Source organism: Leptosomus discolor, chromosome 5 (genome assembly GCF_034619465.1).
Source record: "Leptosomus discolor isolate bLepDis1 chromosome 5, bLepDis1.hap2, whole genome shotgun sequence".
In the NCBI taxonomy this organism is placed as follows: domain Eukaryota; kingdom Metazoa; phylum Chordata; class Aves; order Leptosomiformes; family Leptosomidae; genus Leptosomus; species Leptosomus discolor.
The window spans coordinates 46267694-46411872 of NC_141395.1; the positions used below are offsets into that span (position 1 = coordinate 46267694).

Below are 144179 nucleotides of genomic sequence, written 5' to 3' on the forward strand. Positions count from 1 at the left end.
ACCTCAGTGTTTAAAAAGCAGTTGTTGCAATGCTAGCTAGACCCCTGAGAGATGTCTACCCCTGGAGAGCACACTGGCAAAACCAGGATCTATTTCAAAACAGGGTGCAGAGCAACCTGAGCTGGCAAGTTTGGGAAGACTTTAAGGACAAAGGCAAGTTGAACAACTTCCAATACAAGTACCTCTCGTACCTTTGTGCAGGAAATTATCCAGCACCAACCACGTGCTCTCCATTCTTTGAAAGTGCATCACTTTCAAAGAACCGAGCAAGATGCTTTCTTCTTTCTTAACGCTTGTGTAAAGATAGAGAAGGAAATGGTGCAGTAGAGTGGTCCACTCATTCACCCGACTTGTCCTTCCTCCTTACATGAGAGTTTCAAGTACTCATTCCAGAAATGGAAGAGATTGCATGTTCCTCAGCTTGAAAGAAGTCAACCTTCCTTCTTCCAGGATATTGCCCAGTCTTCTAAACTACCAGAAGCTTAGATAGTGCCCTATTTTCTAAAACAGGTGGGAGCCTTTTTTAATAGCCCTTTTATGGGATGTGGAAGAAAAAAATAGAAGACTAATTTTGTAGTTAGGTGCTACAGGGAGCAATGAGTCCTTGCTCTCTGGAAATATGCATCAAATATAAAACCAGACCAAAAGAAAGAGGCCAAAAGCTGTCATATCCCTAAGTAGGTGTCCTAAGCAGTGTGTTGTCATCCCAATACATTTTGCATTTCTTTCTGTGCAGTACTTCTTGTCCTGTAGCTGAGGCAGTCTAGTCCATGGCGTGACTGTCAGGAAGCTCTTACAGGCATCAGGCAGTTGCAGGCTCAGGAAGAAGGCAAATGCCCAAAACTGACTTCATTGGCAGGCCCTCCTCACAGCAGGTGAGGGGAGGGCCAAGAGGAGGACCTTCTTGGCTTTATCTGATCTGCAAAATACTGTCAGGCGTGTCTGTTTGGAAAGGTAGTACATAGTTACTTTCTGAAGAGGGCCTGGAGCTGGACAGGAATAACTTTAAGGCTTGAACATCCTTGGGAGGTGCCAACATCATGTGAAATTTTCATTTTCTTATGGGATTTCAAAGAAGGCAGCCAGTGCTGCCCTCACACACTTGGACTGTGTGAGACACTTTCTGAGACCTCCTACCAACTGCAAGCCCTCAAGAAAAGCAAAGATGGGTAATGCTTTGTTTCCAGTACTTCAGACATGACTTAGTTGCTGTTGTGGGTAGGTAAATTGTGTTGTTCCTGAGGTGTCAGTGCACACAAACAGCTATAAAAAACCTATTTGGATCATAGCATCTTCCGGAGTTCAGCCACCTCTAGGTTTATGCGATGGACGAGTGAAGGGTTTCTCAGAGTGCAGGTGTGGGCATAGACCAGTCCCACTCTCCCCACCAAAATCCCTTTGGGTGCCTGCAGCTGTCTGCATTGGAAGTCACGCAAGCACAGTGGGAGAGGTTCTGTGTGTAAAACATTCAGGGCTGAGAAGACAAGAGCTGCAACAGCCCTGTTCAGGGAGGATTTGCTCCGGCCTGGCCTCCAAGCCTGAGCACCTGTGGGTGGCTGGTGCATAGTAGATGTGATGCTGTAATAAAACTTCCTCCTTTAGTTGCAGCAAAAAGTTGCAGTTTTAGTGCTCTGACACCCTTTTTCATTGAGAACTGACATGCAGTAAGTGGGGTACAAGCCAGAGAGTCATTTCCAAACCATATGTCACAGCTGAAGGGATGCAATCACAGCCTGAGCTTCCTCAGGGTAATTTTCCTCTCGCCTCAGCAGCAGATGTCAGTGCAGAGCCACACAACAGTGGCTCTCCTTGGCCCCTGCACGAGCCCGCTGTGCTTCCAATCCCTGCCAAGACAGCTCATTTATTCAGTTTTTGACTAGCAGTGATAACCGTGATGTGCTAGAAATCTACTGATGATGATTTCATCCACTGCACATTCCTTGGTTTCACAGTTCTAGCCTTGGACACTGGTGACATGCAGGGGAATCTGTAAGATGCTCTTTTTGTGTGGTTATATGTATTGGAAATTAAAATGGATAAGTCTTACTTTGAACTTGGAAGTCAGAGAGGATCTGGACCCCATAGATTTCTCTGCCATCCATGAAACGGTAGCTTCTCCACTGACTGCAGCTGTGCTGCTGGCATGAATCTGTGTACCCCACCACAGCTTCTCACTGTGCTTTGAAACCAAATGTCCTTAGCTACACCAGAAAGACAAGCCATGTCCTGAATCAATGCAAATTCAGCTGCCTCATGGCAGCAAATTTTTGTTTGGTCGTTGCTGGTGTGAGGGGGCTCATAGTATTCACAACATGTCAAGCAGTGAGGAAGTTTCATAGGAACAAACCGCAGTTCATCCAGCCATGAAACAAGCACTACAGGTCAAAAGACTTTGAGTATAAAGGCTCAATAATGAAATGTATAGAAAAATACTTTCAACTTCAACCTGCCGGTTTTCTGATCTTGAACAATCAGGCTGCCTTGGGACAGAACTTCCACCCATGGATACACTTATAGTTTTAAATAAAAGTGAGTCCAGAGAGTAGAAAGCCTAACTCCAAAACCAAAATGTATGAACAAGGTCACACCCACACCGGTAGACCAGGCTGGCCACAACCACATTATGTAGTGCTTAGCCCTGGGTCTCCCATTGGCTCTGTGCTGCTGTTCCTGTGGACTCAAAATGCAATTTCCATTTGTTTTAATTTTTCAATGTCTGTGGTAATACGAGGCCTGTGTCACAACCACTAGAGCTCTTGCAGCGTGGTACTGAAGTGGGTGCTGCAGCCCCTGTGGGGTTGCATGAGGACAGGGAGGTCCCTGACACACACAGCCTGTGGCATTGCGTAACTGAGCAACAGGGGAACCAAACTCGGCTCAGCCACTTCTGACATGCAGGAGCTCTCTTCGGTATGGCACTTCCCCACAAAACACACAGAGGTAGTTCGTTGGTGTGGTCCAAATCAGAGCCAAAGAGTGAACTAAGCAGTGTGGACATCAGGAGTCCAGTCCTTGGGTTCATGCCCTGGCCTTCTTTCATTGAGCATCATAGATACACATAGACTTCTACCCTATGTATTTTTTCCAGCTGTCAGTATCTATTTCAAACAAATTTGTATTTCTTAGCATATAACTAATATCAATCAAATTTAGTTCTAGAGGAATTTTACAGTGCATTTCTGCATGATTGATACTTAGTTGTGGCTTGGTGGTCCCTGAATTCAGTGGAAAGATTTGGGTTTGTCTGACTACGCACTAAAAAAAGACCAAATACTTCACCACCTGATCCAGAATGATTGCACAGCTACCCACATACCTTCTTTTTCACTTTCTTTTTTTTTTTTTTTGCCAGGAATAAAACACACATGATACGCTATTTTTTATTTCCAAATATCAAGTATTCAAGAGTTTGTTGTGTAAACACATGTTTACAACAGATGCTGACAACAGATTTCATTAAATGATGTGTTACACAGCTATAAAATTATTCTAAGCTCTGCTGAGAAATAAATATCAATTAAAAAAACCCATACCGGAGCCTGAAGTATGCAAAACAAACCGCACAAACCAATTAGTCTCTTTTTACCACAGCACAGCACCCACACACTCATACGGTCAGACATACTCTACAAATTTCCTTAATACTCTACATATCTGCTTAATAATGAGTTTTTTAAAAACTAAACAGTTACAGGCAGTGTGCCCACTCCATGCTCCTAACATACTGCCCAGATAGTTGCTGTTCTGCTTCCATCGTTTGTTAGAGGTATGCACTGCAGCCAAGGGCGAAACTGCTATTCGCTCAACTGGGGAAAAAAGCAGGTCTTCTTTGAGGAAAAACTTCACTCAACCACGGATCTCACTGACTCAAAATTCTTTTTTGGTTTTGGGTGGTTTTTTTTTCCTTTTTGGGTTTGGGTTTTTTTTTGGTACAGAAACTCCGTTCAGGATGATTTTGTACATTTTTCTGTTTTGAAATTACTCTCCATGTTTTCAAATACGGAATTTGTTAAAGACGCAATATTTCTGACCTGTCAGTCAGAGCTGTAATGTAATTATTACCTTTCAGAATTCAAAATGGAAGGGAAAAATTTTGTCTTCAAGGCTTTAAAACCAAAACCCTTTGTTTTAAATTGTAGCTTACTTTAAAGTTGACCAGATTCGACCTTTTTCCATTGGTAGAGGTAGAATTCGCTTATTCAACCCCTCTCTTTCTAGTATTTCATGGAAGAACATTAATAGTTCAGATCCAAATCCTCAATTTAACTCAAATGCTTACTAATGTTGCTTGGTTAAGGGGTCCCAGTGTTTCTTGTCATAACTACAGAATTTATTTTCAGCCTCTGCTTATGCAAGGCCACTAAATACAGTAACATGCTACAGCATGATGAATACATCCTACATGAGATTTCTGTGGTCTGTATAGCTGTTACCTTGGTTGTTAGCACTGGGCTAAATCCTATACCGTCTCCTGAAATTACTTTCCCACAGAAGACCTAGGTAGAAATCAGCCCACCAGGAATTACAAACACTGTCTTTGCTGGAGCAATCCAGACATCATTGACATGCCTTGAATATGTCATTTAAGTCATGGTGAATACATCATAAAATACTTCAGTACTTATTAGCACCACAGTGTTGTTTAGTCATCTGTCCAAAGATTATCAAGTTGACTCACCCTTCCTCAAGGTGAACAATGTTTTGGATGCTTTTTGTAGCCCTTCATGAATTCCATAGCTTTTCGACTATTCTGTATCATGAACAAAATGTTCTGACAGGATAACATTGTGACAACTGGTTTGAGATAGGAAAAATAAGAACATAAAGGACACACAACGGATAACATAAGAATTAGAAGAGTAGAATGGAACCTGAATAAATAAGTGTCTATTTCATAACACTTGAAACCAGGAAAAGTTTGGAGCTACTTCGAACTTGCAGAGCTATGTCTGTGTTTAAAAAGCTGTATTGAGTTAAAAGAAAATAGCTTATCTGAAGGACTGGAAGGGGGTTGCTAAAAACTACAGTTATCAATTGCAGCTAATGTAATGGATATGGCTATGGGATATGATTAGTGTTAGCTGTCCTCCTTAATTTACGTAATGTATTCTGTGGAAAGGATAGGGAAAATTTCCTTCCCGAGGATCAGGAAGGCTTTCAAACCTTTGGCCACATAATAACATGTATTAGTGAAAATAATGTTCCTCAGTGTAAAGAAAAAGAACCAGGTGAACCCTGGCCATACCTAGTCCCTACACCAAACAAAGGCTCCACACCTCTACTCTGTGACAATGTTTACACGTAACCTTTTTGAATTATTATTTGTAAAACAAAATATTACAAGAAAAAAAGAAAGCCCTAATTCTATACCAAAGAATGAATCTACCACCTTGATGTCCATCTTCTAAGCACTGTAAAGGATAAAAATGTCTCTAAAATCAAGTCCAATATGTGAAGAACCTGAAATGTGTTGATACAGGTTTAATCTCCAAAGGGCAAACAGTCTGTAGAAAGCAATGTCGAATCAGATTGCAGTCCAGATAAATCTCCATTACCCGGTGTTTTAAGCCTCTGAAAAGCAACCACAGCTGGATGGCTTCAGCTGGAGAGACCAGACACTGCAGCATGCAGCATGGCATCTCCTATGCCATTATAAAAGACACATTATTGAGAAAACAGAAAAAGATAAACTTATTTAGGAAATATTTTGTCTTTGACCTCCAAAAACAGTAGTAGTAACCAGTGAACAGTATAAAAGCTAAATGAGCACTTGGTATCACTTAGTTTGCACTCACTTGCTAAAGCGCCAGCTTGTTAATGTCCAACCCAAGGTACTGGCCCAGTTCTTCAGCCTCATCATCAGACTGATGAGTCTGAGAATCTGGCTCCAAAATAGCAGTAAGACACATTGGACCTATTTATTATCATTAGTTTTATGTCAATATAACATCACAGAGAGCTGTGGTATTACACACACAGGAAGCGTAGTAAGGCAGCAATAAATCAGGCATTTGGGGGAAAAACCCACAAGAACATTACAGAAGCTGCTGACCTCTCTCCCAGCCATGCTGTCTGGAGTTACACAGAGCAAGTAGTGCTCTGCTCCATTTGTGCAGGACGCTGAAAATTTGCTATCTGAACCTCTAGGTCCAAATTCTGCAAAAGGGCACAATCCCAACCTACAGCATTCCTTAAGCAATTTCATTGGCTTTAAGGTCAGAAAGACGCCCTCAATCTATCTCCCCATGTAACACAGATTTTCAGCCAGAAATTAATAAAATAAGTGAATGGCAGGAAGAGCTAGAATGTATCTTTGAGCATGTCCACAAAATACTTTGAATTTGAATTCTATTTGAAAACGAAAGCTTTCCTCCATGGCCAGATACGTAAGTAGCCACACGTGAATGCCACAGGGAGTGAGTATTGGAATGCTACTGTGTGCTATTCTGGTAACAACGATCACTGAATCCATGAGGATAAAATCTCAGCATGGAAATTACGCTTTGCGTAAAAGAACTCCTTTTTGAATGCATGAGATTCAGTCCAATACTTACATACATGCATTATTTTTAAGCACATTACTTAACTATATAAACTTACACATATTTAAGTGTTCTGCTGGATCAGAGACATAATGAATGGTTAATGCTATGAACTGACAAGCTATATTTTTTAAAAAATAATATGTATTTTTGAAAACACTACATTCAAGTGTTTGTAACTAATTTAGGGGCTTTCAAACTTACATTTTTAATACCTAGGAGGAGATTTGTTGCCCCTGCTTCACTTAGAGAACAGCAAGTTCTGAGGAACTGCATGTTAATTCATGCACTCTTAAAGAGAAAAAGGCTGGTCAAAGAACTGAAAGTTTCCAATTAAATATAAATTGCACCATAATATTCAATATGTCTCTTGCAGCTGCTCACACTGTACTGAAAGGATATAAAATGCCACCAATTCCAAATTATACCGTACTATATCCAGTATGCTCATGGGGGAAAAAGGGGGACCAAACTCACAGCACTTTTGCCTAGAACTGGAAATACAGAGTCTCCAGACATCCCAGCCCCCCAAAAGCTCTATGTACCATCTCCTGAGGGTGCTGCACTCATAGGCACCCAAGGCCATGGCTACGCCCTTTCTGAAGGTTCCCCCTTTTTGAGGAAACAAGAATGAGGCTAAGCGGGGACGATTACCTGCTCAGTCAAGTCCATACATTGGGGCTACTTCTCTCATGTCCCTTGTTCTGAATGAGGAATAAGCAGTGTAAGAGGAAATTAGTCTGTTCTTGTGATGGCACGATGGCACTTTGTGGACGGGTGTCATTGCTCCACATTATCCTTGGCTGGTTAACTGCAGGTAGATGACTTGGGTTTGCTACCAACAGCAGCCAGTGGGTGACCAGACCCCTGCTTTACCTTTTCTTGTGCACGCTTCTAACCACACTTCAGTGTTTGGGGGTAGAGAGGGAAGGTGGCAGAAATTACAAGTTACTGGAACTTTATAGTCTATGGTCAGAGGTTTTCACAGCAGGAAGTCAGTATGGCCACCTTCACTGGGTGACAGAGCAAGCTCCTTTTTAATTCTTGTGAGTCAGTTTAGCACCACACATGGATCATGACTACTGCTGAGGATGCACACAATTCCTCTGGTGAGTCTGATTGCTTCAGCAACGACAACCTCAGAAAACAGTGTTTGTTCAGCAGGTCTCAGTCCATATTTCAGTCAATGTTGATAATGTTGGAACTGATGTCTCTAGGAAGTTAATGTGTTTCCCCTGTGTGCCTTTATTGGCTTAGTTTAGACTGTTAAGCTTACTCACAATAAAGCCTCCTTCAGGAATTAATCAAAAACTGGCCAGAGTTTGGGTTTTATTTCTTTCAGAGGATGCTGATTTAATTAAGCGACTTTGTAGAAATATATTCATATTGTCAAAATCCAAAAACACTAATAAATTTTTTTTAAAGTAACAAATTACTTTTTGGTTTCCATATAAATTTGAAAAGAAAATGAAAAGGCTATTCAAAGTATGTAAACAAGACTTTTTCAGTATTTCCAAAGTGAACATCTTTCTTTCTACATTCCAGTTTCTCAAACATTTCAAAAAATTAGTATTTTTAGAAGTTGAACTGTCAGGATTTCCTAAAAAATCAGGTAGTTTCCATTCCAACAAGCTCTGAATTCCCTTGAAATCAGCTCAGAAGTGGCAGCAGTTGCAAATGTGTCACTTCTATCACTCTCATTCTCTGCCATCAGTGTCAGCTCCTGACAATCCTACAAGCCTAATTTGCTTTCCCTTGTTATTCATGTGGAACAGAAGTGCACACAAGGCATGAACAGAGAAGATCAGGATAGATGATTCATCTCCAGCCTTTGACAAGTCCCTAAATGCTCTGTTTCTGAGGTATTTGAAAAGATTGTCACTCTTCACCTCACCCCATGCCAATTAAAATGGATGGGTGCTAGGTTGCAATTATACTTTGCCTCAATTTTTGCCACGGCAGGAAATTCCTGGTGCAAGAAGCATTTGAGACTGGAGCAAAAGGAGACACTTTTGTCATTTATTCTGATCTCCTATGGCAAAAAAAAATACCCAAGACCTTTGAGCCAAGGATGAGAAGTGTAAAAGCTAATGTCTCAGGTGGCACGTGCTGACTGAGGATGTATTGCACCTGGTGGCTTCACAAGGGAAAAAAGTAATTCTCAGGCTTGACCCCAAAAAGGCTATTAATATGTACAGAATAGCAGGACATGATTAAAACGATATTCTTCTATGTTGTAGTTTTTGGGGTAGAAGCATCCGAATTTGCAGAGAGTGGGAACTGTTACAAGCCACATAAGTGGACTGAGACATTCTGAAATAAGCAGACACCATTTCAGGCAGAGGAACCAGCCTGTGGGTAGTCCCATGTGCTGATCAAGAACAGCCAGTTGACGAGGAAAGGCAGCTGGCAAAGGAAAGGGAAATCTACTCTTCCCAGGACAACGCAATGGATGCCAAGGAGAGTACCGCCTTTTATTTCCAGGACTTGGTTCCATACAATGTTTGATCAAGTTATATATTATAAATTAAAAATTAAATCAAGAATAACTCTGTTCGAAGATACGTAGAAGTTCTGCTCTATTCTGTTTATTTTCAGGCAAGCTCTCTACATGGCAAAATCCAAACCTAACTATCACTGGGTCCTCTCAAAAGAGTGCTTGTAATTTCCTAAACTTCTAAGACCTTCCCTGCAGGGCAAAGTACAGCTTTGACTTCCTAGTGTCCACCTGAAATCATTCTCTGCCCTTTGAGACATCATAAGCGTGGCACTACAAAGCCTCCAGAGCAAGAAATGAAATGCCAAGTACGTTTGATGAGTAAGTCTCAGCATCTCTGGTGGAGAAAACACACTACAGTAATTTGGAACAAGCAAAGGCCACATCACGTCCCGTGGGTCCACACTTGCAAACAATTTCTGTTCTTAGCTCTTCCCCTGGAAGGGCAAAGGAGAGATGACTTGCCCTTTGCCTTCACAGGAGCTTTCAATGAAGCTGAGAAAAGGAAAGTGGCCACATGTGGGACATACCGTATAACTAGGACCTCCAGGCCTGTCCCACCAGCCTGCCCAGCACCAGGCAGCAGGAGAAGCAGAAGTTGAGCAGAAAGGAGAGGGACCCAGGGTCTGAGCTGGCATCGCCTCCCCAGCTGCCCTCGGCGGCAGGGAGCACAGCACCCCAGCGGTGCCAGGAATAGAGAGGAAAGCCTCATACCAGGCACTGTGGTGGACAGGCTGTCTGCAGCCCACTTGAAGGGTCTCTCTGCTCATTCCTGCAAGCAGCACCAGCACCAATACCGCACCATCACCGGCCGTGAGGGACCCACTGGGTCCCAGATGCGCACTCAGACACAAAACGAGGCCGCCAGCTCTCCCTCAAGATGCTTTCACAGAAGCTGAACTAGACCGGCCCTCATTTCTAAATGACAGACAGACTCTTCCTATCAAGCTATAACTGGGTATTTTCTTCTTCGTGAAAAGTATGGAATTGGCGCTAGTAACAGCCACCCAAATAACATTACAGAAATATGCACGTCTGCTCTAGTACATGTGTATGATTCCTACATCTTAATGTTACTATAAATTAATACTGAAGTTTTTCACTGTAAGCCTTATACTTTCCTAGCCTGTGTACTTCGTGAAGAATGACTACATCTCATCAAATGAAAATTAATGCACATTTTGACAGGATAAAGATATTATGACTCAACATCTGCAAACATTACCTGATGCATAACTTTTGTATGGATCAACGTGTTATTAACAGTACTGTAAACCTTATGTTCATTTTTCATTTAATGCTTATGTCTCAAAATAGCCCCTTTCAGATTCCATTGCAGTAATGTCTTTAAAAGCAAACTTTAAACTTAATTTGCTGCACATACAGTTATCCAAATAAGTTGCATAGTTTAAATAAGTTCAGTTGTGCTTTGTAGCAGAACTCACAGTAATTACTCATCTCTTAAAAATACAATTTGCAGCTATGAAGTTGATGATACACTTAAGCATTTTTGTGACATCTAGACATCAACGATACAAGTTTTTGTCACTCTTCCTCTGACTTCGGCTGTTCATAATACCTCATCCTTACATTGATATTACATCAGAGCATGAACATTTAACGGACACATCTGAAATAATTCAAACACAATTTTTAAAACTGCATTGTTGGGAGGGGAGAAATAAGAACCTGGGTTGGTTTGAGGTATCCAGCCCTCAGGAACATATCATGGTTGCATTAAGCTTTGTTGATTTTATCACGTGTTACATTTAGATTAAAAATAGAAGGCACAGGTGTTTTACAAGGCGCCGTAATTGAGTCAACCAACAAAACCAAATATTACATTACCAAGCCAGGGTCTATATCTCAGCAGTGACTTCTTCCAATGCATTTTCATTTGAGGAATTTATTGCTTCTGAAAAAGGGCTGGGGTATGTCTGTGCTACACAGTTCATTCCTTGTGCCACACTGATGTCTCCTCGGGAACTGAAGGTAGGGCAGGATCTAGTCCGTGCATAGTTTTGTTGGGGTCCAGCTTGGCCAACCATCTCACTCACAGTGTTCACCAGTGAAGCCCTCCATCTATGTCTCCGCAGTTGCTCTTCTTTACACTTAATGGAATACCAGGCCAGGAAAATAAAAAAGAATCCCACGAACTTGAGTGCAGCTGCCAACCCAAAGTAGACAAAACGAAACGAGGTGACATCGTATTCCCAACAAGATCCTTGAACACCGCAATCCTGTTGCCAAAGCATGCACGTGGTGTCAATAACAGCCCCAAAATAAATTGGAGTGGGAATGTAAGCTGAAATAAAAATAGCAACAGAGATAATATGTGTTAGCATATAGTGGAAAACTTCTAAAGAAACTATATGCCTTAGCCAAACAGGGTAGGTGGAGAATTGTTGAAATTTCTACACCACTGTTCTCACATAAAACATGGAAAACTGGTCAGCTGATCTTATCCCACACATGAAATGTACCACAAATGAGAAAGAATTTAAGCGAAGAAGAAGATGCAGCAGCACCTTACAAAGGTACTGCTTCAATCTGCTGTTCCCAGACAGCTCTTCTTGAACCATGTGCCCCTCAAAATAAAATCCAGTGTTGCTCTCAGGAAATAAGAAATGGGACCGGAACAAAATAACGTACAAAATACGTTCTCTCCAGAGTGTTACTTGCTGACCATCCATTGCCCATGAGCTAGTAAAGGGCAGGGGTTGCTGCTTTAGAATAAGGAGAAAAACCTCCAAAGACCGCAAGATATTTCTCACACTGAAGATGGATGGAAGTGGTGAGACTACTGAAATTGTACATTTTCTTTTGAATAGATCTGCCTCAGAAACAGACTTTAACTCCTAAGGGTGCTAGAAATGGAGCCTCATTGAATGCTCCTGCTTTCTCCAGAAGTATGACACCTTTAAGACAAGTCAGAAACACCATTCCTCAAAGAAAACTTGCAGATGCAGCTATATGGATGTCTTATTCTCTTAGAATAGTCCTTGCTTGCTCTAGTCATATGTCTTGTAGTAGCTGAAGGCCTAGAGCCTTCTTTATAGGCAGGATTTTAGAAGTTCAAGAGCTTGAAAGAAACTACTTCATGGAATAAAGACTTTCAACATGTACCCTTTTTGCTTTGAAACATTTGAAATCAGATATTAAGTAACAACTGCTTCTTATTTTAACAATGCAAAAGCTATTGTTATTGCTGAAAGCCATAAAAATCTGTTTCTAAAAAAGAAAAAAGCCTTGTCAAATAATATTTGGTAACTTAATTTTTAAATAAAATTTGAAACCGTAAAAATATCTCTTTCTGGGTCAAAAACATTGTTCTAGAAAGTCAGTAACAAAAAAAAATGAAATACATTCTCAGCTACAACATTTTCAGAAGCTATTAATTTTAAGTTCCTAATACAATTAGTCAGGCAATCAGTTGCAGATTTATGGAATTTTAGTACTTTTATTGTACATTTAAGACAAGCATGGTGAGCCTTTATGGAAATGCTGAGCAACTGTAAGACTTACCAAGAGTTCGTAACAAAACAAACTGCATTCCTAGTGCAAAGGGCCGTTCCCCATCTTCCACGGACCTAGCAGGTGAAAAGAAAACTCCTCTGAAGAAACAGTCATAACAGATAATCATTGTGGTATGTTCTGGCTTTACCTCCTGTCTTTTTTCTGAGCTCTAAAAAATCTTTGTCTAAATTTCTTCCATTTAGCTTCTAATACTGTCAATTCTTATTGCCAGGAAAAAATATAGGCAGCCCCTCGTTTCCCTGTTTAATCAAAATCTCAGACATGCTTTCCAACCTTTCTTTACCTGTGTAAGGTCTGAAGAATTTGATCCAAACCCATTACGGAAACATAGAGAATCCATCCAAAATGTTTATGGCTTCTCATTATAGCCTTTTATTATTTCACATAATGTCTTACTTTATTTTCTTTATCTTTTTCTGATAAATTAGAATTACTGGAGAATTAATTTGCTGAAGGCTGAACTGAGCTTCTGATTTAACAGATCTCTGTGTAGCATAAGCACTTTGGAGGTACTTTAGGAAAAATATCAGTAGAAACATCCAAACAGTCTACTTAAATAATGTTCTTTTTCAATACAAATCATACAAGATTTCTTCCTTTGGTTTCAAAGGAAAAATGACAAGCTTTCAGGAGACTAAATACAACATAATGATATTCCACAATACAACTACAATTTCAGTAAACCACAAATTTTCTTCTGATTAGAAATATTTTTAAATCTTAACCTAAAGGTCTGAAATTAAGATAGGCAGCTTCTAATGACATTGCAATATAAGATAAAACCACACAAAAAGACTGCAGTCGAAGGAGTGCAGTTGTAAGATCAAGGTTTTGACGTCAGGCACTCATTCAGAAATTGAGAAATCGGAGAACCAGCTTAGGCCACAAATCTTGGACCAATGCGCTGTTCACAACATGTAGTTTGGGACAGTGGTTGTCACTGCGCATGTGTGTGGGCCATCCTTTTTTTTTTACTGAACATTAGAAAATCCTGATGGAGATGTCCCTTAGGCATCTCGCTGTTGGGAGGCTCACTGCAATAGTTTACCTTCGCATAGTTGCAGTGTGATGACAGCGGTAGTATTGTTATAATTGTTGTTGTTGCTGTTATTGTACAGGTGGAAAACACGGAGACAAAAGGAATAAGGTCAGAAGTCTGAATTATAACAGCGCTGTGCACACAGTAGTTGAGCCTCAGCTCAACTTAGGCTGCATGAGCACCTTTAAGTCTGATGTGCCCACTCCCAAGCGCTTGGCTTCACAGTCCTAACAGTGATCCTTGCACCCGTTTTGGAGATTTTTTGAAAAGCAAATTGGAAAACAAATTCCACCACATGACACAGCAGTCCTCCACGTGTCAGCAGCAGGCTCCTGCATAAATCTCAGCCACCTGAACTGAGAAAATGACAGCAAGAGAGTGCTTGTCCTTGCTGGGGATGAGACACAGATTTCTGTCAGAGGGTTTCAGAGCTGTGCTCATGGCTGAGCCTAAGGACAGCAAAGACAAGTCCTGATCTGCCTCATGTTTTCTAAGTCTTCATGACCTATTACAAAGATTTGCCATTATTATTTTTAGAAGTGGCTAATTGTGAGCAGCAGCAGAACATCAGTAGTCTCAGAATATCAGAGTGAAGCACCTGGATCATTTTGGATGTGGTTCTGAAAAGCATCTCAAACACTGAAATTCCCTTACAGAAGCTGTATTTTAAATGGACAAAGATGTTACAGGGAGCGATAATGTTTAGCAGATCAGATGGCAGAGATGGGAAAAGTCAATCCAAAAACCCGAACACATTTTTCAAATGGACAAATAAATGACACTACCTTTCCCTACAAAGACTGTGTTTTTTCCTATCCTTAAATGACCACAGTGACAACACTACAACTAGAGCAGACGTTCAAAATTCTTGTGAGGAAATAAAGGGAAGATTCAAAAACAGGCATGTGGCAGGAATGAACAATTTTAAGAAAGTGAAAAGAATAATTTCAAATACTAACTTTTTTTCATTTGCATTTGAAAATCCAAACCATTGCTCTAAGAAGGTTGAAAATTTCTTCAGGAGTAATCATTTTCTTTTACATGATGCTTTTACTTGTTCTCCCTTTATAGAGCCTGCAAATCACCGGGCACTTCATGTTTCCTAAAGTGGATTATCTTGTTACATATTCTAAATACAAGCAAGTTCCACCCCATCCATGTCAGCCCTATTCTATTCACTTTTTAAGGATACGCAAGCTTAAAGGAGTTTGCCCCAGCCTCTTCTGACACAGACACTGGTGACAGCAGGCGCAGCAAAAATACTTTAAAAACTGTAACTGAGTTCTGACCTGAGTGTCACTATGATGGCTGACGGCTGGGCACATGCTGTTATAAGAGTAACGATGAAGAGGAATATCAGGAATGGGATAAGCGTGTTGCAGGTTCGGTCACACTTCCCAGAAACAGCATAGCCGTTCTCATTCAGATACGTTTTGACAATAACTAGCCGGAGCTGACTGCGCTGGCCCACCGTCGGCGGAGTGATCACCTGGCGACTCTGGACGCAGGCACATTCTGTGTAATTTCTTACCTGGGGAGAGCGATAAAGAACATTTTCACATAAAAAACCCATGCAAGAAAGACATTGTGCAGAGACATGGTATGACAGTCCAGTGGTACTCCTCAATCAGGAATCTTCTGCCTCTAGCATCATTACCCCAAGTACAAGTGAAGTTACCACTCCAAGTATTGTTAAAGCTGGCCAGGATGAGATTGCCTTTCCATGCTTTATTTAGGCTGAGTTTAAAAAAAATTCTGGAATATTTTTGGAAAATTCTGCTGAAACAATTCCATCACTTCTGACAGGGAGGCTGGAGAAAAAGTTTGTTTCTACTGTATTAGAAAAACTGTCAGGAAAGACTCTTTAAGCAGCACCAACAATGACATATTCTGGAATTTGGCAGGCCATTGACTTTCATATTCAGGAGGTGTGTTCTGCCATCTCAATGGAAGTCTACCCAGACTCAGCTGAAGAGCAACACGCTGCACTCCATGCTTGGAGCCCAGGACCTTCCAGCTGGATGTGAGTGTGGATGTGGATGGGATGTAGACAGGAGCAAAATCGGAGACTAAGGGGAAAGCAGAGACTTCAACAGTGAGGCTGGAGGACATGAGGGATTCCTGAATAGACAAAGAGGCTGAAATTAGGATGAAGTGGCATTTCATAGGCAAAGAGGACCGGGACTTGAGCAAGGTGGACAAGCTAGATCAGAAATAGCCCCGTCACTTTTACTCTATTACTATTTTCAACTAATCTAATGGCCAAGGATGTGCAGCAGATCAGAATACTTCGGCACTAGAGAAGAAACAGGTCAGGACCCCTGTGATGTTACAGGAAGGAGTTTTTGATATTCATAAAACCTAGGACCACACATGCACAGAAGCTACATTACAACATCTTAAGGTTGCAAATTTAAGCACTTGGACATCAGAAAATATCCAAATTATGGTTACTTGTCAGCTTTAAAGTATACCTTTGTATGTGTTCATGGTACAACGTAGCCTCACATTTTTTTCCCATGGGATTTCTCTGAACATCTTAATAATATATCAATTTATCCAGTATTTTACCTCCCATTTTCAAAATGTGGCTCCAGGTATTTTTTTTCCCTCACATGTTCCACTATAAAGACAGAATGACTCATATTTCATATTGATTTTTCTATCACACTCACCATTATAGCTTAATTCTTTCAAAAAGGAGTAACTTATCTTCAAAACAGTTACGAGATGAGGCACTGATGTTGCTATCTCTATTTGGTAGCTAAGTAACTGAAACAGATCAAAAGTTTCACAAACGTGGGTGACTAATTTGAGACAATCGGGATCCTTTTTTCAGAACATTTTTCATTATGTACAACTTAGTATATTCTAAAAGTAACTTTTCCTGCCTTCAGATACAAATTTAGGCACTCGGTGCTTCTACAAAGGGCACTTTTGGTTATTGCTCATGTCCACCATCCAGGATATGAAGAATACAAGATTAATGACGAACTGGGAGAAGTTTTGCATAAGTGACTTGCCCAACATCGCTTAGGAACGAAGGCAATGACGGAATCCAGTTTTCCAAGGCAGAAATCCACTCTCTAGTATCACACGCGTATCTGCTTTCTGCCTACAGTAGTCCCTCACCTTAATCTCCTTATTGCTTCCAAATGCAAATGCCAAATAGGCATCCTACAGAAAATAGTCCTCCTCACTACACAGTCTTGGTTCATCACCAGAGAAACCAAGTCTGTGTACTAAATGAAACAGACACGACACAACAGAAATTCTAGAGTGTGGGAATATATATGAAACAGGTACAAAATGTACACTGGCATCCTTTCCTCCTACTTCCAATTTTAATAGTTAATTTTGAAAACACTGTATGCTATAAACTTAAATACAAATGTTATAGCTTAGCAACATTTTCTGTGTTATACAGTTGCACAAGCTTACATTTGTTGTTTTTAAAAATATCCCACATAAAGCATTATTTAATGAAGAAATGTATTTTCCTACCAATGTCAGCCCTATTTTATTCACCATTAGCTACTGAGTTAAAACTTCAGGCCATGAAGGATCTTTTTGTAAATTGTAGGAGGAGATAGTACGTTTCAAAATCTGTAGTGAAGAGCACATACTCCCAAAGTACCTCCCTACTAAACAAATTAATAGTGCCAGTTTGATATCAGGTGAGACGTATCAAAGATCAAACCTATGTCTCAATCCAGCAAAGCACAGTTAAGACTTACATAGACAATGACAGTAAACCACAGGGTCACATCACAGGCTTTACCAATTGGCCCAAAGCAATTTTCTACACACTCTTAAAAAAAAAAAAAAATTAAAGGAAACTAATCTGCTCTCAGTGGCTTCTAGGTATGAACCTGCAGGTTCAGACCATTAGCCAGTCAACCTGAGAAAGCACAGTGCTGGATCAAACATCCCCTTGCTTCACAGGCTGCTCAGGACTGCAAATCAGGAGACTGATATATTATAAATATGCTTTCTGGAAAGCACAGTCAGGTCCTGAGAAAATCAATATTTTCATTACTTAAATATCCTTTTTTAAAGGATAGTTCTGTAACAGAAAAATTTAAGAGTTCATTTGTTGTACGAAATGAGAATAACCATAATGCTCTGTTGATATTTAGGTCAGATTCTACTTTTCAACTGTGTTCTTGTGCCCAGTCCTAGAAATTGCCAGTTTCTGTTGTGTGATTTTACCATCAGGATGCCCTTCCCCAGTCCAGCATAACTGGAAGACTGGGCTGTAACAGGCAATGTATTTCCAAGAAAAAAAGTGGATTGTTAACATTCTTTAAGTTCTGGTTACCTGAATTCAAGGACAACTATTTCATTTAGCCTGGAAAAGGTTTAGAGACAGGCTATGAAAATGGCCAAACTATTTTACAAGAGCAGAATACATGGGCAGTCTTTACCTAGCCTCGCAAACAGAAGACCTATCAATATGCTAGTGCAGGTCCAACAGCTTATGCAAAATGACAAGGCTGACACAAACACCAATGACTTTAAACAGGCTGTAACTAAATTTAAACAGGAGTTTAAAACAGTTCCAACCACTGAAGAGTTAAGTTCTTCCTTGCATTCAGGAAGGGAGCCAAAAGAACCCCAAAACTGCTCTTAAGAGTAACACCGATGAGCTTGTGGAAAGACAGTATGACAGGGCTGCCCATGTTAGCAGAAAGCTGAATTAGATGACGCTGGCTCAAGATCCCCTCTCCAAGCCCTGCAGGAACAGCAGACACGCAGGCCACTGCCATCGGGGACTTCAGAGGCTGCACTGGGAACAGCAGCCCTCCCTAGCCTGGGGCACTTCATGCTCACTCAGCTGGAGGATTCACTTGGTACAAACAAACTTGTGCCGCCTCCAATTTGTGGGGTAGGACCATGCAAGAGTAGCACTACCAGCCTTTCAAAACATGGAGATACTTATGCACGAGGCAGCTACAGAGCAACTTCTTTGAAGCTTAGAGGGGGGATGCCTGAGCTAGAAACACAGCAGTCTTCGATCTGCACTAGTCCCGAGGTGCTACTCGCAGGTTGTATGTGGGTGGGTGGGTGAAGCACTTACCCCTGTGCTATGGTTTCCACCATTGATGCAGCCCGCTAGGCAAGGATTAAAATACGTTATTCCATCTGATCCACAGACAGGCTCGTACTCATGAATCTTACATCCACAGTTAACATTACAGCTCCCAGTCAGATTCCTGTGGGCCATGGCAAGAGTGGGACTGAAGAAAGGAAAAAGAACATGCTAGTGGAGCAAGAACAGATATCTTGTCGTTCAGAGGGAGAAAACATCCTACTCATTGACTCTGGAACTGAGAGCTGATTATCAGAGAAAGACTGCATTAATTCTAAGTTATGTACATGATTTAAACAACGCAGGAGACCACCCAAGGCATCCCTGCCATCAACTAAAAACACAATACAAATATAATACCAAAGTTTAAAACTTGCATCTTATTTGCTGAGGTAATAGGTGTATTTTTCCTGTTAATTTTTTCCTTTAAATCACTATTTTATATGTCTATCCTAAGCTGCAGCAATTTATTGTTGATTACTAGTGAAGGGCTCACTGACTACATGTAAGCATTATGTGAACTAATAAGCACCTCTTCCCACATACCAACAACTGTTCAGAAAAAGTGTATTATTTATCTGTATATGTGAAATCTAGGAAGCTCTCCAGATACGGAGGAGCGCTGTGCTTTTACTAAATGTCTGTAAAAGAACCACTACTCCCCTGAACCATTCACCAAAATCTTGCCAAAGCCCAACTTTCTAGATAACCCCCAGAAGGGTTTGGTGGTATTCTCAGAAGGAACTGAAGGGAATTTCAAAGCTGAAGGACACACACACCAAAAAGCAGGCTCTTCCCTATCTATCACTGCTGCCCCAAACATGTGGTTGAACAGATCCCAACTGCCACAGCAGGGAACTGCATCAACTCTCCATTGGCAACCACTGTGCCAGCCTGGGCATCTCCTCACCACAGGATGAATACACAAAGGGACCCCAACCAAGGCAGCAGCTCACAGCACTCATCTGGGCTCAGTGGCTCATGTAACAAGGCCCGAATGAAGTACTGCACTGAGACAGCTACGGGTGTCTCCCAATGCACCCTCTCCTCCAGCTAACACCTCTACAAGGCATGTCCGGGCCCTGTCTGGAGAGAGCAGGTCATTTGGAAGCAGTTTTGGTCCTCCCAAATGGCACTTCCCTGGGTGCTGGGAGTCCCAAAGCAAGACAAACTCCTAAGACAATAAAACAGACTAGACTCCTAGAGCCTACTATGATATTGATTATAGAGAAACAGAGAGACTTAAAATGAAAGAGTTAAAGAGAAAACAGATACTAATTTGTTTGTTCCTAAATTAAAAACAGACTGGAGTAACTGGACCCACTGTATACAGAACTAATATCAGAGGATGTAAGGTGTCAATCGCTATTACCCAGAAGTTCCTTATTAATGAGGAAGTAGTTGATGATCATATCATATTTTTCTGACCAACAACTGGTCTGAAAAGCCATTTACTTTTAATGGGCATTATTTTCTTGAAAACTTCAGACTAGCTACTGTACTGCCTTTGGCCCTTTCAGTTACTGGGATAGCTCAGGTGAGTTTTCTAGCATTGCCTCTTTTCCTTGGCAGCCTAAAGACTAATTGAAAACTTACTTTTGTATGCGTACATTTTCTGTGGAAACCTTTAGAAACACATGAAAACAGCTGTTGAGAGCATGGTTGTCTCTTCAGCAGTATCCTGTCTCTTCACAGTAGCCATAAGAAGATGAGTAGGGAAGAGCTAGCAAGGGCAAGTAACTTCCTCCAGAAAAGTATTCTCTCAGCCTCTAATGAGCCTCAGCCCAAAATATTTTCTAAGTCTGATGCGTTTTTTTTAGTTAAAAAACCCGCAATTTCCCCCCCCTGTACTTCTCCTATTGAGATTAAATTTTTTTGCATCAACAATATCCAAGAGCAAGGATTTTTCAACAGTCCACAGCCTGTTACACGAGCTGTTGTTTGTTTTGAATCTGGCTCTTAGTAGCGTTATCTGACAGCCCCATTTCTACTGCTTTGCTTGTAAATTCTGAACACGTAAAGGTTCCGAAAAAATAAACTTCAGGGGTTCCTATGGCCAAGGTGAAAATATTTGCAAGTTCTAGTGAAATCTTGTAGTTGCAATTAAATAAACCACATCCAATATTAACTAATGTAACTTAATCACATCTAGTATTACCTGAAGGCATTATGCTGGAAGGTACCTGAAGGCATAGGTATACAGTATTACCTTTAATCCATGCTATTACTGAACATGCTAGCTCAGGTACCAAAAAAGGAAATAACTGTTCCGCTTTGATATATATATGCATACACACTTTGAAATGCAAGTTATTTTCTACTGTCATTATGCAGGCAATTTATAAAAAGCATGAACTTTTAAATTACCCATCTTATATTTATACCTATTTTTACTACACTTGCCATGCTCTCTGTCTTGTTTCAGGTTGCAAAATTAATTTAATAAGTGGAAAAGCAAGAGTCTGCAGTGTAGTTTATTACTGGTTCAATTTTCTGCATCTCATTTGGAATTTCATCTGGATTTAAAATATTGCCAGCAACATGAATGCATTAAGGCAATGGAAAAGTTATCTGAATTACCTTATTCATACCAATCTCTTTCCAAGAAGTAAGGCTGGCTGAGGCCAGGGACCCTAGCTCTTATTTCCTAAATACCTTTCTGTCTAAAGAAAGCACAGTTCCTCAATTCTGCACCAGCACTCCCTCTTCACTGTATAAGATGATTCCAAGCCACTGAAAACTGAAAAGCAGCTGATACCAACATTTTCACCTGAAGCTTCTCCTGTTACTTAGGAAACCCCCCTTTTCTTATGTTACTCTGTCATAGCTGCACTATAGGCTATTTTGTGTCTCAAAGTACCCGAATGTTAGGGACTGCAATATTCAGTATTGCAATGCACAAGTTTTTTGGAAGACAGAGGGCCAGTTTCAAACTACTTGTTTAATGGGCTGTAATTTGCAATATCTAAACCTGAAAGTTTTTAGTCCTTCCAGGTGCCAAAGTCAGAAAGGCAGATTCTGTAAGGAATCAAGACAGATGGCACTTCTGAAGATCTCAAAAAATGCAGAACACGGAAGTGAGGGCCTGATCTCCTGCCAATGACTTTCTGACTGGCACTCTGGCCAGGGAAGGTGAGATGGGAGCAGAGAGTGATGGTAAGGTCAGATTAGAATTGGGTCTAGAGACAACGATCACAGCCAGACTCAGCCCAGTGTTCGCGCAGCAAGTCCAAGAGAAAGGAGGGGCAGGCCCTTGCCTCCAGCTTTCTTCACAACAGCTCTTAGTGGCGGAGCTAACCATGGACTCAAGTCAGCTGAACTGCTTAACTCAGGTGACCAAGCTCCTAGAAGTGAGAGAACGCACTCTGCAACCTCACACTGTACAGGAATATCAGTGCCCACTAGAGACAGCTCAGTGAATTCCTACACACAGAGCAAAACGCTGCCCCTTTGTGCTGATAGCCTTCTCCAGACACACCACACTTTATGGATTTATAACAGATCTCTTCCGAAGTGGAGGAGGAAGCTTCCTCTTCTTCATCAACTCTCCCTGAGTTAGGAACAGTAGGGTTCCAGGTCCTCCTCAACCTGAAGGGTTCAAACCTACATCTCCTTGATGGTGTTCTTATCTCTTTCCACCCTTCCTGCTGAAGCTGAATGTGATCTCAGTCCTGTCCATGTCTCCTCATCAATAACTCTTTACTGCCTTATCTACAAGCAAAACCTGAAGCAGGGACCAGGACTGAAGCCATTTCTTCCTAGGGAAATCGCCATTTCTTCCTAGGGAAATCGCCTTTCAAAAGGTTTTAATGTTAGGTTCCTCTCTTGCTTACTCTTTTTTCTTCCCCTGCATCTCTATACATTCCTCATTTTTCTTCCTTTCTCTTCCCTTGAATCCACCATCAGTTTGTACAGTGGTTATGGTGCTCTTGGGGACATCAGGAGTGCAAGGTCAGATTCTCTGGACTAAAAAGCTGGATGGAGGCTACCACACAGAAGGTGAGCAACTTTTGTAGCAACCAATTTCCTGACTTCCTAGCAAAAACTCCTCCACAGTAGCTGTTAAACATAGTGGCCAATGCTAACAAAGTGGCTATCAATGGGAAACACACATACATTCCTTACGGATTTGGGAATATTTCAAATGCTTCCTTCCCATCTTTGAGTCATAGCAGCTTAAACACCTGCACATACCTGGCTCCCTAAAACTACTGAAGAGTCTATGCTTGGTCACTTGGAGAACTCTGGCCAAAATACAAATAATAGCTTATTTCACTTCAGTAGTCCTTGAGAATACATAACTATACTAATCACTGAGATTGGAGAGTTGAAGATAAGCTTAATCTGGGTTTTGGAAAGAATCCAGGTATTTAAAACCTGTCCCATATTTAAAAAGTCATTCTTCAGTCAATGCACTCCTCTGCCTCCTCCATAGTAGTCAAAATGGCTAGCTTAGCTCAGAAGACAGGGCCATGCAGTCTGTCATCTGCACGGTTTTGTGATTCTTCATAGCTGGAGCACATTGTAGCTGAAGAGTGAAGAAAAGTGGTGCTTTGAGAATGCAGTTTGGGATTTTTTTTTTTTTTCAGGGGTTTTAGCACAGTGGTACCAGAAACCTTTGGTGTGTCATTAGTTTAGTTTGAAAGATTCCTTTGAATACTCCACGTGCCAGCTTTCACCAGTGTTTCACACACTGCAGGATGCTGCAGCTCAAGGCTACAGTCCCTCTGGCCTCAATCCACAGAGGCACACAGATTCTGGATCCTCTTCCAAGAGGCTAGATCTGCCTATGACACAAGGCTGTCCCTCCTTTCTCTTCCTGCCTGGTATTTTTAAACTATCTCACAGTTCTTTCACAAATGGAAGCGAAAAGTGTCCTTCATTGCATCGTTTATCCAGTAGTTCACTGATTAGATATGAAAACCCAGTTACAAAGAATATTGAAGCAATCCACAGCAAGGCTGAACGTGATAAAGAGGAGAGGTTGCAGGAGCAAAATTTAACAGAGACTTTTACAGAGACTAGAATATATGTATGAAAACCCTCAACTCCAGGAGAAGACTGCGCCCTTTGCCTTCTCACACCTGAGTGGTAAGCGGAGCTGCAGGCACCATCCAATTTCTGCCTATGGTCTGTGTGCACACATCCAGAAGACTTGAATTTCTGCGAACAAATGCCACTGACCCCTGCAGAATCTGCAAAATCAGACAGAGTTCAGCACTGAGCTCAGTACTGAGCTCTGTTGGGGCATGAGTATTTGCATATGCATCATAAGCAAAAATCTTGCCTTAGGAATAATGTTGGTATGCACAACCTCTACACACCAGGCACCACAGCGCAATACTGAATTAACTATGCTGCTGTGTTTCCCCTGCTTTCAGTATTGCTCAATGGCCACTGCTGTTTAAAACTAGCTCAAGTATCTCTGCTCTAAGCAGATCAGTAGATACCCAGGGAATTTTAGCACCTCCTCAGCCAAGCAGGAGCTAAATAGGAATCTGGATTGGGTTTGTGACTGCATCCTCAAGATCCTGTATGCATGGCTCACAGACCATCATGGCTGCAGAGCCCCACAAGGGCTGCTGTTTGCTTGTCTTCACATCTATAATGTGTGGGCAGGACCATTGCGAAGGTAAACAGCTAGCATCAGACTTACTGCATCCCAGCTACCCCATGGACCATTAGGGATGTTCTTCTGCTCCCATTTTCTACACCTGACTAGATCAGAGACATGGCTCAGGAGCCGCTCCACACAGCGACTGTCACCCATGTCATCCGTCACCTCACCTCCTGTCATTAGTAGCACTAAGCAGCACAACTGCTGCTTAGTGGCTTCCACTTGACTGATTTTTAATGTATTTATACACCACTATTTGCTTTTGCTGAATATGCTTGTCTTTCCAGCTGGGCACTTTTGCAGCCAATCACTTGTTACTAAGTAGCTCTTAAATATTTATTGACTGTCTACTGATCACACAAATCAGGTTCACAAATTTAGCTCCTGGAGCTACTTTACACTTTATGGTCTAGTTGGATGTTAACCAAAGCCTTTCTGAGTGTTTTCTTTCTTGCGCCATAAACAAACAAGGCACAGTTTTAGAAACAAGTTGCAGCTTGAGCAGGAAATTAAATATCCAGGACTGATATTAGTTCTGCTGCCTTCTCAGCTATCAGCTGAAACTTGTCTTACGATATCATGCTGGATTCCAGAAAGCAATATGCAGCAACACATCATATAGCAACAGGCAGATTTTTCCAGTGATCTCTCAACAGAACCTTTTCTCCGATGGAAAACACCAAATCACTGAAAAATTCCATGGGAACATACTGATTTCAGCAGCACAGTGACATAAGGTTTTCACACCAAGAGGAGAGGCAGCATTTTTGGAGCTTCACAAGCTCCTTGGCAGCCTGCTGAGCTGGATGTCCCAGATGCCTGAATAATTGAGGTGAGCAGGACTCTGCAACCTGCCTGGGAGACCCTCGTGCCTGCGTCCTGGCTGCCAGCAGGGCTCTGCCACCCTGCACGTGGACAGGTCCACAGACAGCTCAGGCCACCGGGAAAGGCAGAGCTCAGGTTCCCCTCTCCAACCTCTCCCACCCTGTGAAAGGCATTCTTCTGACCTCTTATCCCTTCATCTCACAAAACCCTTCTCAGCAGCAGGTGGGCTGTGCTGTGCCACAGGTAGGACAGCCCACGCCGCGGCTCAGTCCGCTTCCAGAGCTAACTTGCTTCAGCTGCATTGCTCAACATGACCATGACACAGAGATTAGGAAACCGGCTTAAAAATAAAGGTCAATGAAATCAGGCATGCAAGAAATGAGAAGCACGAAACTGGAAACTGCACTGAGACTACTGTGATAATTTAATCTCGGGGCATTTTTTCGTTTGCCTTACATTTAGAGATATGTAAAGCAAATATGCTCAAATTAATAACAAGCTACTGCAAGCTGTGCCTCTCCATCTTTCATCACCTTTTGTACCTCAGCAAATCACTGTAAAGTTTATTTGGGGAATTTTTTTTGTTGTTAACAGCAAATGCCTTGCACACAAACAGATTTTTTTTTCATCCTTTCAAGAACATGTGGGTTTTTTCATCCTTTCAAGAACATGTGATATACAAAATCATCTATTAAGTCTGTTTCCAAAAGCTCGCTATCAGACAGCTGTAAGAGGTTCATGCTTCCATCTTTATTGCCTTCACTATTCACTCACTGTTCACGCTTTCAGTGACGGGAAACCAATGAAGGATGAAGAAATGCAGATGCTGGAGACATGAAATCTCTACCGACACATATCTATGTAACCCCATTTTCATCCCATGTGATCTACCATGTAGCACATATTATAACAGATTTCTATGAACACTTCTCCCAGGAGGGGATCATTTTTTCTTGAAGGAATGTATTTTTCCAGCAGTAAGCCAAACCAAAGTACTCTACTACTCCTGCCTTCCGACTCTGGGAGGCTGCCTGCTCTCCACAAAGCACTGATCCCTGAAGTACTTCACAGCGCATCATCAATATAACTGCATCAGTCAGAAAGAGCAGGCTCTTATGGAAATTGCACCAAAGCAAGTTAAGTCCTGCTTGTGAACCGGCCTGTGGGAAAAGCAGCTTAGTTTCAATGCACCCACTGCTGTAGACACAGGGGATGTCTGAGAAACAGCCACCCTGCTTCTTTCAGTGGATGCAGTGCTGCCAACCTGCAGTGCTGCCGCACCGGAGATGCCAAGGACACCCATCATGCATGAGCTCTCTGACAGAAACCAGCCCCAAACAACAGCGTTTCCTGAACTATTCTTTCAATTACAAACAATAATGCCACTCCTTTCATTAACAAGATTTAACTGCAGGTTGGCCGAACATGTGTGCTGGGACAAAACCCAGAATCCCATCTGACAAACTGCATTTGTTCACTTCTTGGGGAGACTGTTCCGTGTCTCCATGACGTGATGCTGGTAAACCTAATAAAGAGGAGACCTTTATTAGATGTGACTAACAATGAAAGGGACTCTAGTTCCTAACATTTTTTTTCTAAATCCTGTTCTCCTCTCCAACTATTACTCTGTGGAAGGCTTGTGATATAGCAGTAAAGTAAGAAAAGGGAAAATATAAGGCAAGATTTATTGCCTGGAGTTTTTAGAGCTGTGACCTGTTATTTCAGATACTCAGGCTTGGACTGAAACCTTATTGTTCTGGCAGTCAATGTACACATATTCGAAAAAGAAGGTGAACCCTCGCCCTATGAGGCTACAATCCAAATGAAATGCAGTTTAAAAAAAAAAAAAAAAAAACAAAATAAAACAGTGCCTGACTATATTTTGGTAACATCTAAACAAAGAATCGTTTTGCACATGTTTTTATTTAGATCATTGTAGTAACCTACAGGACCAAGAAAATATAAACGGAAGGAGATAATCCCTCATCACATAATTTCTGTAAATGTAATATTTGGCTATATGACACGATCATCCTAATTTAATAGCAGTATTTTTGGTTTGGTACTGAAGGACATTCTGGATGGCAGAGATCTGCAGCCTCCTTGTTGGCAAGCAGCTGGAACCGCAGCAATGATGCAAATTTTGCGTAGCTGTCAAACAAGGGACTCTCTCACTGTGTTAGCTGGGTCCCTTCTTTGTTGTTATTGTTCTGATCCAATTAGTCACTGCTTTCAAGTTAAGGGATCCAACTGGCTGATTGTACTGAAAGAGATACAAGAATAACAGAAACCCAAACTGGTGGTACAAGAAGAAGACAGAATTTTTTTTGTGACTTAGTAACTCAACTGCATGCTTTAACTAAACCTTAATTGCACCAAACCAACAGAAAGCAATCAAAAAGGGTCTGTTTTGATTTATTACGTACCAGAAATGGGAGAGATGGAACTGAACTAATCCAGTTCATTACTATGAGTAAGCTCCCCATGGAGCCTGGTTTAGTTGTCTTATACCACAAAACATGGAAGAGACAGGTCTACAACCAACCAAAACAGCTGATCTCTGCTATTTCTCCTTTATTCAGCACTGGTGAGGCCACACTTGCAGTGCTGGGTCCAGTTCTGGGCTCTCCAGTAAAAGAAAGACACGGACATACTGGAGAGAGTCCAGCGAAGGGCCACTCGCATGCTGAAGGGACTGAAGCCTCTCTCCTCTGAGGAAAGCTGACAGAGCTGGGACTGTCCAGCCCAGTGAAGAGAAGGCTCAAGGGATCTCACCAATGTACATAAATATCTGAAGGGAGGGTGCAAAGAGGATGGAGCCAGGCTCTTTTCAGTGGTGCCCAGTGCTAGGACCAGAGGCAATTGAAACACAGGAGGTTCCCTCTGAACACCAGAAAACACTTTTTCACTGTGAGGGTGACTGAGCACTGGCACAGGTTGCCCAGGGATGCTGTGGAGCTTCCCTCCTTCAAAAGTTGTCTGGACAAGGAGACAATTCACTAACTCAGGACTTGCCATTCAGACAATGGTTACGGTGCAAGAGAAGGGATGCCGTATTGTGATTTGACGTAAGGCTCCTTACACTGTGTTCAAATATCAAATGCCTTCAGAGACAAGGCTGGCAGAGCCATGTTAAGGTAGAGCAACATGAAAGACATTTACTCTGAACCAAGTAGCTGTACTACTTCTCCTATCTGATCTCGCCTGTTCAATTTGCTTTGATGTCCATACGCTGCACTGCATTGGAACTAGAGAATGAAGTATGTGTTTTATTAAACCTCAAAATGAAAGCATGCTTTTTTGTTACATGAACAATAACATTCTTTGATGTCCGAGTTAAGGAGTTGCCTATCAAGTAAATTATTTGAAGCTATCAAATGATTGACCATGAGGATTAAGAGAATGTTTATCATGTCAGTTATTCCAGATGAATTTATCTGTAGTGCCGCTTCTTCATTATCGTTTTGATAATAAATTTGGATTTGACCTCTGCATTAAAAAAATCCTATAGGGCTGGGGCTGCAAACTCCAAAACAGTGCTTTATAACATGCGGGAAACTCTCAATTTGTGATGACATTGCTGTCTAAGCATACTGATTTTTATACTGATTTCAAGAGTCAATATACATCAACACTTCCAAGAATTTTGCCATTACCTTCTCTCACCTCTTTTCTCAATAAGAACAATTAGATGAAAGTGGCAAAGAAGTAATGCTATTGCAGACTTCCAGAACAGCTGTGAATAGATGTCTGTTTTGATTCATGCTATGTATTTACTGCAAATGTTATTACTTACTGCAAAAAACCAAACAGATCTCACAATTCCAGTGTGAAGGGTATGTGTTACATAGCAATAGTTTGCCTTGTCTTCAATGTAGAAATACATCTAAACTAAATAGCACTTTTTCACAAACTACAGCCCTCTCATTAGCCAAGCAGGGACATGCTGACTTGCTACACAGTTCAATTAATTCCTATCTGAAATTTGTGTTTTAATTCCTAATAATTTTCATTTCTTCACCTACGCCCACAGGCTGCCACAAACATCAACAGGAGGTGGACAACCAAAGCATTCCACCCCCTTCCCATCCCTGTTCTCTCCTTCTTCAGCCCTCTATGCTCAGACGAGGACCTATCACCATGCTACTCTGCTCCACAGTCAGCCCCTCAGCACCAAGCTTTAACTCTGTTATTGAGAATACAAAGCAGTAAATCAGCTTTCCACCAGCTCATGACTTTCAGTTGCCGGTTTTCTTGCTCTAGGATTAGGGTTTGACAGCAATGTGGTAACACCCAGCAACACTCAATGCAAAATCTTCTCTATGTATACAGTGCCTATTTTCTTCCTCCCTTGCTTCCCATTCTTCCCCTTTTTCACTTGGCTTGCTCACTGCCCCACTGCAGTTCTTTTTTTCCCCATTTGATCATCTCTTTTCTGGCTCCACACTTCTTCTACACTCTCTTTCAAACCTCAAAATGTTCAGAGTCCAAAGCTAAGCCTTAAAAGCAAGATATTCAGACGGATCCAATACCCAGCACCTGGCCATAAATAAAGGCAGACGTTGTCTCAGAGGCAAAAGCAAAGGAAAAAACACTGCTTCAGATAAGTTCGTGCTCTTCAAACTCTTACTCTGTTCTTGTGTTTGGCAATTTTAGGGAAAAGCTAATGTACAAAATAAGAAAGAAAAAGCTCATGATCAGGCTTCTGAGGAATAACCTTCCAGTGAAACACCTTTTCACAACTTTTATCACACTGTCTTCCTTCCAGATATCCCTCATTTTTTTAAAATGCTCTTCCATGCATTTGTTAATGTCATAGCCTAAATCCCTGACTCCAAATACCTTCCTACATCCACATGCTCTTTTTCTTGGCAGCCTTCTTCATTCTCAAAATATCTTTAAAGGTTATGATCTAGTTGATGTCTTGATGATGATCCAGCAAGTGCGGAGGGCATTCATACAATTAGTAAGGGGTTCAGAAGCAGGGCACACCTCTGTCAAGAGCACACGCCCAAGTGATTCCTCTCAAATAGGGACTGTAGACCTAAGACACTATTACGGTGATAATAAACAAACCTATTCAGAAATAATCTTTATAATCCCTTTAGATCATGAGCAGAAAATAAAACATTTTGAAACACCAACTAAATTCTACTGAGCAATCTACAGAGGATAATATTCTTATTTTCCTGTAAAAATCACTGAAGTCCATTCTAATGCATTTTCCCATCCCTCAAAAAGGTGAGTTATTACATAATCTTCATTATAAACTAGATGTAAACCCGAAGGGCCACACAGTAACAGCATGTTTATATATGATACTCACCGAATTCTTATCTGAACATGTGGCTTCTTCAGTACATCAGCCATCAATTGTTTTTTACATTTCTTTATCAGGCTTACTGGAAAAAGCTGGTTTTGCTACAGATGATTCCAAGACACTTACCCAGTCGTGTAAGGTATATTTATTCCCCCTAGATTAATGCTTTCACATCCAACAATGAAGAGAGTTGAAAAGCACAGCAGAGAGACACCACTGCAGATCATAGCCAACTTTGCAGATTCTCTTGCACCGAGTTTCAGTTTTTTTATAATGTAGCCGCCTAGGACAATACCAACACCAGCACTGGGGACTATAATCACACCTGCCAGGAAGAAATTAGAGTAACATTAAAACAGGACCTATAGAAACAGTATAAAACATAAATATTGGTTTCATTCCCTAATTAGATGACAGCAAATGCTGCACTAAGATCTCCATTGTCTGATTCTCTGCTAGCAAACTGAGTCAGACTTTTCAAACCTTTGGAGTGCTGTCAAAGAATTAATAAAAGCCTCCTTATGATATTACCAGCAGCCAAAGCACTATAAGTGAACTATTGTACTTATAAGCAGAAACATTGCTTTGTATTTATTTTAGAATGGGGAGAAGGGCTACATATTGCTCCAATTTAACTACTGAGAACTTGAAGAAATCTAGATTTGGACACGAATCTTCCTCTTCCTACTCTCATGATTAATTCCAGTGAAGCACAAGTGCAAACCTCAGGCAGGACTCCAGAAGCCTGCCCACCTGGGAGGGCACACATGAGCCTGGCTGCAAATTCTGCCTTCTGGATACCCTAACTCAAGCTGAATAGCACTTTCCTACATCAGCACCCCAACTGATCTCAGGATACTCTAACTCAAGCTGAATAGCACTTTCCTACCGGTTCATCTCAGCACAGCCACGTGGAATGCAAACTGATCAAACATGCCTAAAGAATTTGAGAGACTAGAATTAGTATTAGGGTAAGTTTTTAGACACAAAAGACGTGCCCATGACATTTCTGTTGCTCTGCTGCTGCAGTTACAAGGTGGCAGTTCAGCAACACATCAGTGGGCTGTCCTCACTTCTCGGGGTCTGAGGTGGTGTTAAGACAGTGAATGCCTTGCATTTCTTCGCTTCCCTTGGCTTTTGCTTCTCACTAACATGTGAGAAGGTCTTTAAATTAGGTCTTTGCTAATAAAGATGCATTCCACATAAATATGGAATTTGAACAACTGTTGGCAACTGCATCTACAGAGAAAGCGCTAAGCTTCATAATCCAAATTCTTAATGTTGGTCTTCTTTTTAAAGAAGCCAGTAAGACTATCACTTGCAAATACCTTTAATATCATTGCAAAGCATTGCCATTCTCTGCTAATTTGTCTAAAGGTGAAGGGGACATTATATTTATCAAAATGTTGAGATCACAAAAGTAAAAATAACAGATAAAAGTAGTTGCCACCTTAATTATACCATCATTACCAACGGCATTATAAAATAAAATGTTATTTCATAAGGAAGATTCTTAATCATAACCCTTCATAGAATCAAAATCATTTTTTCTCATAAGAGCAGAAATTAAATGTGTAAATCCTTCTAGGAGAATTAAATTACTTTCACAAAGTTCAAAGCTGGTACGTCTCTCAAGCTGTTATATCTCTCACTTTCAACGACCGAATATGAACGAGGGAAAGAAATAATGCAAATCTTTTCACTTGCACTGAAAATAGTCTCTCTGGGTGAAAATGGTAACTCAGACACCTGAGTCTTGCAGGCATGCCCTGCTCTATGAAATCTGTGTCAAAGAAGCCCACATCCATGCCAAAGGCAGACTGGAATCACTTGCAATGCCTTCTAAAACACCCCTGACAGGTGAACCATACATATTCCATGGACCAAAACTGTGGCTACATCAGCTATATGAACGAAAGATCTAGCCTAAGATAGGGGCTTACTGACAATGAACTAACCTCAGTATTTTATTCTTCTTCCTTCCACCTTATAGCTTAGCTTTGAGTTTGTAACCTCTTTTGAAGACAAATTTACCTTTTCTTTCTTACTCTCTTGAGTGCATGGATATTGGAAAAGCCTTTCCCTAGAACTGAGACTCTGTGTGTCTGTGTCTAGTATCTTGTCAAAACTGAGCATGTAAATATTTTGCAAGGCACTATGTTAGTGGTTCTTCCATTAGCGAATTATACCATGCTGTTGGTTTTGTCCATCATCTGCCACACCATGAAGATCAGAACATCAAAAATGAGGAGGACACGAGCAAACCGCCTGCCAAGGCTCGCTCTCATTCAGGAGGATGGAAAGGTAAAGGAAAGCCTACACAAAAGAAGTATAAAGACCAATTCCTCCATGCAAAGTGGAGCTGGGGATGGAAACTCTCTCTGGGAGAAACTGGAAGGGCAGGAGCAGATTTTAGTGTTTGTGGTGAAGGCAGCAGAGGGAAGTGCTCATTCCCTCCTACATGTCAGGAAGGCTCACAGGTTCTTTTGCCCTAAGTACAAATTTTTCATTCTTTTTTTCCACAGGGGATGTGAAATCAGAAGCGATGTACTGTCAAAGAAATGCAGCTGCTACAGCGCACTTCCAGACAAGCTTCCAGGGCAAAGCAAAGCATGTACATCTAACCAGGACATGCATTCTTCTTTTTCAAAGGCTTTTAGAGGAATAAAGCTTAAGATCTGGTACTAAGCTGTTGCACTACACTCTCCTTCATTTCATAATGACAGTTTGGCTTACAGGAATTGTGCATGTGCTAAATACACCCCTGGGTACAGTGCTGCAAGGCGATATCAGCTTTCAGTCAGCAATTTTCAAGCTTTGTCCTTTTTGCTCTTGTCAGGATGCTGTGGCACTTGAGGCCTTCCACAGCAGCAAAAGATGATCCTAACAGCTACTAATAGTCTGGGAACAGAAAATCTGCAATATCTGCTAAGCAGGCTACACTTCCAAAGGGAATACCATGGAGATTTTCAAAGCACTTCTGCCTGGGATACACTTTATACCTTTTCTAAAACTAAAGGTAGATCCAATGCATTTGTAACCATTTTAGCAGGTTACTGGAACAGTGCTTTATACTATATAATGTGCAGCTCCTCCAATTACAAATTATTTCAACTGTAACTCTCTTTTTCACAAGTAAATCTCCTAGCAAAGCACCTGAAATTTTAACCTGGATCTATGATCTTTTTTTTTTTTGTACTTAAGAAAGCCTGGAGGCTAAATGCCATCTGCCGAGCAAGACAAGACTGCAGAACAAGCTGCACAAGCTCAAGACATAAGGTTTGGCACATAGCATTTTTGCTGATGATTAATGCCGGGTTTGTTTAAAAATAGAAAGAAATTGAGACTTAATTAAAGAATTGCTGCTTATGAAGTGAGATCGAAAATGACCAACAAAAACTTTACTCAGTCACATGAAGAGATTCAGCAAGTGCATGTACTCAGCTGGCAATGTACATATGAAGTATAGATGTAGTTATATAAATAACATGTAAATCCTCCTTTTGCTAACCAAAAGTTTGTAAACTGGACGTGTCTTTTCCTAGATTAGCTAGTAGAATCCCCACATTTCCTTTTCCTATTTTTCCTACAAAAAGAATTTCTAAAATTAGTAACAATTGTTGACTTTAATGTTAAGTTTAGGAGTTAGGGCTGTGGAAGCAGTGCTCACTTGTCTGTATAGCACATCCAGCCTGAGCTATTTCACCTTCTTCTTCTGGCCATTTTAATAGTCTTTATCAATAAATTTGTAACACAGAAAACAGCAGATGTTAATAGTTTCACACCCTGGACAGGGTCACATAATTTTTTGCTCCTTTAAGGTAGTGGCTGTTGAATATTTTGTCTGGCAAGAATGATTCTGGTTTATCCTGAGAACGAAGCAAGTTACGGAGTGGCAATCCCATCAAGACTCATTACAGTAACACTCCTATGTGTGCATAGCTACCCTAACCTAAGCTTCAGATAGAATCATGGTCCCATCAATCAGTGTTTCCTCCTTATAGACAGAACACAGGGATTTCTTGCCCTGAAGAAAATCTCAACCCAGCAAGCTCTCAAATAGAAGTCACCACATGCCGCTACTCTGTTTCCCCTCCACACTCTGGAAAGACTCATTGCATTTCTTCCAGCCACTCCAGGTGACAAATGATTTCCACGCAAGGTCTCTGTGTCTTCTCTCTTTCTTCTGCTGCTTTTTGTCTTTTCCTTGACTGATGCCTCTGGGCAGCTTCACCCCATATTTCACCCCTGTTCCCACAACTCACTCTCCACTCCATCACTCCTTCTCAGGAGCACTATCTGCAAGTATGGGGGAGCAAAAAACTAACCGGCCTAGCAACTAGCAGCTATTCTACATGGGAAATAGGAAGCACTACGGAGAAGTCAAAAAGATGCTTATAAAGACAAGTGTCTTTGATGCAGCTAAGAGAGAAGGGAGATTATCTGCATGACCTGGGCCCAAATTCTGCACAACAGTTTCCACAGGGAAGTTCCCATCTCTACACCCCGCAGAGCAGTACAAAGCTTAAAATTTTGTGATTCGTAGCTCTGTTAGAAGTTGGACTTGGCTGTACAGTGCTGTGTCAGCAGGGGAAGTGCCACACCTGCAAAAGAGAGGTCTCGGACCTGAAAAGACAGGTGGGAGAGGATTTGGGAGCTCTCCTGACTAGACTACATCGTTGTTTGCTCAATGTTAATAAGTAAATAAGGAGAAAACCACCAGCCTGAAGGATGGGACAGATAAACTTGTCACTAGGGAAAAAGGAAAGATTGGGATATTTTAAAGATCAAAGAGGAAGTAAAATACACAGAAAATAAGAACAGCTTTAAAAGATCTTTTAAGTCACACAAATTGTAGCAATGCCTGTGGGTTTTCTAGCTTGTTTTTGTTGCTTTTTTCTCCTTTGAAGACCATTAACATATTAGAAAATGTCTGTCCAGGCTTATGTAAAAAAACTCAGCCCTTTAACAATATAAATGGGTTCCCATTTTACTAAACACATATAGCAAACATCAAAAAACAGCCTGAATATCTAAGCAAATGCATAAAGCTGGATCGAATCACCTGTTCTAACAAGCATGGTTTTGGTTCGTTCCTACATTGATTCATTTCATTAGTCAAAGAACACCAACCCCTGCGAGGTTGCACTACGTGGCAATGCCTTACCAGTGTAGATGCTGGCATTGGAAGCTGGTATGCCAAACTGTGACTCGATGAACTTGGGAATGAAGGTAATAAAAGCTGTGACAATGGCACTCTCAGCTGTGTATGACAAACTCACAAAAAGGAATGTCATGTTGCTTAAGATCCTGACAGCTGCTCTTGGAAGCTCTATAAAATGACAAAAATGACAAACGAATGTTATAAATAATGAGCGAGAAACAAAAGCAAACTGAAACAAAACAAATTGATTTTCTTTGAGATGGACTGGCTATAATGGCTTGCTAGCATCTGGCTACATTTGCTAAGCGGAAGGGAGAGTGCATATTTGGGATTGCTGTCTTCGCTGTCTGCTCTTACCCTATCTCACTGCATTGCCCCAGGGCTGCAGTCCCACTTTTCACAAACACAACTGAGGTCTGTTTTAACAAAATCGTCTGAAGAAACAGGGTCTACATAGTAACACTATAAAGGAAAGAAAACCAGCAATAAAATGTAGCAATTTTGGAATTATTCTGATGTCTTATTTTGAAATTTTCTGAGATAACGTCTCACACTGCTGAACTGACAGTACCGAGTTTCGCACTCCACAGGAGGAAAACAGATCACACATTACCCCTGTAACTCTCTGCTTCAAGGACCACGCTTGGAAGGCTGGGATAATACTACTATGATTTGAAAGAGAATCAAAAGATTTTTATTTACACATTTTTCTACATGATTTAAAAGTATTTACCACAGATGCAGACAAAGCATACTGAAAAAAATTATGTCGATACCAACGAATCTCGACATACCTTACACACAGCCCATTTAATATTCTCAGAAGGAATAAAACAATCAATTAAAAATGAGAGCACATCATTAACTTAAATTGAAAAAGTATTCAAAGATGCTGCACTTATTCTCAAATCAAATACCAAAACCCCATGAAATTCAGCACTTTAGTTAAATGAAACACTTAAATACTTTTAATTCAGTCCTGTAGTGATGTCAAATTATCATCACAACATGGTGATAACTCTATTCAAGACTTAATTTTTTCAGATTAGACAGTGTGATTTTAAACTTCTTTTTTTTCCTTGGGGCTTCTGCCCAGATGAGATTTTTCTGTTCAAGTACTGCATCTAACCTACTATGGTTTGTGTTTTTTAACTTGCTTTTCGATCTGTACAGAAATTGAACGCTGCTTGAATCAGAGCCCACTGAATTCAATGACAAGAGCACCCATTAGAAATACAACACATTCAGTAAGAAGTCCCAAGTGAGAATTTTACTGATCTTAAAAGCTGTCAACTCAAAAATCTGTCTCACTTTCTCCATTGAATCCAGTAGGTTATCTGTGTAAAAGCAAACAGAATTTAGACTCTTGCTGTGTCAAAACTTGTCAGGCTGCAAATTAGCACCTAAGTTGTCTGACTGCATCCAGTCTTAGCTCATGCCAGTTGTCAAAATTTATACTGAATTCATTATGCATACTGGGTTTATAATTTTAATGTAGTCAAATACTTTCTTGCTGCCTCTATGAAGAAACATATCAAATGTTAAATACAAAATTTGGTGCAAATAAGTAATGAATACATCACATTAAGAAGCTCTCATATATTTGAATCTTCATGTTTTTCAACACCTACAGCTTTTTTCAAAAAACATGTGGCACCATTTGCAATAGAAGAACAGAAAGAAAGAAGATAACAGGGGTACAAGAAAATATAGTATCAACATGAATATAAAGAAACTGTAATGCAACTGTACACCTTCAGTAACTACATTACAGTAGCAAGTACAAAGATAAAATAGTATCAGTATCTGCTGGCAAACATGCTGCATGTTTAAAATACAGCTGATCAAAATTTGTCTCATTGTTCAAAAGGAAATGAAAGAGAGAAGAAAAATGAAAGATCTACAAGCTACACCATCAGATGTCAGCCCTTCAAACCTCATCAGCTTTGGCTTTGTGTCTATCGTTGGGTTGGCCTGAGTTAGGTTAGCTGATGGGGGCTTAGACACAAAAAGAAACCAAAGGGCGAGAGCTAAGATGCTCTAACCCACTTTTGCAAAGCCTCTCACGGGGCTAGATACTGCAGTGTAAGAAAACGGCTGCCAAGGGCTGCAGCAGGGCAGTTGAAGCAGGATTTCCCCAGGGACAAGGTGCAGGATTGAGTGCTTCTCCCCCTGCAACAGGAGAAAGCAGTTATGACCATGCTGCTGCTGCTGCTGTGAGAAAGGAGTCAGGAAACGGAAAGAAGGGGTGCCAGGAGCGGTCCTAATGGAAACCAAGCTGTTCGGTGTCAGCTGCTCACCTGTGCTAAAAACTTGTGGAATTGTAAAATAGTAACTTTCAGAAGACTGGAGATCACAGAGAGAAATATTTTACTAGTATGAAGAACTAGGTGCTCTTTGTAGAAATGAACTGGACGTCCTTGGCCAAGGGTCTGAGTCCAAGATCTTTGCTAAATCCATTATTTTAAAGGGCCTGGTCCAAATATCATAATACCTGGTAAAGCTTAGCTCTTTCTGGTAAAACTGAGCTTCAGGAAAATGTCTGGTTTAGAATTTTTGATCTAAAGATACTGAAGAACTAATTAGGCAAAGGACTGCAGAGCTAATGAACATTTTGCTCTGGTGTTCGGATGTAGAGCTTTACTTTCTGTTGACTCCTACTGGCATCTCAACTGAGCACTCAGTCTAAAGGTCATCATTAATTTCAGAACTAATCACTATTTTGAAACTGGATTTCTACTAATAAATAGATAAAACTCAGTGTCTTGGGATAAGCACAAGTACTCTTACACCTGTGTGAAGGATTCTTCAAGGAACAGCTCTGCTGATTACTATAATTTTTGGCATGAAATAAAATAGAGATTATTCCTGCATGCTGCACTAACATATACCACCTGGAGCAGCTGAGGGTTGAAGCTCCTTGTGATTTATAAAGAGCAATTGTTTGGCATACAAGGAGAAGTTGCTATATACTAAGAAATTTGCAAATAAAAATACATATTCAGAATTAGGTTTTCCCTGACTTCCTTCTATGATTACAGTCAAATCCTAGGTGACAGAATCTGTATCATACTTCTGAATTTAAAAACCTTTAATAATAAAAAGGCACCATAAATAAATCCTATCTTTCAACTACAGATTTAGTAAAAAGCAAGGATCTTTAAGGATTCTTTGTACTACATAATCAATTATGCATTTAAAACATTTCAATGTCATATTATTTTTGTGTGACTAGCCATAGACTTAGGCTTTGATTTCAAGGCCATTATTAAACCTGTCAGGTTTTTTTAGGAGGTCTTCAAAAAACCTTTTGTTTTTGCAAGCATGGATCAGAAACAAACCTATAAGAACTTGCAGTTTTCCTCATTCTGTCACTCAAACAAATAAATCTCTATCAATCACATTCCTAAAACTGAAATGTTCTTTTAGTACAGCTGCAAACACGTCTACACTTCTGTGCCGTAATTCAAATGTTAAACAACTTCATCTTCTTCCTTTTTTTATTTTTATTAATAACCTAATATATAACTAAGAGTAAATTGAAACCTAGACTGGTTTGCTAGTCTACTGGTCTCTAACAATATTTTTTCTCTAGTCAGTATTCCTTTTCTTCCACTCATGTGCTGGATCATGTCTTGACTCATGGTAAGGGAACAGCATAAGAAAACTCTGCAAGCAATACAAATATTTGTAAATGCTGCTCTAAGCAAAACTCTTAAAGCACTGTAAACAGAATTTCAATAAAAACTCAAATAATTCTGACCACCTCCTTTTTCATCACTTAATGTGTTTTCTTTTATCCCTGTTCCTGTGCATCTAGCCCAAGGTAATGCAATGAATACAACCAGGAGAATAAACCACCCCAGTCTACAACACCATCCTCTTGCAGTCCATCAGCAAAGTCCCTTGTAAGGGTGATGCAGATATTAGCAAAAGGACTTCCTTCCTGCTGGTGCTAAACGCCTGGACAGCACTATCCAAGTCTGCAGTTTTGAAGGAGGCTGCCTCCACACCGAGGTCTCAGGGGCAGCTTCTGCTCTCCGCAGTACAAAGCAGAGCCATGGTTTGAGACAGAATTTCTGGTTTGTTTATCAGAATGGAAATGAGCATTTTCAGTCATGCACAACTACTTCAAATATATCCTGCATGGAGCTAATCACTAAATTCTAGAATAATATTTTGCCATGTATTTAATTTCATTATCTACTCACATACCATTTAAACATCATTCAACTCAATTCCTCAAGCATTTTCAGGGCGTTCCTAAAGTACCTGGGTGGTGGCCAGACTGTTGAACAACCCCTAATATCCCCTCAACAGTAGGGAGGTTCAGAGCAAGTTTGATCTGATTATTACTTTTGTTAACTTGATTTAGAGCAGCTTCTCGAGGCTCCAGCTAACACTGCTCATCACTGCACAGAGCCATGCCAACCTTTTCTATTTCGGACTCTTCAAGATGGCCTAAGAAAGGGCAAGGGGGGAGCAACTCAAGGTCAGTGGCACAGCAGGACCTCCAGCCCACGGTCTGCTGAGCTCTCTGACATTTACAGTGCTCACCAAGCACCCCTGCCACAGACACTGTCTCCTCCTCTTCCAATCCCTTACCAACTTATCTGTGGGCACTGCAGAAACTCCAATCCAGACCCTTGGCAAAGCATTGCAGTGGGCTTAAACTACGTCCACAAGCCCCTCAGGAGTTTGTTTTACCTTTGCTGATGCCCTGACAAACATTATCCTGTCTCCATCCGCAGAGGTGACTGACTGGGAAGGGCATATGACAGCTGGTAGACGTGAAAAGGCAGACAGGAATGTTCTGCATTTAAGAAAGGGCTGTACATAGGGACAAAATTCAAAATGCTAAAAAAACCCCCAAAGACTACAAAATACATGTAATTAATTAACATCCTTCATATTAGATCAAAACATTTTAGGTAATACATACATTTGGTTTCTTTACACTGCTCCTTTATTCAATTGCACAGTAAGTTTCATTATAGTGGTAAGTAAAAGGGACTGCAGATACATTTCCATGGTACAAAACCCTAAGGGTATCCATGTAATAAATGAAAACAGCGGTTTTGTCTGCTCGGGTTCATGATTTATCTGCTTGTATGGGATTGAACCGTGGCTTCTTCATTATAAATCTCCTCTAGCTCATGTTATCTACACTACCTCTATTTCTCCTGATAAACTACATCTAATTTCCTTCCTCCTGTGACCTATTTAATGTTTTATTTAATACTTTTGATATCTGCCTCAGAAGAATTTTCCCTCTCATGTTTTTTACTTGCAACATAAATAAGAAAAGACTGAATTCCAAGACCTTGCATCTCAAAACATGAGAAAAAGCAAGATGTTACCTGTATTTTTATCTGATCTCAGCTCTACCGTGGGCCAAATAAAGCGCAGGTCACTGAAGTTGGAGCCTTCTTGCAGATGGAGCCAGTTTTGGTTTGTTTCTTCAGTGCATCCTCAGCAAGTTTGCTGATGACACCAAGCTGCGTGGAGCAGTTGACACACTGGAGGGCAGGGAAGCCATCCAGAGGGACCTTGACGGGCTGGAGAAGTGGGGCCGTGTGAACCTCACGGAGTTCTACAAGGCCAAGTGCAAGGTCCTGCACCTCAACTGGGGCAACCCCAAGCAAACAGATACAGGCTGGACAATGAGTGGATTAGGAGCAGCCCTGCAGGGAAGGACTTAGGGGTGCTGGGGAACGAAAAGCTGAATACGAGCCACTGATGCGCGCTTGCAGCCCAGAAAGGAAATTGCATCCTGAGCTGCATTAAAAGCAGCATGGCCAGCAGGTCGAGGGAGGGGATTCCTCCGCTCTGCTCTGCTCTGAGGAGACCCCACCTGCAGTGCTGCGTCCAGCTGTGGGGCACCCAGCACAAGAAAGACACAGACCTGCTCGAGCAGGTCCAGAGGAGGCCACGAAGATGCTCAGAGGGCTGGAGCACCTCCCCTGTGAGGACAGGCTGAGAGAGTTGGGGCTGTTCAGCCTGGAGAACAGAAGGCTCCAGGGAGACCTTCTAGAGGCCTTCCAGTACTTAGAGGGGGCCTATGGGAAAGGTAGGGAGGGCTCTGTATCAGGGAGGATAGCAATAGGACAAGGGGTAACGGTTTCAAACTGAAAGAGGGGAGATTTAGATCAGGTATTAGGAAGAAATTCTTCACTGTGAGGTGGTGAGACACTGGAACAAGTTGCCCAGAGAAGCTGTGGCTGCCCCCTCCCTGGCAGTGTTCAAGGCCAGGCTGGATGGGGCTTGGAGCAACCAGGTCTAGTGGAAGGTGTCCTGCCCATGGCAGGGGGGTTAGAACTGGATGGTCTTTAAGGTCCCTTCGAACCCAAACCATTCTATGATTCTATACTGTCAGGCTCTGCAGGAAAAAGGACCCTAGCCCTCTCCCATCATGCCTTTTTGATTTCTTTTCATTCATTTCGAGAACTAACATGTGAAATTAGGACAAGTTACATCAGGACAAGAATCAGTTTGCCAGGCTTCCCAGGTAAGACAACAACATACCAGAAGATCAAAACAAACCATTTCTTTCCTGAGACTTTCTTTACCAAAGCTGCATGGATTTTACAGATTTAATGGCACTCACCTCTGTCATCACAGACTACGACATCACTGATATTTATTAGTACAGAATAGAAGACATGACCTACTAAATCATCAGTCTTCCAGCTACTGCCTAAGTGGAGTTTCTGCCCATCGTGCTATAAAAAGATGAAGCCCTGAAATTCAACGGGAAGTATAAAATGTACATTGGATCTCACAAGAAGCAATGCTAAAACTTAGACACATGCAATCCTTTTTTCCTTCCCATTATAAACAAAATTACTTCAACTGAGAAGCCTGAGGCATGATCTCATTCCATAAAGCCCACTTAAACTTGAAAAATAATTAAATGACAGTGCATTCCTGCCGCAGGCCCTCTTTGCTAGGGTAAATGACATCTAATGGGAAAGCTATTATCAACTTACAGCAAAATACTTTCCTCTGTGTTATCTTGACTCACTTGGTATCTTTCTGATATGGGGAATACAATGCTGCTTTTCACTGTTTCACATGGCCAAGCTTCTCCTCTAGAGTAAATGAAAAGTTTTGTATATGAAAAGCTCTAATTTGGTAGCTCTGTTAACATATTAATATAGGATTTTGTAGAAGGTATGGTATACATTTAGGCAGATACGTATGAAAGAAACACACAAGACACACAGAAGTTTTCATTATTGTGAAAATTAGGAAACATTCTCCTAAGAGAATACTTTTTCTCTGTGCATCTGCTGTGCCTGTAGTGACACAACATGACCTGGGAGGTGAAATGATGTACAGAAACAGAGAACCACCATCAGCAAACTCATCCAGATACAGAGTTTGTCTGAAATACCTGCATCTCTTCCAGGCACACCAACAGGATGAAGCAGTCCCTCTGCTGTGACAGCGCCTGCAATGATTAGGAAGGAGCCTAGCAAAGACTGAACTCCCATTTCCCACTTCCCTAAGTTAGTGAGAAAACCTTGACAGGAGTAGCCCTGAACTACTTTTGCTAACCAGAGGCCAGCAGGTTTGAAGGCCAAAAAACCCCACTACTAGCTTCATGGATGTAGAAGAAAACATGATGTATGGGGACTCACAAATATGGTGATTAGAGAGTCTTCAAAGAAGGAATTAGACAATATGCTTTTCTTGCTTCTCCTCTGCTGTTTTAGCTACTTTGCAAACAAAGGAAGAACATGGTTCTGAAAGATCTGATGCAGGTTTACCTTGCTTGCTCTGCGCCTTGATTAAGATGCTGGTTTGTAAGGTAATAAAATCACCACAAGCAAATTCTGGTCTCCTGTTTTCCCTTTACTTCCATAGAAATTAACAGTAACTTTAGGTACCTTGAGAGTACAGATGTAAATGCAATGTAGAGCAAATCAATATGCATGGGGGCAAACATTACTTAGAATTACCCTAGTTTTAGTCTAAAACCAGCCCATCGGTTTTGCTAAGCCTTATCTACTGAATATAAAGAGTGATCATAAAAGTGTCTTTAAAAATCCACCAATCATTAAATCCTAGACTGATATTCAATGAAAAAGTAACACTAATGTTCATGACAACAACTTAAAGTTATGAGTTCAAATTACATCTAATGGTACAAATGACATTTTATGGTTTCTCCAAGTCCCTTTGCATTCATCAGGCTACCACAAAATGGCACAACCAGCATTCATATCACGGAATCCAAGGAGGACACAACAGCATTGACAACACAACGGTATTAAGGCAATTTGTTCTTGTCCTACACCATTCATGACACTCTTAAGCCTGTATTGTTCAACTCCAAATGTATATGTTTCACATTAATTAATTTTTAACAACACTGCCCTTCTTCTCACAGCATTTTATCAATGATTACTACTTACTGTTAGATTTCACATAAATAGTTTACTTCTTGAATAAAATAAAAACCTCTATCACTTGTCAATCTTTTGATGTCTTCTTGTTACAAACTTAGCACAGGTTTCATTCATCCTAGCCTTCTGAAAATAAATAGCTTGCAGTACAAAACAGCCAGGAAAGCCTTATGGGACAAATAACCTTTCTCAATTAACTCACACAAATGCACGAATTCCTTTTACTTGTTTCACTAATATTTCAGAAGAGCACTTTATTCTAGGAAGGACAGCCTAAACAGTTAGAAATTGTAAGGCGCACAAATGTATCTGGTAACAGAGGTCCTATAACCATAGGAAGTAGTCTACCTGTTTGTTACAGGTGCACATTAAACACTTCCATAATTTAAGTGAATGGATGTCTTACACTCATCACTGCATTTTGTAATTTCAAAGGACGACCATCTATTAAAATCTCAACAGCAAAACATAATATTAAATACAGGATGTCAAAAATCTGCCTTCAGTACACTCATACAATCCTAGATGACCCTGTACCCAAAATGTAAAGCATTTCAAAACTAAAACCAAACTTTACCTTTAACATTCTTTCCAAATCCCATAGAGGCAGGAACTGCACTGTCTGCTTTTTGTTTGCTATTTCTTTTCTCTTTCATCACTTCATCATCACTTGAAACATCATCAGAGTTAATCTTCTTCTTCTTTTTCTTTTTTTTATGTCGAGGAGGGAGCTTTTTCGGAAAGGTAAACATGGGAAATATCACAAGGAGCATTGCAATGGCACAAAGGAGAAATCCACTCCACCTAATGCCAGGAGATAGGAACAGAAATGAAAGCCAATGCATTTCATTAAATAAAAAAACCAAAGTGATTATTACAGGCTGTACTGGCTGGAAAGACATATTTGCAAAATATGGAACGTTGACATTAAGAGTAAAGGACAGGAGTGGGGGAGAGCCTTCACTGCACTAAAACCCCTTAATTAGAAGATGTTTCTGTTGGCTTGTCTACTGATAAAGGTATTTATCCAGAACCCACCAAATACTATGAAATCATAATCAGCTTTGAGTTCCCGTAATTTTCACTGTTGGTAATTATTCAGTATCGAGTGCTGTGAAGTAGATACTCACTTTTACTTGACTTTCTTGGATAATTCACAGTAAAGCAATACCATATTCCTCTGGGGAACATGAAAAAAGTTATTCATGTCACAAGATAAAATGTCTAGATGGATACAGGACCAAATCTATTCTGCTTTCCAGTGCCTACCTCTTACTGCACTGACTGCCCAATCCTGTCCCTTCCCAACAAAGAGCTCCCAAAGCCTGACTGTAAACAACTTATGTGTTGCAGTTCATGCCAGAACTTTGCAACTCTGTTCTGTGACCACAACATGAAATATCCCTTCACAAAGAACTGCCTCTTCTCTCCCTCTGTCTTATAAGAACAGGATATAAACAACCCTGCAATGATCCCTTGGCTCACATGGAGTGACCTGGGACATACTCACAGAAGGGGCAATGTTTGGGATGCCAGAAAAGTGCCTTTCAGACTGCAGGCACACAGTTATCCTCCCTGAGGCCAAGCAGCTTAATGAACCTTACCACAGGAACACAGAGGGGCAAAAGGGTGTTACTAGAAAGTACTCTAGAGTTAACCTTCTGCAACCAGAAAGTAGAGTATCAGACAACATAATTTCTCCCCTAAATACATCTTGCAATGAAAGACTACAGGGAAACGTGTGTAAACTCACATAGATGTTTCCATAAAGAAGGACAATGTCAGAATTCACCCACAGAGTTCTCCCATGTACTGAAAGTGCAATTCTCACTATATACTAATCTAATTGTACTGAGTTTACATAGTAAGGTTTTGGTAGCAGAGTGGGGGCTGCAGGGGTGCTTCTGTGAGAAGACACCATGAGCTGCCCCCATGTTGGACAGAGCCAGCTCCAGTCAGCTCCAAAATGGATCCACCCCTGCCTAAAGCTGCGCCCATCAGCGATGTCCATGGCACGTTGGTGGTAACTTACTTAAGAAAGAGTAAAAAATGCTGCATTTTATCTGAGGGGGATAAGAAAATGCGAGAGAAACAGCCCTGCAGACACCAAGGTGAGAGAAGGAGGAGGAGGAAGGGGTGCTCCAGGTGCCGCAGCAGAGATTCCCTTGCAGCCCCTGGAGGAGACCATGGTAATGCAAGTTGTTCCCCTACAGCACATGGAGGACCATGGCAGAGCAGACACCCACATGCACCCTGTGGAGAGCCTGTGCTGGAGCAGGCTCCTGACAGGAACTGCACCCTTTGGAGAGGAGCCCACACAGGAACAGGTTTTCTGGCAGGACCTGTGACCTATGGGGGACCAACATTGGAGCAGTCTGTTCCTGAAGGACTGCACCCCATGGAAACCACCTGTGCTGGAGCGGCTAATTAAAGACTGTCTCACATGGGAGGGACCCCACACTGAAGTAGGGGAAGAGTATGAGGAGGAAGGAGCAGCAGAGATGGAGTGTTATGAACTGACCACAATCCCCATTCCCTGTCACCCTGCAACACTCTGAGTAGAAGAGGCAGAAGAGTTGGGAGTGAAGCTGAGCCTTGGAAGAAGGGTGGTGTGGGTGGAAAGTGTTTGTAGTTCTGTTTTTAATTCTTACTATCCTACTCTGCTATTAATCTGCAGTAAACTAAAATAATTTCCCTAAATCAAGTGTTTTGCCTATGATGTTAATTGGTGAGTGTTCTCATCTCAACCCACAAGCTTTTCATCTTGTTTTCTCCCCCTGTTCTGCTTAGGAGGGGGAGCACGAAAGCAGCTGGGTGCTCAATTTGTTCAAACTTCAAACACTTAAAAGCACTAAGCAGACAGGATTACTTGTACAAAAACCAAAAAACATTTGACCTTGTATTTGTAGCGCAAAGATACTGCAAATTGCATTTTTAAATGAAGACAAAATCATATGCATGTGTAACAGTTTGTGTGGTAAATGGTTATGCAAAGGCAAACACCAAACAAACAGCCATGTGTAACACCATTTTTGTTAGAAAGATTGTGTGGGAAGCTCTGTGAGGCAAATCTAAGTGATTGAAAGTTTTCACTAGTTTTGATATTATGTAAACAGAAAATCCTCTATTCATTCATTTTAGCTGATAATATACATGGATTAAAACCCAGACTTTTAGGAGGATTAGTCAGCACTATCAGACAGGGAATAAATTGGTAGACTGTATAAAAATGTAGTAACATCCCTTTCAGGATCTCAAAGGCAGAAGCGGAAAAGGCACTGATCAAAGAAACAATCTGTGGCAATAACTTGCAGAAACCTGAAACCATCCACTCAGTGGGAAACAGAAAAGGAGCCAGGGCCTGTGATGCAGCATGAGATGAAATTCAAATCCAAAAGGACTGTTACAGTGGCATACCAAGTGCTGGAGACATCACAAATGCAGCACTGGATGCAATTATCTGCACAGTCAACACTTCGCATCTTCCTGGAGAAATAACAAAGATTTGGAAAACAGACAAAAGACAGTATCAAACATAATAAGGACACCTACAATGGGAAATGAGAGGTCAGAACAGGATCTGTACTAATTAAAAAGCCCTTGATTTTCTCTCTTCTAAAGTCAAAGAAAATATGCAGAAGAATACCTCAAAGGCATCTGTGCAAGCCCAAGGACCTCAAATAAAAGCAATTAAACCTGAGGAAGGACCAGACAGTGCTGGAGGAATTCCTTTAAACTTCTTGTGTGGAATGCTGATGAAAACCTATATGGGAAGATCCAAGTATTAAACAGATGCAGAACTAGGCAAACACTCAGAGAAGTGTCAGCAAAAGAAAATTTGATTCAAAGCACCTGACAGACTGCCAAGGGCTACTCCACAACTAATGAGCTCCCTATATGGCACATTAACAGTTCTCAAAGACAACAGCATGACGGATGATTTCTAACAGATATCCCTACAGTCACCACATTTGAATAAAGAGCAGTTTCAAACATCTGATGGGCCTGGAGTTTAGCCCAGAGCACCTACAGAAAGCCCAGCTGTGCAAAACCCAGGAGTGTAAATCCAAGTTCTGTGAAATTCAAGGACGAATCAGATTAGAAATAAGTCCCAGAGAAATAACCACTTACTTTCTTTATCACGTTTCACAAGAGATAAACCAAGTCACCTGTGCTGCATACATGCAAAATACCTCTTAGAAAGGAACAGCTTGTGTAAAAACTAGGCTTTACTACAATCTTTGTTGCCACTTATCATAGTTGCTGTACTCACCATTTTGTCTGTAATCATTACCTCCTTTAATAATGGACTTTTTTCATAGGGCCCCTGCGATAAGTTGAGTTAGAAACCTTACAGCTATAATAAAGGAAAGATGGGAATCAAAGACACTAAATCCGTTCAAAGGAGACAAGGCTGAGAAATATCAAATATGACTGCCCATTAACTTACCTCAGTTGCACCCTACTTTTAAAAAGAATGTCAGCTGAAGTAAGGCTTAGACTACTCTTGTATTTCAAATTGTTAGATTACATAAATAAAAATAAACTTGGCTACGCAGCACTTCCCTGCAAGGAGAAAATGTCATGGTCCCAGAAAATAGATTTCATTGGAATGAAAGCCTACACTTTCAGAGCTCTCCGCAACCAGGCAGTCAGCAAGTAGCAAGGGACAAAGGACCAGTCCTCACACCGTGCAAGTCTTCATTTTAATGGGTAAAGCTTCAAAGGAGAAAAGACAATGAGGCACAAATGCTATGAACACCACCTAACTTTTATGAGAGGCCACCACAAACTGTGAAACAAACTACCAGAGACCAGACAGCAGGGCATTTTTCTCTTTAGAAATTAAAGAGAGGAAAAATTGAGAGTCAAAAATGAAAGAGTAACACAAGGAAGTGGAACACCCTTCAGGGAAAGCCAGACTGTACAGTTTTAATCAGCAAGATGGAAAAAGGTAACTTTGAATGGCTTTTACTTTTCTATTCTGGCTAGAATATGACTCGCCTGCCGAGATCCTATGACAGTGATTCCTGCCCTTGCTTCAGTTATATTTGCATCACCTCTGCTGGCACCCCTGTGCAAAGTTGAAATCACCAAGATACTTGTTCAGGTGACATTAAACCTTGGAGACACATAAAACCTGTTTTGCAATTTGACATAAAATCTGCTGAATGCACAAACTAGGCTCTTATCCCTATTTCGCTTTGCAAGACCTGGTACAGTAGATATTCTCAAAGGCTGCCTGCAGAAATGACTGTAATATGTTACTTCTCACCACTTTTGCCACGGAGATGTGTGGTTACAGCATTCCCATAGGACGCCGTGGATCCCAGCACCAGGCACCCAACCCCGCCACTCGCTCTTTTGAGGGAGGGTATTTAAAACTTGTAATTCATGAGCAAGTACAGGCATTTTTTTTGCCTAACTTTACCTTCATCAGAGCTGTTTAAGCTAAAACTCTCAGAGATATGCCCAAATGTAAGATGGTTATAACAGTGGCTGCATTATAGATAAAGTCAAAAGCTTGCCTCACACTTGTATAGCCCCACTGATTTCAATTAACAAATATATTTATGGGCCTGTTCACAATATCTGTTGAAAAGTACTGATCAGATACTGATTACCAGTTCTGATGTCCTTAAAAACACATGAAATGTAAGAGTTTTTATGAAGAATGTATAAAATTTCGCTTTGATTTCAAATCTTTTATTCAAGAATAGTCAAAGCACATTTTTGACACTGCAGCACATTCACAGGACAAACCTTTTCTGTGAGATAAGTCGGTGTACACATGAGAGCACAGAGCCGTTAACCCCAAGGTCACTGGTTAACTGAGCACTCAGGTTTGCCTTAGTCTCGCTAAAAATTCGGCTACACAATCCTGTCCAGCAATGCTCTTGGACTAAGTAAGACAAATAAAGCAGAACTAAATCTTCATAGGTTTAAGAACACTCCAAAGACAGAATTTTTCACATCAACCAGTCAGGACATACCACTGCAGGATAAACAGAAACAGATATGTTCTGACTGCAATAGCATAGTGACAAACACTAACGCAGTGCACCAGAAATGACACTGCACCCTACACCTACAAAGTAGAGGTATCCTCTTGGAATAATGAACTTAAGTCTTTTCTGGACTTGCACGAAAACTTCAAGGCAGATTTACCAATTATCTGAGAAAAGGCAGTTAAAGCCTCCTCAAGACCCGCTTCCTCAACAAGACATTTTGAAGGAGGCCACACCTCAAAGGCTGTCCAAAGACTTAAGCTAACGATTATGGCTATTTTATCTCAGTGCTGCTGGAAGCCTACTATTTACTAGAGAATCATGTGACGATTTACATCATCTGCTGCCTAAACACAAGCCATCACCCTGAGAAACAAGGCTGGGAAGGCCATGTTCTGACCCTATCCAATCTTACTAGGGTAAATGAAGTCTATCACTCCTCATCTGGGCAGCAGAGCTCAGTGTTTCATGCTGCCTGCTCTGGAAAACCAAAGAAGGGATTAATTCAACTTCCAGCAGGAAGGGCTCAGCCCTGGGCAGCAGTGATCCTCAATGGCCTCCTGCAATACCAATATCCTGTCTTGCCACTCCCGTGCTAGGCACTGCCAGTCAGTGCCCACAGTGATCAGAGAAAGTCCTGCAGCAGCCAAAAGTAGAAGGTTTTCCACGCACTGTGCCTGCATGCTTCTGTGACAAACATTTCCTCTCTGTCACAGGCTAGCATGTAGTCATCAACAGAAACCTTCTACAACCTTAAACAAGCCCTCAAGGGATATGATTTCCTAGCCTGTCTCAATTCCCTACTGGCAATTTAGAGAGCAGTTTTGAAAAATGCTTGATCCTTACCAGTTTCCAATGAATCGGGGATCACTCTGGTCAATATAAACAGTTGCCCTAGGATCAACATAGAAACCAATAAGAAGTCCTCCTAGCAAGTATCCAGCTGCAGGACCAAGTGCTCCCATTACGTACATGACGGCTGAGGAAATAAAAGGTCAGTCATACATCAATAAAATGAATGTTTCATTAGTTATTTACATGCAAAATCCAAAAGTAAAACATGTTTCTTAAAGCAGCGAGTTTTGCACCCTAAAACATTCAGAGCCCTTTTTTTGCAACCTTCAAAAGCAGCAACTTCTGCATAAGTAACATATTGATAAGAAAATTGCTGCTTTCTGTACATTTTCAGACAAATTATGGATGGGAGTATATTCTACTTCGGTATTTTGAATGGAAAGCATACTTAGCTTTGCCAATATTTTTCATATTTGGTAACATTTCCTTTGAATCAAAACAAAATTTAATACATAAATAGAAAAAATGTAATTAAGGGTAAGCAAAGAGAAAAGTATAAAAATTGTGTAAGACATCAAAGTACAACATTCCAACTTAGTTGCCGTCAGACTAATACCAAGTTTAAAAGGATGAAGAAAGTTAAGAAAACAAATATTCCTAATTTCAGAGATTGACAGAATTATGTTTTTATCTGTGTAGCCATGGACTTGCCCCTGTTTTACATATTGATACCAGTAGACCATATTTCCTGCAAGACTCCTGGCTTATTCACAACATTTGATCTTTTAAATTTAAAATCTTAATGCTATTTGAAAAGAGATTTCCTAATTTAAAAGCAAGTAGAATGAAAGTAATTTCTCGTGTGCAATCATACAGACACACACTTTACAACATCATCACGGTCTGAATATTGGATGACAGCAAAATCCTTATAACTTGGAATAACAGAGTAGGAGATACCCATAGAAGGCTTCTATCTGCTGTGTCTTCTACAAGACACTCTTCAGAGTGCAGTCATCAGTCCTGGTCCTTCAGCCACCCACACCAGGGCATGTGTGAGAAAACATTATGGCCCCACTTTGGCTTGCATGCCAGTGCTGCCAGGAGCAAGGGGGAGACAGAGGCAAGGAAAGACTACATCTTAGCATTGGGCCAAGACGCAACTGAACCTGGGACCCAGGAAACCTTTCTGCATGTCCCAGTAGAGGCACAGTTGTGAGACACCAGCAGGAGCAGACAAAAACATCTGGTCTGTTTGCTGAGAAGAACTGAGTGCCGAGATTTAGGAATCCTGCTCTCATTTCCAGGTTTTGAAAGGTGGATAATTTAAAGGCTGTCATTTCCTTTGCCCTTAGGTCTTGCCAATTGCACTCCTTTCCTCCTCTACTTCTGCAAATCCCAAATCAACTTTTGAACTAAGCCAAGGTCAGTTATCACAACCTTAAATTCAGATACCTTTTACAAGACCAAATGATCTTGACCACAACATCAACACCTTAGCCATCTTCCAAAGATTGTTCTCTTGTAAGAGATCAGCTGGACCAGCTGAATGTTCACAAGTCCACGGGACATGATGGGATTCATCCCAGAGTATGAAAGAGCTAGCAGATCTTACGGCAGGACCCCTCTCCATCATCTACCATAAGTCTTGGGAGTCTGGGGCTCCTTACTGACTGGAAGCTAGACAATGTTATTCCAATCTACAAAAAGGGCATGAGGGAAGACCCAAGGAACTACAGAACTGTTAGTCTAACCTCAGTTCCTGGAAAAATTATGGAGATTATACTGGGTACTATTGAAAGGCATTTAAAGAATAATGTAATCATCAGGCACAGTCAACATGGGTTCACAAAGGGAAAGTCCTGTATAACTAATCTGGTATCTTTCTGTGATAAAGTCACCCACCTAGTGGATGAAGGGAAGGTGGTGGATGTAGTTTTTCTGGATTTTAGTCAGGCTTCTGATACTGTCCCTCACAGCATCCTTCTGGACAAGCTGCACAACTGTGGGATGAGTGGGTTCATGGTGCCCTGGGTGGAGAACTGGCTGAAGGGCAGGGCTCAAAGGGTTGTAGAAATGGGGCTACATCTGGATGGCAACTGGTCACCAGCAGTGTTCCTCAGGGCTCAATTCTAGGGCCAATGCTGTTCAATATATCTATCAACAATCTGGATGCAGGAGTTGAATACTCCATTAGATATTTGCTCATGATACCGAACTGAGAGGTGCTGTTGATTCTCTTGAGGAACAGGAGGCCTTGCAGAGGGATCTAGATAGATTGGAGCATTGGATGACGATTAATGGGATGAAATTTAACAAGTCAAAATGCTGCATTCTGCACCTAGGATGGAGTAATGCCGAGCACAAGTATAAATTGGGAGATGAGTGGCTGGAGAGCAGCCCTGCAGAAAGGACCTGGGGATGCTGGCCGTCAGCAGGCTCAACAGGAGTCAGCAGTGCCCTGGCAGTCAAGAGGGCAAACCCCATCCTGGAATGCATCAAACACAGCATAACCAGCCAGGCAAAAGAGGCGATTATGTCACTGTATTCAGCATTGGTGCGGCCTCACCTGGAGTATTGTGTGCAGTGCTGGGCCCCACGATTTAAGAAGGATGTGAAGGTCCTTGAATGTGTCCATAGGAGAGCAACAAAGCTGGTGAAAGGGCTGGAAGGCATGTCCTAGGAGGAGCAGCTGAGGACTTTGGGTTTGCCTAGTTTGAGAAAAGGAGGCTGAGGGGCAACCTCATTGCTCTCTACAGCTTCCTGAGGAGGGGACATGGAGAGGGAGGTACTGAGCTCTTCTCCCTGGTACCCAGTGACAGAACGCATGGGAATGGTTCAAGGCTGTGCAAGGAGAGGTTCAGACTGGACATCAGGAAGCATTTCTTTATCGAGAGGGTGGTTGAACACTGGAACAGGCTTCCTGGAGAGGTGGTTGATGCCCCAGGACTCTCAGTGTTTAAGAGGCATTTGGTCAATGCCCTTCACAACGTGCTTTAACTTCTGGTCAGCCCTGAAGTGGTCAGGCAGTTGGACCAGATGACCATCGCAGGTTCCTTCCCACTGAAATTATTCTATTCTATTCTATTCTATTCTATTCTATTCTATTCTATTCTATTCTATTCTATTCTATTCTATTCTGTTTTATTCCCCTACTCCATCTCTTTCCTTCCCTACTGCACCCAGAACCCTTAAACATCTTAAAAGATGCTTCTGCCCTGCTTCCCATACTGTCTGGCTGCAAGCACGAAAGGCAAGAGGGGTGGTAAGGGATGGTCTCTGCTGTCCACTTACATGTCTAGCACCACAAAAATCCAAGCTGCAGCAGCACAATCACACTTGCTCAGCTGCTGCAGATCCACTATGTAGCACATGAAAAAACAAATTATTATCTAATTCTCTGAAAACATCATCTTCACTGAAAAATCTTTATTTCAACATGTTTTCTGTGTACCAGTTGATTTCCATAGCAGTACACAGACTCCAGTCTTTTTTGGTGCCATCCTCAATCAGACATGCTGTGTCCTAGACTGCAGCAGCTGAGGAACCATACCTGAGTTATTAGAGCTTGGGTTTCTGCATTACCACTTACAGCAAATCATATCTCATGGACAAAATAAGCAAAAAGAAAACACTAGGTCTGTCTGATCAAACCAAAATAACTTGTACATTTTCATCTTATGTTTTGAAATAAGAGAAAGATGAAAAAGAACATTCTCTCGAATAAAAAAGGGCTGCCATCTGAGAGCTATATTGCAAGGAAAAAACACAGAAGCTACCACAAAAGGTAAACTACCTATAGTAAAAAATGCTTCCAGACTACAAATTGATTGAACAGATTTATCACTTTTAAGTTACTCTTTCTTAAATACATTTTCAGTTTTTATGAAACTGCAATTTCAAATAATTAGATTTTACTGAAGTCCTTTTTGCATAATCGTTTCCAGAACCATGTTCACTATTTAAATTTATTCTAGCCATGTTCTCTTCTGGATTGATTGTAGACAATTCTCTGTATGCCTAAAATGCTCCATGAGACTTCACAACACTGCTCCTCAGCAGTGAGTGGTTAGATAAAACCCACAGTAACTGTTATTTGCAAAATCCACATCATGAGGAGGGGAAAAAAAAACCCACAACCTCCACCCACTATAACACATTTTGTTCTACAAATGTTTGCTTGGAAAATTGATTCAAACAACTATAGCAAACTCAGTTCACTAAAAAGTTTACTGAGGACAGAAAGGGAGTAAAAGAGTTACCTAATCCATTAATTTCAGTATTGAGAAAAAAATATTTATGCTGCATTTATTCAGGTTCAGTTCCACCACTGAAACTGGCAAAATGTAGCAACTGCTTAGGCTTAGAAGCATTACCCAGACCATTTATTTTCTACACCTTGTAACTTCAGAGGTTTTTCTTCATAAACAGAAATACTGTACAATAAAGGTAAAAGCAACAGCATATACTGTGCTCCATTAGAGGGGGGAATGCTGCAGACAATTTCAAAAGTATTTTTAAATTACTGTATGCTGTTCAGCATCAAGACCTTTGTTTAATGTTACTTACAGACAACATGTAACTTCCCAGATCTTTCAGAAAACAGAGAGCCCCCATGTGCCTCGTCCAGGGCAGGAGGCAACCTGTGAGCAGACAAATTCCACACCTGACATTTTAAGACACTTTGCAGCGTCTTTGGGGTTGGACTGGATGATCTGCAGAAGTCCCTTCCAACCCCTACCATTCTGTGATCCTGTGATCTTCCTCAGCACCTAGTAATGGCCACTATCAGAAACGAGACACCAAGTGCAATAAACTGATTTGGACTTCTAAATAGGATTAAAGATAGTGCATGTCAAGTAAGACATTTTGATGTTTCAAAATGAGGTACATGGAAAAATCTGCCCCAAATGTCCAAAACTGTCTGTGGAAGTGAAAGGAGAGCAACCTCCAAGAGTCATCGTGCCAGACTGCTTCATGGCCCTGGACCCTTGAAATTCTGGTCACAGCCCTCACACCTATGCACCTCAATGTCCAGGAATAAGGAAGTTCCTGATTCCCAAACAGGCCACCAAGATTACTGGATGATATAGAAACAAAACTAAACTGGAAACAGACTCAATCAGGGCATCATCAAAACTGAACCCAATTCACAAATAAAAAATTATATGAAGAACTGTTCCATAATTTTTTGCACTCAGGTCACTAGAAGGTCTCCAGTTTCTGGATGAAAAAGGTTCTGAAACATGTAGATGATGTAGGAGCACCTTGCTTTCAGCCCCCTGCCTGGCATTTCAGCTACCTCTTTTTGGTCCTCCCTCTTTGGGCCATGATCTCAGATCTTCATCTAGGGAGTTGTACCGATTCAACAGCAGAAAGGTTTAACAACAGAAGTTACACACATTTTTACTGGGCGACATGCTGGAGTACTGCAATGCAGAGGCAGGCCACATGGTATCCAGACAATTTTTTAAATTGCACTCCAGGATATGTCTTTTAACCTTGACTGGTGCTTAGATTTGCAAGTTGCCTTCCAATTTCTTAAGTCATAACAAACTATGCTATAAAATAGCAGTAGTATCACCTTTCCCATGATAAAATAGATACGATGTACATTCTACGAGTTATAGCTATACTCCAAACAATAAATCACCTTCAAAAGATAAAATGAGGAAACTATTGTTAATATAGACATACGGGCTACAACATTCATCTGATTAGTTTTCACTCAAATGAAAAATTGTACTCCTCAGTGTTACTGCATGAGCCATGCATGTTCAATGCTGGCAAGTCACTGAGTACGCTTCTCTGGAAACGTGGGTCTCTCTAGTAAAGAGCATCTGCTGGTCACCCACTCCTAGCTGAATTAGAGCCATCTGAGAACTACTCATGACATCCAACACAACCAGCTCAGGCTGGATCTTGCAAAAGTTTTTCCCCAGAAGCCTGTTGTAGCTTGCTGCTGCTGTGATGCAGGATCTTCGTCTTCAACCAAAGCACAGGTTAGTCTACTAAAACCACATGGTATTTAAACAAGACAATTTCAAAGACCAAAGACCTTGTAGATTCTTTAAAGTTTTCCTTTTCTCTGAAGAACTGTGTTGTGGGGAGGAGTTTGCATTAGCAAGCATACTCCTCCTCTGTGTGCACCTTCTCTTCAGTGATGACGGATAGCCTTCCCCAGACCTCCCAAACCTGGTCTTGCAGATCGCAGTTCTACCTCTGACATAGACTGTAGATAAGTAAAAAAATCCTGGTTCAGACAGTCAGTTAAGTGCCCATTTACTCCCATGATATCCAGCCACAGCTATTTTAATTTCTTTGAAGTTTTGTATCTGAGGAGCTTCTCTGCTTCACTGAGTATGCCCTCAGCACAGTGTATTATCTCAGGCACAAGACCGTACTAGCACAGTTGTCTAGATTCGAAACTGCAGCTGGCTATGATTAGCCAGGCTGAGCCACAAACGTCCATCACAGCGAAGACGTGGGATGGGAGAGAGAAAGGGAGTGTCCTAGGTTACAGTGTAAAATGTGCCAAAAGAAAAAAAGTATTCTATTACCATCTTCAGGAGCTGTTGAGACCAGGTGGGGCGGTGCTCCCTGCCTCCCCCCTCTGGACTATCTCCTGTTACTGGGCACAACAATGCCTTATCGCCTGACCCATAGATAACTCACTCCTGGACTATCTCCTGTTAACGGCCCATCAAGGAACTGCCTCACGACTCCCCATCCCATGGTGAGATGCTCCGCCCGGGGGGGAAGGAGCCAAGCAGTCCATGCTAAATAAAAACTGAGATCTCGAACACCCTAGCAGCCGTCTTCCACCGGATTCTCAGAGGAGTTTTCCCCCCACTGGAGTTCCAGAGGACAAGAGCTACCTACCCACCACTGGACCTTCGGAGGAAGACCAGACCCTTTTACAAGATCGCTGCTTCAACAGAACTGCATCCATCGCTTCAGGAGGACTGCAGCCAGCATCTTATCGGACTGCTACTGCCACCCTAACAGGGTGTCAGGTTGTATTCCTGACTCTGTCAGTGTAAACCAGTGGGTTGGTTTTTTCCCTGCCTTGTGTTATATATATACATATATTAGTAAAGAATTGTCATTCCTATTCCCCATATCTTTGCCTGAAGGCCCGTTAATTTCAAAATTATAATAATTTGTAGGGAAGGGGGTTGCATTTTCCATTTCAAGGGAGGCTCCTGCCTTCCTCCGCAGACACCTGTCTTTCAAACCAAGACAGGGAGTCAAACCAACAGTAACTGAATTACACATGGAATTTACCTACCAAAGCGAAGTAAGATCAAGCAATGTCATTCTTCTCCACTGAGAAGTTTATCCTGGGACACGTTGCAATGAATGCTGCTGTTCTGACAACATTTGACAAAATGATAATATTGTCTATTGCTTCTATTCATAGGAGATTCGTCATCAACAGAAGAAAGCTTTAGGCAAAGCCTATTGCAGCAAAGTCTCTATGACTACAGTAAGTTGGACTGAATCCTCTACTGGTCCGAAAATCCCTGTGTTCACATCACATGCATTAAATAGCTTTGCTGCCAAAGATTTTTTTTTTTTAACCTACCCAGACTATAAAAATATACTGAGACAGAGGTCATAAAAATACTTTGAACGTCCTTTTCCTCCTCTAATCACACAAAATGACAACTTCAATATGTTTTGCATATATGAATATATAACACATGTTCCTATGGCATCCTCAAATGCATACAATGTTAACCCTCCGACTGTGCCTTTTTATATCGGTAATGCTAGTACCAATTAAAGTCGCAAGAATCATATTGTGCCTGGATGAACAGAAAGCAAACAACATTAGTGGGCTACAACAGGCTGCCTGGCTCATGGGTTCTAAAAAAATCCACTCTGGTTTAAAAAGTAAAAACACAGGCATATATTGCTCAGTCCTTCTCCATCTCCTCTGTGTGCGCACACATGTCACCACACAGAGTTTATCACTGGATGAGGAGGAACATTTCTGAAAGACCCCATTGTTCAAATCTTGGCAGCATGTCACTGTAGTACAACTGTTCATTTCATACATGTGTAAGGCAAGCAGAATTTGACCTTTATTCTATTTTTGATGAAAGTTTAGAATTTGCAAAATCCTGCAAAAGCATTCTGGAGTTTTTATGCATGGTTTTTCCTGTCATAATAGTACATCAATTTTAGTAGATTTTGTAGGACACTTTTTAGTGACATAGAAGGATAATCCTTTCATATCTGTAATTTCAAATTTTTATTCCAAAAATTTAGCTGTCATTAGCATGAGGGTATTGATTGGGAAACAGAGATACGAAAGAAAAAATGCATCCCCCATATTCATGGAGTAGTGTGGGAAGTCCAGGAGCATAATTTACTTCATCAAAGTAATAATTCAGTGTCCTACCTTCTGAACAAGACTAATACTGAAAAAACAGCACAAGGGAGAATAAAAACAAACAAAAAAAATCATGTGAATTTGCAAGAAAGACCCGGTGTTTATAGGTTACTTTTCTACAACCTGAGGAGTGAGCTTTAACAGAAATGGCAAGATGAACTTTATATAATCCTGACTGTGTCTCTATGTGTCAGGAAATTTAGGTGCCTACAAAAAAAAAAAAGATAAGTCACGGGGTTACTACTTGGGATTTTGCAAGCAAAAGAAGCATCACTATGCTATGGTACCATAGCATCCTCTCTCGTTCTACTGGCAGCACATTTCCTTGGAAAGCTGAGCTATGCTGTCACTGGAGAATAAGCAGCGGGATGTTTCACTAGGTACAAAGCAGGTTTTATTTCTGCACAGAACAAAGCTGAAAGGCAGAGGTTTCAAAGAGGAACATGTCCCAGCTCTCCTCTATTCCTCGCATGTCCCAGCACTGTGATGAGGAGGCAAGGGACAAGCACGCATAAAAGTACTTCCAAAGAAACATTCATAAAGGCATATTTACCTCACCCCGTCTAAATTCACTCACACAGAAGCTACCAAAAAAACCCTGAAAAACCATAAGGTTTAACCACTCTCTTGAGCCTGAGGACACAAAACTGAGAGGAGTTGTGAGCAGAAGCCAAGCAGACTTCTCAAAAGCTTTTAAGTCAGGAAATCAGTTCACTTCCTTCTTTTCTTCATGAACGCACAACCAAGGCTATCTATATATGCTTTAGAATTTTTTCTTTAATGTGGTCATTCGCTCAGGAAAAAACAATGCTTTGAGCATTATTGCAGTTCAGATAACAATGGACAGATCAAATCTTTAAATCAATTCCTTTCAAAACGTATTAGCGTCACCATGACTTTAAAAGTCTCTCAGATCCAATGCTCCACTCAAAACAATAAATAGAGCAACAAAACTACTCCAGTAGCCTCCCTTGATCTTTGTATAGAATATACTTGTCACTATTTTCACAGGCAGATTCTACAGATCTAGGAGACAAGTTTATAGAGAAGCATAACCAAAGCATAATTTTACACGCCTACCAGGCAAACTAAAACAAATGGTCCAGCTTACCACTCCATTAAAAAATGCTCAAAGTTAAATTAAATACAAATATGTCCAGTGACTTGCCAACGCCAGATGAAAAGCATTACATTTTTACTTTTCTCTTACAGATTTATTAAGATATCATTTTTATCAAAACAGATATCATTCCCAAGCTTAAACAGCTAAACTGCTTTATGCTTTGTATTCTCCACTTATGGTCATATTCTAAAACCTTACAATCATTTTCACAGGATCCAATTCTAACGTCACAAAAAATCGGAAAACAAGCCCAAACAAAAATAGCTAAAATAGCTATCCCAAAGTGTACCTCTCTCATACACCGTCACTTCAACGCTGCTCCAAGTCACTGACTATGCTGTGGAGCCACGGTGCCTATAAAGTGATTCACCTTAAATCAAAATTTCACAGATTCAGCACTTCTCTTTAGGTTACACTATCAACACATGTGTGCATCCAATCCAAAATCTGAAAACACTGAAAATATCAAAGAAGAAAGGCTTGCACTTGTACCATGTTATTTCAGCTTTACCATGTTATTTTCATCTTAAAAAAAGATTGCCCCAAGAAAAGCTATACTAGTACTTAAAATGAAGTCTTTATTTCTTTATTCCCAAACCCCGAGAACTGTGGAAGTAGAAAAGCAAGGGGCAACTGGAGACTGTCCCATTCTTTAGAGACACGGTTTTGTTTGGAAACACAATTACTTGGGTTTTCTTCAAAACCAGTCTTTTCTCTCTATATTCACCTATAAATAAACATTTCCTGATAATATTACCAAGCATGACTTGTGGTTAGTAACTAAATATGAAAAAGACATATCTGCTGTAAAAGTTTAGTTAAAACAGTTGCAATTTCTGAGTGCAGTTTCCGTATCAGTGTGGTTAAATGAATTTATACACCACACAAGATGAAATTCTGAGATTGGATAATTAAGCAAACCAGGCTTTATCAGCTTTATCAGTTCTTAAACCAATTCTAAGGCAACAACCTTCTGGGGATGGTATTCCAAAAGCACATACTGCTATCTCCGACTTTAAGCATATGGAAAGTCCCACTGATGTGAATGGTTCACGTGACCAAAGATAAGCTTGTCTGTACTTGCATGATCAGAACATAAACTGAAAACAAAGATGCTCTGACACTCTTTCCATGGACTAAGGTATTAGTCCCCTAAATAGGTGGGTTTTTAAAAACGAGTAAGAGAGCAATCAAAACTGTCTTTCTTAAACCTCCAAGATGTTTTTCCACATGTAGGGAATTTTGATTTGGAAATGTGCTGTTACTGAAATTTAGCTTTCAGACAGGTGCACACACTACTTGTGCTGAACGCAGTGAGAACATCCAAAGATGCACCAAAAGGCAAAACTTTGCTCTCAGCTGTTATTTTCTGGAAAGCACTTCTAAAAAAAGCTCTCACACCTTACCTTCAAATTTTTCAAGTTTCTATTCGTGTGTTGCATTAGAAACATAACACAATGTATCCCAAGAAGACCACCAGCTGTGAGTTCCCAAACCCTGACTTTTCAAAAGAGTATGTTTCTTAAGGACGTTTTCTTTTGTGTATACCTTTAAAAAAGTTAACTAGGCAGAGACATTGACCATTCATGTAAATATCTACCAAGTGATTCCTCAGTCCATTCTGAACTCTTGATCTGTCAGCATCCCAAAGTTATCTTCAAGGAAACGTCATAAAAGTAATGTTCATTTCCATACAGAAAATTACCTACTGTATGTAACTACTAACCTAAATCCTAAGCAAACTACTACTCCAAATTATTTTAAAAGCCTTTAACTTCCCACATCCAATAACTAACTAGTTATATAATTTCATTGTCTCATTTCCCATTCATTCAAACACTGAAAGCTAAACCCACAGTAGTGAATTTATCATTTGCATTATTAAGATCCTTTAAGTTAGTGGGGCTACTCTCATGAGGCAGACAGGATTTGGCACTTCTGTCCTATTGCTAAGTGATGTTCCTAATAAGAGAACACTGAAGCTGCTGGCTGTCTTTAAGAGACACTGGAGCAGTTTCTTATTCATAGTCATTCTTTCCGTTAAGTCATGTCAAATGGGAATATCTCATCTCTGCCTTTTAATTGCTTGGCTTTGTTTTTTTAATCGTTTGGCAGTTGAGGCTATACATACACATTTAATTTTCATTAGGGACTATCCCCAGGCACATGCCTACAAACTCTGTTGATCTCAACTTCTTAAAACTAATTTTCATTTCTTCAGTATTACTTCTAACTAGAGTGAGGCTGGGTTGTTCATTTGCATCTCATCCCTTTTTCTTTAGGTTATCATAACTGAAAAATATCAATCTGTGAAAGCTGAAATTTGACCTGCAAATAGACCTAACCAAAGTAGATCACAAATAAGCAACTTAAGTATTTTAAATCCTCTGAATTTAAAATTGCAGTGAGAAAGCCCAGGTCCATAGCTGCAAGACCAGCAGAATCTAGCCCAGAAGAGTATTTCAGAATATTTCTATCTGTCCTAGTTTTATATCATGTTCAGACAGTCTCACAGCGTAAGCAAACAGGAATTTATCGTTCAGGTCCTCTCATTTCTTTGATCTGGGAGAATGCACCCACTCTTCGAGGAAAAGCAGGGAAGAGCCTGGAGAGATTTATCAGGCACAGGACCAGATGTTAACAGTATGCCATCGCACATCATGGGAAGCACCAGGTCTAAGTACCAATTCCTTAGCAAAATCTATGATGTACGTTAAATACCTAATGTCTACGGATCTCAGCTTTACTGGTTATTGTGCAAAAACCAGGTAATGGCACACATAAATATCTGATTTTCAGGCGCAGGTTTGACACACATTTTGCATACTTCATGATTATCCAAAACCAGACCCTCTGTGCCTAGGAAAGAAACAGTGAGGAAGAAATGGAGATAGACCAAATATCTACTGAAAGGGAAGGTTAGGTGCTGATAGTCAGAGAATTTATATATATATTCACTTTCCCTTTGTCCCACCAGCAAGACAACAGAATAAAGAAGTAAAGGGGGAGATTATTTCAATCAAGTTCATTCAGAATTTCCTTTCAAAAACTGGCTTCTGCCAGCTGGTTAATTATTGAAAATGTTGGTGATCGTTTTTCCCTTGACTACCTCTGCTAATAGATCACAAAAAAGGGCAAGCCAAATAGCGTTTCTTCTAGTTTTCTTTGTAAATTGCACTTACATTTTCATCTTTCAACCGAAACAACAGGAATTACAGTTCATTACTCATATCTGACTGAAAATCTGCCTGTAAGCAAAAGCACATTAATCCAGTAATTTGCAGATGACCCTGTTAGTTTTACTAACATTTACTGAGTTGCTAAAAAAGTTATTTTTCTACAGTCAAAAAGGCTGAAAGCCGCAATAGCCTTAATAAAATAAAAAAAAAAGAAAATTAAATAACAATTGGTAAAGTGAAATGCAAAGCCATATAGCCATATTTGAAACCATATTGAAAATGTTATTACAGGTCAAAGAGTCTGAAAAACATTTCCATCCATGTGTAACAGTTGTAAATAGTGGAGGCTATTTATTTTGGCTCTAGGACAACACCACCATTTTATCAAAACCTCCAAAGTTTCAAAATTTGCCCTTTATTCTCATAGAAACATTGTTTGGGCAACTTCATGAAACTGGAATTATGTTGAAACATTTGTTTCTGGAAAAAAACTTGAGCTTTGGATTCTGGGTAGGGGTCTCTCCTTCTCTGTGTCTCCATAGCAGGATCATAAGATAGATAGGAGTGTACATTCAGCTCTATGTTCTGCCTTGAGACAGCAGAGTTTCTTGCTGCAGCACCAAAATTTTCTTCACCACTCAAGCACAGTTTCCCTACCAACAACAGCTGGATGATGAAAATGACAGGCTTCCCCTGTCTTCTCCACCACTGACAACAACAAAAAGGCTTTCAGTTTTGATGCAACAGCAAAATGTTCTTAATGGCTCTAATCACAACTTCTAATAGAATTAGGGCAGGAGAAGTAAAACCACCTAGAAGGAAACAATGTTTAGCTAGATCTTTGATAGCCAGGTCTCAGATCTTGGATCGGTATTAGTTAAATAACAGGTCTTGCAAGGGTTGGTAGTGACAAGCCTGACCATGGATCACATGGCCTTAGTATCAGAAAAGCAGAATAAAATTCTGTATATCCCTGTGGCGACACCAAATACCACGAACACTGTGAGCTTCTGGGCCCTGACTTGGATTCACTGAACTAAAAGACTCCTGGGATTTAATACCTTGAATTAAAGAAGAAATAGCCCTGACTTAGGGAAAGGGTTACCTTCATGCTTGTGTAGTGAAGCCACTCAGCCTGTGCAGAAATGCCAGCAAGAAATGTCCCAGCACCTCCTCCCTTCCCCATGGTTAAGGAGCTAAAGGGTGCCTTATGGAGAAAAAAGTTGTTCGCAAACAATCCTGGCACTCTTGACACAGTCCCATGAAACACGACAGAGAAGCACAGAGCTGCTGCTGTTGACTCCTGGAAAGGCCCTGCTGAACCAGATAGATCAAGGGATGTCAACTGTCAGAGATACACAAGAATTCTAGAGAAAAAGAAATGGAGATCTCAGAGTATCACGGAGAAAAGAGGGGGGATACAGTTTTGTAAGAAAACAAACAGAAGGAAATTCATTTGTATTTTTGCTTTGGACAGAAAACCACCACAAAGACCATTCCTTATTAACAAACTGATTCTATAAATGCATGTGATTGCTTAGACAGTATTAGTCGGGGTCCTGAAAGCAATGAATGTACATCTCACAGGGAAAAGCAGATATTGACATGCAAAGTCAATAATCAAATAAAAGTTTTGAAAATAGTTTGGTTTGACGTTATTAAGATGTGTGTTTTACATGGTTCGGTTTGGTTTGGTTTTGTCTATGTGTCAAGTAAAAATAACTCGATTTTTTTAAATGTTAACATATATTCCTACATAAAGATCAAAATAATGCAATGTAAGTTAAATATTTCAATCTTATAAAAAATAAAACTTTTCTTCTACATTAAAAAAAAATATTAAATCCATACATCCGAAAAATCAAGATTTAATTGAATCATCATTTGCCAGAACAAAACCATCAGAACATCTTTACCAATGCCACTAAATGGCATCATTTAAACACCAAGTGTAGCATTGAAAAAGTAATGACTCATACAAAAGGTTCTCCTTAATGGTAATATTATAATTACATTTGTCTTCCTTTTTAAGATATAAATTGTTACTGTGATTTAGGGCTCCATTTACAGCTCACCCCCAGTCACAATAAGGTATGTTAATATGTTAATAAAGTATAGAAGTATTACGAACTTGCAGTGTTAGCATTTCCAAGACACAATCATTTCTGTTAGACGGATCCTTCCAAGATATTTTCAATCACTACACACAAACACACACACATGGTTGATTCACAAAAACTGAAAAATGTAAAATCAACTGCAGTTACTCTCACTAATTTGGTTATTTAATTATTCAGCTGACATATTTTGGGAAAAACTGGCCAATATCCTTTTATTTACTCTGCAAATTTTTTTAAATAAAGACTGTTCATTCTGTTTCTTTCTCTCTTCTATGAGTAGAATTAGACATGACAGCTTTGTTTCTCAACTACTTAGATTAGTAGATTATTAAGCATACTGTTATTCTCCAATAGTAAAAGATGCTTTCACATTTAGCACACAGACATGAAAAACATGGTGGCTACAGCCTACGTACAAACGACTTTCAGCCAATTTAGGCACACTTTCACAGCAGTAACTTTTTCAACAGGGTAGTTAACTGTATTATATTCCTAGGGATGTGGCAGATTCTTTGTAACTGTGAGTGGTTCATTTTAAGCTAAATGGTTTTACATGAATAGAGCTTTGCATAGGGATAACACTGTAATGAAATCTGATTCAACACAGATGTCAGAGTAAATGAACATAACAGTCCTTTCTGGCCCAATAAAGCATGAAATTATCCCACAAATTCTCTTTTCACCTCTAACACAGTAGATCTTGCAGAAACAGTCATCATCGTTTGCCAAGAAGGATGCCAAGAAACAAGAAACCTCTTCACCTTTCCCTCCTGGCCCGTGCTGCCCTTAGACCTCTCCAAAGTCCTTACCCAGGCAAGGGAAGGGCCAGAGCTGGCCCCGTGCCCTTTACATATTTCACCAGTTGAGCATCTAGCAGAGGTAGCCCCAGAAAGGGTGGCCTCAGTACCAGCTGCGGCAGCCGCACTCCTCTCTGCCAGGCTGACCCTGAGACACCGATGAGCAAGAACACCGCAGAAAAACAGGAGGTGGTACTAACACCTGAACACATAGAAACTGCTCAACCAGGCTTATGAAATAAGGTATTAAGTACCAATGAAAATTAAATATATTTCATTACTTAGATTTCGCTTACTCAAGCAATTCAGTGACCTTTTTTTTCTAGTATCTTTGTCTACTTGCATCCCTCCTCATTGGGAACGTGTTTTTGGTTATTTACATTAGGAAGATGCAGCAGGAAGATTACACTTATGTATACAATCTGCAAACTATCACAACTTTCAATCAGTTCACCACAAGCAAGCTATTTGTTGAAACTTTAGGCTTATGTTTGCAAAGAAAATCACATTTGAGCCCTAAATCCGACTGACATTCACTGAAAGTCAGATCCCTTGACTTCCTTAGGCTCCTTGGGAAATCTCAATCTTGGTTATTAAATTACTCTGTCAGGGAGAGAAAGAGATTGACAGAGAGGTCCTCAAAGAATGATACTGGAGTTGCTCAGAATAACCATGATTGCAAGTATTACCAGTGGTCTCTGCTGCTGCCAGAGTTTTTCCAAATCTAATGAAAATCCATCTGGCATCTTTCCACCCTACGGGAGTGTTTTACAACATGTGGCAGAAGAGAGACATCTTCACACACTGGTGGACCCTTAACTACATTTTCAGATTCATACTGATAAATTTGCCAACAAAACAAGTGGGAGCACGCAGCTCATTGGCAGAGAAAAAGAGTAAAAATGTTAATCAACAGAAAATGTAAACATCTAGTACCCCTTCAAAGAGCAAATATAAAGCATGTACACATTTCTGTATTGCATGTTGTTCTTAACTGCAATTGTAATCCATTGTACTGATAATTTTAACAAACTATATGGTCCTGAGATTAGTTTATGACAGTATAGATTGAGTTTTAGTACAGCACTCACAAGTATTTATTAAACATATACACTAGAAGATGTGGTGTAAGCCTTAGCTTTGTCTCTTGTGAAACAACTAAAGGTATAATGTGAAATATAAAATAATCAAATGTGAGGACACTAGCAATAGAACTCTCTTGAATTTTTGATGACTGTATAAATCATACTTCTAATAAACTGCATGAATAAAAATACAACCTACAACAACATACTTGCCTTAAGAACAAAAATACCTCTGGTTATCAAATGCCCTTGAACTAAAAATGTTATGTATATTATTTATGTTAATATAACATGCTTAGATCCATACTTTTATACCGTTACACAGATAGCTATATTTCACAGATTCCTAGCCCTAATCTAAATTGCATATCTATAATAAATTTTAAAAAACATCCAAAGTTTACAAGTCTACTTCTGCCATCAGTGCTGACAGTACACTCTGAGACGACAAATGGCTCAGACAGAACAAGCTGAAAAATGGTCATTCCAGAACTACCGAGAAATGCAGACCTTCATCTACTGTAACCTCTTATACAGGTGAAGTTCTTCAGCGATTCTGTAAAGTATTTCATGGTAACAGCCATACACAGAGTGCAGGTATCAAATATCGCACAGTAAACTCAGCTTTGAGATATCTCTTGCTGTAATTTCCTCCCCTCCTCAATCAAGAAGCTCACCCTTTGCATCCCTGAGGTCACCGTATATTATACTGGATTGACACATCCTTATCTAGAGGCCAATTCTATCCCCCAAAACTGCATAAACCCTTGTCAAACAGGTCATGGCCGCTCCATTTGTGCTCCCAAACAGCACAGCTACTACTAATTTGCTCACCACTTTATAAGTGCTTTGTAGAGATTTTCTGAGCCAGAGATATACTTCCAGAACCAAGACTCTTGCTGGATCAAACACAGTTACATCGCCATCTGCTATAATAAACCACTCAGGCAAATGTTTCTTTCAAATCAGACAAATGATAGTAACACAGCATTATGCTTTCCAAACACTAAAACTGTTGGGAAAAACTTAGCAACTAAGAGACCAAAACAGTGCAGTGACAACAGCAACAGAGATACGGCAACAGAATCAGACACTTGTTCTTGGCAAATATAGCTGAATAACCAAACTAGAATGTTACTTCTCCACTTCACACTTGTGAAACAACTTGTAGAAAACTCTAACAGCATACATCTCCTTTTCCAGAGAAGGAACAATTCAGAGGTACCACGCCCAGCTCTTATCTTTAGGATATTTAGTACATGGCTGATGGACACTGCCTTCCCTAGCCATTTTTATGAATCCATCCCTTCATTTCAGTTGTACTTTTGTAAGTGTCCAGAGACAAACTTTATTGTTGACACTTTATTCCACTTGATACAACAGAAAAATAGAAGGTTTTAATTTCTGTAGAGCTTTTGTTCTAGGAAATGAACATTTGCAATAATTCTAAAATATTGTCGTTATTATTACTGGTCTGTTTAATTTCCTTTCCAAAGTCCTCCACTAGCATGGAGCCATTGCACAGCTTTCCCAGAGCTCCTTCTGCCAGTCACTCACACAGCCGTCATCACCTAACTAATACAAATTCAGATATCTGTGGTTAGGAAAGATTTAAAGGAAGGCCAATCATGTTTTAATCTTAAAGAACGGCAGCTATTCCCCCTCCCACATTTCAGTTAAAAAAAAGACAAAACAAAACAAGACACACCCACATGCATATATGTTCACAGCTAGCCCTGTGACACTGGAAATACTAATTTCTGCAGAGATGCATCAACTTTGTCTATGAGGAGAAAGAGAAAAGCCAAGCCCAAAAAAGAGCCCCTCCCCGCTGCTGAGCAGATGGGGTTCAACAGACGTTCTCTTTGGCAGGGGGTGTGGTGGTGTCCTTCAGACAACTTTCCCAGCTAACACTTCTGCAGGACCACCTACTTCCACTTACTGCCATTTCCAAAAAATACTATACATTACTACATTTTTCTCTATCTTCCTATTTTATAAACTTTAAAATTAAAATTCTTTGACCTTCCATTGTAAGAATAATATATTCAGAATCAAAAGAAATAACCTTATGAGGTTGTAAGATCCTCTCCCTGTGTGCTACTCAGTGAAAGGATAGCCCTTAATCTCAAAGGTTATTCTACACTGTTTTATTATGGTTTTTTAGATCAGATTCATCATCACAGTATCTGAAAGCAGATTACACTAGAGACACTTCAGCATTAATTTACTTTCTCCTGGTTCTCAGAAATGAAAATGTAATGTTTGAAGTATGGCAGAAGTAGGTGAGTTTGGCAGCATCCTGGGGAGATGTCAGCTTGTCTGTGCAGGACACTGGGGCAAGACTTTTTAGCAGGGCCTGTTGCAATAGGACAAGGAGTAATGGTTTCAAATTAAAAGAGGGCAGATTCAGGCTAGGTGTAAGGAACAAATTTTTTACAATGAGGGTGGTGAGACACTGGCACAGGCTGCCCAGAGAGGTGGCAGAAGCCCCATCCCTGGAAACATTCAAGGTCAGGTTGGACGGGACTCTGAGCAACCTGATCCAGCTAAAGATGTCCTTGCTCACTGCAGGGGGGTTGGACTAGGTGACCTTTAAAGGTCCCTCCCAACCCAAACTATTCTATGAAGCTATGAGAAAAACTCCTACTGGGGAGGAAAGAAAGGGAATATGTCTATTATGAGCGATGATCAAGTCCTTAACATCTTTTTTTATCATTTTATCATTTATTTTCGAGATCCAGTATTACATAAAACCAAAAAAAGGTTTTCTATTTAGCTGCTATTCTACACAAGCACCACATTAATGAATAATGTATTACTATTAATTACAATATTACCTTGCAAATTTGTACTTACAAGTTTGTAAGAACCATACCAACAGATAACGTTCACTGCCTTCCCACGAGGGCCGGCAGCTGCGGGCAAGGTACAGGAAGGAGCAGATCTGGGATGAACCTGGCCCTGCCACTGGTGGTGAGGGAGTTTTCTGTCAGGGCAGCAGGAGGTCTGATCCACGCTGTAGTCACAAAATCCTTGAACCCAGCACTGTGGCAGCAGCAGCAGCAGCCACCCACAGTGAAGGGAAAGGAGCAGTGTGGTATAAAACCCCACTCCAGGTGGCATGCCACATTGACATGGAAACATAGACGCTGGTGGACAAAAACTAAGGTGGTAAGGTGGACAAAAACTAAGGGATGGCCTTCAGCGAAAGTGGCCTCCTCCAGGTCCAATTAAAGTTAAAATTAACCCTTTATTTTGCTTTATGTTAACAGCATATCCATGCTATCAAGGGTATTCAGAAGTCTGCAATTCAGAATTCAACCCATTATGTTAATTTACCAGATCTGTAAGCTATTAACATGGTACTAACAACGTTCAGCTGAAGTCCCAGATGCCTAAGGAAATGAAGTGCTATACACTTAAAAATCCATCAAAATGCTTTTGTTCACCTTTTTTCTTGTGACATAAATTATCATTCAATGTTGTGACTCTAATCCAGTACTTTTGATTTATTCCTTGGAGAAAGTACAGACTAATTACCTTGATATGTAACTCTTGGACCATACAGCAATCTGCAATAAGAATACTTTAATCATACATTGCCTGAAAAATGTGAATATATGTAGGAACAGTCAATCAGTGCCATACAACAACATACTAAATGCAAAGTGATATGGAAGCTTGCTCCCAAAACAGAACAATAAAGCTGTTTGTACCGATAGCCATCAGTAGACGAGGTGACATAGGGTTACCTAAACACAGGCAATCTCTAAACAAAACTGAAAAGCCTGTGGATGACCCCTTACAGTTATCGAAATTGTCTGTGATTACAAGTACGCTGCAAACTGGATTATATTAGTGCTCCTGCACAAACAGTAAATCATCACAGAGATCATCCTTTTATTAATGTGCACTGCTGAAACCCATCAGGGAAACATTTACAAAATGTCAAAACAGGTAAAAGCCTGAAGCCACAGAGCTGGTATTCTCAGTGGGAGCAAATGGAAAAACTCGTACTCTCCAGCCTACTGGAGACTAAATATGCCTTGAACAGTCTACCTGATGAAAACAGGAGCAAGAAGAGTTACACAGAGAGTGGTCTTCAAACCAAATGGGACACTATTTGTATATTCCACCCAAGAATGAATGGAAGCTGAGATGAATAATAAGAATAGAGAATTAAAGAGCAAAAATGCATCTCAAAATGTCAAGCTATGCAAGTAAGTACAAACTGATGGCTAAACATTTCTCCATCAAAAGAACTTTTGCCATGAAACTCAAATTAATAAAAATTATGCCTGTTCCCAAACTGGTTACACAATGGAAAAGAAACCCTGTTTTATTTTTCTCTAATTGGTTTAGTGACTTGAGAAATGTTTAATAAAAGACATGCATTTTCATTATTTCAGATTACTTGAATAAAAAATCCCAAGAGGACTTGTTACCTGTTTAAAAATGAAAAACCTTTACAGATCTCATCCTGCTCCCATTCAATATCAGGTGTACCTCTTTATCTTCAGGTGGAATACGAATGTGCCATAGTTAGTTGTGATTTATTAGTTTTTCTGGAAAGCTTTTCTGAATCTTATGTTCATTAGATGCCAGAATGGAGAACCACAAGACCAAGGCAGCAGTAACCTATCATGACTCTCGGCCTCCAGAAGCACAAAAGCATTAGTATTAACTAAACGCCTCCAGACCTTCCTTTCTGTTCTGACTATGCTTGCTGTGGAGCTAATTGCTTCTCTCCTCCAGCACACGTTTACCGTGTCTGCCCTGCTGCATAGCAGCCAACTTCATGTTTTCTAAATAGGTTGAACAACCTGCAGATAGTAACTCTGATGGCTTCAGATCTTTCAGGGTGCCTCGTAAAACAGCTGAAACATTTTATGCAGACTAAGTGATCTTAGGGTTTCTCTTCATCTGAATTTTTCATATCTGGAAATAAGCTGAACTGTAAAACTCAACATCTCTGTGGCCTTTTTTCAGGCAAGTGCATGAATTACAAAGATTAATAGAAAGGTCTTGATTGCAGCTGACATTACAATTGTGAAACAGTAACATCGCAGCTGGAGAGAAGGACTTAGTTAATATAAAGATTAAGAAGTCCTAAAGAATCTAGGAGATACAAATGACAAATATGTTTATCAAAAAAACAGCTCTGAACTGATGACACTGACTTGTGCTCTATTATTACTTGCTTCACAATCCCACATAAGAGGATTACTGTCTATTTTGGCACTATGTATAACAACAGTATACGGTACATCACCAAGGGGTTGTACAGAGGCTGCCTCGTATCATCACACCCACACATATATTCTTCAAGTCAAATCTCCCACAACAGACAACCATCAGCTGCCAGTTCCCTGAGCTCCACACCATCTTGGTACTCAAGAAAATTAGGGGAAAAAAGCAAAAGAGTCAAGAAGTCTTTTGTTTTCAATTTAACAGAAGTGTAATACAGCCTAAATTAAGGGTAGAATTTTTTTAGTATTTTTCAGCCCTCTGCACACAAAAATAACCATGCTGCTTCTCACACTCTGTATCCTGATTCAGTAGAAAGTCAGCAGCCAGCAGTCCTAAGAGCATCCAGGGACTCTGACACAGTCACAAGAGTTATGCTACCGTCTCTTCTAATGCTATGCTACTAATACTAATTCTTCTAGTATCTCTGGACAGGTCATGCAAACTGGGACTAATCCAGTACTAGAATTGTTGCTTAGCCCAGCAGTTGTACTTTGGAGAAATCCTAATGCTCAGACCACAAAATAACTGATCTGAACATCTTACTGAACTAGACAAGGGAAATTCACTACATTCTTAACACAGTACACCGTATTTTTCCTGTCAGGCACAATTCAAACAAAAAGCAGCTGGCTCATAGTGTAGGATGCCTATCTGCTAACATAAACCTCATGGCTATCAAACACTTCTACCATGACCATTCAGCAGTCCTCTCACTGTCTGGACCAGTCACATCTTCTGCCCCTACAGGAAAGTGGTAAACTTTGACCCAACAGTAAAAGATTTCAGTACGCCAACTTGGGCAAAGAATGAGATGTCATTTCTCACATACACTGAAACCATGACATATGATGAAGATTAAGAGAGGAGTAAAGATGAAGGGAAGTTAATTATAGACCTATCTGATCATAAACAGCTCACTTTTACCTTGTCCAAATACTTTAAAATATTACTACTTACCCAGAGGAGTAATAGCTGCTCTAATGACATCAGTGTAGGAACTCTTATGTTAGTTCATATATTCTGCTATTTTAATCTGGTAAATTGAATCTCTTATCCTTATGGCAGGCTGAGAAGGCACCTATGTACCCAAGGCTTCTGATTCACCAGGTTTAAAAGCTTTTTTCAACTCCTTTCCCACTAGCTGGCCTGGGAATACTAGTCAAATACTAATCAATCAGTTTTACTAGTCAATCATTTCTCATAGAAGGTTGATCTTTTAATTCTCACAAATGCACGGCTGCAGTAGACTTACCCACTCTTTTTAATTTGTCTTTCAAGGTGAAATACGTCCCCACTTGCTGTCTGTGTCCTACTTGCTTCTGAGTGTCCAAAGCTGGTGCAATTACTCATAAACTCAATAAGCACAATCACTGTCCACATCTAAGCAAAATCCAATTGCTAACAAACATCAAGTAAGGCAAGGAGCAAAAGCTAATGAGGAAAGGTCTTTTGTTATACTTCTGCACAGGCTCAGTCGCAGAGGTATCCCTAAATGCAGAGGGCACTCTTTCAGAAGTGCTCATCTTTCTTCTCCCAGAGCTTCTGGAGAAGCCATGGCAGTAAACATGGATACTATTGCCTACTTTGCTTCTGCAGGCGAAGGAATTCACACCGGCCAGCTGTATCTTTGCCATTATAATCACTGTCCCATTAAAATATTCAGTCAATGAATATACATAACTTCCACATACTAAAAAACTGCAATTGCTACATAGGAACTATAATTTAGAGGACAGCTCTTCCTTCAAGCATCAATTTAGTCCTCAGCTATGCTTTTGAAAAATTATTTATACTATGGCATTCCATTACAGTGATGTAGTCCTGAGTTCAGAGCCTTTTTACTCTCCTTGTGTAACAGGACTAACATTCCTCCAACAACACAACCACAGGTTAGTAACAAACTAACACCTACTTGTTTCAGACAACCCCAAAATCAGACTTCCTTCCCTCAGTCATGCTATTAGCAGACGAAACATAGTTTTCTGAAATTCCTATTTTAGGCCAACTATATAACTTACCAGATAATTTGTGTGCATGAGCACTACCATTCTGCAGACTCAAAAGTCTCAACAACTCCTGTGTTACCTATATTCTCCCACAACTACAAAATTTCCCTAGGGATACCTTCACTATTTCTGTCACTAGACAGCTGTATGAAATCAAGTTGATATAAATTGACCATCATGTTTACAGAAATTACAGACACCAATATCATGTAATGGTCTTCTGTGAATTTTTTACTTTTTGAAATGGGAGTTATGACTGAAGCTATTTGCAATCCAGAAGGTTACACTCTATTAAACCTCTTTTTTGCTCACTGGGACGAAGTAACAAAACAAAATGTAAATTCAGACTAAAAATCACAAAGCGGCAAACTGATTTGTTATTACTTTTTAAACTCCAGGTACTGAAATGGCAGGGATCAATGAACAGCACGGAGAGGCACGTTGGGCAAAAGCAAGAAATGCTGGGCCGCGGGGAAGAAAAGCGTAGGCAGAAGCAAAGCTTCTCTGTTCTCTCCATCTCCAAAACTCCCTGGTCTTGCCAGGGGCTTTTCAGGACTCCAGAGATGCTTACAGCAGCATCTCCAGCCCTTCCCATGGATCGCCCTGGAAGTGGCCCCAGCAGGTGCCCCTGGCCCAGAGCCCCTTCTGGCTCTGCCTCCCACCACCTCAGACTGCAATGAAGAGGCAATGCCGGTCCCATGCCGCTGGCATGAAACCTCCCCTTCTCCTTCTCCTTTCCTGGTTTTTCTTCAGCTGAAAACTCCCACCTAACCAGCATCCTCAGGGTATTCTGCTCATGAATTTCACATGATTTTGACCTCTGAGCCTATAAGCTGACTCCTTTTGGACCTCTGATGGAAAAGGTACATGTTTTCAGTTGTCACACATAGCAAAATCTACTGAGTCAACAGCTCAGCTGAATACAGCTATTTCTCTTTAAGTACAGGGAAAGCTTAACACACAGCAACATCAGAGAACATCTTACAGAGAATTTCCTTTAGGTATTTTTAGACCCAAATGAGGCTTGCTTGACCCACTCTGTCTGAGTTAATTACACGTTAGCAGGCACCACAGCATGCTCACAACTATTTCCCTATCTACTTCAGCTTATCTACAAAAACATATTACTTAAAATTACTTCTGGGGAGGTCGGGTATTCAGATTTTAGTCTAACCAGCGGCTGAAAAACAAGGAGAAGTGGGAACCAAGGTGTGATTGAGAGCACTTGACTTCAAGAGCAGCACACCGGCACCTTCGCCTACACGACACACAAAGTCAACTGCTGCAAACAAGTCTGTGATAAACACTGGGGTAAGCTACAACTTGAGTATGAAAGAGCAAATTAGAAGATATCAGAAGACACACTCAGCTAATATATGGATTATCTGAAATATTCTGACTCTAGAGGATAGCTTAATTTATCCAGAAAGGAAAGGATACAATCACAGAAGAATCCATCCAGGATCTACTTTTTATCACTTAGAAGAAGCTGGCTGAAAACAGACATACAAATAGGGAACAAAAGCTTACTAAATTCAAACAACTGAAGAGCTGGTAGCCGGTTTCAGAGCAGCACTGGATTTTAAGAAAATCAATACTGAGACACTCTTGAGGCTTTCATTCTAATCCTATAAGTGCCAAAGATAAAAGGTGCACAGGGTAACTGTCGGATTGAGGTCCTACTGTGCGTGGTGTAATGCAAAGGAAGTGATAACATGAATATACGCAAGGAAAAAAATGGGAGCACCTAAAAAATAACCCAGCAAGCTAATGAGAAGAAAGTTGTTGAAAAGGAACCTGTACTGAAAACGGAGAAGAGAATCAAAGAGGAACAGCCCAAGCACACATAATTATTGGACATGCACTACTGCTTTGCAAATACTTCACATGATACAGTTCATGTTTATTTTCTTTGAATAACTTTCGTATCCACTTGTTCAAATTACAAGTAAAAATATACATGTTTTTTTCTGACTGCATCTCCACCAAACTCACCATAAAATGTAATTCATACTACAGTACGACATTTTTCACTCATGTAATTTGTCTTTGCTGCCAAGTAAGCTGTTTACCTACATAACAACTAGTGCTTTTAGATTAGACTATCGGGTCTAACGGCAGCATAAACTAGCACTTGAGTTTCTGTGTTTGCACTTACCAATTTCTCAGGTAAGAACAAATTCCTTGTGGCAGAAGAGAAGGGAAGAGGAAAGACCCGGGTTGATCAGCTCTCCCAATAACACCATGCAGTGTGTCTGAATTTCTGGCCTTGTGACAGCACAACAGATACCCAAACTCCCAACTGTTCAGTGGCAAAGCAGGACACAGACGATACTTCTCTGTGCTGCCGGTCACTGACATGTTCTTTCCCATCACGGGAAATCTCCTGGTTTTTTTCTGTGCACTTGGAAGGACTTGGGGTACAGATCTGGCTGACTCAAGTGATATTAGCTTGCATGCACACTGCAGAGTTGTCTGCTGTTATAACTTTGCCAGCTCCAGCCCACGTGCCCAGATAGCCCAACTGAGCATTAGTAAGAGCACCATGGTGCTTGAATAAAAGCATGGACACCAGGATTCAGAAGGCCAACAGAGTTGTTTGCTCCTCATGCAGAGCCCTCCCTTCCAGAGGTTCCCCACAGAAAACATTTCCCTCTTCTGACTGTGCCACTGCAGCGCATCCCTTGTAGCTGCTGACAGGAGTTGCAGAGGCACCCTTGGACTTGGAGCTGAAACTTTGACAGCTCTGGTGACAATTCACAGGAAGGCAGAGGAGACCAGTTGAAGTATGTGACATTTTTGCATGGTAACTTCTCAACTGTTTTCAAAAGAAACGGGAAAGGCATGTAAAAACAACAAAAAAGGAAAACTGAGTTCATGCTTCCCAAGTAACAAGGGCTTTAAAAGTGCTATCAGGGTGAAAAAGACTTAAAACAGGATTAAAAGGAGAGTGGGAGACTAAAGAGCCTAATATTATTTTACTTTTCTGACTTTTAAAAATCCATGGATGAAATCCATCCGCCTATTTTAAAAATCAGGAATTTTTAGAAGCTGGCCTTCAGGATGAAACAGCGGGTTGAACATCATTTATATAATTGCCCATGTTCCCTGCACAGCCAAGACAGAAACTTATGTATCTCTGAATGATGGTAGAGAGAAATCCAGTCTCCTCTCTTTTGGCTGCATAAGCACTTTCACAGCAATTAAGTCCTCCCAGGTGAGGCAGCCACTGAATGAAAGTTAAGGGAAAATTCGTGAAACACAAAGCATCTCTAATCCACTTGCAACAGGAGTAGTTACAGTGACCCTTTACAAAACAGTCCGGGTATCCAGCAGACAGATAAAGTTTCCAGCCCCAGGGTAATCAGACACTAGATCCCAAGCATTCCCTTCCTGGGAGAAGGTACAAACAAGCTGTTACTTAAAGGCCACTTTCTCATCTAAGTTTCCAAGCTTAGACCGTGGGGACTGTGGCTGGTTCAGATACCCATCTGCCCAAATCAGACCTGCAGCAGAGCCCGCCAGAGAAGAAAGGAGTTGCTCTCCAAGAAAACACCATTCCCAACACTGTTGGCCTCAGAAACAAAAGCATTTTGACAAATGCTAAGCAAGGAAAACAACTTGGCCTGGAACTTCAGTGAGTTTCAGATCCCTGGATCCAACCCAGTTTTTCTCCTTTAATACAAAAGGAAAGAGACAATCAGAGAAGCATGTGCACAAGTCTCTTCTTGCTCCTCAGAAGGGCAAAGCACGTTTTGCCAGTTACTTCAAGCAACGTTTTGTCAATACAGCTGCTCATCAACAATAACATAGCTCATGGCAAGGACACAACAGGAGAGACCCAGAAAACATCCCTAAGGGACACAACAGTGGCAAGGCAAATGAAGGTATAGCACTCACGGCATTAAATCCCACAGGCAGAAAACGTCAGAGGAAAGGCTGCCCCCACCTTTCACTGACCTCATTGTATGCACACATTGCTTACATGGACACAGAACCCCACCTTCTGTAAATGACTAAGAAAATGACATCTAGGCTCATACTATGGAAAAAAAAAAAAGTATCAGTCCACCTATAGAGCAGGAAACCAAACTGGAGAAAAAATGTAAAATTTAGCTCTCTATTTCCTCAGCTACACGAAAGGGCAATAAAACTGTACAGTGCTACTTTAAGTAATTATTAGGAACCATGCCTGCTGCCTGATCAGCATTTTAACAAAGACGTTACAGAAATGCCAGAGAAACACAATACTGAACCCTCTGAGTGCTAAACCATCTGTGTGGGAAAACAGTATAATCCATGTGCACAAACAGACCCACAGTCACTTCACCTGCAGCCCAAGATGTTCTCTATGCCCAGCCGAGTATGCAAATAAAGCAAGCATGCGTTTGTACAAAAGACTGCTGATGGGCCAAGTCTTAGTGTCAGCCTATGGATAAACCAAGACGTGGCTTTCACTCAGATAAACTAAAATCCTGTATTTGAGGAATAAGCTCAGCACCCTGCTCTTTTACAAGGGAAATATAGCAAGCAATAAAAAAGCTGGTGAACGTTTTTGCCAATTTCAGCTTCAATGCCCTTTTGCTTCAATTTTTGATTCATAAAACCCTGCCTCCTCACAGGCATGTTGTAAAAACAAATGTACTATGTCTGTAAGGTTTACCAGCTACAGGGATCGATGCTGAGAAAACCCTGTAGGAAACTAGCCTTTTCGGATATCGGGTGGCAGGAAGCATATTCAATTTAAACCACAAGTGGTCAGAGGCTGACTGATGACAATACAATGAAATGCTGGTCAGCCATTTAACTGTTTCCAGACAGTCCCTCCTGTTCAGCTAGAAAATTGATCCTGCCTTGGAAAACCTCAGTGATCTTGCAGCATCCATATAGAGGGCCTAATGCCTTTGGCAGGCTCCAGCTCCTGTCCTCCAGTGCATCAGTAAACCCAGAAGAAGAAGAAGAAGAAGAAGAAGAAGAAGAAGAAGAAGAAGAAGGTGGCAGTGATTTCCAAGCAGAATATAGTCATAGTGAAAGGGTTTACCTAATGCTAGAAACAGCAACCTACAAATGATCCTCATGAAAACAAAGCCAGAGTCCAAAATATTTTTGAAACTGGTCTAAATATTCACTCTTTTTCAAGGTTAGGAAAGGATTTAACTTCCCTGGCTCTCCAGCCATTAACTGTACCAACCCCATTTACACAGGTTTATCCAATTTTTCAGCTCTTATCTCATAAAAGCTTTAGCTTTGCATTTTGTAATTATGGTTTGTACCCAAAACTATGGAGAGTCTGAATTAAATTAAACTGACTTATGATACTTTTCTCATATCATATCCTAACCAGCCTATAGCATTCTGGAAACTGAAATCAAACATCCTTAGCACAATGACTAATTCATCCACTAGTCATTTTTGGGGGTACTGGTGAAGGCCATTCCTGAATGCTAAAGTATCTTCATTAATGCTATTTCTGTAAAACCTAATACTGCTTTTCTATGCGTAAATTTTCAAAGAAAATTCCTTTTTTATTACAACAACCACTTGCAAGTGAAGTAAAATACTTTAGAAGTATTCAGGCACTGTAATACCACTAATAAAACTCCCAAGTACCATGGGTAATTTTAAGGAACTGCTTTATAATTCATGATACAATCACAAGGTAAACTCACATTCAAGACAAACTATTGGATCCCTACAAAAAACCCACAGTGTTTAGAAAAAAACACACTGTGTTTTAAGTGCTAGAATTTGAGAAACAGCAGAAACACCATCAAGAGTACAAAACAAGACTCATGAAATCCAATTTGACCCCAAATTAAACTGCAATTAATTTAATTAATTAATTAAAAGGAGAACCTGCACACAGGCAGCTGACAACAGACATGCTACAGTACAGCTGAACACAGAAGGGAGAGACTTTAGGAGAGGACAAAGACAACTTAGTGATTGCCCAGTTTTTACAGAAAGCATGTAACTTCCATTTCAGATTATCTATGATTAAGGGAGCTGGTTCTTGTATTTCCTAAGCACCTGTTACAATTACGACTTGTTTCCAAGCCTGATGTCATACATTTTCTCAAAGTTAGCATAAGGGCATCAAAGTACCTCCAGGTTTAAGGGGCAGGAGGACCCGGAGGTGGCACTGCATTCACAAGGAAGAAGCATCCCGCAGAAGAGTGAGCTCACACATTGATATGCAGGTGGCCCAACAACCCCGCCTGGCACCTTTGTCCTAGTAAAAACGACATACCACCTTGTAAACTGGCACCGTGCCACCCTGACAGATGGACTTAAGTGTAGGCAGCCAAGAGACTATGTATAAGCATCAAATATGTTTTTTGAGAGCAGGACTTCCAGCCAGGAATGTTAAAACAGCTGTCCCCATTGAGCTTGCATGCCTACACTTAAGAGGATATGCTATTGCCACTTGAGCCCTGAGCTGGATTAACTTGGAAAAGAAATAAAACAGCTTCCACAGCCACATAAGGTGAGTTTTTGCAGAATCAGGATTAGTGATATGCAGGGGGGCTTTACTGACCTTCTACTAGTGGGCACACTCACAGGGTTGAAGAGCTCTTCAGTTCTGCAGCTTGGTGGAACTTCTATCATGTGCATGCTTGTAAACAAATGTTTCTCATCTGAACACATCTTTATATATGTTACTTTTCTTTGGGAAAAAAAACCCATAGAATGCAATACCAGCACAATTACAAAAAAAACCACATTAGTGACCTTCTACTTTGTGTTAGAGAAGACCTTTTTTTAAAAATAAATGTCCTCACTCAGACACCTGGGATCTGTTTCACCAGGATTTCTTCTCTTTTCAGAACTTCAACTCCCATGGCTCACTCCAAGACTTTTTCTTGACTCATGCCTACATACATACTTATATTTTACATTTTTACATCACTTGCACAGCTTGCCCTCATAATAAAATCAGACTGCCTTGAGAAACAGGCATTGCATATGGCAAGATGTGCGGTGGCTGGCCTGCAGAGCCATGCCCTGGCACCTCTATCCATCCCTGTGCTCAGCTGGGCTGCCTGCCACCCATAAATCCCTCTCCTCAAGGACATGAAACATTCCAAACCACTGACAAGCTCCAAAAAAAACATCTTTGCTCACACATACGTGCCAAACAATGCTTTTTCTTTTTTCCCACAGAACTCGGGTTTTATTCCTGCCCCTCAAAAAGTTATTGGCTTAAGTCTAAAGTGAGGTAAATATTCAAACCTGAACAAGTTAAAAGTTTCCTCAGAATTTCACACTATGTAAAAAAAATAACACCAACATTTCCAATGGCAAACAACATTGCTTCTAGCCCCAAGTAGCGTAAAGACTGAAAGGAGGTGATGGTACTTTTTACTCAACATTGAAACACGCCTTGTATTAATTTTAATTCTTCCCCCTGTGCACACAAAGTTTTCATATACACTGTAGCTGGGTACCTCATCTTTACTCTTCTGAGCCGCTATGTATGAACTTCAACCTACAAGGGTACTCCCAGTATAGATCAAAGCTGCCTTCAGCGCCTGGTGTGTACAGGGTCACAGTCTTCCAACAGCTGGTGGTGTCTTTTACCTTTGTTAACTTTAAGGCTGATCTTCGCCACAATTAAAAGTTACCCGAGTCACTTGATCACTATCTCCTTTGCTAGAAGTGCTTCAGTGGTAGCATTGGTTCTCCTGCACAGTGAGGAGATCCGACCACTGACCTTGCTTCCCGCTTTGGTGAAGACTTCTTCCTCCTCTCGCACCATTCATCTCTTTCACCCTTCATTCCTCACCTACCGCCTTTCCATTTCCTTTTCTTCCATGTTTTCGAGGACTGTCTGAAATCACTTATTTACAAAAGTTTCAGCCCCCTCTCTGCTGCTCCAAACTACAACGACTAACCTCAGCAACAAGATGCTTTGCTTTTTCATACTGTCGATACAGTTGATTCTCGGTTAATATAAATTTCCATACCACTTAACCTTTCTCAGAGAGGAGGAAGGGAGGGAAAACACTTTGTCAAATATTTCATCAGTCAGATTGGCAATGTTGTGAAAACAATAGAAAAACCACAGATAATACCTCTCCCTCCTTCCGAAAACCAACAGTGCCTCAGGCTTTCTTAAGACACCATGCACAGACTGCATGGCTTTAAAACGGTTCAGGGAACAGTCAAATTGCTGAAGAACAGGTCAAAAGGAATAAAAATACTGATCCAGATCACTACTTTTGCTTATTAAAGTATTTACACACACACATCCCCCCAAATGTATTCCTTTCACGTGTGTCTATTTTACACAGAATCATTATCTCCACGGTTATCGTAAAGTCAAAGTAAATTGAACTACACATAGTAATACTGGGCATCCAAAATCCCTCAGCAGCTCTCCCAGCCCCGTAAGCATCTCTCCTTATTTGAGAGGGATTTGAAGGAGTACATGAGGTTCATTTCTTACAGAACTGTGTAAGATACTAATGCAAAGTCAAAGAACAGTCAATCTTCTTATGCATTACAGAAACTATCAAAAAGGTATGATGCTCATTATCCTGTTCAAAAAATTTTAGTACCCAGTTATCTGAGAAACCCCTTTCTCCCATCATAAGAACAGTGACCAGGAAGACCTGTCTGTACCTTCCGAAAGCCAGGTGCCAGATCCAACCCTCCTTGAGCTCTCATAACCAAGCTCTTAACCCTGAAGGTTTTACTTGCCGTTTTAGCAATGTTTCTTTAACTCTTTCTGAACTGTGTGATGATTTATCAAGGTCAACCAAAATTCATTGCTAGTTAAATGAATGCTGCAAAAGTAAACCGGAGCATGTCAAAATCTCTCTAAGTGCTTATAAAACATTATAGGCAGAGATTAAAGGCATACTGGCCAAAATTTAGAAATACATAGCTTCTGTATTAGCAAAAAGAAACTTGAAGAGGCACGGCAAACTTTAACATCGCTGTCTGAAAAAGTCACAAGCTAACGCCAAGTGCTGAAAAGTGTTAACAAAGCAGACCTTCTCTGCTGTCCCATTCCCTGTGCGGAAGGTGTGAGCACAGCTGCTTCCATGCACACTATGTTAGCTTCACCTGTTACTGCTGTTCACCGCTCCACAAAACATTTTAAAACAGGAAAGCAATTCTACTTCCAAAGTTCACCTCAGAAGGAAAGCTTAGAACAGATGGTGTTCAGAAGGAACAGGGCAGAAGTACCTGTAACTGGTCCCTCAGAGAGATCTGGGGCTCAGCCTTCAAAGCACCCTGCTACTTCGATGCCTTACCTAGGTAAAGCGAGGCGTTTTCTTTCTTGACATTGTCATCTAGGTAGGTTGGTCCCAAGGTATAGATGGGTGTTGAGCCCATGCCAATGAGAATCTGGGCACAAATGAATAAAGCTACATAGAGAGAGTGGTCGTTTCCGCCAGAGTCCTTGACACAGGCTGGCGAGTCCCACTGCTCTTTGGAGGTGCCATTGCCAGTCACACATAAGCCCTCATTACTGATGGAAGAGTTCAATTCCTGGATCTGGTACGGCGGAGAGATGAAATGAGGTAAGGAGAAGAGCGCAGCCCCCAGAGCGATGAAAAACCCCCCGACAGCCAGCCAGAGTGGCCTCCGCCCGCGCCCCCCAAAGTAGCTGATGAAGACCACCACCACCAGGCTCCCGATGTCGAAGCAGCTGACCAGCAGCCCCGACTCCGAGCTCTTGAGGCTATATCTCCGTTCGATGGTGGTGATGACGCTGCTCAGGTAGCCGGAGACCATGAGGGACTGGATGAAGGTCAGGAAGCACATGCACACCAAGAAAAAGCGCGAATCCGCCAGCACGGCCCGCAGGCACGCTCTGCCCGGGGGGCCTGCCAGCGGCGGCGGCGGCGGGCGGCCCGGGGACACCGCCGGCTGGCCGCGCTCCGACCTCCGGGGCAAGCTCCCGCTGCCGGCTGGCGACCGGTCAGCCCCGGCGGCGCCTCCGTCCCGCTCGTCCTCGGGAGCCGGTCCCGCGGCGGCGCTCCCCGGGGCGCCCCGGCCGGCGCCCCCCCCGGCCGCCAGGGGGGAGCCGAGCGCGGCCCCGCGGCCCCGCGGCGCCGCCCCGCCGAGCGCGGGCAGGCTGCGGCACCGCGGCGCCTCCGCCCGGCCCCCCGCCGCCGCCGCCGGCCGCTCCGCCCCGGGCCGCCGCTGCGCGGGGGTCCCCGGCGAGGCCATGCTTGGTCCTGCCGCGGCCTCAGAGGAGCCCGGCCCGTTCCATCGCCGCCGTGCGTCGAGCGCGCTGAGGGGCCCGGCGGGAGCGAAGCATAGCGGGGAGGGGAGGAGGGAGGGGAGGGGGGTGGCCCTAGCCGCGGCTGCCGGCCGCCCCGCCGCACGTGTCAGCCAAAGTCGTATGTGGCTCCATCCTCCCTCTGCCTCGCTCCAGGGGCCGCCCGCCCGCCGGGGCGCCCCCGCTGCCGGCGGCCCCTGCTCCCCGCCGCCGCATGCCCGCGCCGCCGCGCTCAGCAGCCGCCCGCCGGGGCCCGGCGGCCAGACCGCCCGCCGCGGGGAAGCGCCGCCCGCCGTCGTCGCCGCTCCGCCGCTCGCATCCTCCTCTCTCCGCGCCGCCGACGCCGGTGACAGAGCCCCGGGGTAGGGGGGGTGCTGCCAATCTGCGGGGCGGAAAGCAAGCACAGGAGGTCAGCGGCGCCAGCCCCAGCGCCCCCCCCCCCCCCCCCCCCCCTTCCCCGCCGCTCCGGCCTCTGCCCGCCCGACCCCGGGATCTGCGTTGATCTCCGGAGAGCGCCCGCCGCCCCCACGGCGGGGACCGCGTCCTTGGGGACAGCACGTGGGTTTACATAAGCGCAGGGGCGGACATAGACGTCCGCGGGCCTCGGCCGGAGGGCGACCCTTTTATTTGGCGCCGGATGCGACAGCCAAAGGTCGCCGTGCCAAGCCTTTTTATTTTCCAGCCTAAAAATAAACACGCTGAAATAAATACTCCGCTACGACTCGGCGGCCCGGGGAGCGGCAGCAGGCGGAGGAGCGGGGAACAAAGCCGATGCCGGGGCAGCGGCGGCGGCGGGCACCCCGAGAGCCGGCACCCTGGGACTGACCTCTCCGCCCCAGCTCGCCCGGGGTGCCCCCCGCGGCCGAGGCACGAGTGGTGCCCAGCCCTGCCTACCCCGGCACCGAAACACGCGTTCTGCCTCCTTTGTCCGCTTTTGTCTCCGCGCCGCCGCCTGCTCGGTCCGGCGAGAGAGGCACTGGCAGCCCGGGCAACCGCGCCCCCGCCGCGGCTCTCCCCCCGCCCCCGTCCCCGGAGGGTGGGCAGCGGACAGGCGGGGCAGCCGGCGGGGCACACAGGGCTTCCTCCTGCCGGCCGCTGCGGGGAGGAAAGGCCGTGCTACTCACCGTGCCCGCGGCGCGGGGGGAGGAGGGGCAGCCGAGGGGCCAGCGAGGCCCTGCGCCCCCACCCTGTTTCTCACCCAACGCCAGGTCCCCCCCTCGGCAGCCCCCTCCACAGGGCGGAGCGCTGGCGCGGCGCCAGGCCGGGGCTGCCGGTGCCGCCTGGGAGACGCGTCCGTTCTGAGCTCCCCTGGCCGCCGGGCACGGAGCGGCTCCCGGGGCCCCCGGCTGGGCAAAGCGGCAGCCCGCGGTACACCGGGCTAGAGCCCCGGCAAGAGCACCTGACATGCGGGCGCGGGTGTCAGCCCCGGGCGGCGCTTGGGTGCTCCGTGGTGTTGCATCGCTTTGTGTAAAAGGTAATGAAATATTCGGAAGACGAGACGACCTCAATTACAGCTGAAAAGTGAGAAGAAAGAACAAAGGGATTTTCAATTTTTTTTTTCTTTTAGGAAAATAGAAAGCCAGGCCACCTGATGATGTGTTTTGTCCAGGCTCTTGTCGCCAACGTGAGCCACCCCCAGAAGTGGGAAACGCGCAAAACCTAGGAAAAGTTCAATTTACTCCTCATAGAGTCTCTCAGGTTATGTAGTGTCTTGAATCACACGCATTTTCCTCTCAAGTCTCTTAAGTGCTAAGATAAGTCTAGACAGTCCTGCTAATTATTACATTTGTTGTGGTTTGGCAGAGGGTGAACTGATGAGGTATTCCTCTTTTTTTTTGCCCTAAGTTTTACCGTAAAATGATGCCAAGAAATACACCAAAGAAGTATAATATCCTGCACATTTCTGAATAGCTAGTGTTTTTTGGCAGGGTAGAAGATTTACCTTTGATTTGTTTCCCCTCCTTTAAAAAAAAAAAAAAAAAAGTGTTTAAGACTGACTCACCAGATTTGTTCACTTACTTATAATCTTGATCAATAAGACAGTTTCATAGGATACCATTTTCAATTTTCATCAGCCTCGTGCTTGGTACCTCTTTGTGCTTGCTCAGCACTCAAACAGCTCAAACTCAGCACAGCCGAAACAATACTTCTTTTTTCCTAGAGTTTCACCACAGTGTTTGTGTTCTCTTCCATTCAGACAGGTTTTCAGGTGTCCTTGAAAAACTCATCTCAATGATCCCTTCTACATCAGGTCCCTAAACATGGTTTCTTCTATCTCATCAGCTTTTTTTTGCTGTGGTTCTGCGCTTCTTTTTGTTCCACCTCAAGGCTACAGCTTCCTTCATGCTGGCTCTGGCACTCAACTCAGTATTATTTGGCAGCCCACAGTACGCCGGGCTAGAGCCCCGGCAAGAGCCCCTGACATGCAGGCACGGGTGTCAGCCCTGGGCGGCTGCCTCAATAAACTGATTCAGCTCACTGAGATGACAGGAAACCTATCCAAGGCAGAGAAACATTTTTCACTGGTTCTATGAGCTGGATCACTTCACCAAGGATGGAAGCACACGAGCTTGCAAAAAAAAAAAAAAAAAGGAAAGGAGGATGGGAGGTCCTTTGGGAAAGAGGAAGAAAGGATGGCCCAGTTCAACAAGGACGAGCTCTTGATTCAACTCTGTCATCTCACTGAGCCATCCCTGAGAACATATGTATGATTCAGCTGGTAGGCAATAACCTGTTAAACTTCAGTGACTCCATTGCACTTGAACTAGTATTATGAACCGTTAACTGCAGTTTGTAAGCTTTCTGGATCATGTATTTATACATCAGCTTTGGGATCTTGCTCTATGACTAGAGTTTCTAGCCATTATTGTATAAAACCAACAGTAATTTTCACGAGGTCACAGAATAACAGCAGATATTACAAAAGCATTCTCTGATCACGTGGAAAAATCTAAGGGTGCAGCATTTGTACCCTTCACAGCAGTTGCAAACAGTACAGCCTGCGAACAGGTACAATTTCAATTCTTTCTGCAGTGGCAAACCTATCAAGAGAAAAATTGTCCTTAGGACTAAGTGAAGGTGTTTGTTTTAGGAAGTTACTCCAGCTGACTACAGCTGCCAAAATGCCCAACTTCCCTGCTTACTTTTGGCTCTGAGTGCTTAAGTAACAGGTTAGCTGAGCAAAGAGAGTATTTGTAGTTTGCAGTGGGTATGAGCATCCAGTGCCAAATGAATGGGAAATCAGTATCACTCTCTTCAGATGACAGGTTGATTACAGAAGGTGCAATGATGTTGACAATAAAATATAAATGTATAAGAATTATTATGCAAACTTTCTGCTTTTAAGGTTTTGCTGTGGTGAATTTAAAATATAGGGTATCTGTCAAGCACAAAATAATCAGTTGGTGTTGCAGAACAGTTTGTTTATGACTACAACTGCAAAAGAACATAGTTCCCATTTTGCAAGGTGAAGGACATGGGCTGACATCCTGCTTTTGATTTATCTGTGTTAGCGAAAGACATTAAGTCAGGACTAGTGAGAGACAGGCCGTTCGCTTTGACAGTGCCTACCTAAGTTCCCAGCTGACAACCTGCTTCCATCGTGGGCTGCCCCTGATACAGTGATGAGCGCTCACACAGAGCTCTAGGCTGCTGTTCTTTGAGGGACACAACCTCTTGGCAGAAAGATGGTAACCATCAGTGGGGGGGGAGAGCAGCACCTTAAGTCAGGCTGGCTTGATCTCATGAGCTGCATTAGTTTCAGAAGTGAAGGTGAAAGAGTCACAAAGGTGCCATATTTTTAAGGTCACACTTTAGTTGTGATGGATCTGGGGCTTTACATCTACTTGCTAGTCCAAGGAGCTGCTGACCCCAACGAGGTGCCTCAAGACTGGTCTGTTCCAGGCCGAAAGAGAGGGAAGAACTCAGCTGAAGGGTGGCATGAGTTGATGGTGCATCTTTTCCTTCAGTATTTCGCATTTCCAGCCAGTTTTTCCACTCGATGCTATGCCACAAACGTAATAAATCAACACACTTGTCTCCCTTCCCTTGTTCCCTAACACTGCTGCCATTTTTGGGCAACATCTGCTCTTCATTCCCAGCCCAATATTAATAAAGCAATAAGCAAAACAGGATGTGCATTAGGAGGCTAGTGGGCTTTAGGTCCTCCTGGAGCGTGAGCGTTGGGAAGCATAAAGCAAAAGGGCAAGTAACTTCCCTCCTCTGGGACCCTCACCAAGCTAGTGTCCTGATGAACTCCTGAGGGCAGCTCACTGCTTTTATTTTTATTTGGGATGTCAGAGAGAGCACTTATAACAGCAGATCCTAAACTAAAGAGCTCATTTAGTAAAAGAAATTAGCTTAACCACACTCAGATACTGTTCAGATAAATCCACCTTAACATTTGTCGGTCTCCATAGAACAGCTACCTACGGTTTCATGAACGAAATCAAGAAGCCATGAATGTGAGGGAAATACAAAGCAATTGGAGAATGGAAGAAAAGAGAAAGACAGTCTGAGAAATAATCATTAAGCTTAGGGGTGACAGCTATCAGCATTAAAACTGTATATATCAGAGAAGAAAGGGCAACTTTTTCTCACTGAGTTCATTCTTCTACATTATAGTCTGCCCTGTGCTATGCCCTCCCGTTCAGGGAGCAACCCCATGATCCACAGCAGGACCAGGGTGGTGGGAGCGATGGGTTCGGTTGGCTGTCTGGTGTTCATCGGGCATGCAGAGGTGGTGAGGTGGGCTTGCATCAGTGCAGGGGGGCCCAGTCAAAAGCAGCAGGTGATAAGGCTGCCTGCGAAGGGCAGCGCAGGGAAGACTCCAATGCCCTGCCCAACGCAGGGCTGAATGCGGCACCATGCCTGTAAACATGGGCTCCCCCTGGAGCACCTGGTCACAGTATAAAGCCCGCGCTACCTATGTTAGTCATAGTGATGGTCCTGTAGGGCTTGGTGTTTTATTTTAGAAGATGCTGAGTCTCAAGAGATGAGTAATAGTGAATCTACTTGAGATAATTTTAGCAGTTGTGTTCAAAATTACACTTTCCTTCTCAAGCAAAAGCCCAATGTCTGTTTGCCTGATAAAGCTAGTTGAGCATCTTAAAAATGGGACTGACTCTCAATTATTTATGCCTACCTCCTATGCAAGTACACACAGAAAAACCTTATTTTGAAAAATTAATTTATCTCAGTTGTTTTTATACATAAGCAGTATAAAGAATAAAATAAAATAACAAAATGAAATAATAAGCCAAAACTAAACAAAAAATAAAAAAGCTAGGAGAGAAAACATAGAAGAAACAAGGAGAAACTAAAGCATGTTTTCTTTTTCCACATACCATTAACCTCTGGAGATCATATTGATAACTACTAAGTGACAAACTAGGAGGCAGGGGCTCTAATTCCCAGCCCTGCAACATGTCAGACTGTGCTAGGAATATGTCTAGTGGGGCAGAGGGAAGGGGGAGGATGGAGGAAACTCTCAGAGTCAGCACAGGGCCTCTATACACACAGTCCCTTGGGTCTGAGGAGCAGAGCAGGCCCTCTCCTCCACTCTGGAGGCCCTCGCTTCAGCACCGCTGGCTGCCCAGGCTCTGAGCAGCTTTGAGCCACTGCTCATCCCGCATCACGGTGCTCAGGTGCTGCACTCTAGCCCCAAGTAAGGAATATCTAAAGGCAGATCATCCACCAGCTTATCATCAAGATATCTTTTTTCAAAGTTATTTACAAGTAAGATATATGAGATTATTAAACACCAGGATACTTTGCTGGGAATGTATAAGAGGGCTGTGGTAGCCTAGCGGCAATAAGGTGAGATATGGTAACATGCCTTGAATGCAAAGGCACATTTAGTGCCTGTAATTGTTTCCTAAGATCTGTACCTCTGATTTTAAGCCTTTTTCCTACTGCCACAGCAACATCAGGCATTAAGGAGACATGAGATACTCACACAGTCTACATGAGAGAGGAAGAAGGGAGTTGTACTATGTCTTTCTGTGCCATTTCGTTCTTTATGTTCACATTTTTTCCCCAAAAGTCCCAGTTCCTCTACTACATCCTGCTTTTAAAATGATACAAGCATTCATCTGAAACTGTGGAAGCATCACTTAAACCAGGATCAAAGCCACGAACAAACACTAAAGCAGATTTCCTTCTCACTCATTCAGAGAGATTTCGTTTCTCAGCACCTGCTTCTTTATTTCAATGGCACCTTTCAGTGGCCTTTTGGTAAGAATTCTGTATTCATGTATAAGCAAATACATTTGTATTTGGCTAATATATGCATTATGACCTTAACCATCCTGAAACATTATTCTCCTCTCTATGCTTACATGCCTTTAAGTGTGCTAGTTTTAAATGTTAAGTGACAAAGCCAAAATACTTTGAAATCGCAGTTTGAATCTGTTTGAATTCCTTGCCCATATCCAAATTCAAAATTCCATATTAAAATAGAACATTTGCTCATTGTTTTTTCCCCCACCTGATCATTAGTTTCTCTCAGGGGAAACGCACTGGCAAAATCACAAAATATCAGCGCCACAATAGAAGAAACATGGAAGAATGCCACCAAGTAAAAATATCCTCTCCAAAAGTCAGTACACAGGAACATAAAAATGTCTAGGAACTCCTGGGTCATCATCCTCAGATCCCAGTTAGCATGGCACAATGGGCTTTTAGTCTACTGTGGGCCACAGTGTGGCCTGACCACAAACATCACTAACTGGAAAGCGTAGAAGTTTTAGTACAAAACACAAAAACCCCCCACAAAATCTATAACGTACCATTAAACAGAGAAAGAAAAAAATCTGTTTAATTGCCAGCTTCTAAGTAAATCTACAGTGTGTCTAGAGGTAGGCACACCACATACATCTTTCTGGACCGTGTCAGTACCTGAATTGGTGCTCCAAGGTGTCACCTCAGCCAGTCACCTCAGTTGGGTGTCAGCAACATGCCACCTGGAATCAGCACTTATGCCTTTACATAAAGGGAAAGAGCATTTCTCCAGGGAAATTGCATGTCATTCAGAACCAATACCTTTAAATAAAATTGTGAGCAGGTTTAATTAGTGAGTAGAAATAAAGTAATTGAACATTGATGAATATAGAGAAAGGTAGCACAAAATAAGAGTAACTCAAGTAGGAGTGATGAGAATAGACTCTCATGAAATACATTGCCGTCTGAAACGTGATTTAATATAATTGGCTCAGTAAGTCTGAGAATATTAAAAACATTCTTCAATTGCCAGTACAGAAGCTAGCTTCCTCCTGTTTCAGTGGACCTGAAAAGGGAGAAAACTACTGAAACGAGGAGAATTACACTCTGAGATAAATCCATGAGACTTCTACTCCCTACCTCTGGAGTGGTAAAGCCATTTCAAAGCCCTGGGGCTACTGTACATCTCCAGCACTTAAACCAAATTCCCTACCTAGAATATGAAAAACAGAAAGGAATGTAGTGAGTATGTCTGAAGCAATACAGTGTAAAAAGAAGAGATACAAAAAGTAGCCAGGAAAGTAGCTGGTAAATATGCACCAATGTTCAAAACAGATTTAGGCCAGATATGAGAGCAGGGTTTTGTTGTTTTTTAGGAAGAGTATTTTGCCCGATGAGGCACATTTTACAGCCTTAGGGTCCCCATACAAATAAAACTCGCAGATCTTTTAGAGGAATGCATGCAAAATTATCCTGAAGTTATGTATTTATTATTATAAGGCCAAAAAAGAAACCAAAGGAAATTCTCTAAGAGGAACCATATGCTGAAACATTTTTCACCTTTTATCCTTGAACATATGTTTTTTCACATGGGCACTCTGAAGGCTTATTTCAGCAAGCAGTAGCCTCTGCAGCTGTTGACCCAAGAAAGCTCTCAGGCATGACATTCATGGAGGCTTATATATGAAATCAAATGGCGAATTTAAACTATTGCAGCCTCCCATTCTGTGTTAAAGGCCACCCTACTGTTGCCCTGGGCTCTAATCTCTGTGGCCCAAATTCTTAACTGAGTTACAGGACAAAGTGATTCCCCTGGGTTCAGGAAAATACCATTGTGCTTGTTCTGCCCATAGGACTGAGATCAGTCATCCAGGCGCCACCAAGGACGAATACTGACTTTAATCCAGTATTCGTTGGTTGGGCAGGGACTGGGGAAACATGCTGCACTGGTGCTGAAGTGGGAGGCAGCAGAGCAGAGATGTGGTGACTGTTGACCTGATGGGTCCTGCACACAGCAGGACTGGTGTTTCCAGTGTCTCCTGGGTGTCATCAGACAGGGGTGGAGATACATCAGACTGAGAGTACACCTTCTCAAAGAGGGAAAAGCAAGCTAGATCCATTTTTTTCTCCAGTGAATTTGCTGCCCTCAGTCTTCTACTGCAGGCTCTACTGCTGCCTCCAGATGTGATCCAGCTACCTCGGTGGTGTTAGGAAGAGGAAGGTGACTGTTACAGTGCTTCTTTAAATGATCATATTCTGTATCAGCTAAGCTAACTCAGTGGCCTGTGCAGCTCTTCAGCTTAGGGTCACAGATACTTGTAAGACACTTAATTGTCATGACATTTTGGGAAATGTCTATTCTCATTTCAGCTTTAGTTAGCAGGTTAAATCATAGCAGAAAGATGGGAGATTTTCATTAGAAATACTGATTAGAATAGAGCAAGGCATTGCCAGACGTGGAATTACAAGAGGGGCTGAGGGGCTGCAGTTCCCTCTTCTGCAAATGCAGATTCCACTCTGCTGTGGAGGGAGGAGGCTCTATCTGCTCCCTTCCTCCACTCACCGCAGCTGGCAACATGGTCCCGGCCTGGATATCAAGTAAGTGTTATTTTGTCTGTTATATCTATGAACAAAAATACAACTTGCAAAAAAAGTTAGGGACCGAGTAGTGTGTGAAGACTGTTGACTCGAGTATGCCCCAGAGCACGAATCCACTCAGCCAAAGCCAGGCACTATAGCCCTCCTTTCACCCAGATGTTTGTTTTTTTTTTTTTTTTTGAAAAAAAACACCCACTTTGTATTAGTTGTTAAGTTATTATTAGATGTCTGTAGGGACCATTAAGACTTGGGCGTTGTGCAGTGCTCAAGGACACACTGCGGGTGTGACCTCAAGGCTCTCATGGTAGGCTTGAAGTCCTATAGGATGTTGCTGAGACTGCTGCTCGTATTGTCAGCAAATATTGAGTTTCTTAATGTCTTTACTACTCCTCAGAAACCCTTCTGGCCCACAGGGACAGGGCTTGTGTTTGTACAAGAAGTGCTGTACTGTGCTCCCTTTCAATTTGCAGCATTATCTGTGGTGATTAGAATTAAATTATTTTACATATAAAATGGCTATGTAAAATTAATCCTAAATAGTTTTAAAAGAAAATCCTGCCTAGAATGATGCTCATAAAACAGATTTTCACTCAGATGTTTTTAGTCTGTCATTGTTGTCCCTGCAGCTATTATTTGGCCTTTCATGCCATGACATTGCTGGATCTGAAATGTCAGAAAATGGGATTCCTATCTGTCACCTAAAGGAAGAGTTGCTCCCAGCATGAGGACAAAGCAAAGTAAGTAAAGTTTCAAGGGCAGTGTTAGTGGGCTTCTTTAAGTATTAAAAATCTTATTTAGAAGTACAAATATTACTCAACAAATTTAACGAGAAGACCAGTAAAAATTATCATTACTTCTGTGCACACATGCGTGCATACAAGCACTGCACACACAGACAACACGCACACTAGTGATAAATAAAGGGAAAGGCTTGAACTGAAAACTGAAAGAAAGGGTGTGAATTCAATGGAGCTGTATAAAAACACTGGAGAAGGCAATCCAAGCTGCAGTAGGCATTTCAACTCTCTCCTTATATGGTGCTCAGTGCTAGCTCTTTAAGTGCTTATTGTGTAAGCAGAAATTCCCACTGACATGGGTTGGTTTGTGTTCTGTGAATTAGTAGATGGGGGCAGTGGTGAATTCAACAAGGGGGTTTTTTAATTGTTAGCTACACCCAAGAGATGAAATGCTGTCCAAAGTCAAAGAATAAAAACCTGGCCCCACAAAAGGCAATGGTAAAATTTCCATTGCCAGGCACTTATTCTCCAGGTTATTGCTGCCTTCAACCCATTCATTGTCTTCTGAGAAAAGAAGAACCTACGTGGATCTGAAAACTCTTTAAGAGTGTCTTTGACTCTATGTCTGTGTGATCCTGAATAACTGGGGAAAAAACACGTGATCCAGTCTTCTCAAAAGAGAACACTCTGGAGAGCTGGGAGTGTCAGTCCCATCCTCCCAACATGACCTCCAGTTAGTGCCTCTGAAGAAGTTAGTGCCAGCGAAGAACTTAACCCAACAGTCTCAAACCATCAACACCACTTGAACACGGCATTGCCTCACTCTTCCCTACTGGAAAGGGCCAGGGCACAGGGTGCCAGTGCCAGAGCATGTGTGGTAACCACCACTCAAGGTGCCTGTCCCTGGCAGCACGTCCTACAAGCGGTGGTGGACAGCCACTCTTGGAAGATACATTTTCCAGAAGGACCCTGTTAAATGGGGCCATGTGCCGAGAAGTTTGTCACGCTTTTTTTTTTTGGTCACCTTTGCAATTTTCAACTATTTAAAGATAGTAGAAGCTGGCATTTTATGCAGTGGTTGTAGACTAAGAAATAATCTTGTCCATCAATCCTTGAAAAGGTACAATCCTTAAATTCAGTAGTATTTTGAAATGTTTAGTATTGTTCAGATGTGTAAGGTAGAAAAATTCTGTCTCTCTGCATGTAGACAGCATAAAGGCATTTGCACTCAGCTACCTGAGGGAAGAAGTTTTCCATGTTGGGTCTTCAGACAGAACTCAAACTATAGTCTTCAGGTGCAAATGAATTCCTCCAAGTGATGCTCTCTCAAGCTCCACTGCCATCATTTACAATTTGTCATGTCCTCCTGCCTATTTCCTACTTTCCTACCTTGTACCCATAAAAAGGGAGGATGTGAGAAGTCCCCAGCTTTCAAATACTCCTTCTTGGAAGACCAAGAACAGTTTTGGGATAGAGGACATGATAATATGCCCATCGTTCACAGTCTAAATGACAATGTGCAGCATCAGCTTTTAAATGTCAAGGTCATTTGTGGTATTTCTATTTTGAGTAAAATGGCTCCTGCTGTTTCCATGGTTTCACCTGAAATATGTACTGAGCCTCATTGTTAAGAACCTTGAAACCCAACTATTCTAATAAAAAAAATACACATCCTCTTCTGTAGGTAGTTAATTTGAATTTAAATACAAAGCAGTCTGTATTTACCCTGGATGGGTTTATGGATCTCTACGTTGCATTTGTGAACAAAACCAGATGTTTGGATTATCCCATTTACCCTTCTTTTTGATATATTGCACAATTATAGCTTTAGTTATTTCTACAGCACAGGTTGTCTCTGCAGTGGAAAGATCAGCTTCATTGTTTACTACACATAAGGAAATATCAGCTTTATTAAAATAAACTATCGAGAAAACATAGTAGCTCACAGTCATAATGAAAATGCAAAAGAAACAATATTCTTTAGAGAGAGATTTTGAAAGGTTAGTATTGCTTCAGATTGCATTCTATATGTTCACATTCAGCTGTGGAAATACTAATAGTTATTGGAACTGCTAAATTTTCCAGGACAAAACAGTCACTTTCCCATGATTGCTGTGACTACTTAATAACTATTAATCAGAAACAGAATGCTGGAAGGAGACTGAAGAATGACTCAGATGAATAAGGCAAGGAATTGTTTAATGAATTTTAAAACCTCAAAATGTAAAATTAAAACTGTGGATACTAAAGATTTCCATATTAAGGCCTTCAGCATTGTTCATGTTGAGTTGCCAGTTTCAGTATACTCATCTTTGCAATATTACTGGCATAAACGCTGTGTTTTGTCACCAAAATGAGGTTACAGATATGTAGCTCCACTGATTTAAATCAGATAGGAGCAGACAGTGCATAACAAGGAAGTCTGTTGTCTCATTAAATGGGCTCCTTTACAGCCCAATTTTAAGCAGAATATAGAATATAATAAAGTGTTGAGCCAGGTCATTGTTTAAATTTGTCCTTCTTTTCTTTTGAAACGTATATATTAGTAGACTGTCGTCGCTGAAGCTGTCATCATTCACCTGACATCAGTCTGTGGCATTTTTCTCATTTGCTAATTACTGTTTTTGCAGCTGTACAAGACAGAGAAAATGTAATTACATAGACGAAAGCTGCCATTTTGTCTCTGATAAATTATAGTGTCATGTTGTGGAAAGTCTGTTCACTTCCCCCTTGTCAGGTCACGAGATTTTAAAAGCAGTGAATGGGATCCAACCCATCTGACCGTAGCTGTCTATATGTGGCCATCCATGCTGGATTCATGGACCAGGCTCCACAGTCAACAAATACAGAAGGAAGTCAGTGGCTGTCCTCTAAATGTCTTTTGCTCTTTACTTTTTACACATACAGTAAATATGTGTATAAAGCTTACAAAAATGTGAAAAAGCTTACAATGTCTGTACAATGAAGTAGTTCTAAACAGTTTTGCTTAGTGTCAGCAGGATTTTATACAAAACTGAAATGGGTGAGGACTTAAGATATGTTACATCTATCTCTATACCTATCACTGTTAGTGTTTGGTTGAATCATTTCTCATATATGGGATTTTAAAGTCCCTAAGTTTTTAGTTACTAGGGAAAAAAAACAAACATAATTTTTGCATCTTGTATGTTTTCCTACTCTTACTTAGTCAGAAATCCTAAAGAAAATTATAAAAAATTACCATGATTAGTCTCAGGCTTGCTTACATTCTCCATTCCTCCTATCCATCCCTATCCACTTCTTCAACCAGCCTTCCAGAATGGTCTGTCCCATTGCTCTGCCAGCTATGCAAGAAGTTACCTAGTAGGTGGGCAGGAGGACATCTAGCTCCTACAGCACATGGTCTCTGCATCACAAGCGAGAGGGTGCAGACCACAGAATTATTACCATCAGCCTCACTTTGGCGTGATGGCACAGCTTTGTACTCCCCTCATCTTGGTCAGCCAGCATGAATCTAGCTTTTGGAGCAAAACTACATCACATAAGCCAAGCTTGTGCCAGATCATCAAAGAGGCATCATGATGTAACGAAGTATTGTATCTGAAACAGCAAATGCGTTAGTAAGCTCGTAATCTTTTTTTTTTTTTTTTTTCTAAATACAGACAGACCCTATAAATACGCAAGTTCTATTATATCCTTTCTTGGACCTCAGGACACAAGAGAAATGCAGCAGTCAGAAAGTATTCCGAGCACTTAGAATCTTCGAATTCCTTAAGTTTAATGGCTTTAATAACTGAGAGGTTAATGGCTGTAAAACACTATCTACAGTGCTCTGAAATAGCAGAAATGACTGAAGGCTGCCATATTCTAGCCCATCAAATAAAAGCAGAGAAAGTACAACCAGTTAAGACTATGGGAATAGTACGAATGTTTCCCAGACTGACCTGCCTTAGACAAGCTTACATTTGGGGCAAGGTGCTTAGAAATTTTTTTTCCCCTTCTTTTTTTTTCCCCCACTCTTCAGCTGCAAAAACCTCTTTCAGCTCTTTCTTAAAGCTCAGGATACATATACACATAGGACATCACTATCAAAACTTCATCTCTTTTGCTAGTTTTGCAAAAGGCCATACATTGGGTTCTTTTGATCAGAATTGCTGGTCCTGGGAGAAAGAAATTTTCTACAGTCACTTACCCTATCTTGCTTGCAAAATAAAATCTGTGCAGTCAGGAGTTTCAGTATAGAGTTTACAGGGAGAGCTTGAAAGTGCTGTAGACAAAGAAGAATTCCATATACTTCTTAGCTACACAAGGCCTTTACTCTTCCCTAAAAGAACACCATACAGTCGGTGCTCTGCTGCCAATTCAGTAAGTGGTAAGGAAGCACAGATTTTTAATCAGCTGTGTTAAAACTCACGCAAAAGTCTGTTGTTGCTTTTAGCATTAAAGAATATAAATATTTTGGAATAGATTTTATATGGATAATTTATGGATAATTTAAAAAAATGTCCTGTAGGTTTCGATGTATAATCTAACACAGAAGTTCCTGCTGTAGTTACTGAAGATAAAATACTTAACTCATTTCCCAAGTATAGATGTCAAGTGCCATCAGAGATGTCACAGGAGAGCTGGGAGCACTGCAAAAAGGTGTCAGATGTGGCACAAGTTGCAGAGGAGACCTATGGCTTTCCAGACTTCAGCAGGAGACCAGGCAGGATACCCAAAGGACGTTAGATTCCTCCATTAGCCAAACTCAAGTGAGTTTGGAGCTCCTTGTGCAGACCGACTTGGAGAGTCACAGCACGTGATCAGTCTGTCAGCTGAATCGTTTAGGGAGCCATTGAGTGTAACGAAGTTTAGACACCTAGTTCCCATGTTGTTACCTACACCTAGGTACCTAAATTTAAGTGTATGTTATCTGGTGCTGAATTGCACCATGGGTGGGCAGATAAGAAGACAAAGTTACTGGGAATTGCAGAGACAGAAGTGAAATGTGTTGTGCAGTAGGTAGCACTAAAGTTTCAGGGAACAGGAATTTCCAGAATTAGACAGAGCCTGAAATAGATTGATGGGTAAGGTCCCACTCCAGCAAAGTGTTTACCATTAAGCATGCAACAAGTTTTATCTTTATTCAGTGAAGCATTGTAGCATATTCGGAGCGCTTAGGATGTGCTTAACAGGTCTGCTGATTCAGGACTCAAGCTCCATCTATATACACGTGATGTCCTACATTAAATCTCATGCTCATGCACAAGGCTTTGCAACTCCTGCTACCGTGCACAACCTCAATGGATATATGAAAAAAACTAACTTCAGCTAAATGGATTTCTGAGCACAATCATAAGATAAATAAGAAATCACATTGTCACCATACTCAAGCACTCACAGTAGCTGCCAGTTTGCTGACATACGTCAGCTGGTGAAATTGCCTTTGCCAAAGCACCTCAGGGGTTTTGTCTTCAGGTGCATGGCCTTAGTTCTTCAGTGCATATGCAATTCAGGCACATGTCTTTAAGTAAGGACTATTTGGAGTTGAGTTTAACTTTAGGAAACTTGCAGGCCATAACTGATTGGCAAAAGAGATAGGAAACATCTTCCCAAACTTCTTTTTGTGGGTTTTGGAAGCTATGAAATAGGTTTTTACAAACAATTTTATGGGCATAAAGAAGTATTTGACTATTGGATGCTTCTATAGCCAATGAGGACTTTGTAATAAAAATGTTCATTTATTCTCAGTTCACCCAGAATTTCACTACTGTGAACTTAGATAAAACTCAGATCACTTCAGTCCTAGGACTGAACTGAAAGATTACAAAAATAAATGGTCATATTCTCATGAAGGAACCAATTTCTGATACAAAATACATGGTGAAAAAGAAAATATTAGTATTTTAACCTCTTTAAAAAAAAATAAATGAACTAATCTTGTTATCTAACCTAAATATGGCTCCTTACCTGAGCTGGAAGGATTTTTTTCTTCCATAGGTTCTGTAGACCTGTCTGAGGTCTTAGGCCTGATTTACTCTTTCAGAATCTGTGTAATGAGCTTAGAATTTGGGGAAGGAAAAACTGGCAAATTTCAAGTAGAGATATATTATTTAATAAAAAAAATCCATTCGTTAGTAAAACAGCTTAAAAATGTCAGCCTTCCCAAAGGTTGTGTTTATTTTGGTTACTTTTTGAACTAAAGCCAAGCTTAGCTTAATTTGATCTCTTTTCTCCAGACACCATTGTTTTTGTACATTCACCTGAAGGATGCGTGCTGAATGCATTTTCAATTAATAAATTATTTGTCTGGAAGTTTTGCTGATATTTCTACTGAAATGACAAGAGGATGCTGATCTGCTAACCTAGTCGGTATGCTCCCCAGCTTGTTTTTGCCTGCTCAGACTTCGAAGGAGACTCACAGTTCTGTAATGTAAATGAGCTGTGTATCTCCACAAGAGAATCCACCTCCCTGTCACCTCCTTTCGCCCTGCAGAACCAATGCAGACTGGCCCCAGGGAGAGTGCTTCATCTTAATCAAGTGTGAAGAAAGAGCTCTAAGTCAGCGCTTTCCAGCCTATCTGCATTTGCATTAAGTATTGCACCTCTGACTGTTTTACAGATTGAAGTAGGCAGCTCTGTTCCAGCTCTTTGGATTTTGTCTTTCCTCCTGTACAATGTGTAGAGGATGCTGGCCATCCTTTTTTGAATGTTTTGACTGTACACCTATGTTTCCCTGCACTAAAACACACATCAATCTAAAGACCATTTTTGTCACCCTGCTTCTTTAACCTACACCTTTCAACGGTTCCTCCCTCCTCTGTTGACCACCTGATTATCGGGTCAACTTTAAATATCCACCCTCCCCTCCCTTGCCCTTCTCAATCCCTTCTCTTTTCCAATCTCCTTTCTCAGTATGGCTTTTGCTTTCCAGCTCCCTGCCACTGTGGTACAGGGGCCTGACACACAACTCACCTCCCCACAGTTCCCGATCCCTCCTGACCCCAGAGGTGCATCCTGGCCCTGCTCCCTGCTGCCTTCCTCCCAGATGGGACCACCACGACTGCCCCACCAGCAACAGGTTCTCAACCCAAAAGCCCAGCTCTCACCTTGCAGCAGTGGAGCGGTCCCCCCAGCTCTCCCCAGCCATTTTGTACCCATTTGGTAAAGGGCTAGAGCCTGAGGCAGGCAGGACCCAGGCAGCTCTGCGCATGCTAGATCCCATCCTGAAATCTGCTGCTAAATAAAAGGAGTGAATTCTTTAAATGTTTTCTTGTCGTGCAATCTTCCTTCCTGGGGGCATCCTGGCTGTCTGGGGTTTTTTCCCCCTTAAGAAATAATTTCTTTAATTTACCTGTTTCTGTGAAACATCAGGTCATTTCTCAGATCTTATTATCCAAAGCCATGAACTCCATAAGCATGAGAACAACCATCATTACAATTTTGCACTATATTCCTGTGTTAAATCAGTAAAACACTGTTAAAAAAACCCAGAAATGCACTGTCAATTTAAGTGCAAAAGTACAAAAGCACCCAGTGAAAGATGGAGCTAGCAGGACCCAAATGTTGGAAGTATCCAGTAAGTTCACATACCTAATGGGAGCTTGTTACTTGTGCTGTGCTGTCTACTGGATTTTATTAAAACCTCATCCTGTGGCTGTGGCTCTGGGATTTTCAAGCCAAATCGTCCACCAATGTTAAAAATTTGGGCTCCTCATGTAAACTGGCTGACAGTCTGATCCAAATTGATCCTACAAAAACATTAACAGTTCCAAAAGAAGTAGGAGATACTGTTACTATTAATAGCTGGTCTATTTGAGGAAAGATGGACCAAGTATGATGAAGAGGCTAAAAATAAGTTCAAAGATTTGTGTGCTTGGCCACTCTGCTTTCTGTCCCTGTTATCTAACATGCTCACCTCGGAAGAAACCTCTGATTTAATTAGAAGTACCAATCTGGGATTCGTGCACTTACATAACAAAGAATTAAAATGAGAAAAAAAAAATTAAAAATACCTTTTACCAGCAATACTCTCCCCAAATATTCATTATTCATGTCTGTAATAATTACGGCATGGAACTGTACAGCTACCCAGCTCACAGTTTTGCATATACTGATTTACAAAAGTTGCAGGCAATTAAGGCCAGAATCTGTGTGATGCTGGTCATACTGCAGGAATATTATGGGTTTTCTCTAGCTTTTGTTCTTCATTGCTATAATAAAACTTTTTAGGTTTTCTGAAATATATTCTGGCCATAATTTTTTATTAATTTTTACAGATAGATGATCTGCCGTCTAGCCAGAAAGTTGAAACTGGTTTAGCTTCTATTTTTAAATCTCTGTCTTTGAATGAGTTTTTGGGGTTTTTTTTAAACTCACATCTGCCACATAAAAAAAAAAAAAAAAGCAAAGGCCACAGTTCACTTAATCTCAGTGGATTTATCTTAAATCCTGGCAGGTTGGCTTGACACATTTTTGCAGAACACATAGGACATTTGGGATTAAAGTTACTCCTTGTAACCGTCTCATTAGCAGCATAGCAGTGTGCAGGCACTGATTATGTTCTCGCTGGCTCACTCCCACACCTCTAATCTCAGAGCTGACCTGATTTCTATCACTAGCTTTACACGGGCCTGTGTGTATTGAAACCCAGGAAAAGGGAAAGGGCTGGGAATCACCGAAAATAAATTCAGCTGGCAAAGAGATTAACCCATTTATAAATGTATTTTTGCCTGTTGCTGAGTGTGCAGAGTTTCATCCATTTAAGGAACAGAGGCTTAAATCCAGGTACTGACACTGCTTGTAAAGGGAGGAAAGTAGTAGTCCAAATGGATCGGTCGCCAGCATAGCAATTTAAAAGATTTGGGTATCTTTTGGGAAGGAAGAAAGGAGGGAGGGACAAAAGTAAATTAGGAAGTTACCTCTCAGAGTGATCATTTACAGTAGTTGATGTAAGAAAATTATTATTTTCCTTTCCAAGTATCGTTCATTATAGGTAAGTTTGGAAAACCTGATGTACCCTCAAAAGCATTCCCAAAGTAGGTGCCATCAGTCATCAATGGCAGAGGTTTATGTAATCTCACATTTGGAGTGACGAAAACAATATATGGAGGAGCATAAACGTGAGACACAATGGCCCACAGGCCTTTGTCAAAGGATTCTCAGCAAACAACTCTGCTGACATGGAGATTAACCACTTTATAAGTGTACTTGTGCGCTTCTGAGCATGGAGAGTTTTACCCCTTTGACGATACCACATCTAAATCTGGATTCTTCTGAGCCTGAAAATACAGAACACTGTTTATTTCCATCAAGAACATTTTCTGCACTTCTGCAAATGGCTTCTGCTGAAGCATCAAACACACAGGACTGGGTTTAAAAAAACAGTGCTTTGGGAATTACATTCATACATAATACCAGAAACAGCAAGATGTGTGTAGGGTATTCCCTGGGCTGCATATGCCAGATGTGGGTGGAGAAGATGTGTGGATGCCAGACGTGTGGGTGAGACCTCTTTGCACATGGAGACCTCAATAAGTGGGGGACCACAGCCGGGCAGACGGAGCATCCATGGAGCTCAGCTGGACTGCTGGGGGCTCAGCTCACTTCCACGTCTGGCTCTGCTTCCCTCCTCTGAAAGAAGGCAAGTCCGTAACATTTATTGCTCTAAACTGCACTTTAGGCACTGTGATGTCAGCCCCAGGAGCACACCTGGCTGTAGACCTTGAAGGCTCTGCTTGGTCAGCCAAGGTGCATCTTCCAAGCTTGTGGAGGAGAGGAGGGAAATGGCCTTTCCTGGGGCCATTCCTGATAGTCCAAAGCAGGAGAATGACTTCTTCAACAGACCACTTAGACCCCTACCATAGGTACTTAGAATAATTTCCAGTACCTCTAAATCAAACCATATTAAAATTAATATAGGATTAGGAAAAATTGAGTGTGACCACAATTCTTATCAAAATCAACTAAATTATCCAGCCTGAGGCTGTGGGAAGAATTATCCTGCCTTTGTCAGCCAGAAAAATGTGATGATTGTATTGCTATCAAATCTCTAAATAAAAACTGTCAAGTTTATTTTTGTACCTGTTACTATTACATGTCTGGTGTGTCACATTAAATATGTGAAAAAATCCTTCTTAAGAGAAACTTCAATTAAAAAAGGAAGAAAAAAGCAAGATGAATTTAGATGTGATATAATGAATAAGCAAAAAGATGAAAAAGAGGAGGAGACCAGGTAACAATCCCATTTAGATACTTCATCATGTGTCCATAGCCAAGGGGATTTTCAGACACTTCCTTCATATAGAAATGTAAATATACAAATATTATGTAATCTCTGAAGGGTAAGAGGAGAGACACGCAAGACAGTATAATGGTCACTTCAGAAATCTATTCTACATTTAAGTGGATTTAAGGTTGAAAGCACTTGTCAATAATTCAAGGGTAAAATACATTAAGGGACTACTGTAATTATCCAAAGCTCAGGCAGTATAAACTGGGAAACTGAGAATCAAGGAATAGATTATAAAAAACCCAGCCATGCAATTGTCAGAATTTTGTGGTTACTGTATCGTATTATGATAGGGCAGAATTAAGGCTAGCTGACTGCCTCTGTTTTGCCTGCTTTCTCTATATTATGTTGATTATTTTAAGTGTAAAATAACTATGTATTTAAATGTAGTTATTTGCTGACCCTGGTGCCTCTACTAAGAGGGAGTCAGCCCCTCCAGAAAAGCACCACAGTGACTGTCAGAGCACAAATAAGGTTATTCCCCCATCCCTGCAAACATAAACAACATACTTCAGTGAATTAGAGCAAGAAAGATTAAATTAAAAGACATCCCCTGGCCCCCAACATCTGTGTCTCCCTTCCCGCACACAGCCCAGAACAGGACATCTTGTGCATTTGAAAATAGCATTGAAGAAACTGATATGTGTGTAAAATCGTGGAAAACAGGCTGAAAGGGATCTCAGGAGTCCTGCCAAACATATTGTTACACCCTAACTCCACGCAATGACTCTTTAGTAGGTCGCTGTCGAAGATAGCAGCAAAAGGGATTCAGTATTTAAAGGAAATTACTGTCTCCATTTGCCCCTCTTGTTAATGCTTTGCCTTCTTAGCTGTGACTAGACCTGTGAAGTAGTAAGTGCTCATTTAGGCAAAAATACCCTTTAAAGATAAAGAAGTGAAGAAGTCCTTTAGCGAAAGTGTGGAAACTACAGATGACATGTTTGAATGAAGTAAAACCTGTGCTATGGACATTAGTTGCCCATTCTGCATGTGCCCAGGCTGTTCAATATGACAGAGGATGCCTCTGGCACACTTTGGCATTAGAAAATAATTGTGATTCCACTTTTGACTTGTTTTCTTAGTAGTGCTGCTGGTGGTGAGAGTGAGTCAGATGGTCTCCATATCCTCAAACAGATCTGAAGCGCTGAAAAAAAAGGGAGAAATAATAACCAGATTTTTGATCTGTCCACCACCTCTCACTGTGCATCCCAAATCAAGGCTGGTTAATTCTTAGAATTCATGTTTTCTTCTGAGAGAATGGACTGCCAGATCAGATCAAAACAGAGAAACAAAAAATCTCCACCTGAAATGCAACCTCATTCAACCAACACCAACAAAGATTGTCCCTAAGAAGTGCCATGGCAGCTGCGTGTCTCACACAGAGCATACAGCTGAGGGCAAAACAGAAACAGGAGGGACAAAAATTTAAAACCATCTACTCTGTTTAGTCTGTGGCTGTATGTTTATCAGGATTAAAAAAAAATATTCTGGATGATTCCCTCCCTGCTAGCTTCACCCAGGACCTTTTAACATTTGCTCTGAAGCAAGTTGTCACAATAATGGATGCTTTCACAGAAAGAATCACAGAATCACCAAATGGTAGGGGTTAGAGGGGACCTTGAAAGATCATCTAGTCCAACCCCTCTACCAGAGCAGCACCACCTAGAGTAGATCACACAGGAACGCATCCAGATGGATTTTGAATGTCTCCAGGGACGGAGAATCCACAACCCCTCTGGGTAGCCTGTTCCAGTGCTCTGCCACCCTCACAGTGAAAAAGTTTTTCCTTATGTTAATGTGGATCCTCCTATGCTCCAGCTTGCCCCCGCTGCCCCTTGTCCTATCATGTTCCATCACCGAGAAGAGCCCAGCTCCTTTCTCCTGACACTCGCACTTTACGTATTTATAAACATTAATGAGGTCACCCCTCAGTCTCCTCTTCTCCAAGTTAAAGAGACCCAGCTACCTCAGCCTTTCATCATAAGGGAGATGTTCCACCCCCTTAATCACCTTCGCAGCTCTGCGCTGGACTCTGTCAAGCAGTTCCCTGTCCTTCTTTAACTGAGGGGCCCAGAACTGGGCACACTATTCCAGATGCAGTCTCACCAGGGCAGTGTAGAGGGAGAGGAGAACCTCTCTCGACCTACAGACCAGACCCCTTCTAATACAGCCCAGGATGCCATTGGCCTTCTTGGCCACGAGGGCACACTGCTGGCTCATGGTCATCCTGCTGCCTACCAGGACCTCCAGGTCCCTTTCCCCTACGCTACTCTCTAACAGCTCGGTTGCCAGCCTATCTGGAGAGCTGGGCGGGGAGAAAATTGATGAAATACAACAAGGGCAAGTGTAGAGTCTTGCATGTGGGAAAGAACAACCCTACCAGCATAGGCTGGGGACTGAGCTGCTCGCTGAAGAGCCGGTGCCTGATGCCTGCCAAAGAAAGTTTCCCTCTTGGCAGCAGGTACCTGACCTCACTAGTCCCCAAGCCACCCTAGCAGCCTGATAAGGAGTATTTTCACTGTGTCCCACTCTCTACCCCTGGCTAGATAGTAGGAAGTTTAGGATAGACCAGCTTGGCTGTAGATTTGTTGTTCCTGTCATGTTTGTTACATTACTTTGACAACTTTTTTGCTAGGTGCTCTTCTATGAACAGACTAAATCAAACTCACTCTATTAAAGCAATGGGCTAAGGGCTGGGCTGCAAAACCGGATGCTGAGCTACAAAGAGGTCAAGCGATCAAACAGATTACAAATTTCTAGCTAATATATTGCCTTCATCTCTGGTCCTTGGCAAGCCACAGTCATGATAGTAGACAGACCTCTAGTCAGCAAGTTCCTTGATTTTTGGCACTTTATTTTGTATTCCCCCTAACTTAGGAACACAATAAGTACAAAAAAGCATGAAAGTAAATCTCAAAATCCTCCTGGTCCTTTGGGGACAGGACTTGAGTTTAGCTTCATTTGTGTGTTCTTCCTTTCCTGCTCTTCTGTTTGTTGTATGTTAATAGGAATGGAAATGGAGCGAAGTTTTCCTCCTAGATCAGGCAGTCGGAGTAATGCTTAGCCTCTAATGTGAGTGCTGGTAAAGGATTTTTCATACTTCATTGTGCTTCTTAAATTAGTTTATTAACCAGAGGTCTTTATTTTGTTGTAGAACATCAGAAAACATATAAGGTTTGCCTAGGCTTCACCCACTGGGCTTTCCCATCACAGTGGCACTCTGCTTTGAGTCTCAGAGAAATTATAATCAGGCTAGTGCGAACCATGTTTCTTGTAAGGCCACTTGAACAAAAAGGAAAATGGTAGATCTGGAGCCAGATATGGAACAATATATGTGAATCATTGCCTCAGAAAGGATGTTAAGTTCTGCTTACTAGTTAATTATATCCTATGGGTGGATTTTTGGTTCCACTGAAGTTAAAATCATTTGTATGAGGAATTAGGCTGGAGAGAAGGTGTAGTTGTACTCCCTCCTGTTACTATTATGTAGCATGGTATAGGCAAAGTTCTGGGCAGACTGCTGCAGCTGAGTATCTCCATGGTCACTGCTGGGGCTGAATCCTGTCCTATCGTATTGACAGCGTTAGCAATAAAACCTTCCAGCTAAGGCTGACCAACACTTTCTGTAACAAGCGCCATGTACAAGCCCTTATAAATTTACATAAAGGACATGTATAAACATATCTGTAAGGGATTTTCCATTGCATTCAGAACAAAAATTAAATTAATTTAAAAAGTCAGTATAACTGGCAATAAAATGCAGGAAATTATGTAAATAGTGACTGAGAGTATGGAACTAAGACTAGATGTAAATTACCTAAAGGATGAACTTGGATGGTTGGGTTCAAAGATTAGTTCTTGTGATTCAAAGAATGGTATTGCTGCTTTGGAAAATATCCAGCGAAATGTGCCTACAAATTTGACCTCCCAAATGAGTCAGCTTGATTAACATTACAAGCAGGAAGTCAAGAGAGTGTAGTAAAGCTTTGCTCCTGAGCAGCTATCACAGCTGCAGTCACAGTGCAAGGTACCTGAGGCTGCTCCTCCCCTGCAAAACTGGAGTCCAGGGACTGGGCAGGAACAGCAGAAATTGGGCTGACTTTGACTGTGCTGCCACTTGGGTACCAGGGAAGACAATGTGATTGAGAGACTCAGAAGAATTTACCCTGTGCTCACAGCAGTGACAATCTCCCCAGTAAGTCTGGTGATTAAAAATAGCATTTGTATTGATTGTGGGTAATGATCAAAATTGCACTTCAAAAATATTCCAGTGTTTGACTGTCAGGTGGTGCAAACTTGGCTGAGTTTATAGGAGCTGTGTCAATCAATTAAGCTATAAATCTAGCCGTTTGACTATCAGTAGCTGAAATATTGAGTAAACACATAAGCTATATTAATACACAGTGATAACATTCAGAAATGCAGAGAAGGACCTGGATGAGTCCAGCAACAGACAGTTTTCTCTGTAACCTCTCTAACATGCTCTGCTTTCCAGTTCTGCCACACACTACTTTGAAAGTTGACCCCATGCCCTTCGCTCTTGCTTAATCTTGTTTAATCACACCTTCAAGAACCAAGGAAAAATAGTTAAAAAGAGGACCCCTTTAATGTAGCCATTAAGGGTACTAGTCATGTATTGTTTAATGGGTAGTGCCACAGAGATGCTGCTAGAAAAGCAACAGGGCTGATGCTATAAGCCGCTCTCATTTCCAAGAACAGCATTTGAGGTAAGCTGTTTCTTCAGTGGCCAGAAGATGTTTAGTAGCTGTGGATCCTCTTTGTACTTGGCTGCAGGTATGTTACAAGAGCAAGACTGTGAGTGATACCCTCAGGGATGATGCCTTGAAGTGAAGGCATTCACTTGAGCTGTGATAACAAAGAAGGACACTAATAAGCCAGTGACCACATTACCCTGAACCTGCTCTAAAGGCACAGAGCAAGCAAGTAGAAAAAAATCACAGCTGAAAATACTGAACAGATACAACTGGCACATTTCAAATTGGGAATTTTCTCTGTAACTGCATGTCCTGATAGTAGATCCAAAGTCCCCAGGCCAGAAGCTACGCAGGTAGAGCTGAACAACCTGCAGCTCTGAGATAGGCTTGCCTGATCAGGTTTGATTGCTTAACTGTGCCCTCTTTTCTGTATGTGATTAAACTCTAAGAAATTGGATTTATGTGATGTGGCTGTGAGACCTCATGCCCTGCAAGACTCGTGTCTGCCTCCCTTGCTGACTGTTTCCAGTCCCTGCTCTGCCAGTTGCTCATTTAGCTATTCTCCATACAGACTCCAGTTTCACACCTGCAGACACTCAGCCAGAGGGCCTGTCTCTAAAATACCCTGGGCTCAGGGGTTCACAAGTGCACTTGAGGGGGACATGGGGACTTTTTCTGCAATTTGCTCAACTTTATTCCCTTTTCTCTGTGGTCAGATAACACAAGACTCCGCTATGAGATAGCAACTGTTCTGCATTTTTAACTCACTGCTGATACAGGAATCTACCACTTTTATACCAGTTCTTCAGACCTCTGAGCAGACTTAATCCCAATGTTTCTTCCAGGTTGTGTAGCAGCCCTTTGCAATGCTCTGTCATGTTTCATCAACCACATAATACGGAGTTGTCTAACTGTAATGGGTAATGCAGGCTGAAATGTGGCATCTTGATAGATTTGCTACAACCCCAGAATTCGTAGGTCTGCCCTGCGTGATATGATGCTGCCTAGGGATGCTCAAACCATATGTACCAAAACTCATCTAGATCCATAGCAGTACTTTCTACCTATGCTTATCTATCTTAGTCCTCAGAGGAAAAATAACACCAAATTCCTTCCCAAGAAACACGTGAGGAGGAAAGAGATTAAGGAGGTATTTGTTCAGGTTTGGGGAGGCCAGCATGGTACAGCAGTAACACAGTTAATGCTCCTAGCACAGACTCCTTAAGGATGACCTGTAGGAATAAGACAATGAAGGATCTGGGCCTTTGGGCCAGATCCAACATCACCATTGCCAACAGAAAGCTCCTGCTCACCTCAATAGATTCTAAATTAAGCCTGCAGGCCCTGAGTGACAGCTGCTGAGAGAATTATGCTAGGTCATGGCTAGAGACCAGACACTGCAGTCCCAGGGGTTACTGAATATTTTATGAATCAGTTATTAAAAAACATGTGTATCAGGCTTCTATCAGTTTGAGTATCCATAACCCTGTCTGCTCCTGGGGAACTGAGGGAGGATATTAGCAAAAGAGATACTTTAGTACTGCAGGAGTCTGCCTCCAATAAGCCAATACTTGAGTGCAGCAAGGGACTTCGCTGGATACTCTTGTTGCTGGCAGTCAGGTATGGGGCTTTCTCATGCTCCGCTGAAGTAAAGAGCCAGAACAGATTATTCAGGGCTGAGCTGCCCTGTGCATGTCCTCAGCCTCCTGGGGACAGATTAGGGCAGGGCCAGGGCAGACACCTAAAAACAACCACCTCCTCCCAGGCTTGTATGCACGCAGCATCAGGGACTTCTGGGTGTAAAGCAGAAGGAAAAAGCTTCTGGAAAGAGACTGACTGCAGGGAGCTGGGCACAGCGAGGGCAGGTTTTAACAGGCAGCTCAGTGTACAGCTGTGATTTCAGCAGTCAGTTCATCCAAACTGAATCAAGCTGTTCCCAACACAGCCTTGGAGGTCTTACTATTAAAGAGCAGCTGGATAGCAATCTATTTTAAAATTAGCATCAACAATAGCACGATTTCACAGCATTTCTTCAAAACAGTAGGCAAACAAGACAAATTACTGCTAATTATTTTTTAATGATTGTTAAAACCTGCTATGATATGAAATGCCAATCAGTTCATTGTTTCTCAGACTCTTGATGAGAACAACAATGCCTACTTGATTAATTCTAGTCCTAACCTAGCTGATAGCAAAGAAGATGTGAGAACTGAAGTCTGTGTTTACAAAAACAAACAAAATAGTTTACAACCTTTAATTACAACAGCTGGTGAATTTTTACTGGTATTGTACCTCTTATATCAATGTTTTGTAAGACAAGTAAAGATTTCACATGCAGATGGATGTAGTCAAAGAACTTATCTATGCAAGAGCTGAAAGTACACGACAGCAGCAGAGCGCCTTTGATTTCTTTCCCAAGCTGACTCACTGAAAACAGACATTTTTGGGATAAATATCGCAAGAATAACTCTGAATAACTCACACCTTGAGATGGTCTGTAGGAAAATCCCATGTTCCTTTCTCTGGGTTTTTCCCAGACTGTAACACAACGGTCTGTTAGGTCCACTAAACCAAAAGTGACAGTGTTAAAAAGATTTTATTATCTGGTAATGTTCATCTGCCTTCTGATTTCCCCTTCTTCTCAGGGACAGTCTCACAGACTGGTGCTTTAGTAATTGTGCTAGGAGTGAATCAGACTGAGTAGCACCATATCAACAGAAGCAGACATCGTTTTCCTCAAGTAGTGCTACAAAACAAAGGATTCTGACACAGTATCTTTATTGCAAACCAAACAGTAGTAATGCTATGTACTCTGTTTTATTCCAATGTATCACCACAACATTGCAGTCATCCTTATAACTGCATTGTCCTGTCTGCCTGAAAGGCGAAAGGCAGGGAAAACAAACGGATTCAGATTCTGCTCCCAAGTGCTCTACTTTGGAACCAGTTTTGGTTCATTACATTTATTGAACTCCAGTCCTGTGAGGACTGAGTGCTTTTAACTATGAGAGAAAGTGTTCAGACAAGCCATGTGGTGCCATTGCCACTGGCTGTCCTGCCCACCTCCCACATAAAAGACAAAATAACCTGAACAGAAACAACAGCAGCCTTAGCTCTCTCTGTATGCCAGTGTGTATGCGGAAGGGTAAACAGAACATGCTTCCTGTGCACGTGTCGAACAAGCCAGTCCTACACCACCACCAGACTCCGTGCAGACTCCTCCTCCCTCAGACAAGGGGCATCCCTGTGCATGCTGCCCAGCATGGCTAAGGGGCACCCAGGGCAGGCTGCTGGCCTTGCCTGCCACCCCAACATAGAGGGAGATGAGAGCCTCCCCCCACCACTCAACAGGTGGGAAAAGGGCCTGTCCCACCTCCATAAAGGCAGGCAAATCTAAGTCTGGATCCTGCTAGCTCCAGATGTGGGAGTGCTGCTGAGGCCCACAGGCTGGTTTCACACCTGCCAGCCCAGGGTGAGGAGTGGTACTGCCGTCGCTGTGTGGTGTTGTGTCTCAGTAACTAAACCTGTGGATACAAATATACCAAGTGTTCATCTTAATTAAGGTGTTTTTAAAGGTCAGACACTACAGTTCCCATGTGCAAGTCCTATGGATGTCAAAGCTCATCCTCTAGAAAGCAACCCCTTAATGACCTCCCTCAGCACCAGTTACTGCGCTCACACAAGTTCCCCAGCTGTTCTGGCTGGCTTAGATGAGGCAGACAGCTCAGCCATCTGGACACCATCTGCCTCACAGGAGTACTGAGTCATGCTAGCGAGGGCTGAAGAGACCCCGTACAAGCTGTGATGTGGAGAACCCACACAGGCAAAGAAAATCCCTCTGTAATCCCTGCAAGGACACCACAGACCTTGTCCTGAATCTCTGCTGCAACTGGCAGAGTCACGCTGACTCGGGGCACCTGTGGGGTCTTGCCCTGTGTTTGCAGTGATACAAGGAACTCTGTATTTCTTCTGTAGTTCACCATGTGCATCTCTGCCAGATGGCAGGCTGGTCACTTTGAAACAGATCCTGGTCTGCTTCACAGCTGACAGGTAGAAAGATTTGTTCATTTGTCACATAGAAAAAGCAACAGTGAGCCTCTCTTGTGGTCCCTAAGGAGGTAAGGAGGTAGTGCACGCTCTTAATTACAGCCTCCAGACTGGATCATTACCTGGGAAGCAGAGAGCAGAAGCATATATATACATCTACTTGTAAGTCGCTCTTAAAGTGATTCTGTGTGGGCCTTTGTGGAGACAAAAACACAAGCAAAAAGAATGAACTGGGAAACATGGGGACAACTGTATGGACACTGTACTCACTGTAGCCTGCACTTCATTGTGCATCAGATGTGCAAGAGACACGTGGAAAGGGTTTCCAGCATAACGTGTCTCTCTCAGCTGGCATTTGACATCTCATTGCTGCAATGCCTCTCACCACATCTTGCAGGAGGAAGACAGCCCTAGCCCCACTGCATAATGCAAGTGCTGGCCCAGAGTCTCAATGTGACCCGCTCAGGGGAGAAGAGGATAAGGGGAAATCAGAAATTAATGCATTTGGACAGTCTGGGTATTTTCATCTGACTGCATTAAGGAAAATGAAGTGTTCTCAAAGGATATTTTTAAAGCTTATTTTCATTAAAAACAAACAAACAAAAATTAAAAAAAAAAACCCACCTCTGTGATCTTTCAAAGGGCAGCAGTAGTGTGGTAGACATAACTGGTCTGTAACTGCAATGACGAGGCAGAGTCTTTGCAAATGCAATGAATCATTTAACTCCACATTAAAAAATAGCATTATGGTAACACTTCCTACTTCTGGAAATATTGATGAGGAAGGAACTTAAAGTGCAGTTAACTGTCTGCTGGACTGTAATCAGGGGCTCAGTTCTCCTGGCACAAGAATCGATCAAACTTTTGCCAGTACTTTCTGCAAGCTTTGCAATCCCTGCAAAGTGACCACAGTCACTCCCTGGCTTTCTCGGACAACCTGGAGAGGGTCCAACTCACTTAATTCAATCCATCTCTAAGTTAGGGTTGCAGCCTGAGCTGGTTTTGTGGACTTCATTGTTGGTCAGTCAAAAGAAATAGGTACTTGAGGAAGGCCATCCATCTTACTTTATGCACTCAGTTTAATATAGGATGACACATCCTGTGGAGATGCTTACCTGCTTCTGACTATAGAATCTAGATGCTCTACCTGACTTTTAATGGAAGAGATGAGCTAGGTGATATGAGACCCTTCCCTTGATAACCTTGCAAAATGGAAGGAATCGCAGGCACAAATGGGCAGCAACAGTGCCCAGCAGGACAAGCTGTACTTCAGTACCTTCTGCGTTGCTCAGGTCTCTCCTGCCAGCCCTGGGGTAAGCCCAAAATTTGAGCCACCGTGTTTTCCCATGATGCCTACAGAGCCTTCTCTCCTTTCTGTCTTCTTGGCTGACCTCTGACCTTTGTATCAGGGCAATTGTTCAGTAAGTCCCTCACTGAGATACAGTACCTTGCAGAAGGAGCACTGAGCAGCTAGCTGATTTACTGGTTGCCTTGCCTCAGCCAAAACCTAAATGATTGTTTTGATGTTAAAATAGCTGATATCTTTTTCTTAGCAAACTGGTTTTCTTTGAATTTGGATCTTACGTGTGGATAACTTTCAATGTCAAAAATGTGAGTACTGACTGAAGCGTCTTCTCATCTTTGACCACTCAGAAGTTCTTTCCACTTATGGTTCCCCGTGCGAGTACACAGCGTAGCTTTCTCATGTTCAGGCTTCCCTAGGCAATATCTGTCTTCATAACCTCTGAGATCACTACCTGGCCAAAATCAGGATGGGATTCAAAAGCTGCTAGGGAGAACATGAGGGAAACATAAATACACACCCACATATGTATACGTCATTGTTTAAGCCTTGTTTGAGCAGGGTAAAAGTTAATTTACCTAAATTAAATTCTATCTCAACAGAAAAAATCTGAAATACTGCTCTGTAAACATGCAAATGAAAAAAATTTACTGATTGCTTTTAATGAGACCATTGCTCAATGGTCTCAAAAATGTAAACAATCTGACATGATTTTGTGAGTTCAAATATGCGTTTTTCAGAATGAAAGAAAAGGGAAATAAACTTCTTCCAGTTCTAGCTTCTATCCTAGTGTTTTTTCTTAATTTCTTTTTCAGATTGAATGCTGTGTTCCTGGAAAAGCCACCCAACCCACTCCAAGCAAAAAGGCCACGTCCCACAGAACCATCTCTACAGTTATTCCATAACTGGTCTCAGTCAAATGCCAACATAGCACAGCAGGGACTCAGAAACATGTTTCTCCTAGGACTTGGTGTCTAGATTTACAGCAGAGCAGACTTACGTTCATGAGCAAAGTCAGCAAGTAAGAAAAAAGATCCTGAATATGCCCCAAGGAGTCATGTCTCTTTACAGTGTATTGGTCACATATATACTCTCTCTGATCTCAGAACTAAATATATATATCTGCTTCTCAATTGTCATCCTTTGCCTGCTCATACATATGTCCAGAAACCATGTCAATATTTTCGTTAGGCAAACGTTACATATGAATAGGCAAAATATTCAATACCATTGTTGTTTATAACTAGAGTTTATAGCTAGATTGGAAAAATGTCTTTTTCCTCATAAAACTTTCCCCTTTCTGTGCTTAGATGGTGGGTGACTTTCATTATTCTGATCTGTGACTAACTCTTAATTACTTTGACAGCACTTTCCTATCAGCATACTACATTATTGTGCTATTATTTCATTTGCTCTAAATCTATACCTCACTGGGTTCCAGAAACACGAGCACTTCTGCATGTTTGAGTGTGCATGGTGGAGCGGGGCAGGATAGGAAGAGAACAACCCCAATTTTCTGCTCTATTTCAGAAAGTGCCGGTGTCCTTTCATCCCCTCTTCCTGCTGGCTGCTAAGAAACAATGATAAACCTCTTTAAATAGATTAGAAAGTTGATTGCACCACATTACATATACCCTTCCTACCCCAGCTGCAGTTGTACCTGCTGCTAAATACTTGAGCCATCTGTCCTACATTGACTAAGAAAACAAAGACATGAAAAGACATGTTGACAAAATTAGCAGCTGCTCTCAGTGGGGCTATTTGTTCGCAATTGCTGACTCTTCTTGAAAGATGTGCGAATCCTGGCATTTCACTAGTACAAACACCATTCAGGAATATGTACCAGACATATTTTTAGTTATTATTGTATTTTGCCTTTTATGACATTTAGAGTGTTGGGCATCTGATCCAGAATTCTGGTCTCAGAATTCTGACATATGTGAGTGAGAGCTGCTAAATGTTATCCTCACAGCCTATGAGACAGTGGTAACAGTGCTCCTAACAAACCATTTGGACAGCAGATCACCGCTGTGTTACCTGGAATTGACATATCCCTGACATACAACTCACCTGCAAGTAAGGTCCTCAGAAGATGGGTTTTACACGGATGATGTCATAAACAGCAAATAGAAGCCATTACTGGAAAAATTGCTTCCAAGTTCTTATCTCTAACTGAAAAAATAAACAAAACAGAACAAAAACCACCCAACTTTTTATAGGAGAGGTGCTGGAAATATTTCATCAAGGGAGAATGACTCAGAGTTCTAATAGCTACACATTGATCTGATGTTTGAAGAGTATGAACTTACCTAGATCTGCTATCCATACCAGTGAGTCAACCCAAGTTTCTGTTGAAGTCATGCACCAAAGTTGTCCTTGGAGCCACACCACACTGACTAGCTGCAGTGAAAAAATTCTTCAACTGGTTCTGGGAGACAGAGGATTAGATTCCTAATCTTCACCAAAAAAAAAAAAAAAAAGTAGAGAGACGTGTAGTGACCCTATTTCACCTGCATAGAGAGGAGCCCATCTGTGATTAATGAATGCCACAGTCAGTAATAGTTATTTTGAAACTCACAAATGAAGTTGTGAGTAATGAAACAGATACTGCAATAAAAAGTTTTGCATTATACCAAACAGGACAGCTAAGACTGACTTGTTTTCTAAGGGTGAAAAATGCAGGACAATTATACATTAAGTTCCAGCCTAAGAGACCATAGATGCTTAACAACAAATTCTTGCATAACCAGTTCAAACAATGCTGCCAGGTTCACAGCCATCTTCAAAATAGTATGGTTTCTACAAGGTGCGCCATGGTTTCAGGATAAACTAAAACTTGTGAAGAATTAGGGTATTACATATCCTGGGCCTTATGACTCTGATCAGAGAAAGTTCACAGAATCACAGAATAGTTGAGGTTGGAAGGGACCTCTGCAGATCATCTGGTCCAAGCAGGGGCCAAGCAGAGGCTCAAGCAGGGCCGCCTAGAGCCAGTTGTCCAGGGCCATGTGCAGGTGGCTTTTGAGTATCTCCAACGAGGGAAGCTCCACAACCTCCCTGGGCAACCTGTGCCAGTGCTTGGTCACCCTCACAGCGAAAAAGTGTTTCCTGATGTTCAGAGGGAACCTCCTGTGTTTCAGTGTGTGCCCATTGCCTCTGGTCCTGGCACTGGGCACCACTGGAAAAAGCCTGGCTCCATCCTCTTTGCAGCCTCTCTTCAGGTGTTCGTATATATTGATGAGGTCCCCTGAGCCTTCTCTTCTCCAGGCTCGACAGTCCCAGCTCTCTCAGCCTTTCCTCAGAGGAGAGATGTTCCGGTCCCTTCAGCACCCCAGTGGCCCTTCACTGGACTCACTCCAGTATGTCCATATCTCTCTTATGCTGGGGATCCCAGACCTGGACCCAGCACTCCAAGTGTGGCCTCACCAGTGCTGAGTAGAGGAGCAGAATCACCTCCCTCCACAACTGTCCTCTAATGTAGCTCAGGATACTGTTAACCTTCTTTGCTGCTAGTGCACATTGCTGGCTCATGTTCGAGTTGGTGATCACCAGGACCCCCCAGGTCTTTTTCTGCAAAGCTGCTTTCTATCTGGGTGGCTGCCAGCCTGTACTGGTGCATAAGGCTGTGCAGGACTTTGCAGGTCTCCTTGTTGATCTTCATGAGGTTCCTGTCAGCCCATTTCTCTAGCCTATCGAGGTCCCTCTGGATGGCAGCAGGACCTTCTGGTGTTACTGGTTTTCCTTCCCTCATAAAGATGGAGAACTCCATCTCTGTCACCATGTCACTGCAAGTCGCAGACGTCCCTTTAACCTGCACGTACAAATGTGTGGTGGGACCCCTATGTTCACATGGAGATTTACAACTGCTGCCAGACTTGATGCATAGGTCTTTCCAGACAGAGGCTTTTAAGATACGATTTTGCAGGACTTCACCAGCCCAAAAAGCCTGTGAACATCAGTGGAAATTCCGCATGCTGTGTGCTTGAAGGTCAGGATTCATATAAATAAATATGAGCAAAACCAATTACCTACATACAGGCTAAGTGTTTGTCTTCAGTACTGTGGTTGGGGGAGAAGGCTGGATGAGCCCTGGTTCTGTGCTGTGTTTTGGTCCCATGGAAATCAGAATTTGAGAGGAAAGATGCTCAAGTCTTGTCCTAGCTCCATAACAGGAGTGGACATCTGTGCTCGAAGTAGACGTCTCAGGTCTCGCTGTTTAAATGTACCTATAGTGACCTCCATATGAACACCGTGATTTAAACCACCAAATAACTTACTAGTTCTGCATTTGTATTATATGCTTCACTCTAACGATGAGAGCTTTATATCTTCTGCCAGCTGAAAAATAAAGCTCTTGCTATATTTAACACATTGAGTGGCTCTGAAGAAGTAGTTCAGAGTCCCAAAGGATTTGAAAACTGGCTAGAAGAATGTCCTGCCCTGCACCACACAGACCAGCTTCTGAATGGATGCAATGCATGCTTGGCTGCTGCTCCTGACTGCATGTTAAATGTTTACCAAAAAAAATTGAGCTGTTTGGGGAAAAAATGATGAAAAAAAGTACAAAGGATGAAATAAGACCTCCAAATCTCTTTTTGTCCTGTATTTCTCGGATTCCAGAGACAATTCTTGTATTCTATTTCTGTGTTGACACGGAGACCCTACACATGTCTGGGTCACAGCAGCTTCCTCTGGATGAAGGTCTTTTCAGGACACAGCCCAGAGGCCCCACAGCTCTGTCTGCAGGCAGGTTTCAACGCTCCTTCCTCTGGGTGAGTTTGCAGAGAGCTGCAGGAGCACAGCCTGTCCAGCAGCGGCCACGACCAATGGGAGACTGGCCACACTGGTACCCCACAGGGAGTGACCCAGAGGCCTCCTTCTGCTGGCTGTGGAAATCTCTGTCTGTAAGGCTTCTGCCATTTCTAAGTTTCCTTTTAAAATTATTATCAGCTCTATGTTTTCCCTGATGTTCATTGTCCTTTCCTAAGCAGCATACTGCACTGTTGCTTCTGAAAATCAAACGTAATATGTCATGGACAGACTGCTTGAGGAAAGGGTTTCAAATTCGTTTTCTGTTTAACAGAGCCTCTCAAACATTCAAAACTCATTAATAAGGCTACTCCAACCTATTGAGTTTTCCCAGACTTGAGCTCTTTTCATTAGCTGCGAATAGTGTCAGTATATGAGTACATGAGACTTTCCGTGTTTGTCCGGCATTTTCGGGGGTGGATGAAATGGCAAGCTAGTACTAACTAGTCACACACAACAGCCACAGGTCAAGAAATCTGAGCATATGCAACAATATTATTTACCTGAACAGTCATCCCAGCAGTTCCAAGGAAAATTACTTTCAGAGTGTAGAAGGGCCTAAGCAGAAGATAAAGGGATGAGCTATTTGATTGACAGCGCAATATCAGGAGACCAGGTAAATCACCAAAGCACTGACTTCACCGCACACATCTGTAGACCTCCTGCTTGCTGAGTGCACCAGGAGCCCTGGTAGCTAGGAGAGTTGTAATCGCCATGAGCTTTTAGGACTTGTGGTATATGTATTGATATGAATTTCCACTTCCAGATGCCACTCATCCAGTGTTTCTGATTGACTGTGCAGGTACAGTTGCAGCACAACCACTGAGGAAATGCTAAAAGGGGCTGGATTTAAACCCTGTGGGATTTTACCTGCAACTCAGTAGAAGACATTATTCATGCAGGCCCTGCAGCCCACTTCAGCTGGGTGGTGAAAGCCTCGGCCACTCCATCCACACAGACAATGAGCTTCTGAAAGGCATTGGTGACAGCAGGGCACCAGTCCTCTGTGAGAGGTAGGAGCCTCAAAACCTCCTGGCAGCATCTTGTGGCACTGACTGTCCAACTGCAATAGTAGAAGAAAACCTAGATTTGGTCCCTTAGACTTCCTTCTTTGGCTACATGCAGAAAGCATATGAGCTGTGATGGGCTCTGCTGCATTTTGGGAGTAGCCTCAATACAGGTTGTCCATATTAAATGCAATCATAGTCTTGAAAAAGGAAAGGACATTTAGCACTCTGCAGTCCAGTGCAAGAAGACAGATGATGGAATGTCCAGGCACAGACTGTGTAAATGAATAGCTTAGGCTTTTTAATAATGTAGATGATGTTGCAAATTTCCTCAATTTTAATGCAAGTCTCGAGATTTAACTTTATTCATTAAAAAAAAAAAAAAAATCTATTGAAAACAAGCAAACACATAGCATTCTGAGCTTTTATTCTTCTGATGGAAGAAAAAGATCTCTCATTAAAAGTTTACTGAGTTTTTTTTATAGAGAAATATCTGAGAAAACTTGCTTTAAAAGCAGAAGGCAGAGGGAGAGAACTCTAGAGTTTATAACTGTTACTCTTCTGGTTTTGTGGAGCTTAACTTACTTTCTAGTACTTAGGTCTAGCAACTTTCATTTACGGTTATTCGCAACAGGTGCTTGCATTTATGCATAGGAAAAGCATCGTGCAGTCCATTCATAGATATCTTAGTCCTGGCTTGTGAGGTTAAAGAAAACCAGTGCCTGGGGCTGAGGAGGCACCGGTGCTTGATACTTTAAGCCAGGGCGAGATGTGGTGACCCACGCTGGCGCATCTATGCAGCCCGGCGACACGCGGGGTTACAGAGCTGTGGTCGCTGCTTTCTGCACTCTGCAGTTATCACAGAGGCCTCCTAAGCCTAACTTCACATGACTGCGGTCTGTAGTTGCTGTCATCCAAGCCACCCCGTTTTCTCGCGGGAGCAAGACTTGACTGTACTCGAATCTCAACCAAAAAAAAAAAAAAGTAACTTCCATATTTGGCCAGAAGAGGGCAATATTACGTCACTTAAACCACTCAAAGGTCACGCCAACTCCTTACAAGCCACAAATCCGTGCTATGAAATAAAGGTGGCAGGGAGGCGGGGGAGGATATAGCGCTTTGTACCAATATAACATGGCATTTCTGCTCTCTTTTATAACTGCATTTCCTTGCTCTATGTAGTCCAGGAGCGTGTCCTGTTAGAGCCATGATCACCAGAAGACCTCTCAGCTGCCCAACGGCAAGCCTGATGAAGCTTCCACCTGAAGGTCTGAAGTGCAGTGATTTCTCCTGTAATTTAAAATAATTTAAAGCCCATGTGCAAATACACTTGAAGAAAGGCAGAAACAAGGAAATAAATGTATTTTAGGTTTTTTGAAAGTTCAGAGAAGGGGAAACAGTGATCTGTGTAGAGGAGGTCAGCTCTCACACTGCTGTACTGGCATTGCAGACCTGCAAGTGTGTGCAAGGTGGTGACGATGTGCACGCAGACAACACAGAGTCCCCTCCATCCTCCCTGCCTCTGCTTTCTGCCTCTTCCTCTTTCTGTCCCCCGTTTCCAACTAGTGTGTCCCGCTGGTCCTCTTGGGACAGACTTGTGCATCCTCTGCATGCATCTGCCTCTACATTCCCCCCCTCATCCAGTTTAAACACTTTTAGCGATGCCACTCTCTGCTTCTCCACTTTCCCTGTGAACTTTAAACATGTGGACATAGAGGGAGTTTATTGCTCCATGCTTCTCCCCACTCCTTCTTCTGCCTCCCTACTTCAAAGTTTTGGAGGAAATCTCTCCCTCACCCACCCTGAGGAACAGGCTCTGAGCCACAGAACACTCTGGGGGAATCCTCTTAAAGATTTTTCTCAAACTGGGTGGTATCAGTGCACCATTTTATAAGAACTTTTGGCAGCTCAGAAACATTCACTGAACTAGGAAAGTGGGTAAAATAATTTCTATTCCTGCTCTCAGTGCTTTTCCCATGCGACAAGGGCCAAGGGGAGGTTCCCATGGTGGAGCCAGGGATCAGGAAGGCGGTCGAATGGCGCAAACGAGCACAGACACCCCTCACCCAAGTGTTTCTTTGGAAGCAGCTCATATTCAGAGAACTTTTGCCAAATCTGGGGCAAGTTTCCTGGCAGATTGTGCTAGGGTTTCAGTCTAATATTCACCCATCACAGATGATCTTTATGAAGAAGATCACCCCAGGGCAATGCAGACGGATAACATCCACCACAAAATTTACTGATTCAGTCTATTTTTCATACCAAAAAGTCAAATCTTGCACAATTTGACATTTCCTACAGAAATGTTGCTTGCTGACTAACTGTAAGAAAAATACCATGGCTAGATTCTTCTAAAAAATGTTTCATATGACCTTTAGTTGTCCTGAATAGTAAGAGACCAAGTAGCCTACTCCTGCAGAAACACTATGCACCATAACAGCCATGGCTTGAGTAATTAGCAGTTTATGTGCTTCAAAGAACTGAAAAGAGCTTTATAAACATTAAATAATTAAGCACATCAGCTCTATTGGCTAATATAGCCAAGGAAAAGGAAGACTCAGCTGACACACCACAGAAATTCACTTCTGGAGAGCACAGCATGGACCAACGGCACATTGGTTCAACACAAAGACAAAGAAATACTAATCAGCCCTGAAAAATTAAGAGGGACTTTAGTTAGTCTAAACACATGTAGTTTGACCTAGATGCTCTTGTGAATTGCTTGTTGTTCTTTTTAACTACTGTAAAACCAAGAACCTACTGACTACTCATTGTGGGATAATGGCTTACATGGAGGAGAGCTGCCTGTTTTGTCACCAGTTGCCACAGCATCTCAACAAACACCCAGGGTCTAGCTAGGACCTGCTCTGCTAACCCATGAGCTCTCACCAGGTCACAGCACAGACAATAAGGCTGCTGCCCAGAATTTGGGAAAGCAATGTCAGCCAACATTTCCTTGACAATAGTACTTGTCACGGAATAATGCTACAGATTTTAAACTGTCAGTGAAGTCAGGTCACACAGTCATTAATTGTCCTGTTGTCCCTCCAGAGCTTGAGGGAATGCCTTCACAGGCAACAATGATGTTGCTGTACTTCTGCATTTGCACTTGCAAAAAAAATGACTCGGTCAGTGTGGGCTAGTTATAAACCACACTAACAGAAATCATGGTGTATCCCTGGCAAACTTTGCACTAGCAGAAAACTCAAGTAATCTCAACAAAGCCTGGTCTTAGCACCCACATGTAAGGAGGATATGAGAGGTCTCAACAGGGACTTGACAGCATTCTAATGACCACGCATCTGGAGTAGAGTGCCTGAGAGGAGACCTCACCTGGAAATGGTGCTGTCAGCAGCAGCACAGGGGTGACAAGTGCTGGTTGTAGCTATTGAAGGGTGAACGGTGGTCTTCTGGTGTGGTGGTTTGGCCCTGGCCACATGCCAGGTGCCCACCAAAGCCACTCTATCACTCTCACCCCCCCCCAGCTGGACAGGGGAGAGAAAATATAACTACAGGCATATGGGTCAGATAAAGACAGTTTAATGAAGCAAATAGTCATGCGTGGAAGCAAAAGCAAAACAAAAGCTTTTATTCTCTACTTCCCAACAGCAGGCGATGTCCAGCCACTTTCTGGGCAATAGGGCTCCAGTACGCATAGCGGTTGCTCCAGACGACAAACGCGAAACAAATGTCCCCCCCTTCTTCCTGTTTTCCCCAGCTTATATTGCTGAGTAGATGTCATGTGGCATGGAATATCCCTTTGGTCAGTTTGGGTCAGCTGTCCTGGCTATACCCCCTCCCAAGTTTTTACCCACTCCCAGCCTACTGGGTAAATGTTGGGGAAACAATCTTGGTGCTGTGTGAGCCCTACTCAGCAGCAGTCAAAACACTGGTGTGTTATCTAGCTACCACTGCACAGCACAGTGAGGGCTGCATCTCAGGCAGACCCTTTACAACTGGTCGTTCTGGGAGACAAGCCCATGCAACTCGTACACGCTTCCTTATTTCCCCTGCACCAAGTTGCATTTTCCTGGATTTGTGCTGGTTTTATGCAACGATATAAAGATGTTCAGTCTGTTGGTGAGAAAAAAAACATGATCGCTAGGCAGAGCTAGTAAGTTGTTCTCTCAGGTTTTTTTTGCTTCCTTTTTCTTAAGAGCAGGAGACACAATACAACTGCAGTGTCTGTCAGTCCTCTGCCTTCTAGGGATGTCTGAACGTCTCGGTCAATTGTATTCATAACTGAGAGAGGTAAAATCCTCAATGACTTTACGTTGCTTCAGATTGCACAAGAACTGCGGTGTGGCTAGAGGGAAAGACCCCAACCAATGCTCCCACAGAGGAAAGGCAGCACCCAGCAGCTCCCGACCAGGCAAGGGCACTGCTCTTGCCCAGCAGGCAGGGACTCAGTGCAACAACAAGGTGGAGAGGGATGGTAGTGGAAAGACTGGAAGACCCAGGTCACACCTCCATTGGAAAGCAAACTTAGCATTATTTGTAAAACTTCACTATCCTTACAGACACTGTCCTTTTTGCCCTCAACTAATACAATTTTCACATTTTTATTGGTCTCTTGCATTTTGTTTTCCTTATCCTGACATCCAGCACCTGCAATCTACTTTGCTTGGGTTTATCTCCTAGTGCAATAAAACTCTATTAAATTTACTGGAATCATGAAAGTTAAGTTTGCCTAAAATATCTCAACTCCATATTTCTTACTATTTTGAGATTGGCTTGTGCCTTTATATGTATAATGAGCTAGCCAGCCACACTAACACAGGAACATGTGACTGGTGCACTGAGTACTCTCAGGGCTCTGAAAGACAAAGGTGACAGTTTGTATGCAGTGCAAGTGACTCCTTACCACTGCTAATTGCTGTTCTAGTTGGAGACATCTACATTCTCCTACCTATACATTTAGATCTGGAAAATCATTAGTTTTCCTCAAATGGTTTGATGATTTTTAGTCAGCCAAAGCAGACATCATAAAAGCCCAGAATCTTGAGCACAACTTGTGATAGGATGAGGGGTAATGGGTGGAAGCTGGGAGAGAGCAGGTTTAGACTAGATATAAGGAAGAAGTTCTTTACCCTGAGGGTGGTGAGACACAGGCACAGGTTAACTAAGGAAGTTGTTGATGATCCATCCCTGGCAGTGTTCAGTGCCAGGTTGGATGGAGCCTTGAGCAACCTGGTCTAGTGGGAGGTGTCCGTGCCATGGCAGGGGGGTTGGAACTGGATGGTCTTTGAGGTCCCTTCCAACCCAAATCATTCTATGATTCTATAATTCTACGATTCTATGACTGCATAGGGCCTTGGCTGCAGGTTATTGCCATGAAATGTGTGGCAATAGGGAGCTCCTGTGCCTCCCTCCACTGTACATTGTGGTGGCTCCTTAAGGCTGTGCAATGTCCACTCGAGGGACCTGCCAAAGATTAAACGAGAGTTTTTTTGAACCTGAAAAAGGGGAGCTACAGTCAGAATCTCCGTACAGGGGCATAGCTGAAAGGAAACAGGTTAACTGACGATAGACGGACTATCATACTATAAAATATTCAGGACAAAAAAAAATATGCAAGAAAAAAATGCATTAAAATTCAAGTCATTTTCTGCAAAGCTGAGATAATATTACAACTTTAACAACTACAGGATGAAATCTTCAAAGCAAATTGGCCAAAATCAATGAAAGTCAAGTCTTTGTTTTTTCCTTTTTCTAACATTTTCTGCTTATGTATCAATAAAGATGTAAAATTGCTGGTTTATCATGGCATAATAGCCATGACAGCTAATATATTATCTCACAGATTGAAGAAAATGTATTTATGAAATGTCCTGCTGTAGTGGTTTGTGGGAGCCAGGAAAGTGCTAATTCCAAGCGCACAGAGCCATTGACCAATGTCTGCGGTCAGATCACTTGACCTTCTTATTCTTCAGTCATCCTAGCTGGAAAGTGTATTAAATGCATCGCCCCTGGAAAATGACAGTGTGCATTCATGCATTAATGTGTGTTCTATCACATATACGATATTCTACTTCTCCTCCCCCTTCAGTTCGTAGTTTCTGGTTTCCTAAAGTGTTATGCAGAATCCTGTGCAAGTGATGTTTTACATTTCCTAAACCTTTTATATCCTTGAAGTTTGAGAAATCAGATAGTATTAGCTTTCCTCTCTTGGATTTCTAAAGACATTTCAGGCTTGTCTTTTATCTAAATCATTTTATGGCCCATTAATTGAATAGATAATGTTTCTCAGCAAAGTCTGAAGGGTCATTTAACATTTTCAGCATGACTACAACATGAACACAGTGTATTTTCAGCCAGAAGGATGAAGCTTTTTTAGTTTTTAACAACCAACAAGTGAGCCAGCCTTTGATAGCCACTGTTCTTGATAAATGTAAATCTGAAATTTAAGCAGAAGACATAGGGTTTTGGTTAAAATGGCATGGCCTCTAATGCCATGGTTGAAAATTCTGAAAGGGCAAGGGGGGCATGAACTACTGGTTTTAATAAGACAGAATAAAATCCCTCAAAGGACTAGCCATGAAACTCATAGAAAGTTTTCATATGCTAAGTAGCAAAATACATGTTTTCAAAGAAAAGTCTAGTTATAATACAGAGTTCAACTCAAATTTGGTTTTATAAGCCAGTTTAATCTCTGCTAAAGGACTTTGTTAATCACCCGAAAGTGCTGCTCAAGGAGTCGCTGCCATTAGCTGTCCAGTGGCACAAGCAGCCTGCTTTATGTTACATAGGGTCATAGCAGGTCAAACACGTAAGTCAAATTTCTTATCATTATCAATAGTATTCTAAACATTGGGCAGTATTCAAACCAGACAACCTAAGCTATGTTGAATCTACTGGGCCATAATGTTGCACCATGTGCGGAGGAAAAAGGAACATGCATCCTCCTTGGGGTTCTTCTGCCACTGCAAACTGGGACCCAGTTCTGTAGGGTCTTGGAAATGTGCTGAGCTGCACACACCCCTTCCAGACAGACATGGACGGGAAATTTAAATCCTCTTGATTGACTAGTTGGATGTTTGTGTTTGGAGTCTCTAAGACTTCTTGGCTTTTGGGGAAATAGAAGGAAACCAGGCTTAACATTTCAAAATCTGCAGGTCTAGCATTAGACCTTTAGCCAAAAATGAGCCTTTAGGAGCTTTTAGTAACGAGACTATTTACATTCCACAGTATTGCTTCTGTGGGCAATCTTTGCATCTGAGTTGGCGTAATTTGCAATGGGTCTTTAACGTCTTCATTTTTTAGTAGCTACTTGTGTGGATGATATTTTTTAATGAGGTTGCACTGGGGAGGGAGAAAGGGAGTTGGTCATTTGTATGTAACTAATAGTTAACAGGTACTTTAAATCTTTAGTGGCCACATTCAATGACTACAGTCTAAGAGCCTGGCAAATTATAGTCCATTATATAATTTTCAGACAGAAAACTTTGGGGTGTGTTTTGAAAGACGGTATGCTGTCTTGGTGAATAGCAAGTAACTACACTTTATTTCTAGAATTAGTCCCTATTGTTGCAATTCAAGTAGAAGAGATGATAATTATGTACTCACATATTACTCCTCCTTATGGTACAGTCGCTTCAGTGACTAGATCTGAATTCACACTAAGTGGCTATTAAACATGTCACTTAGAGCATGCAACTTCTATTTCAGTTCCTGCCTTATCACAAAGAAACAACAGGGCAAAACAGGGAAGAAGCGTCATAACACATGCAATGTTATTTTCTCATTCATGAGCTGCAGGTGCTAACACAGAGTTTAGATTCTTTGTGAAGTGAGGATAGTAAATCACTGAGTTATGCCAAGAGGTGTCTGACCTGCCAAAAGAAAAGTCTATAGACTTATGATCTTGTAGAGAGAATGAGGACACTCAAAAGAACTAATCAGCTTTTAAATCGCCTCTGATCATCTTTAAACTACTGCAGAAGCAGAAAGGAATTTAAAAAGGGTTTCTCCTGAACATTTGTCTTTGAGGAAGACCGCCACAAAAGGAGAATCTCAAAGAAATTTGCCCCACATGATCAGAAATCTTTAGTATAGTAAAAAAGGCTTTGAACTGGTACAAAATGCCCAGAAAACTACATGTGAATTAGGCCCTTAAGTAGCACTTTCTACTCTTTGCAAATATTACTTACCTCCCAAGGGACAAGAAAGTCTCATATTTTTTAAATGTTAGTTATATGACTGCATGCTCAAATTGGAAGCTGTGCAGTCTATCCTTGAACCATGAGCTCTCCAAAAGAACTGTCTCCTCTTCGATTCTCGCTCCAACCATAAAAGACCTTAAGTAACAAGTTATAGAAGGGCAATTTGGGTTATTGTAGCCATCAACTGCCTGTGCATGACATGGGACAGATTCTTTATGAATGAATGCTCAGTAGCCACCTGATTTCATGTTGGATTAGTGCCCAAGCGATGAAGGAACTCAGCATCCAACACAGAGTAAGTTAGTGCCTACGATAGTCCTTTAACAAATGTGATTTTGATGACATAATCATTGAGAGAACTGAAAGACTGAATATGTCTAAGATTTGTAAAACTATCAAATGGTGCAATTTTCTTTCAAAAGAATCCCCTGAGCATCCAAACAACCACTGGGCAATAAATAACAAAGACTTCATGTATAATATAACTTAATATAATAGAAGAAAAAGAAGTAACAAATGTATCACAGAGACAACACAAGGTGTTGCCTGAATGAGAAAGCATGGCTTTCTGAACTAGGGCTTGGGACAAACGTCAAGCAGATAAATACTTCCCAGGGAGGAACATAAAAAGTAAAAGGAAAGACTGTTACAGTGGTAGAAGGAGGGTAAAAAAGGAGCATTCATGGACTTCTACACCCATTGCACAAGCAGCAGAAAATGTGGTGCCTCTTCACTTACTTACATTGCATGACTTGGGGTAAAACTAAGATTCAGGCAGTAGAAGGAATCAAAAAAGCAGCCAAAGTAGTAGTTACTGACCATCCAGAGACATCTGTACAGCTGTGTGTATATTTTCACCTCTTTCTGCTCATTGGTTGTTTATCCTAATCCTCTTTCTTTCACTCCCTCGTTTTCTTCCCTTCTACTCCCCCCAAGCCACTGTAACTAACAGTGTTTGCTGCCATCCCGCAGCTCACTCTCCTGTCTCATGATGTCCTTTTCCTCTTTGTGCACTTATCTAATCCATTTGCACTGAAAGGTCCTGAGACAAGGGACACTCAAATATTGTGTTTTCCCAGCACCTTTAGGCCAACTCTTGTTCCTGAACTGATTTGTAAGGTGCTAATCTACTCACAATAAGAAACCACGGAGTATCTTAACTGATAACACTTTTAGAATAGATTATAGCCACTCACTACTGAGTTTGAGACAAAGACAACACGTCTTGTGACGTTCATGAAAAGTCTTGCAATGTGCCTTTCAAATGCCAGAAAAAAAAAAACAGGCTCATTCTCATCATCTCTTGTGTACATATCTTGATGGAATCCAAATTTGGTTTTTGCAATGGGCATAGAGTACTGAAGCCCTTGCAGGGAAACATTCTTTCTGTTGTGAAAAGAAACTTCTCTCTGTTTTTCATCAAGTACATTAATAATGTGTCCATGTGCAAGTTCTCAAAAATTAAACAGATAGATGATATGTTGGTGATGGGGTAAAGGCTTGCAACTGAGTATTAAAGGTTTTGGTGGGAGAAAAGCTGTGAAACAAGTCAGAATCAACCTGCTGAGAACTTGGAGGGAGCTTGTAGCCTCCTGGTGAACATCAAGTCACCTCCTGGTCTCGGTGGGAGCAGGAAGATACCACTGTAAGTGGGTAGAATTAAATCAGAGATGAGCAGCAGATAAAACAAATGAGAGACACGATCTGAGTTAAAGTGACTGCAGAAGCAAACCCATCTCATTAAGAATGTGAAATAAAAAAATCTGGGCTCAAACTCACCATCCTTTCTAAGGATAAGTCTATGCTGCAATCAGAATTGTGGCTGCAACATGCATACACCCTTACTTTTAAACTAGCCAGTGCAGATGTTGGTATCCTTGGAGTCCAGCAGGAGCCACTAAATACCCAGGACAACACTGAGTTCACAATTCATTCATTACAGCAGTGGTGTAAGCTAACACAACACTGAGTTGTCCGTTCATTTGTTACACTAGCAGTCTAAGCTAACTCAGTTATCTATAGCTAAGGGGTTTGACAAACCGTGCTGACGTCCTAGAGACTCTTCAGGTTCTTCCGTACTGGAACTTCTGCCCCTTAAGGCAGAAGATGACAGCAGAGAAGGAATGGACCTGGAGAGCAGCTGCACAATTCATATGAAACTGTGAATGCAGTCATACTACCATTTTCTCTGGGGGCAAATAGGTCTTGAGAAGTTCCTGGTTCTCATTTTTTCACCCCTCTTGCCTTAATGTGATTCGCTTCCCATGCTGCAGGTTAGAGCCCGCTCTTACACCTTTGTGGGGCAATGCTGCAAACAAAATCAGCATGAAGTGGAATTCCAAAATCACACAAGGACGGAACTTTGCCAGCAGGGAAAGCAGAGTACCTATTCCACACATCTAATTTCTCTTGCCAGAATTGTTGCATTCATATGAATGGGACTTCATATAGGTCAGCTTTTCTGTTACTGTGGGAGCCAGGGCAGGAAATCTTGATCACCAAATTAGACAACTGCTGTAGATGAAGTTAGCTTCTATAGGTTTATTTGTGTTCATCTTAACCAAGCTAGCAAGCTCAGGCTTGCCTGTCTTATTTTTCCCAATCCATGGATGATAACGGCAACCATTTACCTGAGAACAGCATATTAGAAGAAATCAGTGAAGCCCTTGTGAAGTGCAATATATTAGTACAGATCAAAATTCTACACGAGGACTTCGCATCTTTTGGTTCATCAGAAAAACATTAAATAAACAAGATCTCTGTGTACACTCACCTCCCCTTTATATTTAGAATATGTTTATAGTTGTGATTCTGTATTATTATTCGATCATATCTTCTAACTCCCAGAAGCTAGACTTGCATAAGCCTGTGTGACCAAACATTTGTCTCACTGATATTTATATAGCTTTGATATCAAAGATTTTTTTTAAGACATGTAAATAAGTATATTACGTAAAGCTGGACCGTACACAAGATTTTTGATGAAATAATTTCTGTTGTGTCCTTATTTGAATTACCATATTTACTTAACAAAAGGTTTCACTGGGGCTTTTCATTCGTATTTACATAGATTCATCAAAGATGGCATAGTCAGACACAGGATGTAGTTGAAACTAGACAATAGCACAGCAGGGTTAAGGTATTGGGCTGCAGCTAAAGTGTTTTGTTAGGAAGATCTGATAAGTGCTTAGACTTTTTGCTAAAATAAAGACCCTAACAACAGTGGGAATTCAACAGGGTAATCACACTTAATGCAGACTGTTTAGAGCAATTAGAGCTGATTGGCAGTGTCTTAAAGCCCTTCAACAGAAACAACATATAAAAAGAACTGACCTCACTTGGATTTCAGCTTCGTTGCCAGTTTCAGTCTATGGTATTATATCAACTGGTTTAATGTACATAAGAGTAAAGTATTTTTTATTGGCCCTGTGGCTGTGAAGTATTGTTACTGAGACTTCCTCTGTCATGGAAATGCTAAAAGGCTCCATGTGATACACAACCCTATCAGTAGACAGTGTAAATAAAGAGTTTGTACTTGCCAAGGAATAAATCTCTCTTCCTTGATGTCCACAAGGTATTTGTCAATGAATGGATCAGGAATGCCGCAGGGAGGGCAGGAAGGCAGTGACAGATGATCCAATAGCAGAATGGACTGCAGAATGTGTTTTTGATGTAAACCCAAAGTTTGCAAAGGCTCCTTTTCAAACAGCTGGGGGTGTGTGCTATAAATAACACACAGAGATATTTAAACTACAGCAGATGCAATACTCTGATTTAAATCTATGCAGACGTACAGAAGGCACTTAAATAAGGCTGACTTTTAATTTCCCAAGGATTTAGCTCATAGCTCTAAGTGGAATCGGCTAATGTGGAACCAAGGCAGTTGCACACACCTTAGGAGCCTCCACAGGATATATTTCTGTGATAGTGTCTTTGGGCCCAAATTTGCTAAGGCACAACACCCACTGAAATTACCAAATGTGGAGTAGTTGAGTAGTAGCCTGTCCTGGGTAGAAGAGCTGTTTGAAATCAGGAAGTCCTGCTTATCTAGGTAGAGACAGGGTATGGCCGGAAAGACAACCCATCTACCTGGAACAGTTAAATCCTGGCAATCCAGGTCAAAATTGCCATAATCTCAGCTGAAATGCAGGGCTAGAGTAGTTGTGTGCTCCTAAATTGTGGTGCAGAGCTTGAGTGTCTTAAAAGTTAAAACCTTCATTTAGGAGGTAGTAATTTCTTAAACCATGCCCTGATCAATTTTGAATCTTTAATGCTACTCAAATTTTGTATGTATTTTTAATATTTATGTATATGTATATTATTTCTTATTGTTAGACAATGCTTTTGTGTTGGCACAAAGATACCTTGTGTTGGTCTGACTTAATCTGTTCTCCAAAGAGCTGTATTAGTATATTATTGCCATTGTAGCAATACATCTGCTACTATGGGTGTTGAAGTGGTTGTGAAGAGATCTAGGGAGGGAAAAACAGTCTGCCATGACAGTCACCCCAGCCAGTGCTTTTTGGGCTCTGAGAGGAAGGGGCAATGCCGAAATCCACAGTTGGATACCTGCTTTGGCAGTAGAATTGATGTAATGTAATTGATGTATTTCCACAAGTTCAAAATACTAACCAAAGGGAATAATAATCCTCCGCCAGTTTGAATGCACAGTGGAGTGTGGGTGTGCGTATACACCAAGAGCCTTCCTCTGGATTAAATTTGATAAAATGAAGATTTGCTCACAGACTTTGCATTATGACAGATAGCAAAGAAAGCTACTGGTTTAGCTTTCTTAATCAGAGCCCTAGGTTTAATCAGTAGTCACAATAATCCCATCTACACAATGGTGGGAATTGCGTCAGTTCAGCCACCCGACAGATAAGCTTCTGGACTGACCCCACTCACACAGACTCCCTCCACAGCCAGTGGAGACAGAATAGGCACCTTCACAGAGAGTTTCCTCCCACCCCAAGAAGGTACGTAAACCCGGTGGGACAAGAGGGTATCTGCAGTGACCATTTACAAGGACGTACCCGAGTAACTCATCCCAGGCACTGAGCTTTCAGCAATTAAAGTGTAGATGAATGTTTGCACAAGATGTGTAGCACAGTCCAGAGGTCAGTAGAATTGTGCCTATTGAGCCCATCTTAAGTGAAAGGACTTGCCCTTCAGGTATAGTGAATACCCCACCCACGCAGATCCCTCATCCTTCCTCTTCAGCTACAGATACTGAAAAGTCTTTCCTCTGCTTTCAGATACAGTAAGACTGGAGTTTTCTTTTGCAGTTATACACCAACCTCCCTGCACACATGGGTATCTCCTGAGGCATTTGCTCTTTCCACTTAGTGGTTGTAAGCAGATGTGTCAAATCTCTGCCTATGCATTAATTTCACCAGTAACAGAACAGGTAAATGTAGTTTGTATGGTTTTATGTTAGGATAAATAATGTTCCATTATTTTACTACATAAGAGACCAGAAAAAGTGAAATTAAAATAATCCTCCAAAACGAAGATCTCAAAACCGAAGAAACACGATCATTTTTTGTTGCTTGGCTAGTAGCATAATTTTGAGCCTTTTTTCCTACATGAGCAACTTCACTCCCAAGTTTTGTTTTCATTTTCAAAACGTTAACTGGAGGCAGAGGCTTATGGCTGCTTAGAACGTTAGTTAATTAAAAAAACGTTAAATTAACATCCTTTCCCTTGCCATGAGGAGCACAAAGCCAGAGGATAATGAGTTTTATTAGGTCTCATAATGTCAGTGTTGATTGCATCCAAATATTGGCTCCATTATTTGTCAGTCCCCAAAGAACCACCTAGAGAAGCAAATGGGTCAAGGATTAATTGATCGGTGCAAGGTTCTCTCCTTCCGGTCACGGTTTTGCTACTGTGCCATTTATAGCTGCACAGCACCTACCAGCATATCACCCTCCATTTGCCTAGTTTCTGGAGTTGCTCCTGTGTAGTCAGTGACAATACTGCAGCCTTTCAGCAGCTGCCAAATACTGTTACAAAAAGCACTGGTCTCAAGTCGGAACTACTGAGGAGTTTTTTAAGAAAAGTTTGGGATTTTTTTGTTTCTTTTTTTTTTAAACCTCATGCTAATTTGTGGAGATGGAGACATTACCTGAGAATGTACCCCCCTCCAGGAAATTCTCACTAGGAAAGGACTTTCCAGCACAGGAATTTGGAGAGACATCTCCACCCCAGACTAAGGAATAGATGAGTGATTAGAACACTTGCCTGGGATGGTGAAGACCTATTCTTCCTTTTCTCCAGCTTTGCACTAGCCCTGGGCTACTGCAGGAGGAAGAGAATTTCCCTCAATCTCCTCCAAGGGCTTTCCATGGGATAAATAAACCATTGCTTGCTGGGTGACAAAAACTGTGTTATTTTGTAATACAGACAAATTTATTAAACAGCCGCTTGCTATTCCTATAGCTCCTAGGCAGACTTTTCCACAAATTCCCTCTTGCCTGCACCATGAGTGCCATTTGTCTGGCTCCAAGGTCATGGGTGAGATAGGCAGAATACCAAGGCTACAAAAAAGGGGGAAAAACCTAAACATTTCTACTCCCTAAGTTGCCTCTTTGTGGGGAATGCAAGAAGCATCGGCAGCAGCACAAAGCAAGCAGAGCACAGTCAGGAATGACGGACCAAAACTGCTGTGCTTGGTAGCAGGTAGCCATTAGTTCATGTGCATTAAGTGAACAAGTCATATCTTCACATCTCTCCTGCCCTTAATTCACCTCTTTTTTGAGGAAAAGGGAGTTGGATTACAATTTTTTTTATTCTTTTAAAAATACTTGGTTCCACCTCACTGAGGAAAAGAACACAGGGAAGAAACATTGTTTAGCAGTTTTCCAGACAAGAGATTTTGGAGGATTTTATCCAGCCTTTATTACAGAAAGCCCTAAGCTGGAAAGCAAAGGGGCAAATCCCTGTGAAGATCCCACTGGTTTAGTCAGACATATTTTCTAACCTGTGAAGAGCAGATAACCCTGCAAAGTATAAAACCACCACAAATTTAGAGAAAGCAGGTAAAAGCAATTGCTTCTACTGTGCATTTCTGTCAGATGTGGGCAACTTTTCAGGAATTTGCCTCATTCCCCACATCAGGCCCCACCATCTCTATTGTTTACATGTTGACTCACTCCTTTGACTCTGCTCTGCGGTGAGGCAGCCAGCTCTGCAGCCACGGCATGGAAGTTCAAGGAGAGTCTGTCTCATCTTACAGATATTACACAGAAATGCAGTGTTTCCTACCCCTTAAACTGTCCATAAAGCGGATTTTGTTTTTATTTCATTTTATGTTCAAAGGAAATTTGAGAAGCAGAACTGGTTGAAGGAAAAAAAGTTTAGATGGTATTTTTCAGTTACAAACTCACTTATCAGTCAGCATTTCCTAGCTCTTTAACAGAACACTGATAAATATGATGTGGAAGCATTTCAGCACTTTAGATATGAAGAAGTGAAAGGCTCAGTTTCACAATACACTGTCATACTAAAAATAAGCAGTGAAAAGTATGAGTACAAAAATGTATTTTTTTAAATTATGCACAAAATCCTTCAGAATAAGTTAGGTACAAGAAGCACTGGAAATTATAGCACTGTGTTCCAACAAAATTAAAGTCTCAGCTCCTGCAAAACTCTGGCAACAGAGATAAACACAGGTTATCAAGAAATACATCTGTTAGTTGTACAACTTCCTGTGCTACTAAGAACTGAACAATGTGATTATAAAGTTCCTGAAGTATCTTAAGTGCAAACCTTTTAGGAGCTCATGCCCAGATGTCATTTTGCCATTTGCACAAACGACTACAGTTTAACGCTGGTGATATGAATGGAATGTACTCTGAGCCAGCATTGAAATGCAGCTTGTTGGGTTCATACACCTGATAAAGCAAATCCCCAATAACAATGGTAAATTATGACCCAGCAATGATCGGCACAAGAGTTCATGGCTCCACATCACTGAAAAGAGGGTATAGATAGTCCGCCCTTCTCCATTCATTCCAGTTCCTACTCAATGGTATGCTGCTCCCTTAGCTGATCTAAAGCAGCTGCTCAGGGGCGCATCCTCTGCAGGACACTGGAAAAGTGACCTGATTTTTTAAACGTTCAACAAATGAAAAAATGCTTTAAAAAATCATCAAAAAGCATAAACCAGCACCATGACTTGCATCAGCAACAGGAACACTGTAGAAGGGAAGACAGAGGGGTTTAATGCAGTCGGTGTAACAAACTTTGTGCTTGCTTATTCTCACGAGGCTCAGCAAAGCTTCCACTTAACACAGCAAGCCAACCTCTCCTTAAAATAGGTGGTGTTGCTGGATATTAACACTCAAAGCCATCTGCAACTTGGAAAGCTGCATGTATTTTAGACCAGGCAAATTCTCCAGGGTAGCCTTGTTTTGTTAAAATGGATAGAGAAGGGGGTTAAAGGGTCTGAAGATAAATAATAAATGAGTGACAGCTCAGGACCGCAATTAGGCCAATGTTAATAAGCATCAATTCCAAAGGAAAAGGGGTTTATCTTCAGAAGTAACCACCACATAATAAATGTACTACTACAAGGTCAATGGATAAAACCACTTGATATTACAGTTGATTACAAACCAGGAAAAAGGTTATATGTTGGAAAAGCGTAAGTAAAAGTCAGATGACTAGCTTAACCTCTCATAAAGTCTGGCAGCAGGGTTTGTTTACCTTCTTCACTGTGCACTCTTCCAGTGCACCCAGAGAATGCTACGAGCAATTACAAAACATGTCTGAAAGCATTCTTCTCTCTTGCTTTTTCCCTTACACTGCCTCAGCAACAGCCTTACAGTCATACCCATGGGGAAAAAATATCAGAGCATTTGTCTGCTCTGCTGTCACACAATCCTAATCTTCAAGAATGGATCTTCCAGGCATGACTAGCTTTGCTCTGTGTGCTACTGGCACCCCATTCTCAACCCAGAGGGGAACCCCCTTGTGTGGTAATTTAAAATTTGCTGACTAATAGAAGCTATACAAAATTGTGTTCCAGCTAGACTGGTAGGTCTTCTCAAGGCAAGTAAAGTGACCTGTGGAAAATAATATTTCCAAAGTAAAAATAGTGAGTTAAATTAGATCTTTTTTGTTTCACTTCCTCTCTTCTATTCTTACTTTCTTGCTGTTTGTTTGATCAAACTGTACTGAATGGCAAAACATCCCTCTGACGCATCTGGCTCCCGCTGAGCATATTAGCTTATCTGTCTCTTAATCCTGTCATTTACAAAATTGAATGCTGTGACAAATCACAGCATATCATGCTGTTTTAACTTCCTCAGCAATAAATGACTTACTGGTGGTTTACCTTTGTTAAAGGACACAAGTCTTAGAGACAAGGTAATGATAATGTCCAAATTTATTAGATGAGATCAACATAGGACAAATAATGACTGGTAAGAAACAGAACTTTAATACATAATTATAAGGCAGTGACAACACAATATCAGGAGGGACTTTCAGAAATGAAGATGTAAATCACATAATCGGTCAGGACTGACTTTGTGCTTTGTCAAGCCTGCAGCAGTGGAAGTGTAACTTACCTGTAATGCTTTAGAGCCCTTCAGCTAGGTTTTCATTATGCTGACTCCAAAACAGACAGTTTTATGGTCTTGCCACAACCCTGGTTTACCATAAGTCAATAGAGTTATCCTCCAAACTCATACTCTGGGTCTAGCAGGTATGAAGACAATTTTTTCACATGAAGCATTGGAGTTGGGAAGAATGGCCCATAAAGTACAACATAGCATCATTTATGTAGGAATATAGCAGCACAAATACCTTCTTTTACTGATAAAAAATAGGGCTACTTAAGTAACCTGTATTTCTTTTACGTATCAGACAGTCAGGAAGAGAGTTGGTCTCTAGTGAAGGTGTCTTTACTTAAAACATTCAGAATAAAGAGAATAAATAAGAGACTATGTTATTGTTTTCTTAAGGAAAAGTAGTGCTAGGAGTAACACACACATGTGATCAGGTATTTTAACAGAAGGATATCCTCCAGCTACCAAGAATTTAAAAGATGAACATTTTTCTTATAAAAAAAAACATCACTTCACAAAACTGAAGCACTGTATCAGCCCTGGAGTATAATACTAACACTAATGCTAACAACAACAACTTCTATCCTGAAGGTCATTCAAGCAACCACTGTTACTGCAGTCATTGTTTCTGTTGCTAAATCAATGGAAGAGATAAGCAGAGGAGCTAATACACCTCTTTGAGTGAAAACAGTCTTGTCAAGGACCTGGCACAAGGCTGTTATGCTACTGGCATCTCCAGAGAAATACCAGGTGGTATCAGCTCAGCTAACCAACATATCTCTGGTGAGCGATTAGATGGATTATGGCCTCATTTCACAAACAAGAAGGACATTTACCCAATACTCAGTGACTGAAATATTTAAGTTTCCACTCTGTTAGAAGTCCAGTGATTCTAAAATACAAATTAATACTGGAGATAATAGATCTATTTTCTTACATATTTAAATGTAAAAATCTTCTGAGGCAATAAATAATTACAGAATCTGCAACTGTCCTTTCAAAACTGAGCATGATATTTCACATATCACTTAAATGTCATCTCTCTCTGTGCAGGAAACTGGGAGGAAGAAGCAGTTACCATCACTAAGCTAGGCATTGAAAGGACAAAAACCATTAACCCCATGCTATGAGCACTGGATATTTCCAAAGCAGCAGAGATGGTATTAATTGGATATAATTTTGAAAGGCTAACTCTCAAACTACGTTGGCAGCGAACACTTGACATGGTCTGTTAAAAGCTTGCTGTCAAACAGCTCTGCTTCTCACTGGTGTCACAAGTTTCCCATCTTCCTAGCTCACACCACTGTGCCCTGTCTGCCTGAGACAGAGTTCTGCAGTAATTATTGGTAATTACCATGATAAACTCGGCATTCATGACATATGATGATATCAGCACTTATGTTTGTGTACCTATATACCCTGCATGCTTCCAACAGTAGTGATTATGTTAATGATTAATACATTCACTTTGTATCCTTTTAGGTCAGTTCAAAAGGCAAACACTTACTGGTCATCTTTATTATAAATCTGGCTAACAAAAACCTTGCTGGTGTTCTCAAAACTTAATATTTCCTCATGCTGTTTTTATTTTCTCCATGACTGTACGTTAGGCCATATATCCTACATACCAGGAAGAATGAACATATGAGCTCAACAGCAGGCTGAAATTCAAAACTCTTTCATTCATTCCCCATTCAGTTTTTATACTATTGAAATTCTCATTAAATCAGTTGGAGTTTTACTTCAATGAGGACGTGGGAGCATACACAAGGATGATTTGGCGCCACTTGAGAGGCCATTTGGGTGAAGATTGTACTAGTGTACTTAGGGTTACTCACCAATGGGTGAAGTAACTGGATAGTTCAGGGACCACTAATGTTTTGTTAAGGTTTTCAGTTCTGGATTACTGCTGTCTAGAATATGACTCATGGTGGCATCAGCTGACAGCTGTTCAATGACCCATAGAAAATGAGCTGGTAGTAGGTGTCAAGTCCTTGGGGACTGGACATCCAAGCAGGAAAGGAGTGGTGATGGCAGCAAACCCATCAGAGTCCTGCTGAATGAACACTGAGCATGAACTCCCAAAGTGATCCCTTCACAAGGCCAGGAGGGCCCTGGCACACCATGAAGGAATCGCCCTACTTGCAGTTACAACGTTTTAATGTCCAGTGCTGGAGGAAACCTGTGCTGTTCATTAACTTCTCATTTATAGCTGATGAAACTGCTCCTTTGTTGCTGTGGGGACAGAGGTACGGGCACTCTGATGTGAAACCTGGTGAAGTAAAGCCAGCCACGTAAACCTTGGGATTGCCTCTCTGTAACGTGTGACCTGAAGTAGATTCTTCTGTTTCTTTTAAAACAAAATCGTTAGGGAGCAGGTTTAAAAAGCAGTAAAAAGAGGAAGCCTTCCCACAGGGTATAATTACACTCATTGCCATGGGGTTTTTTGGGGGTGGCAGCAGTAAAATTTGCTGCAAAAATGACTTGATAAACTCACAGCAAAATTGTTCCTCCAAGGACTGTGTCAGCAAAAAGAGCTAAATGCAAACTCAGATCATTAAATCCCTAAAATGCAGGTGGAAGGAAACTTGAAGAGCATATCAGGAGTAGTAGTTTTGTTCTTTTCATAGCTTTACTAAACATGGAGAAATGACCACTCAGAGACATAATTTCTTTAACCTTAGGTCTGAACCAGTACTTACGTTCTTGTATTACCTCCCAAGAAAGATCGAAATGGTCTTAGGTCATCTTTCTGCTTATGTGTAAAGGAGACCTGAATGATTTCTGGATTTGCTTGAACTTTGAAATCTTATTACATACATATAAAAATATAGACATTTTTCTTTCCTCCCCGTCCCCGCCCCCCCCCCCCCCCCCCCCCCCTCCACCTTTGGAGGTTATCAAGGACGCTTCATGAAAGATGTAGCATTTCACATGAAAAAGTTATCAATACATTTCCTATATTTCCTCCAAAATGTTAGCCAGTAGACTTGATGTATTTATTATAGACTTTTGCCAAAATATTGACCAGCAGAGCTGATGTATTTTCTACAGACTTTCTCCAAAGCGATAGCCAGCAGACGTATGTAGGAGTTAGCAAACATAAGCAAATGTATGTAAAGATGTCTTCATTTTTAGTCTTATTTTTCAGTATCTAGCTCTTTGAAGCCACTGTTACACTTTGCTTCATACTGTGGTTTTCCCAGGCAAACAAGATTTGAAATGCATGTGAGTGTACACATGTAGGATAGAAAGGGAGCCTTTACAGATAGTATCTTCTTTACAGACAGACAGTAAAGATCATTGGATTTTCCTTTTTTCGTTAATGTTTTCTTCTTAATTTCAGTGATTATGCATTAACAGGCTCATTTTCATCTTACAAGCAACAAGTATTGGAAGGCATGTTTCAATATCCTCCTGATAAAGTCCCTCTAAAGAAATACCATCTAGTCTAGGTTACAATTCCAGATATAAAACACTGTGCACAGTTAGCCAGGATTTCTGTTGGTATCTTGAAGTCATCATTCATCAGTGCGTGGTGGGAGGAGGCATAATCAAACTTGACTATAGGACATAGGGCAGGTTTTGGCATGAGCAGAGTTCTTGCTTTCTTTTTAATGAACAAGCCTGTGCTCATGCCTATCAACTGCTCATCAAAATGCAGAGCTTAAATTCAAAACTTGACATATGCACCACAGCTCTAGCATTTTCCCCTTTCAGTTCCATCTGAAAACACAGGCAAGATTACCTGAGCACTTTTCCTTAACACACAGAATACTCACTGCAGGCTAAATTAATACATAAATATCATTCAAACATATGGATTTAATCCCTTACTACAGAACTAAGTACAGTCTGATTTTATCTCTCTTCAAAGATGGAAAAAAATAGACAAAAAAGTTTAACATCTGAATCCCATATATCAGGCCCTAGGCATGGTTATAATTTATATAAACATATATGAACATAATGTAATTTCTTAAACTGTACTATTCCAAAATATACATTTAAAGATCATTACTGCATTATTGATGCACATTTACTCTACACTTATTTTCTAGCTAACTAATCTTCCTAGTTTTTCATTGTTATAAATATTTTACTAGGTAGGTTGGATTTTTTTTTTGCTAGGTACTTGCGAAATCAAAATCCCTTCAGGTAAGGACGTAGGATGAGAATGTCAGCTCATGAAAATTCAAATACTTCACCTACTCCTTTAGGACACACATTTCTTCAGTGACAGTTTCTTTAAATACTTACTGAATTTCCCTCCAAAAAATTATTTTATTTCTTCCTATAATTAAAAATATTCAAATGTAAGGATTTTAGTTTTGAAAACAGAATGAAACTAAACATAAATTACCGGAGGATTTTTTTTTTCCCTGAAATTTCCAGTAAAATAACATGTAGATTCACACTGGATGTTACTAAGCTGCTACTTCAGCTCACTGTGGCTGGTTGGCATCAAGCATTTGATCCATAATTGACTGTAAACATAGAAGACATACTAAATTTTTAGGCATTAGTGGTTATTTCTTTTATGTTCTTTGCAAAAAATACTCACCGACATGATTGCTAATCTGACAGCAATGAGCTGCAAAATACAAACAGAAAGGCTACAAAACCTGCTTCTCAATTCAACCACTAAGGTTTTTTGTGGTACTTGGATTACTTTCAGCAAAGCAATTGAGTAAAGAAAGTTTGAAATTTGGCCTTCTATAGTAAGCACTCAATAGGCCACAAAATAATGCTTTCACATTAATTGGTTTTGCCCTAACAAACATGTTTTTATTTAAATTAAGTTTGTAAGCCATGTTGGTTCGTTCTGTGTCCAGCAACCTTGGGATAACTGTCCCAGGCAGTAGGAGATTATGCTGTAGGCCTTGATACTGCAGAAAACCCCCAGCATCTACAAGCACAGATTTCTTGGCAATTAGGCTAGCTGGACAAAATTCCTCTCTGATGTGATTTACAAATTTATCCAACTTAATTTGCCAGTAGGAAGCTGAGCACTATACCTGGGTCATTTGGCCTGATTTATATCAGAAAATTGTACAAAAGAAAATGGAGCTTCTCTATCTTGCTCTTGTCCTCTCCTAGATTCCTGTTACTATATAACAGGCATTCTTTTCCTTTAATTACCTTCTTCACGGCTTGAGAGCTTTGATGACTTGATTAAGCCTTGCAGTGCAGTTCCAGTCCCTACCCATCTGATTAATTAGCCCAAACCTTATTAACTTCCTAATTCCAATCAATAATGCACTGATGCTGAACTGTGCAAGGGCAAACTAAGGATAGCAATTTTATCTAAAGACAGAGAGCCACTTACAGTTTGATCTTTTACCTATACTTCTTCATAGCTGCAAAATTGAAACTACCCATCAATAACGTATTTGGACAGGGATGCATTTTGTCACCACCTGGTACACCTTAACCTCATCTGCAATAAAATTTATAGCGACGGAGGCATATTGGTGGCACCTCTGTGCTGAGGTGCCTTTTTTCCAAATATCTAGCTGCTGCTGGTGGAGAATGGTACTGAGCATGTAGGGGTTGTAGTCTCCTGCGCACAACAGGCTAATGGCACTGGGAAGGCATAGCAGACCTCTGCCCTCTCCTGCGTACCCTCCCTCAGCCTGTCCAGAGGCAGGGAGAGCCAGCTGGTGTATTTTACTTTATTTGAATGATGCCAATGGAGATATATTTC

The 144179-nt window shown here is 41.6% G+C and overlaps 1 protein-coding gene across 1 annotated transcript; it reads right to left on the reverse strand.

Moving 5' to 3' along the window:
* Positions 1-10898: 10898 nt before the first annotated feature.
* SLCO5A1 (solute carrier organic anion transporter family member 5A1) lies at positions 10899-84996 on the reverse strand. Its single transcript, XM_086465737.1, has 9 exons — positions 84075-84996; positions 50899-51031; positions 44622-44848; positions 35637-35801; positions 30596-30794; positions 18696-18855; positions 14905-15146; positions 12565-12629; positions 10899-11344 (listed from the first exon to the last, which is right to left on the reverse strand). The coding sequence occupies exons 1-9, from the start codon at positions 84994-84996 to the stop codon at positions 10899-10901; spliced, it is 2559 nt and encodes an 852-aa protein (XP_086321863.1).
* Between the last annotated feature and the right edge of the window lie 59183 nt (positions 84997-144179).

Coding starts and splice junctions, on each gene's coding strand:
- SLCO5A1 (XM_086465737.1), bottom strand. CDS start 84,996: ATGGCCTCGCCGGGGACCCCCGCGCAGCGGCGGCCCGGGGCGGAGCGG. Junction 44,849..50,898: donor CCCCGATTCATTGGAAACTG/GTAAGGATCAAG, acceptor TCCTGGCATTAG/GTGGAGTGGATTTCTCCTTT. Junction 12,630..14,904: donor GCCATCATAGTGACACTCAG/GTCAGAACTCAG, acceptor TTCACCTGCTAG/GTCCGTGGAAGATGGGGAAC.